The 101,007-nt window shown below is 53.0% G+C and overlaps 2 protein-coding genes across 3 annotated transcripts in view; both read left to right on the top strand.

The window, feature by feature from the left end:
• The first annotated feature begins 5,268 nt into the window (after positions 1–5,268).
• Positions 5,269–64,523, top strand: PRDM15 (PR/SET domain 15). Its single transcript, XM_059921610.1, has 24 exons — positions 5,269–5,310; positions 19,891–19,936; positions 20,464–20,557; positions 21,997–22,150; positions 24,634–24,886; positions 31,588–31,689; positions 32,970–33,194; positions 34,704–34,824; positions 36,222–36,403; positions 36,526–36,620; positions 36,954–37,041; positions 41,704–41,871; positions 44,022–44,119; positions 46,310–46,441; positions 47,020–47,154; positions 47,850–48,013; positions 48,908–48,987; positions 49,265–49,384; positions 52,045–52,176; positions 53,758–53,841; positions 54,233–54,408; positions 58,762–58,842; positions 60,449–60,658; positions 61,485–64,523. The coding sequence occupies exons 2-24, from the start codon at positions 19,900–19,902 to the stop codon at positions 61,953–61,955; spliced, it is 3,402 nt and encodes a 1,133-aa protein (XP_059777593.1). The 5' UTR covers positions 5,269–5,310; positions 19,891–19,899; the 3' UTR covers positions 61,956–64,523.
• Positions 64,524–84,129: 19,606 nt separating this feature from the next.
• Positions 84,130–101,007, top strand: part of RIPK4 (receptor interacting serine/threonine kinase 4) — a 25,054-nt gene continuing 8,176 nt past the window's right edge. The window contains exons 1-4 of one of the 2 annotated variants that reach the window (XM_059921607.1): positions 84,130–84,365; positions 93,311–93,602; positions 98,911–99,059; positions 100,638–100,687. In XM_059921607.1, the coding sequence (XP_059777590.1) occupies positions 84,184–84,365; positions 93,311–93,602; positions 98,911–99,059; positions 100,638–100,687 (673 nt within the window). In that variant the 5' untranslated portion in view covers positions 84,130–84,183. Of the gene's footprint in view, positions 84,366–89,055; positions 89,167–93,310; positions 93,603–98,910; positions 99,060–100,637; positions 100,688–101,007 lie in introns of those variants that run through there. The other variant, XM_059921608.1, reaches the window with a different exon arrangement.

The following is a 101,007-nucleotide window of genomic DNA, read 5'->3' as shown; positions in this document are numbered from 1 at the left end:
TTGGGGCGTGAAGCCTTTATCCATCCATCGCCCCCGTTGTCATCGCCCCATCCCAGCAGTCGCCCGAGGGTGGGTGCACAGTGGACACCTGCACGGGGTCAGAGGGGCATATGCCAGGTGGGGCTCTGGGGTGGCTGGCATCCAGGCTGGCGTGGGCTCCTCCACGGTTACTGGGTGGGGCCGGGGCAGGGGCCGGGAGGGGTGCACAGTGTCCTGCACCGGCCCTGCAGGCCTCACGTCTCTCCTGGTCATCAGCTTCCCCGTTGCCATCAGTTTCACCCCCCTGCTCTGCCCAAGCACCCGGCACTTAGAAAACTGGTACCCACCCCAGCCCCTCACCCGTCCCCCCACCCTTCCTCGCAGCTGCCCTGACCCTGCCTGTCCTTTCAGGTGTGGAGTGGTCACTTGAGGGCTGAGACTGACGCACAGCTCTGCATTTCAGAGGAACAGTCTGCCCATGCGAAGCCCCAGTGTTAGCGGGGCTCAGACTCCAGATTCTCTGCTCTGGACGTGGCAGGTGGCGATGGTGCTGCGTCTGGTTTGGGATTAAGGTATCCTGGGGCCTGGGACGGAACTGCTGCTTCCTGTGTGGCCGGTGGTCCACTCTGCACTGACACCCTAGGAATCTGGATGGACTTGCTGGATGGCCGGCTTTCCCAGCCTGACCTCCTGCCGGTCACCTGCAGGTGCACACTGCTCTTGCCAATCCTCTCTGTACAGCCCAAATGTATCCACTTCAACCACCTTTGGTCATTCTGGGATGCACACCCCTCGGCCCCAGGGTACACTTCTCCCTATTCTTCCGATCTAACCAGACACAAGCCCCGCCTTCTGCATGAAGTGCTCGGCCACCTCGGATGCCCCAGGACACTTCCATCGGCATCCTTCAGTCCCTGTCGCTTGGCCCCATCTCACTCTCTCCTAGACTTGCACCCCAGCAAGAATGTAGGTGCCCGCATCCCCTGGGTTTAGGATGGTGCCCACTTAGAGCAATGATGGACATCAGCAGACAGCTTTATATAAACTCAAATAGGAAGTCTGCTTACACCCATCCTACCCTACTCACCAGGGCCCAGGGTCAGCGGACAGAGCCAGACATGGAGGGGCGGCACGTGACAAAAAACGTGCTGCTCTTGACCTCGGTCACTTCCTACAATTATAGGGTGCTGTGTGTACATATCAATAAATCGTTTATTAAAAGAAAATGCAGCTCGCTCACCACAGAGGGCTGGCCACCAGGATGAAGGACCTTGCACAGTGCCCGCCCTCAAGAGAAAGCTGCCAGGCCAGACCCCCTGAAGCACCAACTTTCACCATTGTCCACTGCTCACCTTGGCTCTGTAACCATGACTGTCCATAATGCAAATTGCCAAGCTGTGCCCTGCATGTGCCAGGCATTCAAAACTATTCATTATATTGATGTCATCAATATTTATAAAGTTGGATGCTTGCTTAGATGCCTTGGGTTACTTGGCATTTTAGAGAAATGCCAGGAGAGAAAGACTCGACAGCACAGTGATTATAGCCAATACTAACTGAGCACTTACTACGTGCCAGGAATTTTGCAAAGTGTTTAACAGATACTGACTCCTATACTCTTTGAAGCAACCCCATGAGTTATGATCTATCTCTGCTCTACAGATTAGGAAACTGAGGCGGAGGGAGGTTAAGTAACTTGCCCAAGATCACACAGCTGATAAGTGGCAGAACCAGAATTTGAAGCCAGGCTGTCTGGCTGGAGAATCCATGTTCATGACCACAAGTCTCTACTACCTTGTGTCAACTGGAGAGACCAAGGACTTGTGGCCTTATGTAGTCTCTCCTGAACTTTAATGCTCCCTGTTGTGGGTGAGAATGATGGAAAGTGAGATGCACTGCTTTGCACATAGTAGGAATGAGATTATTTGCTGATTACTTCTCTCTTTATCTGGATGGGAAGAATTAGCCAGATTGAAAGTAGAACCTAAAGGTGGTGTAAAGCAGTGAAGCTTAGGATATGTACATCCATAATGTCCCCTAGCAAAGGAGTTTTATATCTAAATTAACAAAAAACCAGAGCTGATGAGACAAGTTAGTTGGAAAGTACACGTGTCAGGCAGGCCAATGTCAGGACTGAGAGCATGACACCCAATCTGGGGCCACACGGTAAACTGATGACATCTTAACGTCATAGCTAGTCTCTGTTCAGGAAGGAAAATCCACTGACAATAAGGGAGGTTCTTCCCTGTTTATGTTCTTTTTTTTAATTTTCCCAATTTATTTTTAAAAATTCCAAACCTACAGAATAACCTACATACCCTTCACCTAGATTCCCCAGTTTTGCTGCATTTGCTCTATCCAGCATCTATAGGTCAATCGATCAATTATTGTTTGAGGACATCATGTTTCACCCTAAATTCTTCAGAAGACTTTTTCTAAGAACACAGGCATCTTCATGTCATAATTCAATGCAATGATCATGTCTGGGAAATCTAACATTAACGTTTAAAAATTTCAATTTAACATCAATGCAATACTATTATCTAGTATCACAGTCTATATTCACATTTCCCCGACTGCCTCCACGACATCCTTTATAGGTGGTTTTCCTTTTTTTCTGCCTGGAATTCAGTGAAGTCCTGTTGCATTAGTTGTTAACAATGAGAATTTGACACTTTCAGCAACAAACCATTTTTTTTTAAAATTTTAGAATTTTGGCTACAAATCTGCCTTAAAAGGAATTATTTCCATCCCTCACAGACAGAATATGATGAACAAGCTGATTTCTTTTGAAGATGCAATGACCTTGGGGAATGTGGACCCAGCCTTGGGCTGCATGCATTGCTATGAGAAATGGCTTTAGGGGGGGTTGAAGTCTTGTCTGCTTTTCCACTCTTGCTCTGTCCCGACACTTTTTTCTATAAACGACCTGCTTTTGTGCCTATATGCCAGTAGATACTTAGTGTGCAGAGACCAGAGAACCAGCCATCTGGGATGAGAATTGTGAGTGATGTCACCAGAGGGGTGGGTGTGTAAGTGGGGGCAGCACATTAGCTGTCGTGGTCAGTTTGGGGCTCTTGGGAGTTGGGGTGCATTTGGGCAAAGACCTGAATGATGGGGAGATGGTGGTGGAGAACCTGGGAATGTGTTCCAAGATAGTGGGAATGAGTGCAGATCTTGGGAATGTGTTGGAGGAACAGAAGCCTGGCGGCGGGCTAGGACTTCACCACTGGAGGGGGGGGGGCACTAGCAGGGTGGAGGTGAGGGGACACAGGTGAGGTGATCTAGGTGTAGGAGGCTGTGGTGCACACCTACCGTGAGTGCCACTGGGAAGCCACTGCAGAACATCAAGCATTGCGGGGGGGGGGGGGGTGGCGAAATGAGCCCCGGCAGCACTCCACACTCTGCAGGCTCCCTCCCCACTCCCTGAGGATGTGCCCTGTTGATCACAGGGCACTTAAGATCAACCTCGGAACTTCCCTGGCGGTCCAGTGGTTAGGACCCCACGCTTTCACTGCCGAGGGTGCAGGTTCAATCCCTGGTCAGGGAACTAAGGTCCCACAAGCCAAAAAGATCAACCTCTAACACAGACCAATTCATACAAGTGAGTCTGGCTGAAGGATAAATTCCTGCAGGTGGGACTGCTGGGCTAAAGGCTATGTGCATCTAGAATTTCTGTGGATATTAACAAATGGCCCGGATGGAGGTTGTGCCCGTTAAATCTCCCACCCAGAAAGGATGAGAACATTTGTTTTTCCACAGTCTCTCCAAAATCATGCTATTCAACTTTGAAAATTCTTTGCTAATGTAATTGATAAAAACGATCTCACTGTGATTTTGCTTACATACATAGTTGCAACAATATAGTTGACTAGCACCTCCTATGCTTAGGAGCCATTGCATGTTCTGTGCACCGTTCATAGACTGTTCATTTTTCTGTTGGGTTCTTTATCGTTTTCTTAATGGTCCTTAGGAGCTTTACATATATGAGGGGAACGAGCCCTTTCTAATATCAATTTCAAATCATTTCCCTCACTTCAGCCCCTCTCTTTGACTTTGTTAACGAAGGTTTTTGCCAGGCAGAAATTAACAAGATAGCTTACATCTCTGATTATGAGAGGGCCAGGACTAGATAAGCCATCCCTCTGGTCCCTTCTATTTCTAATACTTTGTGACTGGTGGGGGTCAGGAGGCCACACCAGTCCCCAAGCTTGGGGTGGAGGGAGGGGCAGAAACACTCAGTGCCAGGGAGCTCTCTCGCCTCAATTTCGCAGCCTGGGTCCGTGTGCAAACTTTGCACAGAGCAGTGTGGGGTAGTGGTTACGGCGGGGACTTCGGGGACTCACAGGGCCTGGATTGAAATGCCCCGCTCTCCGCTCACCAGCGAGCTGCTCTGATTCATGAAATTGGGGGGCAGAGCAAGGGCTTCCAAGTGTTCACTGAGTGGACAGAAAGATGACCAAGAATGGCAGCAGTCCATGGGCTAGATCCAGAAATCATTACGCTTGGGCAGCAAATCTTAGAACTGTTTTAAAGAAAAGTTCGACCCCCGCTCTCACCTAACCCTCCCAGCCCCCTCCAGGGAATTCAGGCTCGACGGAGCCATCAGAAGAAAGGTACTGGGTGTGGGTAGGGGGCCTGCGCGAGCTGCCAGCGCAAAGCTGCCTGGGGTGGCGGGACCCGGCTGCGCCACCGGCTAAGGGGCCGCGCGTGGCCGCCTGACGCTCCCTCCAGTCTCGGGGAGAGGGCAGCCGGAACCCGCCCGGCTTCTCCCCGCCGATCCGGATCCACGCCGCTCGCTCACCGCGCGCCCCGTCCACGCCTCGCCACTGCCCTGTACACCCCGCCCATGCCCTGCCACAGTCCTGTCTACACCGCTCCGGCTCCCCCTCGTCCACGCGGTCCGCGTCCACCGCAGCCGCTCCCGCTCCGCTGGTCTGTGCCACCTTCTCCTCCGTCCACACGACCCGCGCCCTGCTGCTCGCTGGTCCATGCCGCCCGCTCCACCGTTCCTCGTCCACACTGCCCGCCTCCGCGCCCAGGCCGTCCGCTCCGCGTTCACGCCGCCCACTCCCAGGCTCTCCCGTCCACGCTGCCCGCTCGCCTGCTCCCCAGGCCAGGCCGCCCACCCCCGGTCCAGGCCGCCAGCTCCCCAGCTCTCCCGTCCAGGCCGTCCGCTCCCACGCTCTCGCGTCCACGCCGCCCGCGCCCCGGGAGAACTACAACTCCCACAATGCCCCGCCACCGCCCCCCGGCTTCCGGTGCTGCGTAGTTTCCGGAGCGGATCGCAACCCGGAGTCCGGATCCGATCCCGCTCTGCACATTCCAAAGGCAGGTAAAGCCCGGGCCCCGCGTCCACCGCCCGCCCCCGCACGCGCCGCCCCGGCCCGGCCCGGCCCGCCGCCCCCGCGCGCCCCCGCCCGGCCCGCCGCCCCCGGCCCCGCCCGGCCCGCCGCCCGCCCCGGTCCAGCCGCCATGCCGCCTGTTCTTTGTTACATTCGCCGGCTGCGGGCACCGTGGGCGATCGGAGTCAAAACCCGGCTGGATTTCCCGGAGCCGCTCCGGGATCGCCCTGCGCGCCGCCAGCCCGCCCGCCGCCGGCCCCGCCGCGGGCCCCGCCGCCCGCTCCCCCCGGCCCGCCCGCTCGGGGCGCGGGGCCGGGGCCGCGCTCGCCCGTGGGCGCGGCGCTGGGGGTCCTCCGCCCCCGGCCCCCGGCCCGCGGTCCCGCCCCCGGGCGCCCTCGTCGCCGATGGTGCCTCGTGATGTCACTCTCCCCCGTCCTGGGCCCAGCCCCCGGGGGCGAATGGGGAGGGTCCCTGGACCCCCCGCTCCTGCGGTTAGCAAGGCAGACCCCACGATTCGGGCGACGGGGCTGTCCAGCCTCCCCCCGCCGCCACCCTGCGCACCCTGCATCCTGTTTGTGTAAACCCTTGGGTGGCAGAGGCAAGGTAGTGAAATCCGTGGACAGGTGACATGTGCCCGCCCTCGGGGTGGGTGGCTGTGCTGGGAAACGGCGCGCTGGCCCCGCCCTGGCGCGGACAGGTGGACCAGCCGGCCATGTGGCCTCTGGCGAGGGGATGGGTATTCGCGATAAAGGTCAGCTTTGAGAAGACAAGTGAAAACGCATTATGGAAATATCCACCGTGCTGATAGCTATAGTTGTTATGTGTTTATCTCTATTAAGCTCTTAAGGTAGTAGATGAGATTTTTTTTTTCCCACAGAAGCTCAGCAATTGCCCCCCTACCCCACCAAGGGTAGATTAAAATGGTAGAAACAAGTGTGTGATCAGAGACACGTGCACCCGTGTACATATTTAAGCGGCCAACCCACAAAAACCACGTTTGCTTAAGCCACTCTCATAGAATCTGGACTCACCAGATAAATTTGGAGAAACCCAGCTTGGTTCCTGGACGTATTTTTAAGGACGAAAAGTAAATGAGCAAGTGGTTTTGTGACAGATCTTCAAAGGCAACAGTGAGAACTCTCCCTGGAGAGTGTAATGATGTAGACACTTTGTTTTTATAAGTTAGTCTCCCCCCCTCCACCACCACCCCCAGTACACACACAGCACCACTGTATTTTGTTTCAAACCTGGACATTTTCACATTTTCCACATTTTCATGGCTCCACTCTGCTTCTCTGGATTTCCTTGACATCACTGCCTTATGGTGAATGGTTAAGAAATAGGCCTATAGTTTGAATTTTGAAAGGGAAAGATAGTAAGATTTATCCTGTATAAAGTTTTATTCTCCTATATCTTTGATTCATATTTTTGCAAAAAAGCTGCCCACAAAGAATACAATATGTTCGATTTTGTAAGCAGAAGGAATAGTTATTTTTTCCAGAAGACCAATAAATAAATTTAAAAATCACCTCCAATTACAAGGCTAATAGCTTTTCTGGGAATAATTATATTTGAGAAAGAACTCCGTTAGCTTGGGATATACCTCTCATATATCATTCTTTTGATATCATCATCTGTGTAGAAAGCCAGGGGAAGAACACTTCTCCCATTTTGCAGATTTAAGGGAGATTGAAGGCACCTGTTTCTTGCACATGTGATTTGAGAGGCTGAGATTGTGGGCAAGGACTCAAATGCTTTCTCAGCCTCCTTTCCACAGTTGTGACGTATGGCAATACCTGTCTTTCATCTCACATGGTTCATGCGTGCGCGTGTTCGTCGGCCATCCACCCAGCCGCTATCACGTGCCGGGCGCTGCAGAGGGTGAGAGGGAAGGCCCTGCCTGGTAGACCGAATGCTCTGGAGGGAGGGAGGTGGGCAGTGGTTAGAGTATGTAGAAGAAGGCAGGAAGGGTGACAGGTGGAGGCGGGGCATGGGCAGGGGTAGGCACACTTGGGCAGTGGGGACCAGGAAGGTCTGTCTGAGAAGGTGACATTCCAATGGAAACCAGTGCTGCGAGGCCCTCAGTGGAGATCTGGGGTGAGGGTGTCACAGGCAGACGTGGCAAGTGCAAAGGCCCTGGGGTGGCAGCAAGCTTTGTGTGGCCGAGTTGGGGCAGCACAGGAGGGTGGCACAGGCTGTACTCTACTCAGAGTTTACCCTGAGAGCCAAGCGGACACCACTGGGGTTTGGGGCAGGGGTCCAAAGGATCTGTGTCTTTTTAGAGAGGACCCCGTGGCTGCCCGACAAGGTTCCCGTAGAAACAGGGTGGGGGCAGAGGGGAAATGAGGTGACAGGACAAAGAGTATTTCTAGAGCGAGGCAGGCCTTGCTGCTGGTTTGGGTGGGTAATGTACAGGGGGTGACAGGAGGTGCCATTCATTGAGGTGCAGGTGACAGGTGTGCAGGTTGAAGGGTGGTCAGGGAATCAGGACCTGGTAGACCAGCAGCATCTTCAAACTGCCCCTCGGGTGGGAGAAACCCTTGCCCAGGGCCCATGGTCCTGGTCCTCACCTTCCTTAAGTGCTCCCTTCCTAAGGAAGGGTCCCTCCCACTGTCCAGAAGATGGCGACCCCCAGCCCCAGTCTTGGTGTGGGCCGTGGTCAGCTCACAAATACGTGGCTTTCACGGTGCATGGGAGACCTCGGCAGGGGGTCGTTGCTGAGCGACGACTATAACAAAGCTCTTCCGTCCCAACTACTTGTCTGTGGGAGCAGGGTTTCCTGCACTCATATCTGTAAAAACGAAGGGTAGGAACAGAGTTGAATTGAATTCCATGATACGTGACTGGATTGGCGGAAACGTCCTATTTATCTCATTAAACCCAGCTTCTGTGCTAGGTGACTGTTCACCAGTGTGGCCAGTATTTCCATTTTGATCAGTGGTGTCCCAGTTATTGGAACGATAGCGTAGTCCAGGAGAAATTAGCACAAACTCATGGTCATAGGAAATCAAGACTAATTTGATCTGTATGCATAAAAGGTGATCAATAGTCATTTCAAGCACAAACATAACACATTGGGTTTAACATCTGTGGTGATGGAAACAGACGATGGTAAAGACAGAAGTGCCGTGAGCCTCCTGACAGATGAAGAAGAGCTTGTCCACATGCCTTGTGACCGGATGGCAGTGGGTATCACGCTGTGGTGTTTCGATTCCAATAGATGTGTTTAGAAGAGCCACGTAGCAGTTTTATTTTAAGAAGTTAATATTCATAATATGCTGGAGATTACGTCCCTTGCAGCTGTTTAAAGTAAGGCTGAGCAGCTTACACTGTCAGCTGAAGGGCAGGAAATAGCATTTTGTAAAACACTTTTGTGGGACTGTTGGCAAAGAGGTCGGTCATGGAACCATGCGTCAGGTGGGCTCAGGGGCCTGGGTGGACTCGGGCATGGGAGGTGATGGCGGGTCAATGCTGGGTCTGGATGGAGAAAGGACCGAAGAGCCGGCCTGGGCTGCCCCACCGTGGCGGCTTGAGATGGGAACACAGAGGGGCCTCGGGAGGAGCAGCGGTTGGGATGGAAAGACCAGGAGACTTCGCAGGAAAGAGTTTCCAGGGGGAGGAGTTGAATGCTGCCTAGGGGATGAAAGGGAGGCAGTCCACAGTGGAGGGCTTTGGTGGAGCCGTGAGGGCAGTTCTTCCCATTCAAGAGAGAAGCTGCCGGAGTCCCTCCCAGGATTTTTGCAATGAACGGAGACGGAAGTGCGGCATTAGAGCCACAGTTAAAACTGTTTTGTTTTCACGAGTGAGCTCTGTTGAAGGCTGGTGTGAATAATCCAGGGGCGTAACTCTGCAGCAGAGACAGGTGTGTAATAAGGGAGGTGCAGGTGGGGCGGGGCCTCCCGGGGAGACGTGGCTGCAGTGTGCCTGTGGGGTGAGTGACAGGTGTGGCCAAGAGGGCTTTGGAGAGGAGGGGCTATTTGGATTAGGTTTTAACGGTTAGGTAGGAGTTTGGCAGGTGGAGGGAGTTCCTGGAGGAGGAAACAAGAGGAGGGGGTCATGGCGGCTGGGAGGCTGTTCATGGATGCTTTGGGGTGGTGAGGAACCTTTGGCTGTCACGGCACTGGGGACAGCTCAGGGTCACAGTGGGGGCCCAGTTGAAGCCTCTCCTCCTAATAGCATCTGAGGAAGCCCAACTCTGGATGCTCCCCTGGAGTCTCCCAGAGCCTGTGGGGTCATGTTTCCGCAAACTTACAGAAAATTGAAGCGTGGGCTTCCCAGAGATGACGGCTTTCTTCGCCTGAGGGGTGCTGGATGTTAGGGCTCCGTTTGACTTGTTTCAACGTTCAGCACCATCTGCTTCTCCAGCTTAAGCGCTGAAATATTGCAGGTACCATCAGAAAACCCTCAGTAAATGGCCTTCCACCATGATGAGGCCAGAGGCAAATGTTATAATTCGAGTGTCCCTAAATCATGGTTCGCGTGTAGGACCTGCAGGGGATGATGTGCTAGAGCTGTCACTCCCTGCTCGCTGTCGGGGGGAAGGGGCCCTACCTGCTGGACGGAGAGTCTGTCTTGGGGACGGAGGGTTCCCAGTGTTTTGTAACTCAAGGCCTTTGGCCTTTTGTAAGCTTAAAAATATATATGCTAATTAGTTATAGTAAGTTTGCCTTTTATTGTGACCAAAAACATAAGTGCAATTTGGTGCCATACTAGTCAAGAGGTTTACAAAATCTGTTCTGACCAAGACGCTTCAATTCTGTTCATTGATCCATTGCTTCCATGCCCCCCCCCCCATCCCTCTGGGCCCCTTTCTCCTGCACATCTGACTTCTCTGGACTTTGTTCTCTGTGGTTTCTCTTTCCACTGTGCTCTCGCCCTTATGCTGAGAACGTGTGAGGATCTTTTCACCACCAAAGCTCCCGGGGTGCCTAGTTTTAAAATATCTTGTCTGTCTCACAAGGCCTGTTAAGTGAGAATCAGGCCTCACATTCCCCTCTTTTTTTTTTTTTGTTAAGCAAAAGATGATTGCCCGTTAGAGCTCTCATCAGCCTGAGAAGGTCAATGTTAACTCAGTTTCCATTTTTGAGATGGCAGAATGCAGACCTCTCTTGCCCCCTTTGCTCAGAAATCCCTCCGAAAGAACCAGATGTGAAAATCAGAAAAACAGGTGTCATCTTTGATGAAACTGAGAGGTTCAGAAAGAGGAAACAGAAGAAATTATAAAAGAAATAACGCAAGAAAATCTGAGGACTGCAGGACAGGAGAGCCAGGTTGAAAGGGCCGGCCCGAGCTCAGCACCAAGGCAGACCGTGAGGCTTCAGGGCCCTGGAGCTAAAACAGTCTAAGAGATCTGGGGGGAGGGAGTCACATACAGAGGGTTTGCCTGCTGGAAAGTCATCAGACTCCTCAGCTGGAGCATTGGAAGCTGAGGACGATAGAGTCTCACTTTCAACCTTCCTCAGGAAAACCACCGCGTACCAGGCAAAGCAGCTGGCCCGTGAGATTGGAGTAAAGACATTTGCAGACAGGCAAGTCCTCTCAAGAGATTTACCTCCCAGGCACCATTCTAAGGAAACTATTGGAAAATGTGCTCCCCAGATCAAAGGAATAAACCAAGAAGATGGAAGCACCGGGGGCTCAGGAAACAAGAGCTCCACGCCCAAGAGGACAAACGAATCCCAGGTGACAGTGGAAGGCAGGCCCACGCAGCCAGAGTCAGACCTGAAGGGCAGTGGGACAGGAAGGGGCCAACTAGAAAATGAGCAAAAGACACGAAGAGACATTTACCGAAGAGGATTCACAAGTGGCAAATAAGCACAGGAAAAGATGTGCTATGTCATTAGCCATGAGGGAAATGCAGATTAAAACCACAATGAGATACCACTGCACACGTGTGAGAATGGCTAAAATAAAACACGGTGACACCGAATGCTGCCAAGGACGCCAAGAAACTGGATCTTTCAGACGTTGGCAGTGGGGCAGTTTCTTTAAAAACTAAACATCCACCTAACGTAGGACCCAGTAATTATATTCTTGGGCATTTATCCCAGAGAAATGTCAATTTATGTCCAAAAAAACCTGTGCACCATTGTTCATAGCAGCTTTATATGTAATAGCCAAAAATGGGGACAAAACCAAAGCTCCTTCAGTAAGTGAGTGGTTAAACTCACATCATGGAGTGAGAAGCAGTAAAAGGGATGAACTGTTGGTACATGTAACAACCCAGGGACATTATGCTGAGTGAAGAAAACAAGCCAATCTCAAAAGGCCACATACTGTGTGGTTCCATTTATATGACACTCTTGAAATGATAAAGTTTGTAGAGTTGGAGAACAGATTAGTGGTTGCTAGGGGTTAGGGATGGTCAGGGGACAGGGTGTGACTATAAAGGGGCACATGAGTGAGGTCTTTCCAGTGATAGAACATTCCTAAATCTGGATTGTGAAGGTGGTCCCATGAGCCGACACCTGTGATGAGAAGACATTGAATTGCGTGCACACGCACAGTGCCAAGGTCAGTATCCTGGTTTTGAGAGTGTGCTGCAGTTACGCTCTCCAACTATGTATGTGATACACATAGTTATGTAAGATATAACCCTTGGAGAAAACCGAGTGAAGGATTCAGGGGACCTCCCTGTGCTATTTTTGAAACTTCCTGTAATTCTTTCAAAACTAAAGAGCTAGAAAGTATTCCATGTGTGGCTTACCTTATATTTCTGTTGAGACCACTGCTTTGGTCACTGACAAGGAGGGACTGCTAAGTCATCTGGGCCAATAGCAAACTTGCAGGACCTCAGCCTTCATCACCTCTGTCCTTTATCCGTCCCCCGCCATCACATAGGCAGGCCAGGGACGGCCTGGGAAGGCCCAGCCAGATTAACAAGCGATAACCTTCGTTTCACACTTATATCAACAACCTTCTTGAAAACGCCTTTTTCTGTGAGTTATTTTTAGCTACCTGTCTTTTAAAATTGTGAAGTTTTCATTTTCCGGTGTTTCAAATCTGATTGTTTTTTCTAAACCCCAGCTTCTGCAGATCACATTTAAAAATAATCCTTATCGGGACTTCCCTGGTGGTCCAGTGGTTAAGACTCCTTGCTTCCACTGCAGGGGGCACCACAGGGTTCAATCCCTGGTTGGGGAGCTAAGATCCCACGTGCCACGCGGTGAGGCCAAAAAAAAAAAAAATTCCTTTTCACCTTGCACGCACTAGGACAGCTACTGTCAAAAAACCCAGAAAATAACACACGTTGGTGAGGGTGTGGAGGGAATGGAAGATGGTGCAGCTGCCGTGAAAAACAGTATGGTGGGTCCTCAAAAATTAAATGTAGAATTACTGTATGATCCAGTAAGTCCACTTCTGCATATAGACCCAAAAGAGTCGAAGGCAGAGACCCGAAGAGGTATTTTCCCCTTGTTCATAGCGGCATCATTCACAGTAGTTAAAACGTGGAAGCGACCCAAGTGTCTATCGACAGGTGAATAATGATGGGGTATTATTCAGCCTTTAATGGGAGGGCCATTCTGACACACAGTCCAACGTAGATGAACCTTGAGGACGTGATGCTGAGTGAAGTAAGCCTGTCTCGGAAGGAGGAACACTGTCCGATCACCTACAGGAGGCACTTTGAGGACTTGGAATCTGAGCGATCGTTGCTGTAAAGAGTGTTCTGTCCCACGTTTGGTGTATGGTTCCCCTTCCAGGACCTGTTTCCCGGGGAATCTGGATCGAGCTGGTCGGTGCTGGGATGCGGGGGAGGCTCGTCTTACCCTCTCTTTCCTCTCCGGGTGGTGTTTGGCCAGCGGCAGGCTGGGGAACACTCCCAGTGGCAGGTGATCTGTAGAACTGCGCTGTGTTTTTATAGAAAATTTGTGTGAAACTGACAACGGTCCAGTGAGGTTTCTGGGCTGTCTGAGCTGCGGGTGGCGGCAGGGTGTCTGCCTGCATCCAAGTTCTGGGTGATGAACGTTCGCAGCCGTAGGAGGGGACCTGGTCCCTGACCACCTGCCTGAGAGCCAGACTCGGCCTCCCGTGGCCCCCGGAGCACCAGGCAGGGAAGCTGGGAGTGGCCCGGAGTTTGGTTTTGGTGCGTTGGGCTGCTGCGGGCTTCCAGGCGGAGGTGCGGCCGGGGAGCTGGGTGTGCGTGTGGGGCCCCGAGTAGAGTCACCAGCACCCACGTGGTATTAGCATCAGCCACAGAAGCAGGTGTGACTGCCTGGGAAGAGGGTCCAGCACGAGGAGGGAGGACAAGGGGCCGGTGCTGAGCCCGTGGGAGCCAAGACAGCGATCGGGTGGTGGAGGAGGATTCCCCAGGGGGGCGGAGCACCGGGAGAGAGCAGCTCAGTGCGGTTGGTCGGGACAGGAGTGGCTGTGGAGGAGGGGAGGGCAGTCAGCCACATCCGGTGTGACCCAGAGGTCAAGTGAGGTGAAGAAAAAGATGTTCAGTGGACTTGGCGTGCGTTCAAGGCCGGCTTTGGGGGCAGGACTCAGAGTCAGAAGAAGAGGAGGACCTGGGAAGAGTGTGTCGGCACCATTTACAAATAGCTTTAGTATGAACACACGAAACAGTGGACAGGCAGGCAAGAGCCGACCGCACGTGTCCATCACCAGCTCGGCTGCTGTCGCCCAGGTCTGGCCGCCCCCTGCACCCCGTCCAGCACTCCCCACCGGTAGGACCGTGAGGCAAGCCCTGCTCACATCATTGCGTTTGTAAATATTTCACTCTGTGTCTCTACAGGAGAAGGACTCTAAAAATAACCACAGTACTGTTACCCACCTAAAACATTTAATACTGGTTCCTTAATATGGTCAAAATGTGGTCAGATATCCAGTCGGTATTCAGATACCCAGTTGTCTGATAAAAGTCATATGTGCTTTATCTCCCCCAGGATCCAGACCGTTCCCACGCATTGTGCTGGAAGTTGCTTTTGAACTACAGTGATTTGATTTCACTGATTTTGATGAGATCACTGTAGGTTCCCAGGTGGTTATAAGAAAGAACACAGAGAGATCCGTGTATCCTTCATCGAGTTTCCCCCAGTGGTACCATCTTGCACAACTCCAGTACCGGGTGGCAGCAGGGATGGTCACCTTGGTGCAGTCCAGATACAGAATGTTCCAGCCCCGCAAGGAGCCCTCTGGTGCCCCCTTATAGCCTCCCCCTCTTTCCTCCCACCCCTCTCCCTCCTTTACCCCCACCAACCAGTGCTCTAGTCCCCTTCTCAATAATTTTGTCATTTCAAGAATGTTATGTGAATGGGATCATACGGCATGTAACCTTTGAGGATTGGCTTTTTTCACCCAGCAGCATTCTGGAGATTCATCAAGATCGGTTGTGTGTGTGTCAGTAGTTTCATGTTTTTAGTTGCTGATTAGTATTCCAGGCTGTGGATGGACCACAGATTGTTTAACCAGTCACCCAATGAGGGACTCTGGGTTGTTTCCAGTTTGGGCTGTTAGGAATAAAGCTACCCTCAGTAGTCGTGTACAGGTTTTTTGTGGATGTAAGTTTCCATTTCTCTGGGATAACTGCCCACCAATGCCATTGCTGGGTCATAGGCCATGTTGGTTTTATCAGATACTGTCAAATGGATTTCCACTCCCACCAGCGAACACAGATGTCCTAGTCTCCTCATCCCCGCCAGCATCCTGCTGTTCTGAAAGGTGTGTAGTGGTGTCCTTGCTGTTTTGACTTGCGTTTCCATGGCAGCTAATGATGTTGGACATCTTTTCATGTGCTTATTTGCCATTCCAGTGTTTTTGTTGATGAAATGTCTATTCATGTCTTTTGCCCATTTTCTAATTGGCTTGTTTGCATTTTTACTGTTGGGTTTTGAGAGTTCTTTGCATATTCTGCATATGGTTATGTGGTTTGCAAAAATGTCTCCTGGTCTTTACATTGTCTGTTCATCCTCTTAACAGCATCTTCTGTAGAGCAAAAATGTTAAATTTTGGTAAAGTCCCATTTATCAATTTTCCTTTAATAAACTCTGCTTTTGGTGACAAGTCTAAAAACTGGCTAGTTCTAGATCTCAAAGATTTTCTCCTATTTTTCTAAAAAAAATTTTACTGTTTTATGTTTTAAGTCTCTGATCCATTATGAATTAATCTTTGTGTGGGATGTGAGGTCACAGTTCTTTTTTTTTTTTTTTTTTTCCTGCCTCTGCATGTCCAGTTGCCCCAGCACCGTTTGCTGAAAAGACCATCCTTCCTCCACTGAGCTGCTTTTCCCCTTTGTCCAAAATCAGTTGAGCATATTTCTGTGAGTCTGTTCTCCATTTCCATTGATCTGTGTGTCTGTCCCTCTACCAATACCAAAGTCCTTATTACTGTCCTTTATAATTAAGCTTGAAACAGGTAAACTGATTTCTCTCACTTTAGTCTTCTTTTTCAGAATTGTTTTTAACAGTTGTAATCATGGGGGCTGCCGAGTAAACCTCAGCTGTCACAGAGAACATCTGCCCCAGATCTCCCCTCGCTCCCCATTTCCCACCGAGTTACACACAGATACTCCTGGTCTAAGCCTAACTGACCCTCATGACGAATCTGGTTTCCTGACATGATTACTGTGGTCCCCCAGTGATCACTGTTGTGGTTAGTTTGTTTGCTTTTTGCGGTAGGAATCATGTAAGTGTTAAAAGGATTGAAGGTTAAGCAGCAGGTCTCAGACTTCAGCTGCATCAGAATAACCTGGAGGTTTGCAAATACACAGAGTGCAGGGCCCCAGCCCAGCAGGTCTGGGGAGGGGCCCAAGAATTCGCATTTCTGAGAAATTCCCAGGTGCTGCCAGTGCTACTGTTTGCTGGTTCAGGGACCACACTGAGAACCACTGGTATAAGTAAGTTTCCCCAGGATCGGTGGTTAAAATGGCTGCATCTCACACTTTGAATATTTTTCTGTCATTTTCCCTACAACAGTACTATTTACAATCCCTTGTTCTGGGATTTCTTACTTGTTGGAGAAGTCTGGAGACTGGACTTCCCTTCTGCAAAGGAGCATTCTGCACACCAAAGGGATTTTGCCAGCACAACACAGACTTCAAGAGGCTCCTTTATAAAAGTTATTTATGACAAACCCACAACCAACATAATACTCAACAGTGAAAAGCTGAAAGACTTCCTGCTAAAGTCTGCAACAAGACAAGGGTGCCCACTCTCACCACTTCTATTCAACATAGTATTGGAAGTCCTAGCCATAGCACTCAGACAAGAAAAAGAAATAAAAGATATCCAAACTGGAAGGGAAGAGGTAAAATTGTCATTATATGCAAATGACATGATACTATATAGAAAACCTTAAAGGTGCCACACAAAAACTACTAGAACCGATAAACGAATTCATCAAAGTAGCAGGATACAAGATTAACAAACAGAAATCTGTTGCATTTCTTCACACTAACAGTGAAATATCAGAAAGGGAAAGTAAAAAATGAACAATCTCTTTTAAAATCGCATCCCCCCCCCCAAAAAAAATACGTAGGAATAAACCTGATCAAGGAGGTGAAAGACTTATATGCTGAGAACTATAAAACATTGATAAAGGAAATTAAAGATTATTTAAAGAAATGGAAAGATATCCCCTGCTCTTGGATTAGAAGCATTAATATTGTTAAAATGGCCACACTACCCAAAGCAATCTACAGATTTATTGTCCCTATCAGATTATCTGTGACATTTTTCACAGAACTAGAACAAATAATCCTAAAATTTATATGGAACCATAAAAGATGCAGAATTGCCAAAGCAATCCGGAGGAAAAAGAACAAAGCTGGAGGCATAACTCTCAGACTTCAGACAATACTACAAAGCTACAGTAATCAAAACATCATGGTATTGGCACAAAAACAGACATATGGATCAATGGAACAGAATAGAGAGCCCAGAAATAAACCCATACACCTGTAGTCAATTAATCTCAACAAAAGAGGCAAGAATATACAATGGAGAAAAGACAGTGTCTTCAGCAGGTGATGTTGGGAAAGTTGGGCAGCTACATGTAAATCAGTGAAGTTAGAACACACCCTCACACCATTCACAAGAATAAACTCGGAATGGCTTAAAGACTTAAATATAAGACATGACACCATAAAACTCCTAGAAGAGAACATAGGCAAAACATTCTCTGACAGAAACCATAGCAATGTTTTCTTAGTCTCCCAAGGCAGTAGAAATAAAAGCAAAAATAAACAGATGGGACCTAATCAAACTCATAAGCTTTTGCACAGCAAAGAAAACCATAAACAAAAGGAAAAGACAACCTATGAAATGGGAGAAAATATTTGCAAACAATGCGACTTGATTTCCAAAAGACACAAACAGCTCGTACAAGTCAATAACAAAAAAAACAAACCAATCCAAAAATGGGCAGAAGACTTAAATAGACATTTCTTCGAAGAAGACATACAGATGGCCAATAGGCACATGAAAGGATGCTCAACATTGCTAATTATTAGAGAAATGCAAATCAAAACTACAATGAGGTACCACCTCATACCAGTCAGAATGGCCATCTTTAAAAAGTCTACAAATAACGGATGCTGGAGAGGGTGTGGAGAAAAGGGAACCCTCTTGCACTGTTGGTGGGAATGTAAATTGATACAGCCACTATGGAGAATAGTATGGAGGTTCCTTAAAAAACTAAAAATAGAGCTACCATACGACCCAGCAATCCCACTCCTGGACATATATCCGGAGAAAACTCTAATTTGAAAAGATACATGCACTCCAGTGTTCACAGCAGCACTATTTACAATAGCCAAGACATGGAAGCCTTGAGAGGCCAGACCAGAAGCAGGCACAGGGGAGGCGGCCCCACTGGGCCACGAGGAAGGCCAGAGCGGTTCCCTTTGTCCGCACCCTCCGATGCTGCCAGCTTTGTAGGCAGTTTGAGGGCTCCCTTAAGAACCCACTGTTCTTGCAGAACTTCCTTGATCGTGAGCTGGTGTTGGTGGGTAGAGTGGGTTCCTGCTGATGGACAGACGGTTCTCAAGCTCCTGGGGGCACCTCAGCAGCTCATGAAAGCGGGTTTTCATGTGTTTCCTCTGCCTCTTTGTCCCTCTTCTCCTTTTACTCCGTGACCAGCCGTTGCCCCCGTTCCAGACTGGCCTCTGACCCCACCCGTGGAGCCCATCAACCAGGAAACACCAAGTTAAACGTGCTGAGGCCACATGAGGCATCGTGTAACGTAAGGGGGTGTCCCCAGGAACAGAAGAAACTGTGCTGTGTTTGGGGAAAAAATATGCCCTGGCTGTTGGTCCTTGGCATTTTAGGGGCAAATTGGAAACGCCATCTCTCTGCCTTGTTTCCTTATAACTAATTCACTCTTCTCTGGTGGACCTTTCAACTGATCATGTGTTCAGCAAATCAGGTTTCATTTGGACTTTGCATTTGTCTGCTATTCATTCTTCAAAAGCTCCCGGGATGGGAATGGGGCAGAGGGCGTTTGGAATCGGCATTCGCGGAGTGCTGGCCTGCGTACTTCCCCAGAAAGGTACCTAGTGATACACTCGGGCTTGGCCAGGAGTGGGATGCAGGAAGGATGTGTTGAGTTAGCTTAATTGGGGATGGAGGGGTGGGAGGGAAGAGGAATGATTATTGAGTGGCACATACGGGGTGTATCTCACGTTATGCTCCCCCCAAAACTACATGAGGTGGGCATTTTAATTTCCATTTTATAGATCGGGAATCTGAGGCCCCATCTGAACACGTCCAGATCGCCCACGAATATGCAGGGGGCCTGAGCGCAGCTGCCCGCTATGGAGGTGAACCTCAAGGTTGAATAGGAGATAGAAGCGACCGGTTGTGATAAAGGTTTTGTGGAGAGCAGGCAGGCTCTCCTCCATCATGTCAGGCGGTGCTTAGTCCCCCCGAGAGAAATTTGGCGTCACGCACAGGTTAGCAGGTGGAAAAAAATGGAGGTCGCGTGAGATGTGATTACCCTGGAGGAATTCACAGTCCCGTGAGGGAGGAAAAAATAGAAGCAACAGTGTGAAAACTGGCTTTTTAAAATAGTGGTATATTTATTTTACAAATGGAAATGGATGGCTGATATGAAAGGTGAAAGCCTGAGTTCATGAAGACGTCCTAATTCAGAGCCATTCACATCAATGGCTTATTGAAAAGCAGCATCATTCTAGGTTAGAAAACATTTCCAGGTCCCCACCCGAACCCACGATAAAGGGGACCCTGCTGCCTGTTGCCTTTAAAGCACAAAGTCAGGGACTTCCCTGGCGGTCCAGTGGTTAGGACTCCACGCTTCCACTGCCAGGGGCCCGGGTTCAATCTCTGGTCAGGGAACTAAGATCCCGCAAGCCACGTGGCAGGACCAATAAAATAAAATAAAAAATTTCTTAAAAAGCACAAAGTCAGTCCCTACACAGGCTCGAGGGGGCCATTAGCAGGAAGTGTCTTTAAAAACGCCAATGGAAAAGAATCTGAAAAAGAATGTAACTGAATCACTTTGCTGTACAGCAGAAAAATTAACACAACATTGTAAATCAACTATACTTCAATTTTAAAAATGCCTTTGGCCAAAAGCTGATCACTAACGCAGCACTCTGTCCTGACAGGTGGTGGCGATGGCTGAAGATGGGAACGAGGAGATCATGTTCATCTGTAAGTGGCCCGTGGCCCATCCTCACCATGGAAGGCAAAGCCACGTCCACGCTTGGTTTTTATAGTAGAGAAGAGCTGTCTCCTTTAGACGTGGTCTTACTTGTTTTAAGAACCACGATTTATTACACGAGAAATGTGCTGCCGGGTACAGTTTTAAAAGGATCATCTTTCTGAGAACTCCCGGCAAAGGGCACTCAGCAGGGGTGGCGGTTGACTCAGATAAGTAACCCCAGGTTTTAGAAAGAGGTTTACAACATGTTAGATTTATGATAAACAGGCTAAGTTGGTGAATTTTCATTTACGCTCATTCCCTGGGGACACCGCTGTCCTCCGTCCCCACAGAGCGGACTTGGCCTACTTTGCGGCGTGCCGTGGAGCTGGGTTTCCTCCTGGGGGCGCATGTCCTGCGTTGCACTCTTTTTGCATTCGTGGGGAGCACTGTCGCCTACCCCCAGGCTGCGCGATGATCTGTGGGCGTCTCCCTCCCCACTCAACGCCCCCTCTGACGCTGGGATGTCTGTTCGCAGGGTGTGAAGACTGCAGCCAGTACCACGACTCTGAATGTCCCGAGCTGGGCCCAGTGGTCATGGTCAAAGACTCCTTTGTGTTAAGCAGGGCAAGGTGAGTGACCACCTTGAGCTGCTTTTATCGTCCCGCCTGTCAGACAGGGTTTTCGGCATGTCACCTGCTGCAAGAGCCTGGTGGTCTGCGTGTCTATGAAAAGGGGGGAGGAACAGCAAAAGAAGAAGTGGGAGAGACTTCGGTGAGAAGGGTTGTCCTCACGTGTGAGGCTGTCCGAAATCTCCGTCCCACCGTGAGCTGAGTCTCCTGCCGCCAGGATGCGCCGAGGCTTGTTGCAGACACTTCAGAGTCAATGTCTTTTATCCAGTTCCTGGTTCAGCTGACGGGCTGAGTTGGTTTGTGCGTTGAGCGGCCACGGCCGAGCTTGTTCAGTCTCCCCTGGGGTCCGAGCCCAGGCCTGCCGTCTAACAAGTGCCCACTGTGGGCAAGGGGCGGGGATGCGAGCAGCCAGGCAAAGCTGTGGCAGCTTCTGGACGAGCGCCTAGATCTGGCGAGGGGCTCCGTAGCTCTGCCAGCCCATGTTTCCCTGGCGGGGAGGGGCACAGCCCCACCTACCATGTAGTAGCTGTTTGAACCCGGACGAGACGTGCGCCTGTCTGCACCTCAGTTGCCTCATCTGTAAAATGGAGAGAATAACTGCCCCTTGGAAAGTTGCTGTGATCGTTACACCTGATTTAGGGCCTGGCATGTAGTGGCGCTAAAATTGCCACCTAATCAACGCTGTTCCCAGAAGCCGCCCAACTGGTTTTCCCAGCCTCTTTATTTACTTGTCTTACTGTGACTTCCCTGCACAAAGCGAAGAGTTTACTAATTTCGCCTGAAGTACAGAGCTGATGAGCCCTCTTCCAAAAACCTTCAGTGGTTGCCTGTTGCCCACAAAGTTCCCGTGGGAGCCATCGGTCCCTCTGTGATAGGTTCCTCGTCTCAGCCCCCCTGCTCGCTCCTGTGAGGGGTGTGTGCTCCAGGCACGCTGGGGGTCCGCCCCACTCCCGACGTGGGTCAGGCTGGCCCTGGCCTTGGCTCACGCAGGGTCCCAGCCCACATGCCTTCCCGCTGGCACGCGTGCCCCATCCTTGACATTCTCCGAGTTTACTTAGAAAGGCCACATCGTTGATGAAACCAGCCCAGTGCAACCTGGCTGGAAATGCTTTTCTGGTCTTTGGAATGCAGTGGCACTTCTTGTCTTCCCCGTGGTACTTTACACATGGCACCTCTTTGTGGTCTCTCTGTGGTCCTCCTCTCTCTGTTGGCTGACTGAAGCCCACACTTAGGATGTGTGCTCACACACACGCATCGGCTCTGTCTCCTGGGCGGGGATTTTAAACACATCCTCGAGTCAACGCCCCTCTATCGCCTACTCTGGTGGCCAGTGAGAGTGACCTTTTCTGTCATCCTAACTCTCTTGTCCCCTGGTGTGGGTGGCACCTCGGTCAGTGGATGCCCGGGGCCGAGAGTCTGTTGCTTTGTTCTACTTCTAGGTCATCCCTTCCCTCCAACCTGGAGATCAGACGCCTGGAAGATGGAGCCGAGGGGGTGTTTGCTGTGACCCAGCTCGTCAAGCGCACGCAGTTTGGCCCATTTGAGTCAAGGAGAGTCGCCAAATGGGAGAAGGAGTCTGCGTTTCCATTGAAGGTAAAAGCTGGGGCCAGTGGGGGAGGCAGAACCCCTGCTTTGTGACCGTCCTCGTGCAGATGGGGTGATGCCCGCTGAGTTCCAGTGATTCATAAATGTCTTGGAAACAGCTCTAGGTATTATAGTTCTGCTGAATTTCCAAGACAATGTTCAGATATTTTTTAGTTTGCTTTTATATCACAAGAGCATCAGAGTTAAGTTAGTATTTTGCAAGACGTTAAAGAGAATCTATTTAAAACATATGCAAGAGTAGACCCCCAGTGCAGGCTTTAGGAGGGAGGCTTTCTTTGGATTTTACAGGGGTGCATTAGCATTTTTGCAGGGGTGCATTAGTATTTTCACACCGGTGCAGAGCGTAGGATACTTTGCAAGGCTCTTCTGAAAGGAAGGTGTCTTGTCGAGGCCTTGATGAGAGGCCAGTGCAAAATTTGGCAGCTCTGAAAAGCACATCAGGCTGGAAAATGACAGCTTTTATATGACACTGAGAAAAACGAAATGGAAGGAAATCGGTGGGAGGGCTTGGATCACTTAAAGTGAGACCCATGGAGGCGCCCTGAGGCGAGGGACGTGGGTGTCAGTCACAGCTCTGTCCCCGCACCCAGTACACGCCCAGCCTCAGCCAGGCTTCAAAAACACCTGTGAAATAAACGGAGAGGAACAGGTGCTGGTCGGGCAACGGTTACCCCGAGAGGTGAGCTTCCCTGGAGACCCTTAGCAGAGACCCACGTGTTTCAGAACAGAGATGATCTAGGTGACCGCGGAGTTTCGCCAGTCCTTGGAGAACTGAGTTTACAAGGCAGATTTCAGCACAGCAGAGCGAAAGGAAAGGCACTTGATTTGTTTACAAAGAAAGAAAAGAAAGAAACATTATTTTATGTGAAGGAGTGAGGTAAAGAGGCCTGGGGCTGATGCACATAATCGCTGTGGGCCCGAGGTTGGCCGAGGCCCCTTTGAAAAAGTCCTTTGTGCCTGTTTTGGTTTCTTTCAGCAACTCAGATTCTGAAGGTCTGTGTCTCGTATTGAGTTGTTTCCAGCACAGGCTCACCTGGGTGCTGGGGGCACCTGGGTGCTGGGGGCAGCTTTATGCCCATGGAGGGAGGGCAAGGGAGCAGTTCCCACACCGGCTCAGGGTCGTTAGGCACCTGGTGGACCCCTCTGTCCCCTCCCCTTGCTTCCGAGTGCTCCATCCTCAAAGAGGGCCTCTAGCTCTTAGCAGTGGGGAGCCCCTACAGGAGAAGCCCAGAAGAGTGGGGAGATTTCTTCCTACAACGAGGAAGCAATGATTGCATCAGAAAATGGCAGACAGGAACCCCCTATTCCATGTGGTTACTTTGAACTTCAAAATATTCAAGCTTCTCCCCTGGTCCCTGCCTGCATTTAATCCATAAAACAGTGGTGCTGCTTTGCAGATGAGGGCACAGCTTATAAAGATCGAGGAACTTTGCTAAAGTCACTGACCACACTCGCAGCAGAGCCGGGAGAACTTGGGTGTCCTGATGCCCAGATGGAACTGAGTAGACATGAGTAGAACTCAGGCATCCTAATTCCCACCTGGGCCACGTGTAGAACTCAGGTGTCCCGATGACACCTGGGCCAGGTATAGAGTTCAGGTGTCCCGATGACATCTGGAACTGGAGTAGAACTCAGGCGTCCTGATACCCACCTGGGCCACGTGTAGAACTCAGGTGTCCCGATGACACCTGGGCCAGGTATAGAGTTCAGGTGTCCCGATGACGTCTGGAACTGGAGTAGAACTCAGGCGTCCTGATTCCCACCTGGGCCATGCCTGCAGTTGAGGTGTCCCGATGACACCTGGGCCAGGTATAGAGTTCAGGTGTCCCGATGACGTCTGGAACTGGAGTAGAACTCAGGTGTCCTGATTCCCACCTGTGCCATGCCTGCAGTTGAGGTGTCCCGATGACACCTGGGCCGGGAGTAGAACTCAAGTGCCTTCATGCCCACTTGAAAACTGATTAGAACTTGAGTGTCCAGGTTCTACACCTGGACCACAAGTAGACCTCAGATGTCCTAGTTTCCAGCCAGGCCACGCGTAGAACTCAGGTCTCCTGATAACTACTGGCCTAGGAGCAGAACTCAGGTTTCCTCGTGCAGCAGAATGCATGCGTCCGGGTGCCCACCTGGACCACAGGTAGAAATTAGGCGTCCCAGTTCCCACCTGAGCCATTCGGAGAACTTGGGTCTCCCAGTGACACCTGACCTTTTGCTGTGTCTCCTGCTTCCCTTTTGCTTGTGATCAGCCTGACCTGTTCAGGGGTCTACCTCTGCCCTCCCACCACTGTAAATGCCTAAATAGGTCTGTATGGAACACGGTTTGGCCTCTGATGTGGTGCCGTCCAGACTGGTCACTCAGCAGCCCCCCTTCTCTCTCTCACACACACACACACACACACACATGCTGACACGCACACCGGTGTATAACCAGCCCCCGCCCCGGCCCCTCGGCGGGCCGCGCTCACCCCCAGGTGTTCCAGAAGGACGGGCACCCCGTGTGCTTCGACACCTCCAACGAGGACGACTGCAACTGGATGATGCTGGTGCGGCCGGCGGCAGAGCCCGGGCACCAGAACCTGACGGCCTTCCAGCACGGCAGCGACGTGTACTTCACCACCTCGCGTGACATCCCCCCGGGCACCGAGCTGCGCGTGTGGTACGCGGCCTTCTACGCCAAGAGGATGGACAAGCCCATGCTGAGGCAGGCCTGCCCTGGGCTCCACGGTACGTGGGGGCCCCTGTCCCCAGCGCGTCCGCCGTTCTGCCGCCCCGTGGGGACCCACGGCCCCTTGGCCGCACGCAGCAGCTTGGTGTTAGTGAGAAGAGTCGGGCCGGGAGGGCCGGCGGGCGTGGGGAGCACCGAGGGCTCGGTCCTGACACCACGGGGTGGGTCTGTAGGTCTGCTTGTTGAATATCCGGGCTGAGAAACCATTAGAAGAGCTCGCCCCAAGCCAGGCGCTTGCTGGCGGGCAGCTCTGCCCCCAGCTCTGCGGCTTCACAAGCATCACTCACCCACCTAGTCCCAGGGGTTCAGGTTGTGGCCCCTGGGTTTGGGCAGAGGGAACGGAGCACAGAGAGGGTAAGGGACCTTCCCTGAATCACAGTGCAAAGAGTGAAGGAATCAGGGTTTGAACCCGGATTCTGGCTCCAGTGCTGGCGCTGGCCACCTTCCAGCAGCCTCTTCCCGGAGGTCGGGGTGTGCGTGTGCATGCGTGTGTGTATACGCACGTGTGTGCCTGTGAAGCATGTGTCATCAAAGAAAGACCTAGTGGAGTCACGTGTGACTCACCCACATCCTTTTGGAAAAGCAAATCAGAATGCATGTCCTGCTGACCTGGGGTCGGGGGTATCACCTCGTGAAGGGGGCCGATGAATTTAAATCTTCTCTACCCACGCTGTGTGTCCTTGGGGACACCTTGGGGTGTTCATCCTCTCCACCTGACCTTGAGGGACCACGTGAAGTGGCTCACACGTGGCACTGTGGCCTGGGAGAGCAGGGCTTTCATGCGGCTCCACCTGGTACTGCCCGGGGCAGACATGCTTGTTGCTGCCATGAAGTTTACTTCCTGTGGGGGAGAAGCTGACACTGACTTTCCTTCCGACCCCCAAACAACAGGGTTCTGACAAGGAGACGATCCCTCTCATTACGAGCACCACGGGGTACAGACGGCTCCGTAGAGTGAGGGGGTTGACAGGTCTGGGAGGTTCTGGTCTGTCCCACGTGTGCATCGTGGCGGAGGTTTGGGAGCTGCTCCGGGTGGGCTCACATGGCAGTGTGAGGGAGGGGGGGATCCGTGAGGCATCCCAGACAAAGCACCACGCACCGGGGCTAAAACAAAAGAAATGTGTTGTCTCACAGTCTGGAAGCCTGAAGTCCAAGATCCGTATTTCCCAGCTCTGGTGTTGCCGACAGCCCTTGGCGTTCCTTGATTGTAGCTGCACCACCCCATCCCTGCCTAGGTCTCTCCCTGTGTCTCTGGGTTCTCTCCTTAGGAGGACACCAGTCACTGGATTTAGGACCACCCTCAACCAGTCTGACCCATCTTTTCTTGGTTACCTCTGCAAAGACCCTACCCAAAGGTTCCAGGCGGACGTGAATTTCCAGGACCCCTCTTCAGTCACTGCAGGCTGGCTGGGTGATGGTGGCCCGTGGAGCCTCTGGGGGGTGCTCTGGGAGTGACAGATGGCTGCACGTGGGGTCTGGTGGCAGTAGAGGGTTTACATCTTCACAGGGATATTTGCAGAGGGAGACTGGGCTTGATGGGCCTTTCTTTATTTTGATAGTAAAGGGGACAGAAAGAATTTGGAGAGGCCCTGGGTTTTTCACCAGACTGCTCTAGCCCCACCCTCTAGGATTTGCTAAAACCGGGTACCTGGCCCTGCCCCTGCCCCTGGGAGGCACCTGCAGTGGCACTCCGCGGGGTCAGGAGTCACTTTCAAGCACTGAGGTGAGGCCAACTCCCCGGGTGCTGTCCAGGGTCACCAGGATCTTCCTGACCTGGTTTTCTCATGTCCTGGATTCCTTACCCCGTGTGTGTCCCGGGACCAGCCCAGACTGCACGTCAGGGTTTGGTTTGTAGAGTCTGACCTCGTCAGTTGTGTCCTGGAGGTGGCACACATGCCCCTCATGGCTCTCAAGGTCAAAGTCAACACAGAGGTCACCTCCCCTTATCAGAGTACCAGTTGTTGGCTTTTTGCCTCCGGAGGGCTCTTTAATCTGGGGCTGCGTTTGAGAGCCTAGATCTTCATGAAAGTAGCCCAGGACCGTGTTGTCCAATCCCTGCCTCCTGATTCCGTTCTAAGCGTTCTCAAGTGGGACGCTAGGGTAGCTGTGAGCCCTCCTCTGGGCTTCTGAGAATGTTGGGCGCTGTTAGTAATTACACCAGGCAAGCAGCGTGGTCACCCTAAACTAGCTTCTGAATTGGGGAAATAAATAAGCAACTGAGGTACTCTAAAATTTTAGAAATAACTTTTATGATTTTTTTCACTTTCTGTTTTGGGACAAATGGCAAGCACATATTTCTTGGCAATGCGATGGAAGTTACTGACTACTGTTAACTACTTGGTTAGTTGGGTTCCTTGTTTCTTTTCTTCCTGGGAGAGCCCCCTGCTGAGTGACCGATTGGCCCTGGCAGTGCTGCTGGCGCCAGTACCATTGCTGCACCTGGGGACGTGGCAGCCGCCCTAGGACCCCCGCGTTGTCTCCTACCACCCTGGCCTCCTGCCCAGCCCCTTCCCCAGGCCCCTCCCCCCTCCCCTGACGTCCCCTCCTGGCACAGAGAGGCTTTGGAACCCTGCTCCAGCCCCACCCATCCAGGTGCCCAGGGCCCAGGGCGGTCTCAGGTGTGTGTTTTGAACACACCACCCATCGGAAGCCGTGCAATGGGAGTACTGGGTTCCTGGGTGCCCACTTCTCAGTAACGGGAGCAGATAAGACCTGTGAAGAGAGGCCTAGAAACCCGTGGAAAGCTGGTTTTCTGCATGATTCTGATTGTCCAGGTCTGACAGGTAGGGAGATGGCTTCACCTCTGCCCCTCATGAGATGACGCCGCTCCCCGTCCCGCCTCTGGTCTGGACGCACCCGTGAGATCACACGGGGCCTTTGTGGCCAGCGCTGCACCTTTAGCCCCATGGGGTGGGTCAGAGCAAGGTGAAGGGGCCTTAGGAACCAGTTTGCTCCAGAAGAGTCACGAGGGGGCCTGTGGGCAAGGAGCAGTCTGCCCTGCATTATTCATAAACCTTCTAGGTGAGCATCGGAACTGCTAAGGCTCATCAGTTCTCTCTCTTTTTTCAATTTGCTTCGAACATCTTTGTCATAGATGTTTGTCATAGAAATCGACCAATTTGTAGACTGGCAGAGTAGACTTTTTTTTTTTTTTTTTTAATTTTATTTATTTATTTATTTATTTTTGGCTGTGTCGGGTCTTCGTTTCTGTGCGAGGGCTTTCTCTAGTTGCGGCGAGCGGGGGCCACTCTTCATCGCGGTGCGCGGGCCTCTCACTATCGCGGCCTCTCTTGTTGTGGAGCACAGGCTCCAGACGCGCAGGCTCAGTAGTTGTGGCTCACGGGCCCAGTTGCTCCGTGGCATGTGGGATCCTCCCAGACCAGGGCTTGGACCTGTGTCCCCTGCTTTGGCAGGCAGATTCTCAACCACTGCGCCACCAGGGAAGCCCCAGAGTAGACTTTTAAACACAGAGGGAAGTGGGTTTCCTTCTACCTGGCACACTCCTTTCAAAAATTAATCTGTATTTTTTTTTTTCTGGTAGTGGATTTACTTTTCTAATCACATGTTCTCCTTGAGCTCACATTAAGGCTGATTTTTTTTGCTTTACACACACCTGGGCCCGTTGGCAGATGAAGGAGGAGGCCCAGGTAGCCCAGTGGTCTCAGTGGGCAGGTGCGTGGGGTTCAGAGTCGGCTGTCAGCATCAGATTTTCAAAATCACTTTTCTAGTGAAAAAAATGAAATATAAATACATTTCATAACATTTGGGGAACTTTTAAATCACATTATAACATCAGCATCTTAACGACTCTTAGCATTTTTTTTTAAATTTTTTATTTATTTATGGCTGTGTTAGGTCTTCATTTCTGTGCGAGGGCTTTCTCCAGTTGTGGCAAGCGGGGTGCCACCCTTCATCGCGGTGTGCTGGCCTCTCACTATCGCGGCCTCTCGTTGCGGAGCACAGGCTCCAGACGCGCAGGCTCAGTAATTGTGGCTCACGGGCTAGTTGCTCCGCGGCATGTGGGATCTTCCCAGACCAGGGCTCGAACCCGTGTCCCCTGCATTAGCAGGCAGATTCTCAACCACTGCGCCACCAGGGAAGCCCCTCTTAGCATTTTTGATTAGCATTTTCTAATAGTTTTCAAAAACCAGCACTGTGGGCGTGTAGTTAACAAACAATAAGAGCGATTTTAGGTGGACAGTTCAGAGTTTGGACAGAGGTCTACAGTTGTGTGAGCTCCACCACAATCAAGATACAGAGCGTTCTCAGCACCCCAGAAGGTTCCCTTGTACAGCTCTGTACTCCGTCCCCTGACGACCAGCATCTACCCTCTGTCCCTGTAGTTCTGCCATTTCTTTTCCGTCGTTTAAAAAGCCGTGCACTTCTGCCTGTTGAGGTCCTGCTTTACAGGCTGATGTACCACGTGATTGATCTTCATTACACGTTTTGCTGACCGTCCTGCTGTGGGCCTTCTCCCTGTCTCTCCACTGCCAGCTGCTGTTTCATTTTGCATAGACACTTCTCTTTTGTTGGACGTGTGAGTGATTGGGATCAGGAACTGCCTTCTGATTGCTGGCTCATTTTTTCTTAAAACGTCTTATCTTTTAAAGGTAATTTTTGGAAACTAGAGTACTGCCCTCGGTGGGAGGACAGCAGTCATGACTGGTTCTTCTAGTTAGTCCCGTTGACCTAGCGTTCAGGACACGGGGCCAAAGAGATGGGTTTCCTGCCGAAGGTCAGGTCACAGGTCAGGCCTACGTGAATTCCATTCCTGGGCAGGGACCTCGTGGTGGAGAGAGAGCAGCTCACTCAGATTAAAATAAATTGCCTTTATTCCCGAGTATCCACTGCCAGCGAACCCCTTCTCAGCCTCCTTCTCTGAAACTCTCCTGTGCAAGAGTGCTTTGCCCTCTGTAGAACCATGTGTGTTTGGGAAGGCGAGTGAGATACAAGAGTTTGGCCCTTTGTTCCGTTTGTCCCCGATCTCCTCCTGATGCTGTTCAGTGGATTCCCAGAGATGCGTGCAGAGGAGAGCAGCGGCCGGGCCGCAGGGCACATCCCGCAACAGTACCCTGCTTCTGCGCCGTGCACTCTCCACTCTTGCTGCTCTGGTCTTGGTATAACCAGAAATTTCATACTGCAGTTACGTTTCTGTCTTCTTGTTATCTTACGGACACTCAGAAAATGCATGCGAACGGTTGTAACAGTGGTGTCCGTCTGTTTCTTCCATCCTTTGCAACCTTATCGCTGGTTTTTGACACAGACAGAGGTGTGCCTTTTCCTGGTTCTGAACGCGTGTGCAGTCACTATTCTGGATGGTCTTGCTTTGTGAGTGGCCCCGGAGGGTTGCTGTGGGTCGTCCGTGTCAACACAAGCTGCACAGAGACAGGAGTGGAGGTGGTGGTGAGGGCTGGTGGCCCCCGTCCAGCCCCGACAGGCTGCCACGTGGGGTTTAGCGAATCAGTTTCCCCGGGCCGGGAAATCACGAACATACATTCACTTAGAATGTCCCTGTTACCAAGTCAGCTCGTCCTGCTCACCGCACAAGCAGCCAATAAGTCGAGAGACCAGTTGGGGCAAGAAATAGCGACTTTATTTGGAAAGCCAGCAGACCGAGGAGATGGTGGACTCGTGTCCCAAAGAACCATCTGAGTTAGAATCCAGGCTGCTTTTATACTAAAAGAGGAGGGAATAAAATCAGGCATTTCCTGGTTCCGGTCAGGGGATGTGTTAATTTCTTCCTTCCTGCAGCCATTCACAGGTGAGCCTGGCCAGGATGTTTCCTGTGAGCCAAACAAAGGTGTTTTAGTTTAACTGTCTTTACCTGGGAGGCAGGGTTCCCAGTGAGGGGCCAGTAGGTATAATTTAAGCTTATAGGCAGCATCCCTTTAGTGATTAACTTGGAATAGAGTACAAAGGTTCTTCGCCATTACCTCCCCAACTTCGAGGTCTCGCAAGAGCATCGGTAGCTTTTTTTGAAAAGGAGCCTGTGCAGCCAGGGCTCCCTCTGTGTTCCATGAACCCTGGTCACCTCCTCCCGCCCCCCAGACTCCCACGGGGGTGCCGGGAGGACTAGGGGCACTGCCCCCGCTGTAAGCACCTGCCCCAGGCGGCTGTTTCAACCTAAATTCAATAAAAGTGAAAGTCCAGTTCCTCAGGGGCACTCGGCGCACGTGGCCGCCCCCCTGGCCGGCAGTTACAGAACATTTCTGTCATTGCAGAAAGCTCTGCTGGCCGGCGCTGGGCAGGAGCCGTGGCCACACCAGGGCACATGGCCTGGCTGTTTGGGGTTCCGCCCTTTCTCGTCACATGAGCCAGTGAGAGGTTGGGGAATTCGATGTGGGCCGTAGCATGCATTGTTTCTTTTCTTGAAGTTGTATGGGGGGATGGTGTCTGGCCCCACCAGACTGGCTTCTGGGAGGAGGCCACCTTTCCGTGACTGGTGGCAGCCCTGCGTCAGGCTCTGGTTCCGGTGCTCTGTGCCCGGCTTCCTCATCTGTGAAATGGGGACGTTCACAGGCACGAGCGAGTCCGTGTAGGTACAACTCCGAGAACGGTGCCTGGAGCATTGGACCCGCTCCCAAGCGGTAGTTGTTACCGCTGTCACGGCACCTCCTATGAGGGCAGGTGTGCCCTGCGCTGGGCTGGGCTGCACAGAGAGAGGAACTGCTGGACCACCTGCCCCCCTTGTCTTTTGAAGCTGCAGGCACCCCAGAGAGCAGCACGCCAGTGGAGGCGGAACCCAGCCGGTGGGTGTGCAAGGTGTGTTCGGCCGCCTTCCTTGAGCTGCAGCTGCTGAATGGTAAGGGGCAGGCGCCTGCCCAGCCAGACGCCAGCGAGTCCCGTGCTGCGCTCACCCCGACGTGCTCTGTCACTTCCTCGCCATCCCTCTGGGATGGTGGCAGAACACACGGGAGTTCCCTGGCTTTGCGGGAGGAGCTCAGCTCGCAGCCTGTGTCTCCCAGGCCTCTTCCTGGGATCTGTGCTTTAGCTTGAAGTTCTCTGCGTGTCTGGCAGCGAGGGATCTTGTTTTCTTTCTCTGAAGCTCAGCAGAGCATTAGTTTGGTGTGGGGGGGCAGTCTCTATTTTTGTAGCCTTCCCAAGCATTTGCAGCCGGGTGGCCTCATCGTTAGCTTGTTCTGCTACGTGGCCAAACTTCCAAACCCTTCCCGTGACACACAGCACGTAACGTTGTTTGCATTAAAACTTTCCTTCCCTCATTCCCTCACCCCTTTCCTTCCCTGGCCCCTCGAGGGCTCTCGCCCTGCACAGTGGCCCTGAGTGTGGAACAAATGGGGAGATAGCCGCCACTTCACACCGAGGCCTGTGTGAGCCAGTCGAGGTTGTCGATGGGGAGAATCGGTCCTTGGCCGAATGTGCAGGCGGGCGCCAGTGGTCGCTTGAGGGCGCCAGTCCCCATCTGTCTCATGGGTCACTCCTCCGCCCTCTTGCTGGTGTCCTGCCCTCCGGCCAGCCTGAGCCCAGCTCACCTTCGTTCAGGGAGCGTGGCCACCCCTGTCTGTTTCCTGTGTGTGGTCCAGTTATCTTTCCTTGGGAGGTCTTTGAGGTTTCTTCCATTGAAAATAAAGGTTTTTGGCTTTCATGCAGTGTTTTTAAAGACAATTTTGTTCATTATGAATTGAATATTTATCAATATTCCTCTTCAAAGGCTACATTTTAAAATAATTGTATTATATATTCATTGTAGAAAAACTAGAAAGTTTAAATAAGCTTTGAGAAGAATATAAAAACTGCCTGTAAGGTCACCATAGAGAGACCCACATTACCTTTTTGCTGTGTTCTTCCACAGTTTCTCTTTGCTCATACACGTGTACCCATGCTTTTAGTTTTTACAAAACTGTGCGTGATTTTACAAAACTGCCCTGCTTCTATCGCCTGACTGCCTTTTTAAAATGGTTGTTGTGTTTGGTGCAGTGGAAATGCTGTCGTTTTCAAAGCAGAAGAAATAAAGTTTATTTGCCTGTGCAGAGGGCACACTATTAGCAAATAAAATTAAGAACAAACAAAATGGAGGTTGGGAGCGGACACCCTGCCTTATGCTTTTGCTTCCCTGTCCTGCAGAGCACCTGTTGGGCCATTTGGAACAATCCAAAAGCGTCCCCCCAGCCGGCCAGCAGGATCCGGCTGCAGAGAAGGAAGCAAACGTGCCCCGGGGAGAGACTCCCGCAGTTCCCAAGAGTGTCAGTGCCGCCAAAGAGCAGAAGAAAAAGCCTCGAAGGGGGAGAAAACCCAAAGCATCCAAACCAGAGCAGCCTCTAGTTATTGTTGAAGGCAAGGAGCCCGCAGGTGAGGCTGGTCCCGGGGGCGGGGCCCGCAGGCGGTGCTGGCCCTGGGGTAGCAGTGTAGGGAATGGCCAGGGACCTGAGGCCATGTTGCCTCCATGCCGGGTAGCAAAACTCGGCACAGAGCCCACACGGAGGCGAAGGCTAAGCCCTCCTCTTCTGCTGAAGCGGCTCTTCGCGTACAGCGACTCGCAGTGCCGTTGGCAGGGTGTGCCGGCTGTGACCTGTGACAAGCGGGTCCACCTGTGTAGCCAGATATCAGGACAGAGAACACGTCCATCCCCCCCAGCCTCTTCCCTGCTTGTCTCCGCGTGGACTGGCGTTCCCGTCCTGGGCACTCTTTCTGTGCCCGGCATCTCCCACGCGGCGTGTAGGGGAGACTCGTCCACACTGGGGTCCCTCTGCTTCTCCTTTGCTGCTGAGCTGTGTTGGTCCATCACGTAGACGCCCCACCGTCTGCTCCCGCGTCCCCTGGGGACGGACGTGCAGCTGGTTCCCAGGCCGTGGCTAAAGCCATTCTCTGACTATACGGTAGCCTCAGTTGAGCTTGGAGGGACCTTGGGCCCTCATTCTCGGGTGTGGGATTCCCACAAGGCCGTGTCCCCTCAGCCCTCACGTGGCCTCTGCCAGAAGTGCCTGGTGCCAGAGGATTCCTGGCGGGTCTCGCACGTAAGGACCAGACATGATGCTCAGACACTAAGTGCGTCCCCTCACTACCTTCCTTACTGATCGCTGGGCAGTTTTTCTTTTTGCTGTCTGCTGTAGCCCAGGATTTCTTCTGCGAGAGTGAGAAGAAATTTTTATCCTTTCTTGGAATCAAAGAGAATTCAGAGGAGCAGCCCTCACATAATATTCTCAGGAGAAGTGGTTTAAACTTCCCCTGGACGGTTTCCCTACTTCTCTATAAACAAGTAGAGAAAAGGAGAAAGAGGTGAAAAGCTTATTAAATGATTATTTCACTAATTCTAAGTTGCATTAGGAAGACGTCATAGTAGGTGAAGTGGCTAAATCTTTTCATGTAACCGTCCCATATTTCATTTGTCCAGAGGTTCAGGCCTGGGTCCCTCCCTATTACTGTGGTTATTTGATATTTGACTCTTGTACAAAATGATGATCTGCTTTTGAACATACTCAAGATGGCTTGTGTAATTATAAAAATTAATATTTCCAAATCTCTGTCAGGACAGATTTAGTTAGGTTATAAGGTCCCACTGTACATCAAAGTGTTTTGGTTTTAGGTGGTATGAAAAGGGACTGAGATAGTGTCATGACTTAATCACAGATTATAACTCCAGTTTTGAGTTAAGAAGAATATTTTGCTTTTCTAAATCTGTAGGTAAATGTGTGGATTCTAAACTATTGCTAGTTGTTTTTTTTTTCCCCTGTGTCAATCTTGTGATCTGTGTCTGCAGCGTTGGCCTGGCTGTGGCCCCTTGGGCCTGTCATCTTGGTTGGGTTGCGTTCCATCCCTGGCCCTGGTGATGACACGGCTTGTCCTGTCCCCTCCACACAGAGCAAGTGGCAGAGATCATGACCGAGGTCGAGCCTGTGACTGCGTCGCCGGACGAGCGGATCATGGAGCTGGTTCTGGGGAAGCTGGCCACCACCCCCAGCGACGCCAGCTCAGTGCCAAAGTATGTCCCAGAGCAGCACGTGGGCCCGGCTTCACAGGCAAAGGCGCCGTGGTGGCTAATCCATTCCAGAGGGAAGGGCAGATGAGAGGGGATGGTTTACTTCTTGTAGGAAACGCATGTGCTTGGGAAGCAGCAGGAACTCTGGAGCCCAGGGGGGTTAATAGTGCATCCACTGTGAAACTAGCTTAAAATTTTGAAAAATATTTTTTACTGTAGTAAAATACACATAGTACAAAATTTACCATCTTAATTGTTTTTAAGTGTACAATTCGGTGGTTTTAAATACATTCACATTGCAGTGCAACCTTCCATCCATCTCTGGAACTTTTTCATCTTCCCCAAACTGAAACTCCATACTTACTAAAAACACTGACTCCCATCACCCCCTCCCCAGCCCCTGGCACCCACCATTCTGCCTTCTGTCTCTGTGAAGACCTTAGAGGAGGTACCTTTGTCTCTAGGGACCTCATATAAGTGTTCTCACATGGTGTTTGTCTTTTTGTGACTGGCTTATTTCACTTAGCATAATGCCCTCGAGGTTCATCCGTGTTGTAGCAGGTGTCGGACTGTCCTTGCATTTTAAGGCAGAATAACATTCCATCATGTGGATGGACCACATTTTGTTTATCCATTCTTCCATCAAGGACACTTGTGTTGCTTCTGCCTTTTGACTGCTGTGAACAAATGCTGCTATGATAGAACAGTTTGTATTTAAATTTCTGTAAATTTAACACCTTGCTCTGTGTGTTTCTTCTTTTTATGAACGAGGAAAATATTTGTATTTTAGTTATTATTCTTAGGCAGTTTTTTGCCCTAAAGTTGAATAAGCTGGTGGCAGTATTTTTTTCCAGCCCTTTTCCCACGGGGTCAAAATGCGCCTGGTCCTGTAGGGTCTGGAAAGCTGGGGAAAAACTGAAAACAGAGCAGAGCAGTGTCAGAAATGGTGACCCTGACCTACTTATTTATACTCTGTCTTATTGCCCAGAGGGTTTCGGTAACTTACCGTCAGAAACACATTTAATAGGGAGAAGAAGTTTGAAAAATCAGGTTCAGGGAAAATATGAAACAGGGTAGAGGCAAGTGACAGAAAAGAGAACAGTTATGGTCACTCTGGTCAGCGCACAAACTGAGCTCCAGGCTTCCTGGTGGCCAGAGTTAACGCCCAGGGAGCTGAGTGGCCGGTACAGGAAAAGCTAAGTGGTGCCACTGTACGTTCAGGGTGTCTGTCCCTTCCAGGTGCCCCAGAGCCGCAGGGGTGTGCCTGAGCACGGCCCCCCACTCTCGTGCCGGGCTAGGAAGATTTGACAGGGGCTCGCTCCCAGGTGACTGTGACCTTGACCTCTCTTCTCCGACGACCCCGTCTCCCCCGTCTCACAGCGTGTGTGTCTCACCCGCAGGTTCCCCCACCATCAGAGCAGCGGCATCACCCTCAAGAGGAGCCTGGTCCTCTCGAGCCGCCACGGCATCCGGCGGAAGCTAGTCCGGCAGCTGGGGGAGCACAGGCGGATCTACCAGTGCAGCATCTGCAGCAAGATCTTCCAGAACAGCAGCAACCTGAGCAGACACGTGCGCTCCCACGGTGAGTCCCCGCGGACGTCGGCGCGGGGAGCTGGGCGGCGTGTCCCGGGCGGGCACGTGGCCTCAGGGCATCTGGAGCAGCGGCGCGCGCGCGCGCGCGGCTTGTCACTGCTCGTCCCTTAGGCGACAAGCTGTTTAAATGCGAGGAATGCACCAAGCTGTTCAGCCGCAAGGAGAGTCTGAAGCAGCACGTCTCTTACAAGCACAGCAGGAACGAGGTGGGTGAAGGACCACTGCTCTGTCTAGTGACGGAGGAAAGCAGACCGTTGACGTTGACGAAAGAGTCACGGGAGAGGGAGCGGGCGCCGGAGCGGCCGAGGTGGGTCCGGGCCTGGCTGGGTGCCGCCAGGGCTCGGGGCCGAGCGGGAGGCCCACATGGGCAGCGAGGTCACCTGGACGCGGGGCTCCCTTTCCAGGGCAGGGGGACGGCCAGGCAGGGTTCACGTTCTACGCTGGGCAGGAGGGTAGCGGGGGGAAGGGCCCGTGGCTGGAGCAGCTCCCTGAGGGGGTGCGTCCCAGCTGCCCCCGCTTCCCGCCCCCCCTCCCACCAGGTCGACAGCGAGTACAGGTACCGGTGTGGCACCTGCGAGAAGACCTTCCGCATCCAGAGCGCGCTGGAGTTTCACAACTGCCGGACAGGTGAGCGGCCCCGCCCGGCGCTGAGGCGCAGGTACCTGGCGGGGTGGGAACCAGGTGTTCCGGCAGAGGGTGAAGGTGGGTTTAACAGGCATCCTCACCTGTAACGTTCCCTTCCGTTCGGGGTGCTTCAAGCAGCTGTTACTTACTCTAAAGAGACCGAAACTTTCCCTTTAAAAGGGGATTTATTTCACATCCTGTTATTCCTCAAAAGCAGCCATGTATGGCCCACAGTTGAGCCTGTAGTGAAGCAGGGGGGTTTCATGGTCGCCGAGGATGGTGAGCGGTAGGGCTGCTCTGGGACCCCGTGAGAAGTCCTTGAAGAGGTGGGGTCCCGGCTGGAGGGGTGGGCTTCCGCCTCGCTGTCGGCAGGAGCTTCCTCAACCGTCCGCCCTCCTCCCTCCGAGGACCCCGCCCGGGTCCAGGCGAGGGCCTTGCCGCTCCCTCGCACACAGCGGCCTCCACTGAGCCTGCCGCTGTCCCCAGTCCCCACTCGTGACACGGACCCTCGTCTGATCGCATGCAGCTGAAGCCGGCGTGCTTGGACCAGCCCGTGGCTGGGACGGGTCTCTGGGCCTGGCCGAGGGGCTCAGGCCCCGTGTCTGGCCAAGCGCGCCGCTGGCGAGTGTACGTGATGTGTAAATCCCCGTGGACAGCCAGGGGGCGGCTGCGCAGGAACCCGGCCGGCAGGGGAGGCCCGTGTCCTGTCCCCGCGGCTCTTTGCCCTGTGCCCCGCGGGGGAAGGCGGGCGGCTGCGTCCCCACCCAGGGAGGATGGGGTTGGCGGAGGGTCGCTGTTGTCTTTTCGGCCCCCTCTTCTCGGCATCGTCGCACACCTGGGGGGTGGGTACCAGTGGCATTTGGCTTAGAGACCTGCCAGGTTAACCTTTGGTTCCAAACCCCCTTCCTGTCGAGCCCTCTGTGTGTGTCACCGGTCACTCTGTATCGCTGTGCTGGTTCTTGTTAGGGTGCCGGCCGGCCCGCATCTCAGGGCACCCTTACCCCGTCACCTAAACCGCCGCTGCCCCTCCCTGCCCGTGGCCGGCACCCGCTCCTGCAGCCTCTGCCGTGTCCCTTTGTTGGGTTCATTTGCTTGTTCCGCTTTGAGGGCTCCTGTTGGAAACTGTGGTTTCCTCCGTCCGCAGTGCATCGCTCCCAGGGCGGGGCTTTTCTGAGTGGCAGGTGAGTCTTGTCTCACCTGAGCTCCGGCTGCCCTGAGCATCAGTCACGGCATGAAGTGGACTTGGAAGCTTCCAGGTGCACTTCCAGGTGCTACGCCACCTGCATTCTGCAGCCCAGGTGTTCCCAAAACCTGGGGGAAATCCACCGATCTTTTGATGCCATGTCAGTCAGAGGATCCTCGAGCTGAGCTTGTCGCCGGGCAGGATGGCGCTCCGTGTGGCCACGCTCGGTTCTGCACGAGCTCAGTGGGTGGGCGTCAGAGCGGAGGGCAATGCCTCTTCCCGGCCCGGGTGTTTGCTGAGGCCCGCTGGAGGTTGAGGCAGACAAGTTTTCTTCTTTTCATCTTTATTTCTCTGGACACAAATGAAACAGAAGGTACTAAGTCAAAGCAGCAGTTGCTACATGTCCGCAAAAAGTTCTGTTAAACCAGACGTTCGTCTGTCTTCGTTATATAGAAGTTAACAGAGCAGCAATGAATTGAAATGCAGTTTCTCTCCAATTTCAAAGGTCAGAAGTTTTGGATGGAAGACAAAGGATAAACCTGGGAGCTGAGGTCATTTGTGTAATATATTATTTGCATGCTGTTGTACTTTCTTATAGTGTTCATGTTAGGAGAGTGTGTCTTCCATAGACCATTAAGTCAGGGATTTGTGTGAGCTTTGAAATGATGGGTCTGCTGGGCTTTTTCTCAAGCTTTCACTGAGCAGGGCCTGTCCTGGGTGTGAGGAGGCCGGGTGGAGCTTACCTAAATGGCCCTCGTCTGCCCCCGACCTTCCTGAGGGAGCTGGAGAAGAGCAGAGGCCCACGTCCAGGCCCTCAGGCAAGACAGGGTCTCCCCGGGTGACCCTGCGCCCCCTCCTTCACCAGAGCCCACGTGTTGGGCTGCACCCCCAGGCCTGCAAGCCTTGGAGCTGCCCAACCTCGAGACCAAAGAAAGGGCCTGGGGACAGCGACAGAGACATCAACGGTTTATTGGATGGGGGAACCTTACACATCCGAAACAAAGGTCCTGAAGCCACACCCCGCCACGTGCAGAGGGCAGGCAGCACACGTCAGGCAGAGATCTTCCCCCTCAGGGGAGAAGGAGGCTGCCACTTATAGGGGAAATTGACATCAGGTTGGCTCATCAGTTACCAGGGAAACCAGCGGCTGGGGCACACGCCTCCCAGCCCCTCAGGTTAACGGCCATCAGGAGGGCAGGTGTTTCCCTTTAATGAACTAGCAGAGAGGCAGAGCCTTTCTGGCCTGAGGATTAGAACAGCCCCCAGCTGGGGCAGGGGGCGAGCAGTTCACGTGAGCGTGTGGAGGTGAGGCGGGCACTGGCCGGGCAGGGGGCGGACAGAGCGGGGCACAGCCATGCTGAGAGCCTGACCGTCCACCACATAGTAGGTGTTTGCTCTCAGTTGCTGCATTTTGTTAAAACATGAGTGTAGACCTCGAGGGCAGCAGGGATTACGGGTGGGAGAAGGTTGTCGTCGAGCACCTGCCTGGATTCCTGAACTGGTGACATGTGGACGCCATGGCAGGAAAAGCCACCGTGGTGACAGCCTGGCCCGGACAGCTGCTCCAGCGCTGCCGTCACCCGGCGAAGGCCACACCGGCGCTGCTGGGGATGGTTAGAGGTGGGTCCTCTCCGTACGTCGGGAGGGACTCGACCCGTTAGAGAGAAGAAGCGAAAGTCCAAGGGCCACGCTGGCCCTTCCATGGCTGTCGGGTTCCTGGGCTTGTGAGGCCACCTGCCCAGGAGGGAGGCTTACCTATGTGGTTTAGCAGGCCAAAGGTGGGCGGGGTCTCGGGTGATCTGATGGAACAGCCCTGTAAGGCGCGGCCCTTCACAGAGCAGGATGGCAGATGCCCTTGTCTCTGGTGGTCTCATTCCTAAGGATTCACGCTGAGGAAATCTAGTAGGAAAAGGATCATTAAATTACCCACAGTATCAAAAATGATGAAGTAAATTGCGATGTGTGAAGTGGGTGGAATATGATGTAACCACTAAAATAAGCCTGGAAATGTCTGCATGATAAGCACAGGTACTGCGCACACACACACACACACGCGTGTGCAGGGGTTGTGTGGGTATACCCCGGGGCCTCCACCTGGGCTGCACGTCGGGGTCCGCCTGGCAGAAGTTAAACTGCTGAGGCCTGAGTCCCCGGGGTCGCTGGGCAGAGTCTGCAGCCGGTTTGGTTGGAGCAGCTGCCTGGGGGACGCTGCTCAACGTACAGGGCACGGGACAGCCTCCCGCAGTGACCCGGCCGGCGTGTCAGCAGCGCCCAGGCTGCGATTCCGGACACGGGAGTCCGCTGTGCGGCGGAGTGATGACCGCAGTCAGAATCACTGTAGAAAACGAAGCTTTGCCTCCGGCCTCCGGGATCTGCGCGTTCAGCAAACGTTTACTGACTGCGGGAAGTGCTCAGTGGGCTGTAGCCAAAGGCCCAGAAATGAGGGTGGCACGGTGTGACCTCAGGCCCTCGCTCTGGAGGGGGACGCACACTGTCACGCCCACCCGCTCAGGTGACACGGGACGGTGTTCCCGGCGCTGCAGGAGGGCCGCCTTCTGGGGCTTAAGGCTTAGGTGATGGACCCGTGGGCAGTTGTGTGTCCCGGCAGGAGCAGGGTGGGCGTGGTGGGGTTGAGGGCAGAGGACAAGGCTGAGAGGAGAGTGCTGGCTGAGGCCCCGAGACCCCCTAAACCAGGGGCGGAGGCCGGGTGGCTGGGGCCCAGGCAGACAGCTGAACAGGTGCCAGGGCCGGGCAGTGCCCTGATGGCCCCTGTGCTTGTGCTCACGGGGGGCAGACCCCCGGGCCGGGGGGAGGGGACAGGACACCCCAGGGTCTGCCTTGGGCACCTGGAGGGAGAGAGCAGGGTGGGGCCTATCAGGCCCTAGTGGGGCAGTCTGGCCACCTTTGGAGAGGGACTGGGGAGGGACACCGGGCTGTGGGTATCTCTGAAGGCTTCACTGTGGGGAGGGGGTGTTTGCTGGGGGTGGGTGCACGTCTCCCAAAGGGGACCTAGGGACCAGACGGTTTTGTTTACAGCTGGGAGACACTGGGGATGTCTTTGTGCGATGGGGGCGGAGCCTGTGGAGGGCGCATGGGAGAGGAGGGGCAGGTGATGGGTGGGCTTCGGGGCAGCGGTGGGGCGGGGCAGGATGCCGCTCATCTGACGCGGGGGGAAGCAGGGGCCGGCGCTGCGGTCAGGCTGGGTGAGGGGGTGAGGGCCCAGGACAGCTGTGGTCCAGCCACGGATCCCCAGATGCTGTGGGAGACCAGTGGCACCAGGGAGGAAGGAGGTGAGCTACCTGTTTGCTCTGCACGCTGCTCAGGCCTGGCTTGGCAGGGGGGCTTCGTCAGCTCAGGCGGTGCTGTTTCCCGGCCCCGCCCTCCTTCTGTGTCTCGTAGCCGGTCCCACGGCCATGATGTTGAGCCTATACTCGGTGTCATGTACCTAAAAGTCGCTGTGTGTTTCCCCGCTTCCTCGACAGATGATAAGACGTTCCAATGTGAGATGTGTTTCAGATTCTTCTCCACCAACAGCAACCTTTCCAAGCACAAGAAGAAGCACGGGGACAAGAAGTTTGCCTGTGAAGTCTGCAGCAAAATGTTCTACCGCAAGGACGTCATGCTGGACCACCAGCGGAGGCACCTGGAAGGTGAGTGCGCCTGCCAGGGCGGGGGCGGGCCTCACGCTGGCCCCGCCTCCGTGGGTGCCTGTTGGCGAGGCGCCACCTGATGGGGATCGGCTCGGGCATCAGGAGGTCCTGATGGGGGATTAGGGCATCACGTGCGAGTGGGAACAGGTGGAAATGTCCCAAACGCTCCACAGCAGGGAAAGTTAGGAAAACCAGACTCTTTGTAAGACTGAATTTTATCAGTCACCAAAAACTTTTTGTTTTCAGAGAACTTAATATTGTGAGAAAATGCTTTCCATACGAAAGTAGGAGAAAAGCAGTGTATGAAATTTCACACGGGGTGTGGTCTGCTTTCAGCCGTGTGCGTGGAACAGAACGTTTCAGGCGGAGGCTGTTTGGGGCCGTGAGTGATTCTGCCCTTGTTCCTCTGTTTCCCCAGGGGCCCCTGATGACCCTCGCCATTTGCGGTGGGCCTGGGGTGCCTGGGGGCTGCCTGTCGTGTGGTGGGTTTACGAGAGGCCAGCGCAGGAGAAAGGTGGACTTCAGTGGGGTCGCTAATGGGGGGGAAGGCGGGAGGCAGCACGATGAGGGATGAGGGGGGGTTGCGGGCGACCCCACAGGGCAGACCCTGAGCTGTGCAGGGGAAGGCAGGGGCCCCGAGAGAAGAGAGAGACCGGGGACCTCGGGCCACAGGTGTGTCCTGAGCACCTGCCCTACCGGGGAGGCCTTCTCAAAGAGCCTGCTCAGACAGACCCTCTTTCAAAATAGCATTTTAGTTTAGTGATCTTGACATTTTAGTTTTTTACCCTAAAACCCACTGCCCTCTTGCTGACCAGCCTCTGTAAGCAGCACTCACTGACCAGAGCACCTTGTTATAAAAGTTTGAAAAAAATCATTTTACAAAGAATTGTAAATGAAACGTATGCTTGTCGGGGGAAAAAGGTCAGAAAACAAAGTTGTACACGAAGTCTGACCATCGCACACAGCCGTGCGTGTACACGTGTCTTCATGGCTTTTAAAACAAGCCTGGAGTCAGGTCACGTCCTGCATCACCTTTGCACTCTGCCTTTTTACCTGGCCCTTCTTCACGTGGGTTCATGAGCTCCACCCCCTTCCATCTGTGATCCGGTGCTGCACTTAGCGCCTGGTGTCCGCTTAGTGACTGGGTGGCCTTGGTCATGCTGCTGGGCCTCGGTTTCCTCACCTGTGTTGTGGGGATGGCCGTTGTGCCGACCTGCTGGGCTGGTTGAACCGGACCCTGATGATAAAGCCCCAGGCGGGCCCATAAGTGCCGCCATTACTGCCAGAAGTCAGGTGTTTCCTGATTGACAGATACGTGGGTTGCATTTTACAACTTTATCTTACAACATTTTACAGCTGACACACTCAGATCATTTTCCTCGGGAATGAGCGAATGCTGTGTGGCCGTTCTGTGGTTTTTCCCTCTATACGGAAGCGTAATCCACGCCCAGTTCAGACCTGTGTGCTTTACGCCACTGGGAGCTTTTTGGGAAGTGACGTACTTGTCTCCAGGCCACCGTGCTGGCCGTTCTTGAGCCCAGCTGTGCAGGAATGTCCCAGAAGGATGGGTCAGTGGTGTAGAGAGAGACCATGAGAAGGAACTTCTCTCTTTCTTTTATTCATAGATTTCCTGTATCCTGAGAACTCCTAAGTCTGTTTCGATCCCAATTGTGAACACTTATGCCTTAAAACCACAGAAACTTTATTATTTTCTGACTTTTTACCTTGATCCTCATTGGGCTGATTTAATTTGAAGGGTGAATATTAGTATCTTTTTATTAAAAATGCCCTCCTACTTACAGACGCCTTTGAGAACCCCGCCTTTCCCTTGAGCCTTTAGATTGAGCACAAATACCTCCCTTACCAGTAGCTCATTCTGACTCCTCTGCGTGGAAAGCTCAAGACACTTGCTGCCCTTGGATTTCCAAGTTTCAGGTGTGGCCCGGGTTCCGGAGTCGGCGGTGCAGGCCGCCTGCCCTCCCTCCCGGGTCCCGTGTCGGAGCGCTGGTGCGTCATGGACGAGTGACCCCGCTCGCTCCTTTGTCCCACCCGTGGGCAGCCCTGCCCTCCGTCAGCTGGAGGTGACCCTGGCTGATGTGGGAAGGTCTCGTGGATACTGACTCTCTCGGGCGGGGGGCGGGGGGTTTCAGGAGTGCGGCGGGTGAAGAGGGAAGACGTGGAGGCCGGCGGTGGCGAGAACCTGGTGCGCTACAGGAAGGAGCCGTCGGGATGCCCGGTGTGCGGCAAGGTAACGCAGGCTCGGGCCGGGCCCGGGGCACAGCTCACCTTTCTTAGGGGAAGACTCAGAGCTCTAGGCGCTGCGTGTGGCGGGGGAGGGGGGACCTTACGATCGAGTGGGTACTTGGTGTCCCCAGCCACGGCGTCCCCTCACTTGGTGCTCTGGTCATCCGCTCTCTTGCTGTGGAGGAAGGAGCTCATCCTCGTCTCCCTTCGGCCACGATTTTCCACTAGTGCCACCCCGGCACGAACACTCCATCTCCAGCACCCCGAGCCACGTGCCTCTGGCGGAGACGGGATGTCCGGGTTTATTTTCCTGGTCAGCGCCGGTCCCCCTGCAGCATTTCCCAGTGGGAGCCTGACCGAGCCACAGCCGTGTGCTCCGTGCCCGGTCCACGGATGCCGGCGCCCCGAGCGAGCAGATCTGTCCGGGGCGTCGGGCTGGCCGTCAGAGGGGGTTCACTCCTCAGCAGGCCCTACACGTCCGGAGTGCACTCCCCATCCGAGCAGCCCCGGGCCACGTCAGCCCTGCACAGGGAACCCTGTCCGGGCGCTGCCCTCCAGGCCACGTCAGTTTACCACGTGAGAGGGCGGTGGTCTTTGCGCACAAACGCCTGGTCTCGGCTGGAGGTTGCTCGTTCCTTAGACTCACCTCCCGTGACTCGGCTCGCCCAGGTTCTCAGCCACGCACAGCCCACGTGAGCCGCGTGGCCCTGGAGCGACAGCAGCCGCCAGAAGTGATGGCCCGGGCGGACGGCCATCTGTGACTCGGCCCAGCCAGCTGGCACGTGGCAGCATTGCCAGATCTTTTGACCTTTCCAAGAGAAAACGGAAACCCGTGTTTTTATGGGAAATTTCCTGATTTTTTTCAAACCACAAAGCAACAGGTCCGCAGGGTAGTGTGGCCTGTGGGCTCCGCGCTGGGGCTCTGACTTAGTGTGGGTTTGGGGGCTGGAGGCGGAGGGGGAGCTGGGGTAACGGAACACACGCCTGAGCCCGGGTGGCCAGGCCGGGCCGCTCACGGGCAGGGGTGGGTGGGTGCTGCCCCGTGTTCACGTGTCCCGCTCATTCTGCCCACTGACCGCCGGCTCTGAGGAGCGGTGGCACCGTGTCCCTTCCATGTCCTTGAGAGATGGTGTACGTGAAACCAGCCAGCTGTGTGACTGACATTCAGACACCTTTTATTCTGTGAAATGTTCACTGAACACTCGCGGAGGGTCCAGGCAGGCGGTGAAAGAGCCTGAATGTCTCTAGAACTGAATTCTTCATTGCTTCCAAGTATCCCCTGTCTCCAGCCCCGCCTGCCTGGAGAACATAGGTGCCGGGGGACACCTGCAGCCTCTGTCCCTCCCTGGAGGCCCATCTTCCTGCCCTGCTGACTCCTTTTCCCGCCCAGCCTCCCTGGGCTGTGGTCTCAGGGCTGTTGGCCCCAAGTCACCTGCAGATCTTGAAAAGCAGTGTCCCGTGAAGGCGTTAGCCTCTGTTCCTCGTGAACCGTTTCCCTTTCGTTCATGGCGTGTTCTCTTCCTGAGACCATGCGTGGTCGGGGTGAGCTCTAAGGAGGCCTGCTCTCCAGGTTACTCGGCCACTGGGCGAAGGCCGTGTGGGCAAAGACTCTCAGATCAGTGCGGGCCCTGGGGGTCGTCTCTGCTGCCGCTTTTGTCCACTGAGCTCTGCTGGTGGACGCAGGGCTGCACCGCGCCTGTGGGCAGCAGAGGGGACACCCAGTGGATGAGTACTGGGTGAATGACCGAGTCTCCACACTCCTCACTTTAGACAGGAAGCACTGAGAAATTGGGGGAGGCGGTGTGAATTGTGCATGAAATACGGAACACCCACTGAGGACATAACTCTTTTTTGATATCCGCTTTCAGAAAACTGCAGCTGTTTCTGTGACTTAGTCTTCTTGGTAGGCCCCCATCCTAGTGAAATATCTAAGTGAGCTGAATAAAATTGAGCAGAATACTGCTTATAGTGAAAACTAGACAACGGTTAATTCTGTATTATAATGTAAGCACCAACTTAAACGGTTGAACGGTCATGATTCTAGCACCACGTGATTATTTGTGTCTCAGACACTGAGGAGTTGCTGCAGCTCAAACCCTGGGGAGAAACTGCGCTCTTGTGCCCGGTTACGGCCTCCCAGTGGGCCGGGCACGCAAGGTGGCAGGCTTCCCCGACCCGGCTCTCCTCCCCACAGGTGTTCTCCTGCAGGAGCAACATGAACAAGCACCTGCTGACCCACGGCGACAAGAAGTACACCTGTGAGATCTGCGGGCGCAAGTTCTTCCGCGTGGACGTGCTCCGGGATCACATCCACGTCCACTTTAAGGTGAGCTGGCGTCCCCCTTCCGGGGCCGCACGGGGTGGGGGTGGGGGGAGCGGGGCCGGCCCTCGTGGTCAGCGTGGCCACGTTGCCGCTCTTCCGGTGAGCCCTCTGGAGTCTTTTTGCTGTGTCTCCTGCAGCCCACCTGCAGGGCTCGCGTTAAAACTCCTCCACGCTAGGTACCTCCCGGGAGAAGAACGAGGGTTGAGGGTTGGGACGGGGGGCATTTGCTTCCCTCCCTGCCTTTGAGGAACGTGAGACGGGAGCTTGTGGGTGTGGTGGGGAGAGGATGGAGGATTCGGGGTCATGGCTCCGGGGTGGGGGGCGCGGGGGGAAGAAGTGCCGATCCAGGGAGAAGGAGGGAGTGGTCGGTGGTGACGCGGCCCAGCTCGGTGGCTGTTCCCAGCAGCTCCAGCCCTGGTGTTCACAGTCACCTGAACGCGAGCGGGGCCTGACGGCACTACCGTCGGGGGGTGGGCTGTCCCAGGTGACCCGAGGGCACGGTTTCTGCATCCGGTCTGCAAATCACCGGTTAAAGCTTGCACCAAGCATGTTAGAAGTTGGACCGGGTGACTGTTTTCCAGGACATCGCGCTGATGGATGACCACCAGAGGGAGGAGTTTATTGGCAAGATTGGGATCTCCTCGGAAGAGAATGATGACAATTCCGACGAGAGTGCAGACTCGGAGCCTCACAAGTACAGCTGCAAAAGGTGTCAGGTAACTGGACCTGCAGCCTTCGAGCCCTGGGGCTGCAGGGCTGCCGGCCCGCAGAGGCTCTGGCATGGGGGGCGCCTCACAGATGTCCTGGAAGGCACCCCAGGTCTCGTTGTTTCTCAGGGATGGTGGATACGGGTCTCACCGCCGTCAGGGGACCACTGTCTCAGAATCAGTCTGGTCCACACGTGCCTATGTGGCTGACCAGTGGGGATCCGTGTCCACAAAGGTGGGCGCAGGCCAGGGCTCCTCTCTCCTCCGCCTGCCCCCCACATGGCAGGGACCCTTGCTTAGAGGCTGGGGGCGCGGTGAGTTTTCGGCAGGTTGCTGTACGGCCGTGGTCTCTGCGGCTTCACTGCTCAGGAAACTGTGGTTCACCACTGCCGAGCAGGTCCCTGTGTTCTCCCTGGCCGTGCACCTGTCAGGGCCTTCAGGCTTGGGGGAGAGATGGGGTCAGGTAGGTGGAGAGGAGGGGGGTTCTGGAAGCCGGCGGGGGGTGGCGGGACCTGCCAGGAGGTCCAGGAGGACCTGGAGTCTGCTGCTTATGCACCCCCCGCTGGCCCTGCTCTCAGGAGTCCCCCCTCTCCTGCTGGGAAGCGGGCTCTCCCCGGTGCCCAGGGCACCTGGGTGGCGGCGGCGCTTCGTTAGCCGCGGGGATCCGGGCTGCGTGCGCACGTGAGCAGTGTGCGTGTCCGCAGCTCACCTTCGGCCGCGGGAAGGAGTACCTGAAGCACATCATGGAGGTGCACAAGGAGAAGGGCTATGGCTGCAGCATCTGCCACCGGCGCTTCGCCCTGAAGGCCACCTACCACGCCCACATGGTCATCCACCGCGAGAACCTGCCTGACCCCAACGTGCAGAAGTGAGGCCCCCCGGGCAGGGGCTCCCTGGTCTAGGGTGGTGCGGAGGGAGGGCTGGCTTCCTTGCAGAGAGGCAGGTGCTCAAATCAGCCGTCCGGAGCGTAGAGCAAGTCCTCTCTCCTCCAGGAGCCCTGGGCGGGTCTGGGGGAAGCACTGGCCTCGCTCCTTCGTGGGTCATCAGGCCTCTCCCAGCTTGCACGCCTTCCCGGACCCCCGGCACGGGGGGCCGCGTTGCAGGCCCTGCCTACGTACGACCAGAGCCCCTTTGCCCCACAGTAATTAGGTTTCATGAGTGTCAGTCCCACATCTGGCTACAGCCCGTGATCAGCGCTGTGTGTCCAAGCAAGTCAGGCAACAGCCCTGTTTAGAGCTGAGTAGTCTGCTCGGGCTGCCGAGTGGGCAGCTTGAGCAGCAGAAATGTATTATCTCAGTGCTGAAGGCCGGACGTTCTAGATGCAGCAGATCTTCTGCTTCCTTCTGTGACCGTGAGGGAGCATCTGTCCCAGGCTCTCTCCTTGGCGTGTGGCTGCCATCTTCTCCCTGTGTCCTCGTGGCCTTCCCTCTGTGCGTGTCTCTGTGCCCCTGTTTATAAGGGCACCAGTCACACTGGATTAGGGCCTGTCGTGAGGACCTCAATTTTAACTTAGCCACCTCTGTGAAGACCCCCGTCTCCAAGCACCGTCGCATTCTGCAGTGCTGGGAATCAGGACACCAGCGTGTGAATTTTGAGGGGGACGATTCAGCCCAGATGGAGGCTGAAGTCTCTGGGTCCCTTGTCCCTCCCCATAGCACCTTTTATGCCCCACCTGTTGATAGAGGCGCTCAGGCAGGTGCACTCGGCCGCTGACGGCCCCGTGAGGCTGTGCGCGCCGTCCTGAGCCTGTGTCTGGTTGCAGGTACATCCACCCATGCGAGATCTGCGGGCGGATCTTCAACAGCATCGGGAACTTGGAGCGGCACAAACTCATCCACACAGGTAACCGTGCCTGGGAGGACGCAGGGGCCCGAGCTGCTTCCTGCCCAGCGGTCATCCTCGCCTCCCTGCCGGTGCTTCTCTGTCCGTCTTTGCCACCGCTCCCCCCCCCAGCTCGGCCCCTGCCCCCTCTGGGTCCTCGCGGAGACCGGGGAAGGAGGGCTCAGCGGGCACTGCTCCAGCTGCAGGCGGGGGGCCGAACTTCTCCCCGTCACTGCCGCCACGCGGTGACCGTGGGTGCGGATCTCCTGCTGTGAAAGTCTGACCTGTTGGTTTGTAGGTGTGAAAAGCCACGCCTGTGAGCAGTGTGGGAAGTCCTTTGCCAGGAAGGACATGCTGAAGGAGCACATGCGCGTGCATGACAACATCCGCGAGTACCTGTGCGCCGAGTGTGGGAAAGGTGAGGGCAGGTGGGGGACCCGGGCTGTGTGCTCAGTGGGGGGAGAGGGGCGAAGGCGAGAGCGGGCGCACGGAGGTGGGGGGACCTGGCCGTCAGGCAGGAGGGGCGGCCAGGCCACACGGGGGGTCACCCAGACCCGAGTCATTTACTAAGAAAGATAAGACCCGAAGGGGATCAGCAAGAAAAATAAAGCCGTCCAAAGGCAGGGAGATGGGGTGAAATCAAAGCGCAAGTAAACTGTTTTAAAAGTAGGGAAACAGTGCCACACATAATTCTTGAAGTACAGGATAATCCGAGAACCCTCATACGGCCTGAGTATAGGTGCAAAATCCTCCACTGCCGACTGGAACTACTGACTAGGCCCAGCTGTGCATTAAGACAGTGATGTACTGTTATCAGTGATGACTGGGACCTCTATTTCAGTCAGGTGAAATGCGTTAAACGATAATAAATCTATTAATAAAATATCTCACATCAGTAAGTGGAATGAGGAAAAGCAAGGTAATCGCAGTACATGGTACAATTTTAACCCATTTCTGTTTGAAAACAAACCAGAACTGTCAGGAAGACTGGGGGCAGCGGATCTTTGGTGCTTTCAAGTGGCCGCCAGTGTTCTGTGTGGTGGAGAGCGGCAGTGCCACCCTCCTTCAGATATGGGACAGATCAAGTTCATCGGCCTTGCTGTGAGGGTCTTTTAAAAAATTTAATATTCCATAAAGTTTTTACCTTTTTCCTTTATGTGATTTTTAGGAAAGTATGAAGAAAACACAAATGCCCCCTAATTCCGCTCACTGGATAAACCCCTGTTAGCCTCATAAAATAAGATTATATGTAGAAGGCTAAAAGAACTGCAGAGAAAAGCAGAAAGTGCACAGTCCCCCACCCCCGGCCCCCAGTCCCTCTCTGCACAGGTGACAGTTTCTTGTCTGTTCTCCAAAATAACTGTGTGCAGTGTGTACATTGTTTTATTGAAAAAGTAACCCAGGCACCTAACCAAAAAAAAAATTTCTTTTACACAAGTGGATATGCAAAGTAAAGTTATTCCCACCTCGGACCTCAGTTACCCTCTTCAAAAGCAGCATTTGATTGTTGTGCACGGACATTTCTAGAAGTTTCTATGCATGTCTTAGCGCTGGCCGTGCTGGCTGGAGCTCCAGCTGCAGCCCCGTCTTTGCCGCAGCAATTCCAGCCCCTTTCCCACAGAGCTAGAGCCGGGTAGAGGTGGGAAGGGTTGTAGGTAGACAGGTGTGGTGGGCCGTCCCCCCAGCTGGGCAGGGGGCAACCACACCTGGGACCTGAGTCTGCTCAGTGGGCCCTGGAAGGGCAGGGAGGGGTGCCCAGGGCGGGCGCTGAGGTCAGTGTCACGTCTTGTGTTATGTACATTTTTATATCTGAAATGTATTTAATGTTTAGTTTCATGATTTCTTTCATGACTTCTGAATACTTTAAATACAATGCAGGTGTTAATACGTGGGTTACCATATTTATTTTCCATAATCCTAAACTATCAGTGGTCATTTTACTTTCATATTATGATCACTGGCACATACAAGCAGATGCTTGTGCTTACCTGTTCTTTCCATACCTTGCTTTTTATTGACTTCCATATCCATCTTGGTGATCTTTTCATATCAGGCAAATATTGCCCTAATTTTCCTCTCAAAACCTTGATAGGATTCCATCCTGTGGATTCCTACAACCAGACCCTTTAATTTATATCTTCAGGGGTTTTTGGTGTGCAGTCTTTTATCATTCCAAGTGATGTTGCAGGAAATGCCCTTGCTTATTATTATCAATACTTTACATTTTCCCACCAAATTCTGGACCTGACTGGGTCTTATTCAAGTGGGAGGCTATAGAAGTAATGAGAGTCCCGTCACCTGGCAGCAGAGGCCCGTGCGCCATGCCTGTTGTGTTTCCACGTATAGCACTAGTGGTCGAGGATACACAGGAAGATTTGTTCAAAACACTTCATGCACCATGAGCTGCTAAGGCTGCCCCCCAGGCGCCCTTTGCCCACAGACCCTGCAGCCCTGCCTTCGTGTCCAGCACTGCTCACCTGGTGGGTCTCCTGGCCTAAGACCCTCCACCACTGATTCAAACCCTAAACCAGGGTCTTTCCTTCTTCAGCACCTGAGTTAGGGAGGTTTTAGCATATTTCGCTCCTTTCCGCAAATGTTGACTTTGTTACATTAACCTGAACGTAGATGGAAAGTCTGTGTTTGGACCTTAAAGTATCTAATCTTAGTTAACATTTACATCACCAAGATCAGCAGCGGACTTCAGGCGACTTGGAGCCGCCTACCAGATGATTCAGTCGGGTCACAGTGGTTAGATTTGCACATCCACCCACAGCTCCTGTTTTTGGGAGCACTGACCGTCCGGGCTGGGCGGGCACCCGCCGAGACGGGCCGTCTGGAAGTCGGCCTCGACCCCCTAAGTCTGGCCTCCGAGGACACACGGCCCCCCTCACCACTGGTGGAGGGGGTCCTCTCGGAGACGAGCCCCCGTGCCCCGTCCCTCCTCTTTGCTCTCACCCAGACCTGTGTCTGCCGGGGCGAGGGGGCGGGGTGCGTGCGCCGCTGGGGTCCGTGGCAGGGCTGGGGCGGGCGTTGTGGGGGGCGGGGGCCCCCGAAGACCCGCTCCGCTCCGTCCCGCAGGCATGAAGACCAAGCACGCGCTGCGCCACCACATGAAGCTGCACAAGGGCATCAAGGAGTACGAGTGCAGGGAGTGCCACCGCAAGTTCGCGCAGAAGGTCAACATGCTCAAGCACTACAAGCGGCACACGGGTGAGTCCGCCCCCGGCCGCTGCGCTCTCGCGGAGAGGGGCCAGCTCAGCGGTGCAGGTGCAGCTCGGGAAGCAGCCGCCGCCGCTCCTTATGGTATTTAGCTCCCAGCAGGCCCCAGGCTTCCTAATCAAGCTCTCGGGGGTGGATTGGTTAGGTCGCCGGTTTCTCAGGAGCTCCCGGTCCCTGCAAGCGCCCTCCATCCTTGTGCGCCCTCACGGAGCTCGGGTTACCGCCCAGCTAGCTGTCCTCAGCGCCTTCCCACCCACTCAGCCGTCTCCCTGCAGGAGCGTGTGAGGGAGAAACCATCAGACAGGGGCCCGGGGTGTGTGTACACGCTGGTCATCCTGTCGTCTGGACAGGAGACTGGGCCATCTTCAGTGTCCTTCAGTAGGGCAGTGGCTAAATTATGGTGTGTTCACCATGAGGGACAGCGCACCCCTGCAAGTGATGGAATCATACGTTAACTTACACAGACATTCATGATCCAGTGGGAGAAAAAACAGCCTCTACAACACATGAGTTCATTGTTTTATAAAACATTTGTGTATGGATGAACGTGTGTGTATAAGAGGATTAAGATGGACAGCGGAGTGAGAGACGGGTATCCCTGGGTGATGGAGTTGTGTCTGAAGTTTCTGATAGGAGCCTCTGGTTGGTTCCACGTTCTCCCTAAAATGGACTTGAGTCCTGCCACTGCCTGGCCCAGCTTACCTGTGTGCCCACCGCTTTCACTGCCCCCAGGGCTGTCCAGGCCACCACGCAGGTCTGCTTTGGGTCCTCCTGGAATTCCAGCCCCCAGGGCACTGGGCTTTCACAAAAGTGTGCTGCCCTCCTCTTCCTGGGGAAGCTCATCCGTTTCGCTTCCCCTTTTCTAGGAAGCGTTCACCCCCTGGGACTGGGTCCTGCACCTCCTCTCGGGTCTCACAACACTGCACCTGCTGGGCTGTAGTGGCCTCTGGCCTCCGAGAGCCACGGTGACCATACGAGGGGTTCGCTGAATACAGGGCCAAGATAAGTCCGAGATGAGTGGACCTTGAAAATCACTTACCTAGTTTTCCATTTGGGGGGAAACATTTATTTCAAAGGCATTCTAAGGATTCCCTTCTTGTCAGTTTGGGGAGAGAAACAGTCCGATGCCTTGATGCTTCCTTGCCAGGTTGCAGGCAGGGTGTTCACCCCAGACCGAGTGACTGATCTGAACACTCAGGACTGGAATGAAGCCGGTGGAAGCCTTAAACGTGTCATAAACGTGGCCCTGCCTTCCCTGGTCGGGAGCTGTGCAGAGTAAGCTCATTGAATCGGATTCTGCTGAGACTCCGTGGCAGTCTGTGGGCCTCGGGCTGAAACTGTCCTTGTCACCCCTTCTGCGGAAGGAGCTCTCCTGCGTGCCAGCCGTAGGGTAGCTTTCAAGCCACAGCGTGCGGGTCGCGTGTGGGAATGAGCATTTACTGTCTGCTCTCTCCTGGTAGTTTACCTCCTGTGCAGCTTCTGCAAATACAGAAATGTGTCAAGGACAAGACAGCTTCTGTGTGTAGCTAAAACACTCGTGAAACGTGAAATTAAGTGTGCCTTTTTCTGCAGGGATTAAAGATTTCATGTGCGAACTGTGCGGAAAAACTTTCAGTGAGAGAAACACGATGGAGACGCACAAGCTCATCCACACGGGTAAGCGGGGCACCTGGGGACCGGCCGGCCGCCCGCCGCGGTCTCCGCTGAGGCCATCGGAGCGTGCGCGCTGGGCATGGCTGTGATAGGCTTTTTCAGATGTTTTGGTGCTGTTCTGCCTTAACGACGGCCCCTTGCCCCCAAAAACTCAGCCCATCAGAATTTTCGGACATTGAAAATTTTGAATTTTCAAAATTTTCGGACATTGTCCGAAACTTGAATTTTCGGACATTGGAGTAGCGACTGGGCTCCAGGAGGGGAGGAGGCCGCTCTGCCTGTCCCGCGGCCTGACCAGCGGGTGGGTGGCCCGGCCGGCGACCCTGGCCGCACGTGCACAGGCTGACCCCGCTCACGACCCGTGCTTTCTCTTCCGGCCCGTGCGTGTGGGAAGTGGGCAAGCAGTGGACGTGCTCCGTGTGCGACAAGAAGTACGTCACCGAGTACATGCTGCAGAAGCACGTGCAGCTCACCCACGACAAGGTGGAGGCCCAGAGCTGCCAGCTGTGCGGGACCAAGGTGTCCACCAGGGCTTCCATGAGCAGACACATGCGGCGCAAGCACCCCGAGGTGAGCCTGGGCGGGGCGGCCCTTTGCCTGCCTCCCCCCGCCTCCCCACACAGGCCCGGCCCCTCTGCCCGGTGGCGGCTCCTGCTCAGAGGCCCCGCCGCCCTGGCTCACCATCCCTGCCCCTCGCTGGCCCGTGGTTCCTCCAGGCGGGGCCTGGGCCTGGCAACTCCCCTCTGCCGGCGCGCCGACGGCGCTGAACGAGTGAGTGAACGGAAGAGCCTGGGACGTGTTTTCTGCTGAGGTTATAAATTACATTCTCGCTGGAATTACAACGAGACGGGAGGACGACCCTGACCCCTCCCCCTTTCCTCCCTTTGGGCAGCTAAAAAAGATGCAGGACGGGGAGCCTCCGTGTGGTGTTAGGGGCTGATTAGAAGGTGGCCCTGGGGACCGAGCGGGAGAAGCTGTATGGAGGCAGATAGACCCTGGCTCACCCGGGGGCTGGTTCTAAAGGCAGGTCCAGGGCACTGGAGAACTTAATGCTTTTTAAAAAGAAGTAAACTGAAAAAGCTAGAAGAAAGTACAGGAAAATAGTTATATCACTGAAAGGTGGGAACTTTCCAAGCGCAAAAGCGGTGAAAGAAGTCTCGAACAAATGATTTGACTAAGCGGCATAACATTTAGAACTTCTGTAGGTCAAAGGGAAAACGGAAAAAATGTGTTAAGATATTACTACCGTTAACAGATAGAAACTGTTAACATTAAAGGTAATATGCATTCCATGAGAAGAACACGGAGAACCCAGTGTGTCCATGGAGATTCATGAAAGGAAACACCTGTGGTTAAGACACAGGAGAAAGCCTTTAACAGTAGAAGGTGCCATCCTTCCTCCGTTGAATTAGCGGAGGTTCTCAGATTCAAAATGCCCGTGCGGCGGGCGTGAGCCGGGCGCCTGGCCGAGGCATGTCCTCCCCGGGGGGTAGCGGCACCATCCCTCCAGTGTTTTATAAGTGACGACTTGGACCCCTCAACGTCCAGCAAGCGGAATGTGATTAAGTTAGTGGTAGTTTAGTGATGTGCCTGAATGTAACGTGTTTGCAGAGAACTCTGAGTGAAAGTGTGAGTGTTTGTTGTAAGAGAGCCGTACACACCGTGCGTGTACTGCGTGTGTATACACGGTATGTCATTCACGTTGTGTGTGTTTATGGGATACTCATCTATGTAATATGAATGCGGTGGGCGAAACAAGAAAGGACGAAAACATTACACAGTGGTCTTCTCCTGGCGTTGAAGTTTTGGTTATTTCTTATCTTGTTCTCCATTTTAAATAATTTCCTCTAGTGAACGTGGGTTACTTTCGCAATTATAAAAGCACCCTCTGCCTCATTTGGGTGGTAAGTGCGTCTTTTTCTTGCGTTACCTTGACCCCGACCTCTTGCCGCTCAGCACGGGGAGCTGGGGCTCCACCAGCTTCGCTCTCCTTACTCCTGGCCTTTTTCACCGAGTGGCCAGCTAGCGTTTCCACCTAGAAAAACAAAGTTGGGAGCAGGAGCCCGAAGTGTCGGCAGACAGCGCCCTCCAGGTCTCGGGGCCCAGGGCCGGCGCTGCAGCCTCCCCCGGGGGCTCGTGACGTGTGGGAGTGATTTCTTGGTTACGTGTGGGTGTTTGTGGCTACACGTGCTAACAGCGTGCGCGGCAGTTTTTGCAGACGGGTCGTGTGATGCGCGTTGCTGGGTGCGGGAGGCCTTGCGGGTGCAAGGCAGCTCGGCAGACGCTTTCGTCTGGCTGACGTCACTTCCTAGCCTGCCCCTCTGTGCAGCCACCTCCTCGCGCCTCCTCCTGTCACACCCACCATGCCGGCGGCACAGCGCTCTGGGGGGGACTCCAGCAGACAGAGCGCTCCTCTGTCGGGGCTCTGTCCTCCATCCCTTTTGTCTCTGAAGCCTTCAGCCTCTTCCCGCTTTGATCCTCTGATGTTTCTCTGTCATTTCCTTCTGTGTTGCTCAGACAGATACAGCTAAGTGCCTGTGGGGATGAGCGCTGGTGACCGGCCGGACAGGGTGCGCCCCGTCCTCCTGGACCGACCGTCTAGGGTGGGAGACAGAGGGAGGGGTAGGACGCAGACAAGCCAGACAGAGAGGAATAGATGGAGCGAGGCCGAGGGAGGGCTCTGCTGCGGTGTGGGTGCCGCCCCGGGGTCCGGCTGTGCAGGGGTGCGGGGCAGGGGGCCACGCAGTGCTGGGCACAGGCTCGGGGGCGGGGGTCCCGGGGAGGCCGGCTAAGGTGTTAAGCGTAAACTGCTTTCACATATTTGAGACCTTTCAGAATTGATGCGATTTTATTACTTCAAGGTATGGTCTTTCCCTCTGCTTTGAGTGAATGGTACATTCAAAAAAATTCAAACACACAAAGTACTTTGCATGCGTGATCTCCTCTCCGAATAAGAGCAAAGCCAGCAAATGCTCCTGTGGTTGTTTTTCGTGGCATCAGCTTCCAGACCGTGTGACTAGGACACTGATGAGGTCGTCGTTGATGATGATGGAGGTGGTGGTGACAGTGACGGTGCTGGAGGTGATGGTGGTGGTGACAATGACGGTGCTGGAGGTGGTGGTGGTGGTGACAGTGACGGTGCTGGAGGTGGTGGTGGTGGTGACAGTGACGGTGCTGGAGGTGGTGGTGGTGGTGACAGTGACGGTGCTGGAGGTGGTGGTGGTGGTGTTGACAGTGACGGTGCTGGAGGTGGTGGTGGTGACAGTGACGGTGGTGGAGGTGATGGTGGTGACAGTGACGGTGCTGGAGGAGGTGATGGTGGTGACAGTGACGTTGCTGGAGGTGGTGGTGGTGGTGACAGTGATGGTGGTGGAGGTGGTGGTGGTGGTGACAGTGACGGTGGTGCAGATGGTGGTGGTGACAGTGACGGTGCTGGAGGTGGTGGTGGTGGTGGTGACAGTGACGGTGCTGGAGGTGGTGGTGGTGGTGACAGTGACGGTGCTGGAGGTGATGGTGGTGGTGACAGTGATGGGGTGGCGACAGTGGTGGAGGTGGTGGTGACAGTGACAGTGCTGGAGGTGGTGGTGGTGGTGACAGTGATGGTGCTGGAGGTGATGGTGGTGGTGACAGTGATGGGGTGGCGACAATGGTGGAGGTGGTGGTGACAGTGACAGTGCTGGAGGTGGTGGTGGTGGTGACAGTGACGGTGCTGGAGGTGGTGGTGGTGGTGACAGTGATGGGGTGGCGACAGTGGTGGAGGTGGTGGTGACAGTGACGGTGGTGGCGGCGATGAAGGTGGTGACGGTGATGGTGGGAGAGGACAGTTGGTGGCTTCTGGCTGCTGTGACTCAGCTTTGCAGCATCGCAGTCACACTTCGGTCCTCAGCGCCACATCAGGATTTATGTTGAAACACACGTGACCACGACCACCTTGCTGGCCGTCCTTTCAGAGAAGGCCCAGCCCTGGTCTTGGAACCTAAGTCCGGAAATGCAGCTCCCCATCATTCTTCTTAAATGAGCCACACCCGCTATGTATAGCCTATAATTTTGTTCTTAATTTTTGTTGAGCAAAAATGTAAAGATGCTTGCAGAGCCATTTGGCTGAAGAGCCCGTGCAGGTAGACTTTCCTGGTTTCCCTGGTCTCGTATAGTTTTTCCACAGCACTTCCCTTCTTCAGCAACTCCCCGTTATCACACCTCCCTCCCAGGGGTTCCGTTCTCTCTGCGCTCAGGGTCCGTCGCCCCACCTGTGATTTGTTCACTTAAGTGTTCGCAGTCACGGTACAGCCGGCGTCAGCCGGTGTGTGGATGAGGTTCAGGGATGACCGGGTGGGCCACGGGCGTGTGTTGTGGCGTAAGGGCCTGCGTGCTGGGGACCGGCCAGTGCAGCTCACAGGTGCACTTCATCAGAAATGACCAGTGAAACTACCTGGACTGCTCTACTTCTCAGGTAGAAAAGTCAGGCGTTTACAGTGTAAATGTCTCATTTTTGATGGTTCCTTGTAGGACAGGTTTCCTGTACTGTGTCTTATCCCGCTCCGCTCTCGGTTTGAAAGAACAAGATTGAGTGAGAATACACTATGCATTATGCACTGTGCACGTTAGTGTTTTCACTAAACTAAAAGGGAAGGAATAGTCTCCACCCTCGAGTGGTGGACAGTGCAGTGACACATGGACAGGGGCGAGGTGACACCCCCGTGTGTGAGAGCACAGCAGAAACTTGAAGAGAGGGGACCTGGGAGGAGGGAAGGAGAGCCCGGACGGGACTGTGGAATCCAGGTTTTCAAGTCCCGAGCAGGGCCCGTGAGGGCGTGGGCGCCTTTGAGGGTGGCGGCCTGTCAGCGCGTGTCTGGGTCCCGCCTGACCTGAGCCTGGGCCTTCCGGCGTGGTGTCCTGGGCTCACTGCCCTGTGGTCACTCCTAGGTCCTGGCCGTGAGGATCGACGACCTGGACCACCTCCCCGAGACCACCACCATTGACGCCTCTTCCATCGGTATCGTCCAGGTGAGCCCTGTGCACGCGGGGCCCGGGACGTCTCACCCGAGGGGCCCCAGCAGGTGTCCTGAGCAGCCTTTGGGAAAAACCCCACGTTTCACACTCGTTTTCCTGTTTCATTGGTTGGTCATCACCCCAGGAGCCTTTTAGTTTCTGTAAAAGTTTCTAGAATTTCAGTTTTCTGAATCCTGACATATTTCCTTTTGGAGAATAGATGGTTTCTTAAGTCACAGTCCCCAGAGAAAACAGTCAATAGAGAGCGTGTGTACACGTGTGTACATGTGCGTACAGAGAGAATTAGATTTATTTTAAGGAATTGGCGCCCACGAGTGTGGAGCTGGCAAGTCCAGAACTTGCAGGACGGGCCGGAGGCTGGAGACCCAGGAGGAGTTGATGCTGTGCCCGAGGTCCCTCTGGAGACAGAGTTCCCTCTTCCGCTGGGAGCTTCGGTCTTCGCTCTCGAGGCCTTCGCCCGATGGGACGAGGCCCACCGCATTGCAGGGGGTGTGCCGCATGACTCAGTACCCACCGATTTCAGTGTTAATCGCATCTGAAAAACACCTTCACGGCAGCCTCTAGACTGGTGTTCAGACACCCAGCCGGGCGCCCGAGCCCAGCCACGCTGACACTGCAACTTAACCATCACAGGTGGTTTCCAGAAAAGCTTATTAGCACGATTAGATGATTAGAAGCGAAATAACTTTCAATGTGTTAGGTGAACTTACTTTTAAAAGGAATTTTTAGTCAATACCTTTATATAAAGAGCTTCTCTTATTTTAAAGGAAACGTGTCATGCTCTCGGTTATTTGAAAATCACGTTTATACCTCTGTGTTTTGCAACGGAGCTTTGGGCGCGGCGCTCAGCGGCCGGTTATACTGAGCCGCCGTGCCCCACGCCTCAGCAGCCCCGGAGGGCCAGGACCACGCCCACCCCTGACCAGGGCAACCCCTCAGTGGCCGTGTCCTGGCAGGCCTCCTCAGGGTCTGCCTGCCACTGGGTGGGAGCAAGTCTCATGGATGGTGCCGAGGACCAGGAGGGGTGGTGGGTGACCGGGGTGGAGAGCCTTGCTGGCCACCATGGCTCAGCGGCCTCCGTGATGCTGGGCCAGCCCAGCTGTAGGTCAGAAAACAGGCCACACTTAGCAGCTCAAGAAGACGTGTGCAGGGCACCCGTCTGGGGTCACCATTACTGCTGGGCCCTATTTGCTCTCCCCAGAAAAGGTGACCGTACAATTCTCACGGTCAGCCTCATTTTGATCCAAGACTGTGTCTGCAGTGAATTTGTTTCAGCCAGGGGATGAGAGTCCTGATGTGAAAGCATTTTTCAGTCTCAGACTGAGCTCAACAGGGCTGAAACAGTGGCTCAAAAAAATCTGTTTTTAGAGATGTTTCTATTTCAGCACAAAATGCGGCTTTTAAAAATATGACTTGGATCTAAAATCCTTCACTTGAAAGAAAAGCAACTGAAAGCAACAGGAACTTGCCCCCGTCCTTAGAAGTGCAAGTCAGCAGACAGGCCTGGTCACCTGGTGTCCAGGAACAGGGCCGGGATGCGCTGGCCGCCTCGGGGACACGGCCCGTTGAGCCGCCGTTGTCGCGCCTTCTCTTCCTGCAGCCTGAACTGAGTCTGGAGCAGGAGGACCTGGCGGAAGGGAAGCACGTGAAAGCCGCCAGGAGGACTCACAAGAGGAAGCAGAAGCCAGAGGAGGAGGCCGGCGCCGCGGGGCCCGAGGAGGCCGCCTTCAGCGAGTTCTCGGAGAAGGAGGCCACGTTCTCGGGCGGCGTCGGGGACGAGACCAACTCTGCGGTGCAGAGCATCCAGCAGGTCGCCGCTCCTTGTGCTGAGCTGGGGGCCCCGGGCGTGGGGGGCTTGGACTCTGGCCGTGGTCAGCACGTGCCCCGTTTCCCCGTGAGCGTCTCCCAGCTTAGACCCAGAAGTCACAGCCGTCCTCCCTGGTTGGGAACGGGGCTGTGTCTAGTTTGGGGAGGTTCTCAATGGCCTGAGAGTGCCGGCCAGTCGGGGAGGGCCCGACCCTGCACGCCACGGCGTGCGGCCGGCCAGTCTGCTGCTTTTAACCAAAGCTTCCCCGCTGGGGTTTCGAGGCCCCCGGCTCCTGGTCGGCATGTGTCGGACGCCGCACCTCCCTCGACTGGCCCTGGTCATCCTGGTTGCAGGCGTTCCTGCGTTTCATCCCTGCCTGTGGGGAAGAGCATTGCCTTCTTTTTCATTCATTAGCTCTTGCACTGCACATTGGTTCACTGCCCTTCTGACCTTGACAGTTGGGATTTCCACTTACCATCATCACTTCACAGAAGTTAAGAGACAGTGAAGAATGCACTCTGTTTTTCTCATTACTTTTTTCTGGTTTTTTTCCTAGCCACTGAAACCCTTTGTTTCTCAGTTCCAGCTGATGGCCTCGATGATCGTGTCTGTATCTTGTTTCTCTTTTTCACTAGAATTCTTTTTCCAGGAAAAATGAACTTGGTTTAATCTCTCACCAGCAGGTGTTTTACCTCCTCCCTTTGGGCCAGGAGTGTGATGATTTCCAGCGTCACGAGATGGCCTCCGTGACAAAGTACAGCACAGGAAGCTGCTCTTGTTCTCGATTCTGCAGGAACTAACAGTCCCGTGTTGTGCGTGACTCTTCCAGGTGGTGGTGACGCTGGGTGACCCCAATGTGACCACCCCGTCGAGCTCCGTCGGCCTGACCAACATCACCGTGACCCCCATCACCACCGCGGCTGGGACTCAGTTTACCAACCTCCAGCCGGTGGCCGTCGGGCACCTGACCACCCCGGAGCGCCAGCTGCAGCTGGACAACTCCATCCTGACCGTGACCTTTGACACCGTCAGCGGCTCTGCCATGCTGCACAACCGCCAGAACGACCTCCAGATCCACCCCCAGCCGGAAGCCTCAAATCCGCAGTCGGTGGCCCACTTCATCAACCTGACCACCCTGGTCAACTCCATCACGCCCCTGGGGAGCCAGCTTGGCGAGCAGCACCCGCTCACCTGGCGGGCGGTGCCCCAGACAGACGTGCTGCCGCCCCCGGCCCCCGCCCCGCAGGCCGCCCAGCCCCCGGTGCCGGCCGAGCAGCAGCCGCAGATGTACAGCTACTGAGTCACCTGGCGGGGACCTGGGGGAGAGAACCACAGACAGGTGGTCTGTTTTTGTTTTTATTTGAGATTTGTTTGCTGGATACCAAACAAAAAACAAAACACCGTACGTTGCAGTATCAGTAAGGTTGACTTAGCTTTTGCAGCATTATCTCCAAATTCCCCAACAACCATCACAGTCTTGTCAGCTGAACTCAGAAGTGACCCCGAGCAGGTCCCCCTGAGGCCCCATGCTCTGCCCGGCAAGGCCAGGCCCCCAGGCTTCCCTCCCAGGATGCGGATGGACACAGGGTTTGGGGAAAGGAAACCCAGAGAGGAGCAGCCGGGTAAGACCTGTATGTCATCAGGGATGTAAGTGGGTTGTTTCATTTTTCCCTTTAGGGCTCCGCTACTGTGTGAAAATGTAGCCAGTTTTCTCCTGGCTCCTGGACATTTTTTGCTAATGAGCAGATAGGAGTTCAAGTAATGTTTACTCTCTTTGAATTTTGAGCTGAGTCAAATTCATTCTGCACCTTTGGGCTGAAGCCATGTGGGAAGATGCCCTGTGGGAGCGGACGCCCCTCCTCTGGGCCTTCACGAGTTCCTCTCTGGCAAGGGGTCACGTGAGGTCGCCGACCAAGGCATCTTAGTGATAGAGTTCGTGAATCGATTTTCAGCATGGCTCTTTCCTTTTTTTTTTTTTTAAACTTCATCTCGAGCATACCTTGTGTGATCGAGACTGCGGAGGCCATGTCGTTCTCTATTTTCCTTTAACACACAGAAGTCGTTTGCACTGTGGGACTGTGGGTCCCCGTCCAGCTCTACACGGCTGCCCTGATGCCGGGGCCGTGAGCCTCATGCTGACCCTTCTGGAGGCTCCTTGGAGTTGTCTCAGGATTCTCTGCCATCCAAATATATTTATTATGGCTGAGGCGCAGACAGAATCCCCTGCACTAGAGAACAGGGGAGAAATTCATGTCTTTTTTCTGTTTAAACTTTAATTCCAAAGGTTGGTGTGTTTCAAGACCAGTTTTCTATAAAAATGTTGAATGAGGTTGGCTCTTTACCCAAGAAAGGTATAGGTTTCTCTGAAATACGAAGACAGTGCTATTTCCTGCCAAGTAGTATGAAAGCAGAAAGGCTATTAGCTGACCAGTAGAAGCGTCAGTGCCCCTAACGAATGAATGAATGAATGTGCTGAGCGACGGGAACTCTGCTCCCCCGGGGGACGCGCTTTCACACATGTGCGCCCGTCTCAGAAGTGGCAGGTGAGGCTCAGGGCCACCAAGGTGGCAGCCGGCAGCCAGCCCTCCCACTGCCCAGCCAGGGAAACAGAGGCGGGCAAAGAAGCTTGATTTCCACCCTCCTGATGCTTTAACGCTGTCCAGAATGAAATGATACGTTTGCCTTACTTTGTCCTGATCAATATTTGTCCCCGATCCTGCATTGTTTGGGAGACCGTCAGTGGTGGATAAACGAGGCAGAATAACCTTATGCTGCTAGTGAGGCTACGGACAACCTGTTACGCAAAATGCAACGTCCTCAGCACTTCGCTTCATTCCAAATCGCAAGATTTTGAGGAGGGGGCTAGGCTTTGATTTGTGCAATACATGCTTTCGTGAACTAAGTTCATCACCCACGCAGCATGTGAAAGGGGCTTCAGGATGCACCCTCCACACCCAGCTCACCGGTAACTCCCGACTCGCACCTCTCCCTTGAATTAGTAGTGGGAGATTGTTTGACTTTTAATTTATGATAATTATTTTTATGTTATTTATGTATATAATTAACTGCTTTATACATAATAGTTTCATCAAATGAACTTGGGCTGGGGGTGATATACTTTCTAAGTATTGTCTCTGTTCTCCAAATGTAAGTGGTCCAGGTATCCGTGGAATCATCAAAAGCGCCAAGGTTCCTAAGGTATTTTCTTAAAAATCTCTGACCGTTTCCTTTTGCATTTGCAGAATATAAGGGATGAATGACCAAGTAAAAAATCCAAACATGATTGAACACCCGCTAGCATTTATCTTTTATTCCTCTCCCCTATGAAACAAAGGCCTTTTAAATCACAATTTTATTTTTTTAAGAGAAGTTGTTTTTATGCTTAGAGTAAGAACGCATCAAATGTCTTTAAAGAACCTGATTTAGGTTGTGTGGCCCCAGTGTACTTCCCGCCGTTTATTTAACTACACAGATGCTTAATCATACTTCCTGTTACAATAAGTGAGAACTCTTAAGTAAAAATCAAATTGACTCCTGAGTTTTCTGTAGAAATATTTGGTCTAATAGGGTCACTGTCTGAGGCAAAATAGGTTCGTGTTGTCTTAAAACAGTTGCTATGAATTTGCATATAAGAAACTGGGAAGCAAAAAATAAAAAATAGAAAGTACTCCTCAGCCAAAAGAGTTATCAGCTGTAGACTCTTCTGCACCTCTATCACTGTTTCCTGTTGGAAAAGATTTACTTTTTTTTAACTAATCCCAGTGCACAGCTGTATCCATAGGAGGAAATTAGATGGAGCCGTTGTGACCACTGAGCTCTGTGAATCCCTCGGGGTTATTCTAAATTAATAAACAGAAGATGCTTGGTTTTGGCCGGTGAATTTGTGAAGTTGTGTCGTTCTGTGCCACCCGACGGTGTGAGCCTGGCAGAGCAGGCCCCCGGGATTGCGTGTCCCTGAGGCAAGGAGGGGACGGGGGCCCCGAGTGGGACGTGTTCCTCGTGCCGGGTGCCCCTCCACTGTGACCGACAGGGACCCGCCTTGGAGGATTCGGGGCCTGGGAGGCAGGTGCACGGACTTCACAGTCACAGCGGCCAGAGCTCGAGGCTCCCAGCTCAGGGCCGTGTCAGTGACTTTCCCGTTGGATTTTGAAAGGCGTCAAGGCTGAGAGGTCACGTGTATTTCGTGTCCCATTAGTTTGTATAACGACAAATAAAAGTTGCCATGAGCTGTGTTTTTCCACTGCTGGCCCTCTGCTCAGACCGCCCGTTCCAAGTAGTGGACACACTTGGTATATTTTGAGAACGGTTGTAATTCCCATATAGTTCAGACCTTGTGAAATGTTTGGATTATCTTAAATGACCCAAACATTGAAAGTAAACAAGATACTGAGATATCAGAAGCTTTCGCAAGGGTTTGTTTGTTTGTTTGTTTAAAAGCAACAAAGCAAGTGGTTGTAGCATTTTTCGTAAAGCTTAGATGGAGAGAATGAACACAAAAAAAGGTGAGCAGCCAGAGAGAGGGGAGAACTTAGTAAGCAAGGCGTTTCTTAGGGCACGTGGTCTGGAACAGTCCCTTATTTTATTGATCAAATAATGATACGTTCCAATTTGTTAGGAAGAGTCATCTTAAAGTTATGAAACACCTGGAGTGTCATCCAATCGTCTAAGGATTTGAATTACGAGAACCTTGTTGTAGGTACTTCAGTTGTATCTTAGAGAACAGCTGGTAGCAGCTAATTCTTCTGCCAGTGAATAGGATTCACCCCCTCAACATCCAACAGATTGTGAGCATGTTCTTGTATGTGCAACCAATTCCACTAGAAAGGGGGAGACCGCTGGGCCACTGGCTGCTTCCTCCTGTGGGTGTTTGCATCTGGCTTGAGCGCCTCCGCATCAGGAGGTCCTGGTCCCGGAACGACAGCCAATCATCTGACCTGCGTGTGCTGCAGGCAGCAGAATGACCTGGGTGACCCGCACAGCGAGCTGGCTGGGACCACCCCTCCCCACCGAGCCCTGGTGCCCGTGGACCTGAGGCTTCTCCTCCCCGAGCCGGGGCCCTACAGTCCCAGGTGCAGGCCGCTGGCACCCAGACAACACTTGAGGGCAGGCGCCCCACATCCAGACTGCCTTGGCACCAAGCCTCCTGCTCTTCCTCGCTGAGCGGTCTGTCTGCCCACATTTGCTCCATAAGGAGGGAGACGGACCCCCGTCTCCATGGGAAGGTGTCCCTTCAGTGGGACACAGACCCACCCTGAGTCTTTGCAGAGAGCCCGGGCCAGCATACTTCCCGGGAAGAGCGAGGACGCAGGACGCGGGACTTGGTGCCCGCTGTTTACTGTCGGTTCCACGTGGGCCTTTCAGCTCCCCCTGGGTGCAATGCATCACCCCCTCGCAGGACCCTCTGGAGCTTGCCCTCAACCCCAGGAATTCTCTCTTCCTAGTTTTAGCCACAAAACAGGGTAGCAAGGTCACAAACGAAAGAGAAGGCACGGCCGCGGTGCTGCGGGAAATGCGCTAGAAATCCAAAGGCTGCCCTGTCGGAGGCTCCAGAATGATCCGGGGCTGGGGGTGAGGGTGCTGCGGTCAGGAGCGGCCGCCGTTTCGTCTGTGCGTTGCCGTCCTCCGTTCTGGGAAAGCACACGGACTCAGCACCTGGATGTCGCCAAGGACCATCAAGCTCGCACGTCTGACCCCGGAGTTCATGACCCCCGGCCCCAAACCTGGCGCTCCCCGACTGTCCCCACTCACAGCCCACAGCCCTGCCCTCCACCTACTCACACGGGCGGGAGCCCAGAACCATGCCACGTTTACACCCCCTGTGCCTCTGGATCTGTCCGGGTGTCACCATCTCCACGACCACCCACCCCGCACCTTCCCAGCTGACAGCCCGTAAGGGGCCACCCGGCCCCGGCCCCGCTCGTCCCCAGGAGTCTGTCCTCCACACGGTGGCCTCGCTGGCCCTTGTAAAGGTGTCGTTCTATGTGTCACCCACGCACCAAGGTCAGCGTCCTCCAACGGACCCAAGGTGCTCCCTGGACACGCCGATCCCTTCCGCGGCCTCGAGCCTGCAGGGGCTGCCCCACCTCCCTCCTCCCCATCCTCTCCCAGGGCCTCCGCACGCCCAGCGCCCTGACCCTCCGCTTGGTTAATGCTGCTTGGCCCTCAGATCGCGGCTCAAACGTCACTTCCTCAGAGAAGCCTCCTGGAATCCCCCAGAAGCCCTCATTTCCCACTCCGACAGCAAGCAAGCACAGTGCGCACCAGCTGGCAATTACACTGACTCGCTACTCATTCTATGAATTTGTTCCTATCTGTGCCTCCCTGCTGTTCAGTAAGTTCCGGAAGGGCGGGGACTGCGCTTCTTCTCATCATTTCATCATTTCCCCTGAGCCGCCCCCCCCCCGCCCCCGACAGTAAGCCTGACCCACAGAGATTAATAGGCAAGTGTCTTCCCCAAGGGTGACCACCAAAGCTTTGAAGCACTCCCCCCCCCAAAAAAACCCAACTTTGTTAAATCCAGTTGGAATTATCACTTGAAATTTCTGTCTTCATGAGACTCTTGGAAATCCTAATCTCCAATGACTCGATTTTATTGATAAGATTATTAATTACTTCTTCAACTTTGTTGATCAAGTTATGATTTTTGTCCCTTGTTAGCAAATAGTAAAACATAATCAAGGGCTTCCCTGGTGGCGCAGTGGTTGAGAATCTGCCTGCCAATGCAGGGGACACGGGTTCGAGCCCTAGTCTGGGAAGATCCCACATGCTGCGGAGCAACTGGGCCCATGAGCCACAACTACTGAGCCTGCGCGTCTGGAGCCTGTGCTCCGCAACAAGAGAGGCCGCGATAGTGAGAGGCCCGCGCACTGCGATGAAGAGTGGCCCCCGCTCGCCACAACTAGAGAAAGCTCTCGCACAGAACCAAGACCCAACACAGCCAAAAATAAAATTAATTAATTAATTAATTAATTAATTTTTAAAAATGTACGTAAAAAAAAATAATCAAGCCTTTTGATTCTTCATGGTTAATGATTAATGGCAGGTGACCATTTAGCAGAAAATGTTTCTTTCTTTACTACAAGTGCTCTTCGTTATGTTAAATGATCACACAATGGAAATGGCAGTAAAGAAGACACTCATTCGACACAATCATATAGGTTTCACGTCCAACATTGTAGTACAGTTTTGCAGACCCTGAAGTACATGTCAGCATGCACCTTATGGTTTTCAAAAATCATATTCCCTGGACTGCCCCCATGCATGCCAATCACCCTACATCACTTTCTAGCATCCTTGCTGTAACAGTCTATTGGAGACACATGATGAATGGAATAGAACAAGGGAAGTTTTTTTTTTTTTTTTTTTGGAGTATGATTGCTTTACAATGTTGTGTTAGTTTCTGCTGTACGACAAAGTGAATCAGCTATATGTATACATATATCCCCTCCCTCTTGGACCTCCCTCCCATCCCCCGCCATCCCGCTGGAAATTTCTAATAAATGCCATAGTGAAAAAAATACCCATGCCTCGTGTTCTTAGTATCTCAGTATCCTGAGCAAAGATCTTTTCACTGCGGTTGGTTATCTTTTTGGTAGGTTGGACATTTATTTTTCGAGTTCTTTAGAAACAGAGCTGAAGTGCATGTCCCTAGATTTTCAGTTTGGATACATCTCATAAGCATCAGCAAAAACCTAACTGAAAGGAGTTGTATTTAAACACCCTGCATGTCAATTTCGGATAAGAAGAGTGACAGCCCGAACTCCTGCTTGCTCGGGGCTCCACCAACGTCAGCTCAGCCAATCCCTCCCATGGCCCCCTGAGATGGCTGTCGTCTCACTGTGACATGAGGCGGGGTTTCTCAAACAAAGGGTAGACTTCACTGCCAGTGAAATATCGTTAGGAAACTTTGTCTTAATAGATCTGTAATGTCATGTGTGTGGAATTGGGTTTCTTCTCTTATATTTAGAACCGTGTCCGTACTTTTGGAGACATTGTGAATTTTTGCCTGAATGGCCAAACAGTTCCTCTTAAGAAAAGAAGACACCAGTGTAGCTGGCCCACGCCAAGCCGACATTCTTAGGCTTCTGACTAAGAGCATCCCACAGGGATTCATCAGAATGTTCCCAAAATAACCAGCATCTGAACGTGGCACCAAATAGTACAGAGACTTTTTTTTTTAAAACAGAGGCCTATTTTTTTTCCTTTTTATTTTTTAAAAAATTTTATTGAAGTATAGTTGATTTACAATGTTGTGTTTAATTTCTGCTGCACAGCAAAGTGACTCAGTTATACCTATATATATTCTTTTTCATATTCTTTTGCATTATGGTTTCTCACAGGATATAGTTCCCTGTGCTCTACAGTAGGACCTTGTTGTTTATCCATTCTATATATAAGAATTGGCATCTGCTGACCCCAAACTCCCAATCCTTCCCTCCTCCACCCCTCCTCCCCCTTGGCAACCACAAATCTGTTCTCTATGTCTGTGAATCTGTTGCTGTTTCGTAGATATGTTCACTTGTGTCATATTTTAGATTCCACATATAAGTGATGTGATATGATATTTGTCTTTCTCTTTCTGACTTATTTCACTTAGTATGATCATCTCTAGGTCCATCCATGTTGCGGCAAATGGCATTATTTCGTTTCTTTTTATGGCTGAGTCGTATTCCATTGTATATAGGTACCACATCTTCTTTATCCATTCCTCTGTCCGTGGACAATCAGGTTGTTTCCATGTCTTGGCTACTGTGAATAGTGCTGCTATAAACATTGGGGTGCATGCATCTTTTCAAATTATAGTTTTGTCCAGATATATGCCCAGGAGTGGGATTGCTGGATCATATGGCAACTCTATTTTTAGCTTCTTGAGGAACCTCCATACTGTTTTTTTCCCCTTTTTAATTGCAAATGCAACAAAAAATTATGGTTTTACTGGCTCCCATCCGACTGTTTGTCAGCCGTGGCTCAGCTTTCCCGCTCTGGCTGTAATTACCCTCACCCCACCCCCCATCTGCCTTCAAGGGGGTCAAAGCCTAAACAGTCTAACCGACTAGTCACCAGCCGCAGGCAGACTTCTGACTCTCCAGGGCTTACCGTCGCCTCCAGCTTGCTGTGCAAATCTACTACTACTACTACTACTACTACTACTACTACTACTACCACTACTACTACTACCACCACCACTACTACTACTACTACTACCACTACTACTACTACTACTACTACTACCACCACTACTACTACCACTACTACTACTACTACTACTACTACCACCACTACTACCACTACTACTACTACTACTACCACTACTACTACCACTACTACTACTACTACTACTACTACTACCACTACTACCACTACCACTACTACTACTACTACTACCACTACCACTACTACTACTACTACTACTACTACCACTACTACTACTACCACTACTACTACTACTACTACCACTACTACCACTACTACTACTACTACTACCACTACCACTACTACTACTACTACTACTACCACTACTACTACTACTACTACCACTACTACTACTACCACTACCACTACTACTACTACCACTACTACTACTACTACTACTACTACTACTACCACTACCACTACTACTACCACTACTACTACTACTACTAACTACTACTACTACTACTACTACTACTACTACTACTACTGTCAAAACTCCTACTGGGAGCCACTCCATCCCGGGCTCAGCCCTGGCTCCGGTGACTCACAGCCCAGAAGAGCGTCTTTTTCCTCAACTTGGGAACAACGCAAGTTTTACAGCCCTGAGCTGCCATTCGGCAATTGATTTCAAACCAATAACAGAAACATGGCTAAAATCCCCCAGACATGATTTATTTTATTGTTAATGAGGCAAGTGGAAGAGATTTCATAATGTAATTGTTTCTGTCCAAAACCTTCCTTGTGTCAGATAATTGAGGGTATTCCTGTTCTGCTTGTGGTAAAGATCAAGAAGAGGTGATTATAGCCTTTTGTCTAATAGCCTTTCACTTCTTAAACCCACGAACTAACTTCTTAACCTGCCCTAGTCCTTCGGCCTTTTCTCTTCATGTTTTCTCCTCTCGGACTTCCCCATGAACCTTCAAAGGTTTCAATTTTCTTTTTTTATTGAAGTGTAGTTTATTTACAATGTCTTAATTACTGCTGTACAGCAAAATGACTCAGTTATACATATATACACATTCTTTTTTTTTTGTGGCTGTGTTGGGTCTTCGTTGCTGCACACGGGCTTTCTCTAGTTGTGGTAAGCGGGGGCTACTCTTCATTGCGGTGTGCGGGCTTCTCATTGCAGTGGCTTCTCTTGTTGCGGAGCACGGGCTCTAGGTGCGTGGGCTTCAGTAGTTGTGGTGCACGGGCTCTAGGCGCGTGGGCTTCAGTAGTTGTGGTGCACGGGCTCTAGAGCATGTGGGCTTCAGTAGTTGTGGCGTGTGGGCTCAGTAGTTGTGGCTCACGGGCTCTAGAGCGCAGGCTCGGTAGTTGTGGCACATGGGCTTCGTTGTTCCGCGGCATGTGGGATCTTCCCGGACCAGGGATTGAACCCGTGTCTCCTGCATTAGCCGACGGATTCTTAACCTCTGCGCCATCAGGGGAACCCTAGAATAGGTTTTTATTCCTCATATTCATTTAGCGTGTTTTTGCAAATGAGTGTTTAACAGTACATCAGAATGCAGGTAGAAATGTCTTCTGAAATACTTTTATTTGCTGATCCATTATCACAATTTATATTTAAAATGTTGTAATTGCAATTTTATTTTGTTTTAATTATTTCTATCTATCTGTGTTCAAGTCTGCTTTCTGTGTGGGCCTCACTGGTATTTACTTTCACCTCACGTAGATTTTCAGGAAAAATATGAATTATATTTTTAAAGAATCTTTTATTAAACCATACTTTACTAACAAGTTTATGTTTCAGTTTTTGGTGCGTTTATGTTTAATTTTAGAGCGTGTGTTTATCAGTCTTGTAGCAAATACTTTGCCAATAAGAGAATTCTCTGGAGCCAGATTAGAATGCCTGGTGAGTTAGAATGCTTTGTACTTTTCCGATAATGCACAGATCACTTTATGGAAATTTTTAAACTTACATTCAAAAAGATATGTCACTTTATAACTATGTACTAGTCTATTCTGAAAAGGGTAAAGAATAAGTCAAGTTTCAGAATTTGATTAATTAGAGTCTACCAAAGCTGAGGAAAGAAAGACCGAGATGAATCCCTAGAAAAAATGACAAATTCATCTTTAAAAAAAAAAAATGGACTCTTTATATTCTGAATTTCCTGGTAATGAGGGTTTTTTTTTTTTAATTAATTAATTAATTAATTTATTTATTTATTTATTTATTTTTGGCTGTGTTGGGTCTTCGTTTCTGTGCGAGGGCTTTCTCTAGTTGCGGCGAGCGGGGGCCACTCTTCAACGCGGTGCGAGGGCCTCTCACTGTCGCAGCCTCTCCTGTTGCGGAGCTCAAGCTCCAGACGCGCAGGCTCGGTAATTGTGGGACACAGGCCTAGTTGCTCCGCGGCATGTGGGATCTTCCCAGACCAGGGCTCGAACCCGTGTCCCCTGCATTAGCAGGCAGATTCTCAACCACTACGCCACCAGGGAAGCCCGAGGTTTTTTTTTAATGGTGGTTTTCATTTTTTTGGCACCTGGCCCATGATTTGATGCTGAATAGTTTAGCATAGAAAAATGTATGGTTTCCATAGCAACTACGATTTCTTTCTCTCAATTCCTACCTCTGACCAAGGCAATCTGCAGTTGCTTGCAGTGTTGGGGGCGCTTCATTCTCCCTGCAGCTTTGAGTGGCCAGGGAGAGCCCCTGGCAGTTAGTAGGGACCATCCAGTCCGAGCTTCCCTTGTCAATGCACGGAAGGGAATAGGAAGCCAGCACGGGGGTGGAGGGGTGAGGAGGAAGGGGGCCCACGGAGCCCACCCCCAATCATCGTCGAGGTAGAGACCGTCCTGGAAGTGTGGGCCCACTGGGGCTGTAGGTTAAGATATTTTAAACCACTGCTTTAACACATGCCACAGCGCCCTACAAATAGCTGGGGCTTGTTGGAAACAGAATGTATATTTATTCGAGACAGTTGACATTCCTTTAAACATCTTTGCTACTAAATTACCTTTTAATAAGTAATGCAAATATTATGGCGGTGGCTTGCAAAGCCTTTTGTTTGGTTTTGCACATTGAAGAGGTAAAATCTTGCCTCAGATAAACCGGATTGTTTTCGCGTTTCTACTGATTTCCTTTTCAGTAGCTACGCAAGCTGTCTGTTATGCACTGTGGTTTGTGTAAATGTCTCCTCTCTGAGACAAATGGCTCTGGAATTGTGGTTGCTGTGACAACTGGACAAAACCAAGAAGACAGTTGGACGAAAGTAACTGAGGTTGGTTGTCCTCAGGGAACATTGGTAGCAAGACAGGAAACGTACACCTTGGGAGGTGTCATATGCTTAACTATAACACGAATCTTCTTACCAGCTTGAAGAAAAGTAAATGGGATAGTTGTTTTTTTTTAATTAAATAAGATTTTATTGAATGAATGAAAGAATGATCTTCAGCACTTCAAGTTTTAGATATGATGGAGAGGTTGAAAAGCATTTCTGATTTATGTTATGCGATCTTAAAATACAAAAATGATCATATGAATTTGAGTTAATAAAATATCAAATTTTTGCTTTACATCTTACACCAATATGGAACAATGCCAACAGAAGAGAGAAAGACAAAAGGTTATATAATTTAATATTTTCTCCATTAAATTCATAATGGTGATTTATTTTAAATGCCATACCTTTCTTAAATTTAATTTTTATTTTATATTGGAGTCTAGTTGATTTATAATGTTGTGTTAGTTTCAGGTGTCCAGCTAAGTGATTCAGTTATACACATACATATATCCATTCTTTTTTCAGAGTCTTTCCCCATATAGGTTATTATAGAATATTGAGTAGAGTTCCCTGTGCTCTACAGTAGGTCCCTGTTGATTATCTATTTGATAGATAGTAGTATGTATATGTTAATACCAGACTCCTAAAAAAAATGGGTAGTTTTTTATGTAATAGTTACAAAAGCATCTCCAGGAGAGCTTATAGAAGCCTTTGGCATGAAAGGCAGGGATCTCTCCTTGAACTCTAACCCTAGGGTGTATTGTGGCTCTCAGGGAACTGATAGCCCAATCTTGCTATCTCCTCCGGGCTCCAGCCTGCCAATATTTACCTGGCTAAGGTGCACCTGGCTCCCAGCCCACGTACGCACTTCTGCCCCTACTGCTCGCTATTGACTTGTATGCAGATATTAGCTGGTTGCAGAAGAAATTATTTCCACAGAAAGTGAAAGTATTTAAAGTTGATCCCAAAATGGGACACTTAAAAAAAATCATTCACCTGTTTTCAATGTGTAGTTAATATAAATGTTAACATTAGTTTACTTAATTTAGATGTTAATTTTAAATTATTAGTTAAGACTAATTTACTGGTATTGGTTCATAAATTATAAAAATGCAGGACACAAATAATGATGTTGATAATGGGGGAAACTGTAGGGGTGCAGGGGGACGGGAGTATATGAGAATTCTGTACTTTCTGTGTAATTTTTCTGTAAACCCAAAACTGCTCTAAAAAAATGAAGTCTATTAATTTTGTTAAAAGATGTACATATATGTATGTACATATAAAATAAGATAGGTATGTATATATGTGTATGTGTGTGTATATATGTATGTAAGTACATATGTCTATATGTGTGTTGTATGTGTGCATTTGTGTGTGTATGTATGTGTGCATTTGTGTGTATGTGTGTGTACTTGGCATTGGTGGGAGATCAAAACGGTTCAGCTGCCTTGGAGAACTGTCTGCCAGTATCTTTTAAAGTTAAGGGTACATCTCCCCCTCAGTTTAGCAATCCCACTCCTAGGTATTTACCCAAGAGAAATAAAATCATATGACGGGGGTGTCTCAAGGTGAGTGCTCCCACCGGGGCTGGGAGATGAGGTGTGAGAAGTGGCGGATGCTCGACTGCCTTGTCCTCCCTGTTTTCGTTCTCTTCCGCATTTTTACTTTGTGGACGTGGAGCACATATTGTAGGCCAGTCCTGGAAGGTCCCGGTGTTCTTTCTTTGATAACTTTCCAATCTCTCCATTTCTCTCTCCTCCTTTTTTGGAATTCCTGTGAGTTGGACGTTGGCCCTTTCCTGCTGATCTACTCTAATTTTTCCTTCCATCTCTTTGCCTTTTGTTGAAATCTCTGGTAGACCTCCTTGGCTTTTCAATTTTTTAGTTTTACGATTGTGTGTTAATTTCTAAGAGTTCTTTCTGGTTCTCTGGTAATCTTTCTCCCTACCACCCCATCTTGTCCTAACTTCACAGGTGCAAACATCTTGTTCCCCTGAGATTATGTGCAGGTCTCTTGTTTTAAGTTTCCCGCAGTTTTCTCTGGACTCACTCTGTTTCTTCTGAGTTTCCCTTTTCTGATTATTTTCTGCCTCTCACACTGGAGGCGTTCCTCAAATCTCTGCCAGACTTGCAGGTTCTTTGGGTGTGGGTAGGGCTACCTTCACCAGTCCCTTGCCCAGAGACCCCCGAATGCCATGTGTACAACGTGGGGTCATCTGTGTGATGGGCAGTGGGTGTGGTGGGCATGTCTGGGTGACAGTGCCCTGGGGAGGGGGTCTGGTGCAGCTGAGTGGGGAGACCCTGGTTCAGGTTCACACACGTGCACACACACAGGGTAAAGAAAAGTGCTTTAGACCTTAGGAGGGAATGCAGTTTCAGAATAAAGTTTTATAAAAGTTAATTAATTTTGCCATGTATTCTGCAGTCACGCCTTTGATCTTTTCCCTGCTTCCCTCTAGACAGGTCTTGTATTTCAGCCACATTCTTTAATAATAAATATTGACTTTTCTCTCTGCAAATCAAAAAGGAGCCTTTAAAAATGCACCGTTTGTTTAAGCTTTACATTACAAATGAAATGAGTAGCCATAAAGCAGAGGTGTGTTTGAGAATAATCGAAGGATGACATTGATGGAAGTCACCTTCATCTGAGTTCTCTCCAGCTTTACAACTGCCAGTGCCTCTCTAGGTAAGCTCGTGGGAACCTCGCGTGACCAGTGTCCCAGGACCAGCAGGTGGGATTTCACTCCAATCACCTTCCAGAACTTCGGATCAGGAGTCCGAACGGGAGTCGGTTACTGAAAGCATGAAAACCCTGATTTCTGCAGAATGATTTTATTCGTTGCGTGTACAACTTGGACCTACTGTTGTCTGATAACTTTCAAACGTGATGTTATTCCAGAAAGTGAATATGTTTTGTTGACCTTTAGAATTAATAGCGAAAAATAAAAAATTATGATAACCTCATCACTGATCATGAATGGAAGTAATTGATCAGGCAGGGAGGGCTTTGGCATTTTAAGAGACTGTAAGTAAACTTTGAATAATCTATCTCACCTTTTATTCTCAGGATGGCCTAAAGGATCACTGCAATAAATACAATGCCTCTCGTTTTGGTAGAAATGGGAATTTTGTGTCTATATAAAAATAGTTGACAGAAGGTGCAGCGGAGGAGAGACCTTTGCTGTTTGGAGGAACAATCCCCCCAAATAGGCACTTAGATTATGATGGATAACTAGCCCAATTTACAGCATGTTTACATTATCTAATTTTATCAATTTTGCTGATGACTCTGAGCTAACATTCCCTTTAAGTTCAGAGCTCCTTAACTTCCACTCTCTCAAAACAAAAAAACTCCACAACACAGGTAATAACAGACTCTGAATATCTCATTTGCTTTCTTCCTCAACACACATCATTCCCAAATAATAATACCCGCAGCATGATTATCGGGAAAGGTCTAAGATTTTTCTCTCTTTCTCATCGTTCTTTTTGTCCTCGGGTATTTTCCCCAGGAGTGACTTTCAAATTTCCACGTTTCAAAGTCACTTGAGATAGCTCCCCTCTGGTCAGTCAGGCCTCCAAAAGGATATACACATGGTTTGTCGTATTTTATTTTTGACCTTTAGGGATTGCTTTTTAAAAGTTAATTTGTTTTGTAAGTAAGTGAAATATTTGCATGGTTCCAAAGTGAAACCTTTAAAACAAGGCACGTCCAAAGGTGGTGGGTTTCCACCCCAGGTCTTCCTGCTCTCCACCCCCCCTCCCCCATAGGTATCCTTCAACGATACTTATGGATTATTCTCCTATTGCTTATTTTAAAAATATAGATAGATAGATATAGATAGATGATAGATAGTTGACAGTTGATAGATTATGATAGATAGATGATAAATAGTTGAATGATTGCTGATTGATAGGTGGATTATGCTAGATAGGTACATAGATAGTTGATAACTAGTTGACAGATTATGATAGCTGATAGATTATGATGGGTAGATGACAGATAAATAATTGAACGGTAGTTGATTGATAGATGGGTTATGGTGATAGATGGGTGGCTGGCTGCCTTCCCATCCCCCACCTGTCCTGGACAAACTGTAATGTACGCTTTGCGCTTCCCTCCCCCTTGCTCTGTCCACAGAGATCTCTGTGATCACCCCAGCACCACCCCTAGGGACCGACCTCCTCCCTCTTCCCGATTGCCTGCTTCTCCTCCATGTGGAGGAGTGACAGTAATTCACCCAGGGCCCCATCACTGGGGATTTGGGTTGCTTCCAATGTTTTGCTTTTACAAATTGTATAATATTTTAACAGAAATGTATTTTCAATGGGAAAATACACCAGATGGAATTAACAGCAGAAGTTTTCAGTGCATCACTGAAAGCCCATGAAAACAGCCCAGACAGGAAGAAAAAAACACAATCGTGCTGACGCTGGCACAGGCCATGCAGACACGATCCTGGGGACACGTTTGTCTGTTTAATTCCCACAATCCTGAGAAGTTGGGATCCTCAGTTCCACCCTCCTCCTTCTACAGAGGGAGAAACTGAGGCAAGAGAGCTCGGTCACCCGCTGGGAGGTGGCGAGGCAGGGCTGGACACCACGGGCAGCCCGAGCACCACCATGCTGCCCGCTGTAGCCCCGTCTGATGGACCCAGGGGGCCAGAGCCAGGCCACGGCCACCCTTGCCTACACGGCGCCCGGCACAAAGCTGTGCACCCCGAGGATCTGCCGAGTGACCGGCAGACCGTTTGACTGGGAGCCTGATTCCCCAGCGGCCGCCGTTGCAATTCCCACGCTCGGCCCGCAGGTGGCAGAAGTCCACCTTGCCGAGACGCTCCCTTGAGAACTTGGCAAAGCCACCTGGGTGTGTGTGAGACGTACCCAAGGAGAATTCCTTTCCAAATAGACATCTTGGGGAAGAAAGTCTTGGCTGGTGAGGGCTGATCTGGAGCAGCCAGAGAAGGCTGCTGCAGGCGATGTGCATGCAGGACCCGGGCCCTGGGGTGGGCGTGGCTCAGCGACGGGGTGGGGGGGGGACGGGGGTGGGGAGGCAGGGGTTAGCCTCCTCCTGGCTGTGAACATCTGTGTACAAGTTTTGTTCAAATTCCTGTTTTCAGTTCTTTGGGGGTATATTCCTAGGAGGGAAATTGCTAGATTATATGGTAATTCTTTGCTTAACTTTTTGAGGACCTGCCAGACTGTTTTCCCATAAATACTTTTCAAGTTGTTTGATTCTAACTTAACAAACAAAACTTCCGGGCATTTCTTTGGGCCTAGACACGCTGAGATGCTAAAGGTACGTGTGGGGAGGAGGTCTGGGGACTTCCTGACCTAGGGAGCCCGTGCTATACCACCCAGGCCCTGGGGGCTCTCGAGGCCAGCAAAGCAGGACTCATCCTGAGTCACCGAACTCACCAAGGGTGAGTGTCAGCAGAGAGATGACAAAGCCCCCAGCCTCCCGCGTGACTCCGAGGGGCTGCCGTCCAGGTAGAGTGGGTCAGTGCTGTTGTAGACAGGAAGGGGAGGTGGTGACACTGAACAGAAAGAGATGAAGGCAGGTGAGGCCCACCGAGGATTAGGACCAGAGCGTCCCAGGACCAGGAGCCACACAGGCAGAGGGGCTGGGGAAAAAAGGCCAGTGGCTGCGACAGACAGGGGTGGTGATCAGTGATGAACCAGGACAGTTGGGCGGGGCCACGTCAGACAGGGGCCTCTGCCAGGGGAGGGAGGGAGGCTGCCCTGTCCCCACGGGGCCCAGAGTGGAGGAACCAGGTATTAATCAGCAGCCCCTCAGTAAGCACGATGATACACCCAGCCACATGCCCCATGAGCTTGTAACAGAAGTATGTGACCGGGAAAACAGAGAGATGCGCTGAGTGGGAATAAACCAGGCTTCAGCTGAACTTCCCAGACAGACAGGACAGCTTGTGCAAAGGCCCTGGGGAGCCTGAGTCGGAGGACCTGGGAGAAGCAGGGTGGGGGAGGGCCGCCCAAGGACAAGAGCCGCGGAGAGCAGAAGATGAAGCTGGAAAGGCAGGCCCATTTCTGAACTAAAACAGTGAGGTGGGTTTTGTGTTTTCAAAGCATCAGCTGCAGTGTGAAGACTGGAGCGGGGCTATAATGACCCCGCTGGGAAATGAGCAAATGGCCCAGGGGCTGGCTTGGGAAGAGAAGTTCCCTCAGGAGGCTCTCAGGAGGGAAGAGCTAGTGTCTTGGTGATCAGACCGTGCAGACATTTCTCCCGGGGATGGGTACAGACTGAAATCTACATGCTAATTGTCAAAATTGGTGAAAATTATAAATCAAGCTAACAAAATGTTAAATAAAATGTATTCTGTCCTTCTGCTTTGACAAACACACCTTCACAACACCTTGGAGGGCCGGAGTCCAGCTGGGAAATCTCAGACCCCAGCTCCTCCTTCTCACCTCCTCCAGCTTTGTGGCATGCAGAGAGAGGCCTCCCGGGCCCACCCCCAGGTCCACCCTCATCCCCAGCAAATAGCTTCCTCTGGCCATGCCTTAGGCGTGGGGCGCTAACACCAGCAGTGGGGTCATCCTCTGGAGGATAGATCCATGCAGGGGGTGAAGAGTGGGTTTCGGGACATTTGGGCTAGGAGTTCCGGGGTCACGGGTGCCCAGAGCTTGCTGTTGGAGGGTGAGCGCCTCCTGACCCTGTGTAGATGGGCAGAGGCCCAATACGGGCCAGACAGGGGCCCTCTGGAGCAGCTCTGTTGTCCAGTGAGGGAGCAGAGCCCCTGGATGGGGCTTTAAGGAGCCCAGCATTTAAAGACCAGCATGCAGAGCGGTATTACAAGTGTAATTCAACAAGCATCTGCTTAATGCCGAGCTCTTGCACCTGAGAGCCTCTGGACGCTCTGTTCCCAGGGCACTGACCCAGTGAATGACCTCACAGGAAGACACCCAGGAAGGACAGGTATGGGACCACTAGCGTCAGAGAAGGGGGTCTCTGAAACGGGAGGCTTGGGTAAAAAGAACATATTTGCTTGAGAAAAGCTAGAAATTGGGAGTCAGGCCCCCCTCCTTCCTTTGTCCCCCGACCCCTGGGGTGGCTGTGAAAATGCTCGCCAGGAATCCTGCTTCTGGTGCCCTCTTCTCCCAAATCACTTTTTCAGAATTAATGGAGGCAGAATGGCAGCAGTGAACAAGTTATGTTCTTGCAGCAAATAGCGTTCAAATCATGCAGAGAATTCTCAAAAGCAGCCATGCAGGCTGCTGCAGGAGCTGCAGCTCCAGGAGAGCAAGGCCACCTTCCTAGAGAGGAGCCTGCCGGGCAGGAAGGGGGCAGGGCTGGGAGGAGCCGCCGGGAGGATGGGGGAGGGGAGAGGGGCCAGGAGGGGGAGGGGAGGAGGAGGGAGGGGAGGGGCGGGGCCGGGAGGATGCCGCCGTGTGGCCTGGGCTCCACTGCCCCCTCCCTGTGGGCCGGTCCAGCGGGGGGACATTAAAGGCGCTGGCTTCGTTCTGGACCCCGGGAACACGGTCAGCTTGGCTCCAGGACCTAAGTGAGCCGTTCGCCTACGAAGGCTGTGTCAGGGGTCGCGCTGCTCCGGGGACCCCCAAGGAGGACAAAGATAGGTTTAAACCCACGGACGGAGCAGACACACGTCCCAGAAGTAATAAACCACCGACACTGCCATGCGCAGTCCTTGGAGCCCGACGCCATCCTGAGGCAGGTACCCCCCCTCAGGGACCGGCAAACTCATCCACAGTCAAGGCGCCGGGACCCTGCCCCATGAGAGTCCTCGCACCTGCCTGTCCTTGGCCTGCAGGGTCGGCCTGACCCCACAGTGGGACGGAGAGGCAGTTCCCGGCCCCTCACCGGCTCGCAGGGTCAGCGCGCCGTGCTAAATGGCCACGTGGAGGGGGGACACCCCCTCGCAGCCGGGCACAGCCAGAGCGACCGCCTATGAGATGCGCAGGCCGAGGACCCGAGGGAGGAGGAAGCGGACCTAGGAATTCTTAGGGAGGAAGACCAGCAGCATCCCTGGGGGCTCGCTCCTCTCTGCCCCTCCCCTACTCACCAGCACTCCCGTGCGCCACAACTACTGAGCCGGGGCTCTAGAGCCCGCGAGCCACAACTACTGAAGCCCGCGCGCCTAGAGCCCGTGCTCCGCAGCAAGAGAAGCCGCCGCAATAAGCCCGCGCACCGCAACGGAGAGTAGACCCCGCTCGCCGCAACTAGAGAAAGCCCACGCGCAGCAGTGAAGACCCAACGCAGCCAAAAATAAATAAATAAAATAAATTTAAAAAAAGAAGTTTTCAGTGATATAAAAATTATTGACACTGGAGTGGGTTCAATCATTTCAGCGAATATGAATGTTTACAAAATTATAGATAAGGTTTCTCTGTTTACTAAGAAACTTGCTACAGCTCATTAAGATGCCAAATTCAATCCAGTATGCATTTTCTTATGTAGTATTCTAATAAGATTTATTGTATTTGAAAGCTAACGTTAAAAGTTTTGAATTTCAATTGTATATGCTTGATCTCATACATAAAACGGTATGTTAGGATTTTTTTTTTAAAGCTTACAAGTGCTAAAACATCTACAGTTTAAAAATGATGGTTCTTTATATTTTGTGCCTTTTAAATGATTTGCTGTGTTCATTTTAAATCTTTTCACCTAGTTCGTCGCTGTTACTTGCTATGTATTTAGGTTAAATATTTGCACAAGAAAATAAGACTATAAAAAATTTCCTTTAGACTCTTTAGTCTCATATATCTTCTATATGTAAACAATCTTTGGAGTTTCTTAGATGGCCATGGAGTAACCGTGAAGGTTTATCTCCTCACACAGTAAAATAAACAATGCTAAAATCACCATTAAAATATTGAAACTATAACTCTTTAAATCAGTGATTTATTTTATTTTATTGAAGTATAGTTGATGTAAGTTACAGGTGTACAACATAGTGATTCACAATTTTTAAAGGTTATACTCCATTTATAGTTATTATAAAATATGGGCTGTATTCCCTGTGTTGTACAGTATATCCTTGTAGCTTATTTTATACATTATAGTTTGTACCTCTTAACTATCTACCCCTATATTGCCCCTCTCCCTACTGGTAACTACTAGTTTGTTCTCTATATCTATGAGTCTGTTTCTCATTGGAAGTTACTTTTATACTTGGAAATGTCAACCTTACCCGCCAATGACCAATGACCATTAACATAAATAACGATTACTCTCCTATAACCCCACAGGGTCTGGAACTCACCTGTCTTCACGATTCCTGCAAGGGACTTTGTTTTCCTTGTACAGATTAAAAACCTGACGGTCAGAGTGGGTTGAGTGGCCGGTATGAGGACGCTAGTGAAGTCGGAGGAGCTGCCAGGCCAGTCTACCCCGCTGTGGCCTGGATCTTTGGACCCGTCCTCCTGCAGCTGGGGGCTGGATCTTTGGACCCACCCTCCTGTAGCTGGGGGCTGGCCCAGGAGCTCAATGCTGAGCCTGCTGCAGACACTCGGTAAATATGTGTCGAGTGAAGCAAGCAGGTGATTAAAGAAATGAAATTGGTGTGTTTTATTACTAGACTTGTGTGGACTGTTAGTCACCGATGCTGCTGGACTTCCTGTAGATGAGGCTCTGGATGTGATAGGAAGTCTAGAGAAAGGTGCCACAAGCAGCGCCGGTGACTCACTTTCTACTCAGTTTTTTTCCCCACCAAAATAATGACCATGTTTATATATTGCAAGGTATCTTTATATATTTTCAATCCGATTATTTTTAAAATGTTAGTTTAAATGTTAGTTACATTTGCCACAAACAAGCCCTGAAATAACCATTTGCCACTCCAGTCTCAAGGAGACCGACTGTGATTTCAAGATTATATGGAAAAGGATGTGGCTGCCTGATCTTCCCGAGGCCCTGCAACAAGCACCGTCCTGTTCGGATGTGTGAGCACCCGCGGAAGAGAAGCCCCGGGAGAGAATGGGTTCAATTACTGGCTGTAAAATAAGATTATGTGCCCAGGGGAAGGTAAGGTCTGTGGAAGCTGAGTCTGAGGCTTCTATGTGCTGGCTAAGATCAACCTCTCCTTTTCCGTGACTAACATAAAAATACAGCTGACGTCATTAAAATGCTCCCTCTCGTCTCCCCCGTCCTGCCCCCATTATTCATCTCATTTGGCCAAAAATAAATCTTCCTTCACTGCACAGTCTACACCGATGAGTGTTCTTTTAGGCGTAGAAATTCGCAATCACATTTCCCGACCTCTGACCCAGGTTGCATTCAGGCTGGGAAATTTTTTTTTTTTCCTCCCAAAGGTGGAAAAACATCTTCTCAAGTGGTCTGTTCTACAAGTAAAAAGATGCCGTTCTCTAGGAAAGAATGGGAACCCCTGCTGTCTTTGGAATGCACTTTAGATTTGCTGTTAGGGTAAGTGGAAAAAAAAAAATGTTACTCTCAAAGTGGAAACTTCGGTGTAAAAAAGCGAAAGGTGGATCTCCAGGAAATTACGCTGCGTGCAAAATGCCAATTCCAAAATCTCCCACGCTATGTGATTCCTGTGTGCAAACATAATGTATTTTGAAATAACACAATTTTAGAAATAGAAGAAAGATTAGTGGTGGACGGGGCTTGGGAGTTCGGTTATAAAAGGGCCACGGGAGGGGTTCTCGCGTGATGTAATGTCCCATAAACTGACTGTAGTGACAGATACACGAACCTACACAGGTGATCGCATTGTATAGAACTTCTTGTTCACTGACAACGACAAATAACATTGGGGAAATCTGAATAAGACCGGTGGATTGTATCAAAGTATCTACTTTTTTCTTTTCTTGCAAAGTTTTGCAAAGTGATAGCACTGGGGAAACATTTGGCAGAGTGAATTATTTTTTACAACTTTATATGACTCTACAATCATCTAAACACACACACACGCACACGCAGGTCAACAGCCGCCCGGGCCTTCTCAAGCTGAGCACACGGGGAGGGAGCGCCAGGTCCTCACCGGTCTTTGGGTCATTTTGCGGCGACCCGGCCCGGGGGGGCGGGGCGCGTTGCGGACGTGACGTCAGTGGGCGGGGCGTGCACCTGGGCACCTGGGCTGCCGCGGCGGCGCGGGGCTGCGGCTAGACGCGCGCCATGGCGGGCGAGAGCCGGAGCCCGTGGGCTCTGGGGCTGCTGCGCACGTTCGACGCGGGCGAGTTCGCGGGCTGGGAGAAGGTCGGCTCGGGCGGCTTCGGGCAGGTGTACAAGGTGCGCCACGTCCACTGGAAGACGTGGCTCGCCATCAAGTGCTCGCCGAGCCTGCACGTCGACGACAGGTCAGCGGCCCGAGCGGGGGCGGCGGCGCCGGGGCGGGCGGCGGCGCCGGGGCGGGCGGCGGGGCCCGGCCTCACGGCGGCGCGCGGCGGCGGGCCCGGGCCGGGGTGCTTGGATTGCGGGCGTTCCCGTTCTCTCTACCTGAGTCGCCTCGGGAGCAGCCTCGGAAGGAGAAGCAAGCGCCGGGCGAGGCCGTGAGCCCCCGGCGGGGTCCGCGCCCTTTGCTCGGCCGGAGGGACGTTGGGGGTGGTTTGGCGAGCTGCGGGTCTAACCGCTTACGCCGCTGCCCCGGGCTGCGGCTCCTACGGGGACCCTCGGGAAGCCGCGTTTGCCTAAGACGGTGTTCAGCGCCCGGCATTGTTACCTGGCTTCCGGTGAGCCCCGGAATTTCAAGGTCGCGGGCTCACCTTGCGCCTTGGACCCGCGCCCCTCGGAGGCGCGTCCGGCCCGCCCAGGACCCACCCGGGCGCTGCGGTTTGCGCCCGGCTTAGAAAAAGTGCCGTGTGGGGATCTGGGCTTTGTGAGTTAGACTCCGTTCGACTTACTTAGTAATTTACTTTGGAGCACAAATTGGTGTAAGACGGTAATTATTTCGGTCGGAAGCCCTGGCTTGGCTTGGCCCGCTTCCTCGGCGCCCGGGCACTTGAGCGTCGGCGTTACCCGGCTTGGGCCTGGCCGTGGGGTCCGGCAGGCGGCCCGGTGGGGGGGAGCCAGGTTCCAACATTCAGCGCTCTCTGGCCGTACCCTCTCGTTTTAGCTGACTTAATTTCGAGGCCGAGTCTCTGCGGAGCGGCCTTGCACTTATGGCTGGACCATAGTGCCCTCCTGGACCCCAGTTTCCCCATCCCCAAACTGGGAGGCCACCTGCCTGTCCCTCGGTAACACAGGTGCTCAAGTTAAAGAAGACAGTTGGAAAGGACCGGAGCTGCCCCAGTTAAATTCGGTCAGTGGATTGTGGTCTGTGTGTATAATTTTAGGGGTGGGGTGGGAGGAGGGTCTTGAAGAGTAGCTCTTTTTGGGTGAGGGGTGTTCACTATTTACAGTTGCATTTTAATAATTTATAAGCTTCGGTTGAGCGCATTTAAATTACCTCTCCTTTGGTGAAGTTTGCGTTATACGTGGAAGTTGTGTGGTGCTTGTGTTCTGTGTGGAGAGCCCCCTGTACAGTCAGCCCCCAACAGACACAGGCTCAGAAAAGCGGCTCCTTTGCTGTCTCAGAGACCTGGTTTCTAATCCTCGGCTTCTTGAGCGCTGGGGCCTCCGAACTCCAGCTTTTCACCCCCAGAATGGTGGTGATGCTTATCTCCGGGGTGGCTGTGTGCGTGTCCCTGGACTAAGGTGCACAGAGGATTGCAGCGTGTGCCCCCTCAGGTCCCGGACAGGAGGAAGCCCCCCGTGCACTTGGTGGCTTTGTGTTTTCATCCTGGCCTGGGAGGTTATACAGCAGAACTATTGGCGGCTTTTTGCTCTAAGCCTCAAGCACAGTGTCTCTTGGAAACTTCAGTAGAGTGGTGACGAGTGTCACGCAAATATCACTAACGCAAAGGTGAACTGCTTGTGAAGCTGTGCCTCCCTCGGATCCCAGGAACTTCTCAGGCCGGGAGGGGCGCCGTGGCTATTTGGATGAAATCCAAACCTCTTTGAATGCCAGTCACTAGTTAGAGCCTGAAAGGCACGACTCTTGCCGGTCGGTGTGTGGGTATTTTTACGCTCTCGGGGACATTTATTTGCCTGCTGGAGTCTTCTGGCCGAGTTTTCTTCATCAGCGCAGGTTTTAGCACCAACGTCTTGTATCGGGAGAGCCTAGTAAACAAGCACATCCCCAGGCTGACTCAGCAGCCTGCACCCTCAGGATCTGTTCTTTCAAGCGACCAGGCCCTTGTTTCTTGGGTGGCCCAGTTGGAGGTGGGGTTTCTCCACGTGAGGCGGGCCACTTAGGATCTTACATTGCCTGGTTGCAAAGTTTTTTGTCCTTAACCTGGAAGGCTTTCCTGCCCTGCCCCAAATAGGCAGGTGGTGGCATGTACTGGACAGCTGGGTAGAGGTCAGCGTTGCCCAACAGGAAGAGATTCAGCTCTTGCACTTTGCCAGGCTGGGTGGAGCAGGCCGGCGTTCTGCGTTAGCAGCGGGAGCTGGGTTCTCTGATTGAGAGGGTGGTCAAACCCCTGCTCCTTGGAAAGAAGAGTCTTCCAGGTTAATTATTGACTCTCTCTGGTTTGAGACCCCATTAGGCGCTCGTGTCACGTGCGCTGTGGTGCAGGAGGAACCGCTTGCATTGTAGGGTTGCCTCTAGACCTGGAAATGGCTCCTGTGCTCCCCATCCTGCCAGAGTTTGGCAGGTTGGCCTCGGGGCTCTTTTAATGAGCTGCCTCTCATCTTGACCCTTCTATTTGCAAGATGTTCCCTGGAGCGGGGAATAAGATTTTACCGGGGTTCCTGGGTGCAGCCCTCAGCCCCGCACCCCTCCCGGCTAAGCCTTGTCTCACCTGTTTGAAGGGTGGCGCCTCTCACCCCTGCCATGAGGGCCTGACCTGTTCTTTCCCAGGGCCTCCTGCGCTGGTTACGTAGGGACCCACCGCCGGTACAGGTGTGGGTCAGGCTCCTTTTCGTCGCCTGCTTCTCCCTCCGGGCAGGTTGGGGGCTCCTGGCCCCAGTCTTCATGCCACCCCTTGACCGCAGCCGGCTGCCCCAGGCCATGTGAGCAGGTACTTCTGGGTGGGGACGGTCAGGGGCTGCCCGGTCCCAGACACCCCTTGAAGTTCCCAGAGAGCAGAGAGACACCTGCCAAGGGGCTTCCAAGGGGCACCCCCGGGGAGTTCCCAACGGACACCCCATTGATCTGCACTCCCTCTCCTTACGGGCACATCTGGGAGCTTTGGGGAGACGTGTAGCCACCCTGGCTGACCCTCATTAGGGGATCATGAGGGCTCGGCTGGAGTCTAGTTGCGGGGGAGGCATCCCCCTTTAGGTGAGAACTAAGCCTTGGAGGCCCGTTCCTCCGGCCCCCAGCCCCTGGCTAAGAGGAAGCCCAGGATAACTGAGCGCCGGCAGCGGCTGGTGATCGGCCGCGGCTAGTCAGGGCGAGCCCGAGCAAACCCCGGGTTTGTAAGCACAGAGCTGACAATTGGACAAGCCCGGTTCTTGTCAGTTTTAAAAATAGCAGTGTGGGAACCCCTCGCAGGCTCCCTGGGAACATAGATGGATTGGTGCGCAGTGAGAAGGCCTGGCTGGGAGGCATCAGTAACGGATGATTAAACCATTTTTCCTGCTGCCTTTTCCCACAAGTGGTTCCCAGGTTTCTCCCTCTGAGGAGCACTTTGTTACCGGGCACCCTTCCCTCTACCCCGACCCTCTTCCCGTAGTTTCCTGCTGCTCCTCTTTCAGCAGGCCTGTCCCAGGGCCCGTTTCCTCCCCCTTCCGAGGTACATGCCTCCAGAAAGCTTCCCTCGCCCGCTGGATGTCTTTGGAATTTGTGACTGAGCCTGGAGGAGAACCCCACCGCTTCTCCAGAAAGTGTCCTTTAGAAATAATCAGTCTGGTGAGATTTCTCCTCTCTCTCCCTACCCCGACGCCCTCCCTGGGGTGGGGGACGTATGCTTTGGCCAGCCTCAGTTGAGAAGAAAAATTGAATGGATGCAAGTGCTGTTGAGAAAGTATCTTTAACAAACTGAACCCCGACTTGGTCCTGTTAATGCCTAGATTTTCCATCTCGGACCAAGAGGGGTGGGGCAGGGATGCTCTCCCCATTCTTGCTGGGAAACGGAATTAGCAACCCTTCCCCAAATGGGAGAAAGGAGGTGTGATGGGAATGATTACAGAGGAGAAGTATGACGCCAGCCCTACTGAATTGTGCCTAATCGTAGACACGCTTTTAGCACGTCACCATTCTTAGGTTGTATTAATGAAGACTGATGTCCGTGGACTCGGGTGGCCTGGAACGTCGCTCGTCACCGGGTGGAATGGGATTTGATGATGGTGGTGCAGCCGTGAGGAGGCTGGGCTCCTGAAGCCCCCCGGCCCCCCTCCCGCACCTGGGCTCTGGGACTGGTTTGAAAATCTCTCCGGTGCTAAAGTGATAATAGTCATCACAGTAATCCACCTCCAGTTCCTTTGTGCTGTCGTCGGCATAAACCGGAAACACCGCTTCGAGGAAAATATATTTAAAAAAATAATTGACACAGTGGTGGTTTCATTCTGGGTGAGAAGCACTTTCCCGTCTTCTCCAGCAGCGCCCGGAGAGGGCCCAGCCCAGGCTTGTGGAATTGCTGACGCTGCCGGGTGGGGAGTTGGGGGGAGTGGGTACTGGGGGGTATCCTGGGGGCAGCTGAAAAAAGGCCTAGAGGATGGGGAGGCTTGGATTTCAGCTCAGTGGTTACTGGAATGTAAACGGGATGAACATTTTTTGTGCCAACCCTTCTGAACGCGACCAAAGAGGGCGGTTAGGAGGCCCGGCCAACCCATTCCCCAGGCCTGAGTGAGGGGCTCCCTGGGGGGGGGGGGTCCCCTGGAACCCCCTGCTGGGTGATCCCGGGACCTCCTTCCTCACCCCAGGGGTGCAGCCACGGCGGGGTCCTCGGCTCTTAGGCATTTCTGATCGGGCTGTCACGGAGAAGGTGATTTGTCCTAGAAACAAGGCCTTGTCTTCCAGGATAGCTGGCCTTCCTCCTGGGATGTGTGGTCCGCGGGCCGAGCTTCCTGGTATTGCATTCGGAAAGGGTGCGGGCTGTCTGAGAACATTGCGGCTGTGGCCAGCTTTCGGGAGCAGACAGCTGCAGTGGCTTGCCCCCCTGTTTTTAAACTAAGGTAAATGGGCTCTCAGTGCGGTGGGGAGGGCCCAGGGCAGGGGAGAGAGCCGTGAACCTGCTGACCTCGGTGCACCGGGGCGGGGCTCTCCCGCCAGCGGCTCTTCTGAGTCCAGTGAGCTCAGCTGTCAGGAGTCACCTGGCTCCGACCTATGTAGCCCTTTGGGCGAATGGGGCCTCACTTAACGAGACCTTCAGCTTCAGTGGAATCGACATCCTCCGCAGCTGTCGGTCCGGCTGCCTCTCAGAATGTCTGCTGAAAGCGGAAGAAAGCCATCCTTGTGAGTGGCCGGCCTGTAACTCCGGAACCCGTAGTGCCTGGAAGCCTGCGGGCCTGGAGGGACCCTCCCGTGGTCTCCTGGCGGAAGCAGGTCTCTGTCCGTCCTGCGGCCGGACCCGTGCCAGGGCCGCGTGGGCGCCGTGTGCCGGACTCACGCTGGTGGGGAGCGCTGGCGCGCTGGCCACTTTAAAAGAGAATAAAAGCAGTGGGACCAGACAGGTCGCAAAACTGATTCTTAAAATAGGAAACAGAGCGGCAGCGGTACTGATCCCCACCGCGGACAGCTCGGGAGAGAGCGTTAGGAGTGTGGTTGAACTGGTTAGTGTAGGTGACGTGAGGTCTTCCCCGGGGAGGAGAAAGGAGATGGGCCCAAGGGTGCCGTTTTCTCTCCTTAAATGACTACCTTTTTTTGAAATGTTGCTTGATGCAGCCCTTTCCTTTTTCATGTGTCCCTCGGAACCGGGCACAGCGCTGGGGTCTGCCTCCATGTCATCCTGGAACCCAGCAAGCACTGTGGCTGCAGCCGGCGCTGGCCGGCCTGGGCCAGGCACCTGAACCCACTCTTCAGCCCGGCCCGGGGACCCCCACGGGGGCTCTTGTGGACATCGTGTTTTGCATTCATTGGCTCTTTGACCAGAGTGCTAAGAGAGCACGTCATGCTAAGCTCAGTTTTGTTCTATAGTCACGTCATGATTCACTCCTGGTACCTCTCGCACTCTTTCCTGAGGCCAGGGGGATTCTTTTGCTCCTTGAGCCTGTTCAGAACCAAAGTCTTGATCCCCTTGCCCCCTGCCTGCCCCGCTCCTGCGGATTCCGTAAATGGGGAGCCGCCCAGTGATTCCCAGTAGACATCTAGGTCATCCTTGCTACCTCCCTCTTCTCCACATCCAGTCGGTCACCAGGCCTTAATGCTTCTCCCTCGAAAATGGGCCCTGCATCCACCAGCCTCCTCTCTCTACACTTCTGGCAGCCAGGGCCCCGGTGTGCACCCTGAGTGCCTCGTGGCCGCTCTGCCCCTGCTGCTCCCAGCCTGGGGCTCCGGTGCAGGAATGGGACCGACCTTACGAGCCCTCGCTGCTGCCCTTTGCCCACCCGAGTTAGGGACTCCCTTTATTAAACATCCCCAGGTCCCTGTACTTCCCCTTCAAAGAACTTGGATTTTCAACTACACTTCTTTTTTTAGGGGTGATTTTCCATCTTCTCCCCTAGAAGGTAAATATCCTGAAGGCGCAGGGAAGGGGTCTCTTTTGTCCTCAGTTCTAACATGTAGAGGATGCTCAGTAAATACTTGTTAATAAGTGATTTTTAATTGGATGCAGATTAAAATTAAAGTAATTGCTGGGAGTACTTAGGTGGGTGATTCCAGACTGTAGTGGTTTATTTACAAAAATTTTTTTTGGCCGCACGGCATGGGCCTGAGGGATCCTAGCTCCTCAAGCAGGAATCGAACCGGCACCCCCTGGAGTGGAAGTGCGGAGTCTTAACCACTGGACCGCCAGGGAAGTCCCTTTAGTGGTTTATTTTAAATTTGGCTGAAAATGCGTGAGCTCTGTTCCAGTGGTTGTCAGGCTTAACTCTTGGCATTTGGGGCTGGGTAAGTATTTGCCCGGGGGGCTGTCCTGTGCACTGCAAGGTACAGGGTGGCGCTCCTGGCCTCTACCCGCTGGATGCCAGCCGCGGTGCCCGATGTCTCCTGGAGGCAAAGTCGCCCCCAGGGGAGAACCACTGGTCTGCACCCAGGGATCCTCTCCCTGAGACACCCGCCTTGGCCAGTGTTCTCCTGGGGGAGGGCGGGATGGGGAGCTCCCCTCCCATATGCAGGGGCTGGACGGGTGGGCAGGGGCGCTGTGGTCCTGTCCAGCTGAGCCCACCACAGGCAGAGCTGGGTGCCGCAGACCTTGGTAAACAGTGCGGCGTGGTTCCTCCTTGCAGGTCGCCTCCTCCCTGGGAAGTGTTTTCGTACCTGTAAAGGAAGCCTGGGAGTGAGCTGCGGTCTCAGAGAGGAGGTCAGATCAGTAAGAAAGACTCTTTTCTGTGGTAGTTGCTGATTCTGCAGCAGGCTGGGCAGGTGGGGTGGCAGGTGCACCCAAGCTCCGGAAGAGCCCCTGTGGAGGGAACGGAGCTGTCCTGGGTCATGGGCTGGGGGGCTTGTGTGGGAATCTGCATTCTCGGGCGGGGGGTGTCCCTGAGGCCGCCTCGGCTGCTTCCTGCCTCAGTTCCCAGCTCCCATAGGCTGTGTGGTTCTAGACTGATCCTTTAGGAGCTTCCTAGAAAGCAGGTTCTTGGCACCCACCCAGAGCCCGTTCTCCAGGAGCGGAGCCCTGCGTTTCAGCCAGCTCCCTGGGTGCTTTCTACGGTGGCCGTGTTTGAGAACAGACCAGACCCTGTCCTTGTGGAATTTGGCCTCTTCTCCTGAGTGCACTCTGAGACTTGGACCCATCACGCTGACACCGACCAAGGCCGTGGATGCTCGTCTGTAAAGGCTGCACCAGGAAGTGACCTTAGACCAGGGGTTGCAGGCTTTCTGTGAAGGGCAGAGAGTAGACCTTTCAGGCTCTGCAGGCCACGGGGTCTGCGTTGCAGCTACGCATCTCTGCCGCGAGTGCGGGGACAGCCTCCGTCCCGCTGGACCTGGATGGGTGAGACTGCCATCCAGTCGGAGCTTCTTTACAAAACAGGGGCTGGCTGTGGACAGCAGTTTGGCAGTTGCTCAAAAGGTTTAACACCGAAGTACCACGTGACCAGGCAACTCTCTGCCTCGGTGCGTATCCAAAAGAGTTGAAAGCAGGGACTTGAACACCTGTGTGTATAAATGTACAACATTAGTCACAGTAACCGGAAGGTGAAAACGACCCAAGTGTCTTGTCCATCAACAGAGGAGCGGATAAACACAGTGCGGTATGTTCATACAATGGAATAATATTCAGCCATAAGAGGAGTGACGTTTTGGTGTGTGCTACAGCGTGGATGGACCTGGACAAAATATGATGAGTGAAATTAGCCAGTTACTAAAGGACGGATGTTACAGGATTCCACTTACGTGAGATCCCTAGAGCAGGCAAATTCATAGACGGAAAGTGGAAGAGAGGTTGGGAGCGGGGGCTGCAAGGAGGGTTCCTGTTGAGTGGGTGCAGAGTGTTTGTTGGGATGATGACAGAGTTCTGGGTGGAGTGCGTGGTGTTGGTTGCACAACGTCGTGAACGGATGGGATGTCCGTGCATTGCACACTTGTGAACGGTTACGGCGATAGGTAGTGTGTTACGTACATTTTACTACAGTTTAAATAATGGTTTTAAAAAGAAGGTGGCTCTTGGGCAGCGGTCTGCAGACCCTGCTTTAGACCAGCGCTCCGTTAATTTCAGTGCGGGGTTAGGGTTCAGGAATGATGGGGCCAGCTAGAGGGATGGGCTTCACAAAGAAGGGGGCTGGGCTCTTTGGATGGATAATTCGTTAAAGCTTTTGGTCCAACCTTAACGTCCCTTCCATCATCCCAAGAGAAGGGATTGTCCATGTCCGCCTCCTCGTCTGAAGCTCAGAGCCTGCATTGGCTCAGTGCTTCCTGAGGGTTTTCAGATAATGATTGCGATCTCTCTCCTCCCCGCTTACAACAACCCCACGATGCGTAGATGCGTTTGAATAACCATGGACTGAAGACGTGGGAAGGCCTAGAATTTAATTGTGTGACATTAACGTGAGCTCCGTGTGTGTGTACGCGTGCGCACGCGCACATACGTGCACTTGTACATACATGTACGTGCGTTTTAGTGATTTTCTCAGCCGTGTGGAGCTGCTTATCTCCTGGCCACAGTGCCTGTGGCCAGGTGACCGCTGCGCCCACATTCCTCACGTCTTTGAACTTTTCCAGGGAGCGCATGGAACTTTTGGAGGAAGCCAAGAAGATGGAGATGGCCAAGTTCCGTTACATCCTGCCCGTGTACGGCATCTGCCAGGAGCCCGTGGGCCTGGTCATGGAGTACATGGAGACGGGCTCCCTGGAGAAGCTGCTGGCCTCCGAGCCGCTGCCCTGGGACCTGCGCTTCCGCATCATCCACGAGGCGGCCGTGGGCATGAACTTCCTGCACTGCATGTCCCCGCCTCTCCTCCACCTGGACCTCAAGCCCGCCAACATCCTGCTGGACGCCCACTACCACGTCAAGGTAGGGACCTGAGGGGGCCAGGTGGCCGGAGTGATGGGTGCCCTGGGTGGGGGGCCGCGGGGCTGGAACCTCAGGGCCAGCGAGAGGGCCGAAGAGGACGTGGTTCCCTTGCGGGAAAGAACGCAAAGCAGAGGCCCCTCTCGGCACCAGGATCCCCAGTCTTGCCATGTGTGGCTGGTGTAAACGCCACAGGTGTGTAACTGGAAAATGGACTCTTGTGAACAAGGGTCACTCCCCCAGATCCTGGATCAGGACGCTAGGTTCTGGGCACCCTGGAAAAAGAGACTGTGGATTTATTGGCCATCGTACAAAATCAGATTGGAAAGCGGACCTCGGCTCGGCCGTCTCCCTGTGAGGCTGGGTCAGCCTGTTTCCCCTTGGTGGTTCCCGGGCTTAGGGTGATGGGAGCCTCGGGGTGCTCGGAAATGGGGGCTGCGGCGTGTTGTGGAGAGAGGCCCTGGAGGGACGCATTCTGTTCTCTTCCTTCAAGGCCTGTGAGTTCCGATCTTCTTGTTTTGATAAGTTTATAAAGCAGAAAAGCACGAGGGATAATATCACTACAATCAGGTGCCGTCCCCTTGGAATTGGCCCTTGTTAGGGTGGTAGGTTTGTGTTTCTTTGAAGATGTCTCTCCCTTGGAGGGCCATCGTGTCGCACCGTGGGGGGCACTAGCCGTGGGTTTCCCACTCAGTGGCGTGGGTTCTAGGCTCGCCCGCCTGCCGAGGTCACCCTGTCCCTCAGGAGGGCGGATCAGGAAGGGCCACACGCCGTGGCCGGGGTCCCCTCCAGCTCCTCAGCGTCCTTTCCCACCCCCCTGCACCCCGACTCTGCGGCAGGCACAGCACTCCGGCGGAGCCAGCCTGTGGCCGGTGGGGGAATCGGTTTCCACGTCGGACACTAACGACAAGGTGCCCTTAAGGTGGTGTCCTTCGATAATAAGATTTTATCAGAAGCTGGAAGTACCCTCCCGCTAAAGTGAAGCGGGGAAATTGAGGAAACAAACAACAAGTGGGTGGTTCCCAGCCTTCCTGAGTTCTAGCACCCCTGCAGTCCTGTTTCCTTCCGGTTGGGGTGCTGGCTTCACATGTGGACTCTGCCCCCCACGAACGTCGCAGAGTTGTGACTAGGAGCGTGGGGTCCGTGGGCACCAAGTCAGAGTGAAACCTTTGATCTCAAACTTGAATGAGCACAAGCAAGGGGGGCTGAGGAGGGGTCCCCACTGTGCGCAAAGGCCCTGTCTCCGGGAGCTGCCCCACCTGCCAGGGGAGGTTCCGAGTGGACAGTGGCTCCTGCTAAGCTGAGGCTCAGAGGGGTTAAATCGAGGGCCAGTGTTGTCCAGCTGTAGGTGGCTGAGCAGAGGTGAGAACCAGGTTCTGCGGCCCTGGAGCCCTTGGGCTCCCACCCGACCCACTGCCGTACGTGAGATGCTCACAGACGTCACGGGTGGCACGCAGTGGCGCACGAGGGCACAGGGGGTAGCGGGCGGTAGGTGTCCCGACAGCCCCTGGGGTGCAGTGGGAGAGGAGTCACTGGAACTCCAGCTCGGGTGAGGGTGTCACCACTGGATGGGACTGGTCTTCGGAGGGGACCAGTCAGGAGTGGGGGCACCTGCAGGAGGGCCTTTAGGAGGAGGAAGCAACCCAAGAAAAGTCACGGAGAGTTCTGGGTTTTTAGGGGCAGGGGAAGCAGGAGGCATAGTTGGATTAGGGTACAGGGTGTGCGAAGGCCTTCCACTCGTCTTTAAGGATGCTGAGATGCCATTGTAATAGAACGTGCCTTTCTTAGGGAGACCCCGCTGATTGCACCCCATCCCTTTGAGTGGTCCTTTCAGAGTCCCGGAGTGCAGTTGGCCCAGCTGGGCCTGTATCTCAGCTCACTCCCTTCCCACCGTCCGGGCCGCTCTCCTAACAGCCATGTGGGATGTTTGGGGCAGGAGGCCCGCCCTTTGAGGACCGCGGTGACGTCCTGCTCGGCAGCACAGCCCTCGCGCGCTCCGTCCCTGGCAGGTGGGGTGGTGGCCCTGTGGCTGGGGGGCTCCTCGCCTGGCCTGTGGGCGCGCTCGGCGAGGGCTGGTGCTCTGGGTGCTGGGAGTGGCCAGTACATAGTCTCCTCCTGGCCTGTCCACGCCGGGATGTTGACCTTCATCCAGGGATGGTCCCCGGTGCTGGGTACACAGTAGGACCTAGCGCTCGCCCAGTAGGGCGCTGAGTGCCACTCGCTGGCGCCCGGGGCTGATGTCCTTGTGGTCGTTTCTGCGTTGGCTCCCGGGGCCCCTCGCCTTGAGCGCTTTCTTCCTCCTCCGCTTGTCAACCCCTGGCTTGGCAGGCCTGGCACTTCGTGGCAGTTCTAGGAAGTGGGTGAACATTCCTTAAAGGACCAAGTGGCTTGTTAATAAGGACCTGGGGTGGCTGGGAGCAGTCTCCACTGACAGGAAGGGAGGGGACACTGCAGCTCCGAGGAGGTGGCCAGGCCACCGGCCCCTCTTTCCCAAGGTCGGGAATGCACTTCTGTGACTCCTTTTTTTTAAAATAAATAGATAGATAGATAGATAGATAGATTGATTGATTTATGGCTGCATTAGGTCTTCATTGCTGCTGCACACGGGCTTTCTCTAGTTGTGGCGAGCGGGGACTTCTCATTGCAGTGGCTTCTCTTGATGCAGAGCACGGGCTCTAGACGCACGGGCTTCAGTAGTTGTGGCTCACGGGCTCAGTAGTGGTGGCGCACGGGCTCTAGAGCGCAGGCTCAGTGGTTGTGGCGCACGGGCTTAGTTGCTCCACGGCATGTGGGATCTTCCCGGGCCAGGGCTCGAGCCCGTGTCCCCTGCGTTGGCAGACAGATTCCTAACCACTGTGCCACCAGGGAAGCCCTGTGGCTCCTTAACCAGGTGGGCAGTCACCCTGCACAGCCCCAAACAAGCAGAAAATATATTCACAGGAGGTGTTTCTTTCATCCTCAGGAGCAGCTCAGCGGGAGCCTCATCTGAGCTTCTAGGTCGGCCGCTGGGTTTCTGGGCAGTTTTTAGTTGATGGTTATTTTTAGCGATACAACTTTAATCTGGAATCTTGAAATAAGATCCTAAGTTGTCACTCCACCCCCTTCCCTTGGTCCCTGGAGGCTACATTTTTTGTCCATACGTAGGATGATTGGAACTGAAAATTTCACAGCAACCACCTGTTTTTGGAAAGTGTATTCAAGACACTTTAATATTAAATTAATACGTGAGGTTAATATTAAGTATGATAAATATCACTACTAAAATATTAATTTTAGCGTCAGTAGTAAACCCATTTCAAGTTGGTAATGGAATAACTCGATTTAAAATCTCAAGCTATACTTGGGGCCCACTTTGCCCAGACCAGGCTGTATTCAGAGGGATACCCAGGGTCCTGTTCTCTGTGGTCCAGAATGGCCTTTCACTCCAAGGTGGCACAGCCCTGACCCGGCCCTTTGTTAGTCTCTGTTAGTCTCATCCAGCTGGGCCTGGCAGGGGAAGGGCCATGTCTCGGGGGCCCCTGTGAGCACTGGCTCCGGGCAGTACCGAGGCGGGCGCTAAGTGTGGGTTCGTTTGTAAATTATAGGGCGCTTGCTGTTCTCAGGGATTGCCACACTGTCCCACTGTCCCACTGTCCGGGAACCCGGGGGCAGACGAGGCAGGCCCTTCCTGGGCAGGACAGGTGAGAAAGGGCGGGTGGAGAAATCCCGTGGGCCGGAGGGTCGGTGGCCATCAGAGAATTCTCATTTCTGAGTTTGCCTTTTGATGCCGGAGCTTTTACGTAGAATTTAGGCTTATTTTCTTTTCATCAAGTGTGTATCTTGAAGCAGCTGGCTGTACCTGAAAACAGCAGAAATAAGAAGAAAAGGCTGCCAACATGGGGGTGGGGCACCAGGTGCCAGGATCCCCGCATCCCCGTCCGTCCGCAGTCCTGAATCTGACACGTCCACGCTGCTGGGAGTTTGGTACTGAAACTTTCCCGCTCGTCCACCTGTTACCTTGCGTTGCTCTGTGCCCGGTCCCGAGCTGCAGGGTCGGGGTGATGGGTTCGTTCTGGGGAACTGGCATTTCCCTTTCCTGAGTGGAAAGTTTCTTGGAGGTCAGAGAACGGACCGCTGCTGGGGACCCCGAAATGGCCAGGCCGACCTCACTCGTGTGGACCCACGCCCCACCCTGGGCAGAGCCTGACTGCAGAAGTGGGGGGCCAGGTCCAGTGTCGCAGGCTTTCTGCCCATACCCCCCCCCCCTCCACCGCAGATGTGGTCAGAGACCCCTTGAAGGAGCGAGTCCCCAGTCCTAAACTCGCCCTGCTCAGCGGTGATGACGCCAGGCCCCTGGCTCACCTTGTGGGCAGGTGAGCCCAGAACTAAGGGCCTGACTCAGCTGCATTTCCCCTCACTCCAGAGGTGTGTTTGAGGGGAGCCCAGAGTTAATTGGAAGGCTTAGAAAAACCCACGCGCCTCGGAGGAGAATTTTGAAGGGGCTGTTTTCCCACGTGGATCCTGAGTCCTTTAATGCCAGAGAGTGTGGCCTAATCCCACACAGCGTTTCACCACCTCTGAGGGCTCTGGATTCACACCCCGGGTTGCAGGGGGGAGGGCGGGCGCCCCGCAGTGACTTCCCCCTTGTGGGTTCCCCTGAGCCTTCAGGACGCCTTGGCCTAAGGAGACGCGGAGGTAGAGGTGTATGGGGCCCGAGCTGCCGGGTCCAGGTGCCCCTTGGGCCGGTGGGCCCTGCAGCAGAGGGGATGTATGTCACACCTGTCGTTTGGGTGCTGTGTTTGGAGCCAGCGAGTGTCTGTTCCTAGAACGTTCCAGGTGGAGGACAGAAGGCCCCGCTGAGGTTGGCAGGGTGTGTTTTGCTCCCTTTAAAGGGCTTCTGAAGGCGCATTTCCCTTTGAAGAACCAGCTGCCGCTTGCCCGCCGGCCCAGCTGTGTGATTGCATAACTGCTTTGCCTCTGAGGGCTGCCCCCTCCCTTGCCTTCCCTCTCCCAGTGAATTCCTTCCTTCAAGTGTAATCTTTTCCCCTGTCCATCAAGCTCCTAATGGTTTCAGGGTTGGTTCTTCCCAGGCTGGCTGGGCCTTCCCGCCTGCGCCGGGGAGCGCAGGTGATGTGAGAGCCGTGGTGCTGATTCCTGAACGTGGCTGCTCAGCCAGGTCGGGGCACCGCGCCGTCTCCGCCGTCTCCCGATGTTGCCAGGGTTCAGGGGGGAGGGCATGCTAATAAAACGTCCCAAAGCAGCAGCCCCGGCTGCCTCTCTCAGCAAGCTGCCAGCCAAGCTTGACGAGCTCCTTCCCGCCGCTGCGTTGCAGATCTCCGACTTCGGGCTGGCCAAGTGCAACGGGCTGTCCCACTCGCACGACCTCAGCATGGACGGCCTTTTCGGCACCATCGCCTACCTTCCTCCTGAGCGCATCCGGGAGAAGAGCCGGCTCTTCGACACCAAGCACGACGTGTACAGGTGTGTGTCAGGCGTGCAGCCCCAGGCCGCCAGGGGCTCTGCACCTGGATTCCTCGTGCTCTGAAGGGGGGCTTTGCCAGGGGCTCCTCGGTGCCGCCAGATAAGAGGTTCAGTCCAAATGAAAGGGCTTTTAGGCGGAGGGTACGGGCTACCCCAGGGCTTTCTTGCAAGCGGGAGTTCTCTGCTGTGAGCGCTGCTGGCCCCGGATGGAGAACGTTAATGGTTGGTGTCAGTTAGAGCCGGTTATGCAACCGGATCGGCAGCTCCCACACCACGAAAGCTTTGGTGTTTGTAGGATGTAGGAAACACGGGCTCTATAGCTTGTCTGCTGAGAGAACCTGCTGCTCCAAGTGGTCTATGTGTCTGTCTGCGTGTGGATTCAGGCTCCAGAATCCAGTCCCCCGTGGCCCAGAACTCACACTTCTGAACGTCACTTACGCGTGACAGGAGCACAGACACCCTAGAGGCTGTTCACAAACTGGCACCGGGGATTTCTGTGCTAGAGAACAGTCGTGAATCATTTGGCGCCTTCCTTTTCCATATGGTAAAGGTCTTAATCACTCAGACTTCTCGGAGAAGGAGAGCAGGAGGGCGGGTGCCAGCAGGCACTTAAGCCCCTCACTGTGGTTCTTGTCTCACACGATGTGACTGTCACCCTGAGCCCCGCCTTTGGGTCACGGACACCGCCTGGAGTCCTGGCTGACTGGTTTGACCGTAGCCACCGGTGCATGTGCTTTGCTGGGCTTTGAGCTGGACGTCTGTCAGGGAGTGGTGCGCCGGGCGCTGGGCACCTGCCTGGAGGGTTTGGGGAGAATAAGATTCTCTGTTTATTTCAGAGTTGAGAGTTTCAACTTTTGAACTTGTAGATTTCAGTTAATTTTCAATGGGGACTTCTTGGCGTTTCAGGAAACAGCTGCTCTTAACCCAGTGCAGGCTGGTAGCTCAATGCTTGGACTTCTGGTTCTGTTTTTTTTTAAAATTTTACCAGATTGAGCTCTTTTGGGGTATATCCAGAGTAATCATATATATATAATTAATATATAAATTATATAAAGGTAACACACACACATACACACACACATATATATTACACACAAGTATATATAATTTCTAACAACCAAAAAGGGCTCTGGGAGCCAGTGCCCCCTCATCTTTTCCATGCACTCAGATGACATCAGTGGGCTCGAGACGCCCAGAGCTGTAGTCGGTATTTTGAGGCCCAGTGTTTGCAAGAAGATGGTGTGAGTGAAGCGGACCCCGCCGTTCTCCCCACGAGCTGATGGTCCGGAGACAGGGTGGCGTTCCTTTCAGGAAGCCCTCCTGCTGTTTGCACTCATAGTTCAGTTGGTGGAGTTTCGTCTGCTCTCTGACATTTGAGCTTTCCACATGCCTTGTTCCACAATAAGAGTATTTGCCCATTTAAAAAAATGCATGAAAAATACCTTGGTGTCCCCTCTCTCTCTCTGAGTCTCTCGAAGACTCTGGGGTGGTTTTCCTCGAGCTTGTTGCTGTGTTTGGGGCCTCTGGCTTTACGTGAGGCTCTGGCACGCAGACACTGATGTGCCTTTTCCCTTGCAGCTTTGCCATCGTGATCTGGGGCGTGCTCACACAGAAGAAACCGTTTGCAGGTGAGTGGACGTGTCTAGGGGTGATGCAGCTGCCTCTCCCCGAGCAGTGGAGGGCGTGCTCTGTGGTCCTTTCTCTGTGTCAGAAGTGCCTGCGAATCACAGTCGGGGCCGCTCTGGGCCGTGGTGCTGGCGGGCCGTCTGGTGGGGAGCAGGGCTGCCTTGTCCTGCCCAGCAGGTCCGCACAGAGACCCACGGCCCACCTCATCGCAGGCTTTCGTATATGCCGACAAGGCGCTCTGACGTGCAGCTCACATACAGGGAGAGGCACGGATCTGATGGGGTCTGTTCAGTGACTCTTGTGAGGTACTAGCTCATTCTTT

The sequence above is a fragment of the Balaenoptera ricei genome, chromosome 4, assembly GCF_028023285.1.
Source record: "Balaenoptera ricei isolate mBalRic1 chromosome 4, mBalRic1.hap2, whole genome shotgun sequence".
NCBI classification, from domain to species: Eukaryota; Metazoa; Chordata; class Mammalia; order Artiodactyla; family Balaenopteridae; genus Balaenoptera; species Balaenoptera ricei.
Note: the sequence above shows the minus strand (reverse complement) of the source record. Positions and strands in the feature narration are given on the sequence as shown.

Excerpts from the sequence above, each read along its gene's own strand:
- PRDM15 (XM_059921610.1), top strand. The coding sequence starts at position 19,900 with ATGGCTGAAGATGGGAACGAGGAGATCATGTTCATCT. Across the intron at positions 41,872-44,021 it reads CCAGCGGAGGCACCTGGAAG|GAGTGCGGCGGGTGAAGAGG; the intron begins GTGAGTGCGCCT and ends GGGGGGTTTCAG. Across the intron at positions 46,442-47,019 it reads ACATCCACGTCCACTTTAAG|GACATCGCGCTGATGGATGA; the intron begins GTGAGCTGGCGT and ends ACTGTTTTCCAG.